At 36.2% G+C, this 132,061-nt stretch overlaps 1 protein-coding gene and 1 long non-coding RNA gene across 3 annotated transcripts; one reads left to right on the top strand and one right to left on the bottom strand.

Annotated features, from left to right (window-relative positions):
* Positions 1-28,747: 28,747 nt before the first annotated feature.
* LOC117098466 (cytochrome P450 1A1-like) lies at positions 28,748-43,378 on the bottom strand. The gene is given in 7 exon segments (XM_033237094.1): positions 28,748-30,077; positions 32,724-32,810; positions 35,759-35,879; positions 35,960-36,049; positions 40,565-40,688; positions 42,545-42,960; positions 42,963-43,378. Coding segments are annotated over 7 exon segments (1,611 nt in total). The 5' UTR covers positions 43,366-43,378; the 3' UTR covers positions 28,748-29,707.
* Positions 43,379-46,220: 2,842 nt separating this feature from the next.
* On the top strand, positions 46,221-87,693 carry LOC117098467. Of its 2 annotated transcripts, none has more exons than XR_004443423.1 (3): positions 46,221-47,402; positions 52,955-53,070; positions 87,575-87,693. It is a non-coding gene; the product is annotated as an uncharacterized LOC117098467 (long non-coding RNA). The 2 variants fall into 2 exon arrangements; XR_004443422.1 differs by lacking the exon at positions 87,575-87,693 and adding an exon at positions 54,472-54,859.
* The last annotated feature ends 44,368 nt before the right edge of the window (positions 87,694-132,061 follow it).

The raw sequence follows: 132,061 nt of genomic DNA on the forward strand, positions 1-132,061 counted from the left end.
TCTATAAAAGAGAAGTTAATGAAAAAGGACAATAGAATGGAATAGAATAACAGAGTGATAAAATTGGAGTGTCCAAGAAATGTCCAAGAAAAAAGAGTAGGTGAAGGACCTCATAAGAAGATATAATGGCTCAAAAATTGCCAAAATTTATGAAAAATATAAATCTTTAGATCCAAACATCAGTCAAATCTAAAACAATATTAAAATACGTGTATTTAAAGATAAATTATATAGCTACATACATATTATAAATAGATTAAATTCATCTGGGTACACCACTATATTACATATGATACATTGCATTTCACAGATTGTATCTTAGATAAAAAAGAGATCAGAATCAAACTACCGTACTTCAAAGACAGTATCTCTCTGAAAGAAAAGAAGATTACCCAAAAGAACATGGTACAGTTATCATAAAGACAAGCTAAAAGTACCTCAGGAAAATGAAAACTGAATGAGTACCTTCTCAAGGATAAACCACAGGAAAAAAAAAATATCTGACTCCAAAGGAGATACTGAAATTCAAGAGGTAACATCAGCCAAAGTAAATAGTAAATCTATGGATAATTTTAAGTAAGCATTGAATATATAATAATAATAAAAAATAAAGTTGGAGAATCATAACGGGATTAAAATGCTGGATAATACTGACTTACCAGTCAGGAGGCATCTGATCGGAGTTAGTATGCTTGGGGTTTTGTTTAATTAATTTATACACTTTAAGTTACATGCGTTCATTTAATTTTAAGTTCAGGGAACAAAAAATTCAGTATATTATTTCCAAACCAATAGAGAAAATACGTAGTAGTACAATCATCATTAATTTAAAAGAAAGGAGAAGGGGAAGAATGAACAAACACCAACAAAGCAGGACAAATACAAAATAAAATGATTTAAATAAGTCTAAATATACCAGTAATGAAAAGAAATTAAATAGACATGTTCATTCCTCTTGTATTTGAGAGTAGAGAAAAATGTGTAAACTGTTATATTACCAATGGCATTGTTAAATGATCTACACTTTGGAAGAAGGCAGTTAGTAATTTGACAAAGCAATTTGACAACTCTTCTGATAGTTTATTTGATAGAAAGACCCTAAAACACAGAGAAAGCCATAAATACAATGCATTATTTAAAATTCTGAAAGAGGAAGGAAAGAAGGAAGGAAGGAAGGAAGGAAGGAAGGAAGGAAGAAAGGGAGGGAGGGAGGGAAAGCACAGAAGGAAAGAAGGGAGAGAGAGCGGGAGGGTGGTAAGGAGAGAAAGGGAAAAATTTAATGCTCAATGATATAGGTGGATGTTAAAATAAATTATATGATCATTTGCTAGATAAATTTGCAAGCAATTGATGCCTATAGAGATCATGTAACAATATGCCAAACTGTAATCAAATAATAAAACTAATTCATGCATACTATGATTACTATATATATATGCATAGAAAAATATGCATAGTAAGAAATATTTTTAACTATCAAAGTATTCATTTAGTGTCATATAATTATGGGTGACTTTTTCATATTATTTTCAAGTTTTCTACAATGTAATTTAAATTTAGACTTAAATAAAAAGGAAAGAGGATTCTTGTTTCAAAAATCCCTCCATTATGCTATACCTCAGAATATTTCTGAAGATGCATGTTATAAGCTAGATGATCTTAGCCTTTTTAGATTTGCTGAGGTCTACACCAAATCTAATATTGTGGATTTTCTTAGGTTGTTATTTGTGATATATATATACTTACTCATATTTTTACTGCCACACTACATTCTCCTTTGTTTCTGTCCTGGAGAAACTAAAGTATACAAAATCCAGGTGTACCACCTCTTCCAAATTTTCTGGGCTAAACTCTTAATATTGCTATATCTAGTATTAGGATATTGCATGGAAAATATTTCACCTTTCTGTGTGTGTTTTTTTGTTTTAATTTTGCTTATCTGTGAATAGGTTGGCTAGATGACCTCTGATACCCCTTGTTCTAGTTATCCATAATTCTTGTTTCTTTCATTTTAAAATGGAAAGAAACAGAATCCCAGCCATATAATTGCTGGATCACACCCAAATCTAATTTTAAGGCTGGTACAATTATAGTAAAGATGATAGAGCTGAGAGAAATTTTAGAGATGGTATAGCCCACTTCTTTCTGAAGAAAACTAAGCCCTTGGGAGGAGTGCTCAAATTTTACCTAGAAAGTTAGTTATAAAATGGAGTGATATGGTTTTGCTCTGTGTCTACACCCAAATCTCATCTTGAATTATAATCCCCACATGTTGAGGGAGGGACCTGGTGGGAGGTGATTACATTATGGGGGCAGTTTCCCCCTGCTCTTCTTGTGATAGTAAGGGAGCTCTCACGAGATCTGGTGAGATGGTTTAAAAGAGGCACTTTCGCCTGATGTCTCTCTCTGTCTCCTGCCACCTTGTGAAGAAGGTAATGCCTTCTACCATGATTGTAAGTTTCCTGAGGCCTCCCCAACCATGTGGAACTGTGGGCCAATTAAACCTCTTTTCTTTAAAAATTACCCAGTCTCAGGTAGTATCTTTACAGCAGTGTGAAAACAAACTAATACACTGGAGAGTAGAAAAAAAATCAAGATTCTGTATCCTCTATCTAGTGAATGAAATGACACCCACAAAGTGCATAGCAGAGTAGCTAGCTCATAGTCATGGCAATAATGGTTTATTTTCTTCTACTGTACTGTACACATTTACTTTTCCAGTATATATTAAGACAGAAGGAAATATATAAATCCTCTATTATTATGCACTCTGAACTACAGGGATGAATGAAAACATGAACTTTGTCCTCAGAAGAGTAATTATAATGGAAAAAATGTATTGGGCATTTACTGCATGAAGGATGCTCTGCTGAAGTTTGCATACATCACATATCATTTAATTCTCAAAGCATTCTATCCAACATGTATTATTAGCATTGCTTTTTTATCAAGTGAGCAAATAAAGACTTAGGGAGGTTATACAGCCTCCTAGCTAGTTAGTGGAAGAATTATGATTCAATGGATTCTTGAGAATGTTAAATATTAACATTAAGTATATTAAGTACTAACGTTTAACATGTAAGATAATGCATTATGAATTTAATATCCATGAATCATCATTTATGGTGAAGATATATGACCTAAAATAGACCCGTTTTTTTCTCATCTCCAACCTTTCCATGTGCTATAAAAGCAGTTGTTTTAGGCAATTGTTTTAGACAGTTGTGTATGAGAGTTCATTGAGAAAGTTGGAGTATTTATACTAGAGAAAGGGAAACAAATAAAAATGAATAGAAAATCAACAGAAAATAAAAGAATAGGAAAAGAAGAAAAAGCAGGAAAATAAATGAAAGTTTTGAGAGAAAGTGTCAGATTTTGAGTTTGGGTTTCTTGTAATTTGGGGGACTATAAACCATTTCCCAGTAGGTGGTGCTAGAGTATATCAGTTCCAAAATCCAAAAAGGCTGGCTTGGACCTTTTACTACACATACAGAAACAAAACAAAGCAAAACCCCTCACAAACAAATACCGGAAGTTGAGCATTGACTGACTTTTTGTAGTGATGTCAACTTTAGAATAAATTATACTTTCCTCTGTATTACACACAAAAAGAGACTATTTGAAATGCAGTCCCCTTGTGAGGAAATACTGTAATGCCAGCAAGAGTTGAAACCTTTCATTCAGTATTTTTCCTCTGAGATTTTGTCCTACATTCACGAAAGATGTTTTCCATAGCCACTTAGTAAGTACAAAGTAAAAGGAGTTTCAGAGATTCCCAGTTCCACATAATAAACGCAATATAAAAAGAGGTTTGCAAATGCTCATCTCCCCAACAACTTTCTCATAATGAAAGAAAACATGAGAATAATAAAATGTCAATATGATTTAAGAATACACTGAAGGAAAACCCTTTAATTTCTCAACGAAATAATACAGAGTTATACATACCCAGGAAACTAAAGACCTGATGGAACTAGCAGAGCCTTTTCCATTCTCAGCCTGGGCTAGTTACCCCCCGCCCCAAAAAAACACATTTATTAAAGTGTAGTCTCTTCCTGACCCATGGATACACTGAGATAGACTTTCTTGTATGTTGAGAAATGATCACTTGTCATTTTCATTCCAACATCTTTACTTTAATTATAAATGTGTCACTGAAGACATGTATAAAAACTAGGTATAGGTCCGCCGGACAGTGGCTCACGCCTGTAATCCCAGCACTTTGGGAGGCCGAGGTGGGGGGACCACGAGGTCAGGAGATCGAGATCGTCCTGGCTAACACGGAAATCCCGTCTTTACTAAAAATACAAAAGGAAAAAGAAAAAGAAAAAAAAAGTAACCAGGCGAGGTGGCGGGTTCCTGTGGTCCCAGCTACTCGGCAGGCTGAGGCAGGAGAATGACGTGAACCCGGGAGGCGGAGCTTGCAGTGAGCCGAGATCGCGCCACTGCACTCGTCTGGGAAAAAAAAAAAAAAAAAAAAAAATAAGAAAGTAGGTATAGCTCTATCGTTTCTTATCAAAAGCAACATTCCTCTGCCTATTATGCCTAGCAGTATCTTACCATTTCCATCTTATCTGCCCATGGGAGTCAAGAAATGATTTTATTTCTTTAATATACTAAAGAATACAGCTAGTGCAAAGGGCTTGGAAAGATTGCAAGAGAATATGAAGCATCTGCATATACAGAAGGAGATAATTTTTTCAGTAAATGAGTGATGACTTTGTAATTTAAGTTTTCTCCTTCGGGTTTAGATTTCAGGAATAAAACACTGTGAATGTAAGATTATAAAGGCCAGACCACCGATGGAGGTTTGGGGCACTCGTTCAACCACTCACACATGGGACAGTATGTTTTGATAGAGCATGCCCTCCTTTACCAGGTATTTCAGGTTGTGAGGAGAGGCTGCAAGCTGTGAATCAGCATAACTAATCAAGACAGAATTTGTGTTTTGTGCTTCATGGATCTTTTTTCCATTCATGTCCACTTCAAGAAGGCAGCCAGCTCCTTCATGCTTTTAACCTCACAGGAGGTTTGTGCTGTAGGACAGAAAGGCTAATTATCCAGCAGATGATCTGCCTTCCTGGCACTCCTTGAGGGAATTATGCCAGATAGGGGAAAGGGAGACATGTGCCTTGTGGAAAAGAGAAGGTGGGAGGGGAGGAATGGCGCAGAAGTCCAGGATGGGAAGAGAGATCTGCATACTCCCAGAGAACCTACAGCTTGCTCCTTCACAGCACTGCAGGAGGTGAGCGGAGTTTGGGGTTAGGTGGGAGGGGTGTGGCTGCCTAGTATGCCTGAGGGGCTGGCGTTTAGGCTGTTTCACAGCCCTTGCAAAGTTTACTGGGCTTCCAGATGACACTAAAACCCAAGGTTCTCAGATTTTAGTAGCCCTTGTAAGTTTAGACAAGGCATCTCAGTGGTAACCGGATGGGTAAAAGACCCCCAAATGCTTTGGTTTTCATAAGATGGATGTGAGTGAGAGAGCACCAAAATAAATTGAGATTGAATTATCACGGGATTTGAGCTTAAAAAAAGATCTAAACTTACTTTAAATAAATACATTTGATTTCTCAGATTTTTTACTAAGACTTATATTTATTTTAGTTCAAGTTTAGTTTCTTATTCTGAGATTTTTCCCTAAAAATGTAACTAAATGTCCATGCCAAAAAAAGACAAATAACATTTTTGTTCCAAAGAAAATAAAAAATGCAAGAAGTGGGGAGAATTGTGTAAGAACACCGTTTTAAAATAATGTTCTTTTCTGGGTAAACATACTACTTAATAAAAACTCAAGGAAATATTATTATATAACAGGCCAATTTTTGCAAGATGAGAATTAGGGAAGGGTGGGATGTGTAGATTTTAACATCCTTGTACCTACAAGTGTGCATGGCAACAAAAGAATAATGTTTGGGCTTTTGTGATGTGAATCAAGAGATAGCCTCGTGGCTGAATTATCCAGTGAAATAGAGAAGTTATTGTTCACCACCTTTTATGTTAGGGTAGCAAGGAGTTGATAGCCAAGACCTAACTAAAGTCATACCACAATTCTTCCGGTTCAGTGTTCTGGCCATACGTGCTGTATCTCAGTTCTTCAACAAACAAGGTGTGTGCCACCCTGTGGTTAGAAATTCTCAGCCGATAATTCTTCATCTTTTATTCTGGCTTATCTAGAGCTAAGTTCCGGACAGCAAATATTTCAGATATCTCCATTTTAAAGCAAAGTCAGGTTTTTGCCTTGAGATTTTGCCACTCCCGGCATTATGCTGGGGATCCTACCAGAGCTCTAGTCTCAAGCTTTGTTTCCTGTCCCAAGAGCTCCTGACCCTCCACATTAGCAGATTCAGTACTCACTCACCCCTCTGGATTGCCCTCTTATTTTATTTATTTATTTATTTTTGTGAAAGAGTGTCATTCTATCGCCCAGGCTAGAATGCAGTGGCCCAATCTTGGCTCACTGCAACCTCCGCCTCCCGGTTCAAGTGATTCTTGTGCCTCATCCTCCCAAGTAGCTGAGATTATAGGCATGCACCACCACACCTGGCTAATAATTGTATTTTTAGTAGAGACAGGGTTTTGCCATGTTGGCCAGACTGATCTCAAACTCCTAGTCTCAAGTGATCCTTCCACCTCGGCCTCCCAAAATGCTGGGATTGCAGGCTTGAGGGATCGCACTAGGCCTGGATTGCCTTCTTATATCAAGCTTCTAGATTCCCTTACTTTTACTTTCCTACCATAATTTTTAAAAGTGCTAAAGTGTGTTGAGTTTTTTTAATATACTTTAACAAAAAAAGTTTTTCTGAATATCAAATTAACCATCTTGACCCCATTTTCCATTTTCTGTCAAGTACATCTGAGCCAGTCTTTTGCCTACATCACCACACCAATGCTAATGTTAAAAGATAATTTTCAGAAAAAGGTGAAATCATGACCGTCATGCAGATATGAAAATGAACATGTGTTAAATAATTTTATTATATAATATGAGGGAGCCAGGGAGATGTTATAACTGATTCAAAGGAAAAGTCAAACAGCACTAATTTATCTAGAGTACAGGAATGTTGAAATTAATTGGAAATGCAGACAAAACTAATTTTTCCACATTCATTTAGATCACTACCAAACTGGACACAGAAAGTCAATTAACGTCACTACCAGACAAGTCAGAATTTGTTTATTAGTCACCTACTACTTACAAAGATTTGCAAAATAGCTCAAAGACAGTGAGCAGGAGTAGAATCTGATACCTTAAAAGAGTTGTCAGACTATGTAGAGTTGCCCACCGAAACACAAAATGTTTTTCATACACTGATCTTGTCAAGGTCATTAATGACTTCTACCTGTAAAATTCAGTGTCATTTCTCCATGATCATCTTGCTTAAGCTACTAACAGCTTTTGATATAACTAATGACTTGCTTTTTTTTTTGGAAAAAATAATTATGTGCTGTCCGCTTTGCTGATTTCTCTTTATTTTCATAAACTCTTCTCCATCTGTACTCATTGTGTAGGTGACTTCATCCAATTTCAAGTATTTAATACCAACTATATGCTTAAAATTCCTAAGATTATATCTTTAGTCCCAATATCTCCTGGATACACCTGACTATACACTTTTTTGGCTCACATCTATTGTCAAGTTGCCATCTTAAATTTCTGTTGTCTGAAACTGGACTTTGATTTATTTTAATCTACCCCTTTTCAACACACACTCTCTCACACACACACGCAAACACCCATGCCCAGACACACACACACACACACACACACACACACACACCCTGATCTTCATGCAGTTCTAGTTACTCAAGCCAAATCTGCAGAGTCATTCTGAGTATCTTCAATTTGTCCATCCAGGTTCATTCTCTTCTCTAAACCCTGATCCGTGATGCCAAACTAAACTGAATGTCATTTCTCAGTAAACATCTTGCAAGCGTGTAATAGCCTTTTACACTTGCCTTTCTACAGTCTATTCTCATATGCAAACAGAGCAAACTTTTAAAACAAATATCATATCCCGCCCTTCAGGCCTTCTTGCTGTTCTTTGAATATACTTAGAATATTCTTGTCTCAGGGTCCTTACTTGCCTGAAAGGTGTGTCCCTTAGATATCCAGTTTGATTTCTCCTTCACTACAACTTCATGAATAAATGTCACCTTATCAGAGATTTTCCTGACTCTCATACAAAAGGGCATCCGTCCCCCTCTCCATGGTCATTCTCTATCCCCCCTACTCTACTTCACATTACTTCACAGCACTCACCACCACTTTACATAATTTTTACATCTGTAGTGTATTTATATTTGTTTAAGGTTTATTTGATACCTTTCCTTCTTAGAATCTAAGTTCCATGAGAGCAAGAATTTTGTCTGTTTTTTCCAGTGATGTTTGTGCTGTGTATATAAACATGTCTGCATCATAGTCACTCCATATGGGTGTGGAGTAAAATGAAAGATTGAATAAATGAATTGACCAATGATGCAGAAGTTATGTTACAGCACCCTGAGTGATACAGGGTCAGTCCTACTTTTATTTGAGTCCCAACCATTTTTCAACAGGAAGAAAAGAATATATATATATATATATTCTTTTATATAGATATATATTCTATATATATATAATATATGTATATATGATCACAAATGTAATCAAATACTTGAAAGATGTTCTTTGGCCTCAATGTGACTTTAAAGCTGAAACACAAACAAAATCAGAGTTGAGCAATGATTTCTTAAAAAGCCAATGATGAAGGAACAAGTCAGCAGGATAAACAAAGATCTATATAGAAGAAACTTCACATCACTGTGGGTTCAAGTTATATTTTCTTTGAGTCAAAAAGCACAGTTATGCTATTGATAGTATAATTAGCATCTTGTTTAATTCATACAATTGTCTTGAATAAAGTAATGATTGTCTAGTGAATTTCTAAATTCTCCATTGGAAAAGAAATATAAATATATCAAATCCATATTATGTAAATTTGATATATAATATAAATTTGATATATTTATATTTCACAAGCAATAGAGTAAATGTTCTTCACCTTCCTTTCACACAATTACTTTATTTCATTTTTATAGTTTTGCATTTAGAGCCTTCTATACTTTTATTGTATCAATAACTATTAAAATTCAGCTCTTTAATGAAGCAATTTCAGCTTTATCCGATACATCTCTGATAACATTGAAGCAACTCTCTTATGGTCAACTCTAGACCATTAAATTATTTTTCAATATATTCTCATGATAGTAATAGAGTGTATTGGTCCTGGTATTTTTTTCTGAAGATTACTGGCATAAGAATTATCTGGGGAAGCCAAATTGAAATTTCCATACCATCTTATTTGGTAAACAATGAAGAATAGAATCTTTTCAAACCTACTTTTTTTTTTTTTTTTTTGAGACGGAGTTTTGCTCTTGTTGCCCAGGCTGGAGTGCAATGGCATGATCGTGGCTCACTGCATTCTCTGCCTTCAGGTTCAAGCGATTCTCCTGCCTCAGCCTCCCGAGTAGCTGGGATTACAGGCATGCACCACCGCACCCAGCTAATTTTTTTTTTTTCTTTTTTTAAGTAGAGATGGGGTTTCACCATGTTTGCCAGGCTGGTCTCGAACTCCTGACCTCAGGTGATCTACCCACTTCAGCCTCCCAAAGTGCTGGGATTACAAGCGTGAGCCACTGTTCCCCGCCTAAACCTATGTAAATTAAATGAACACAGGGAATATTGTAAAGGATAACTGGTAATGGTTTCAAATATGACTTATTCTAGGAGTTCAAATAACAGCTCCAGAACCTGCCAGGTCTCCACCCTTAGATTCTACTTTCCTTCATGTTGAGTGATTTTCAGACTCCTTATGACAAGATGTTTGCCAAAATCTCTGTTCTAGGAATAAAGAATGTCTCCGTCTCTTTCCAGCAGCTCTTGAAAAGCCTTAGAATTAACTTTGTATACCTTAAGCAAATCAGTAACTTTTTCTCTGTCAATAGCAAGGTTGAAGCAAAAGAAAAAAAAGAAAGATTCATCTATAATAGGGACTAAACATGAAAATTCTTAGACTTAAATATAGCAAGAGTAGCATAAGATTTATATAAAAGTTAATTTATAAAATCCAAATGAAGTACATAAAATATTCCTAATGATATGATTATTATAGAAATGTCACTACTTCTAAAATTAATATAGAAAGGTTACGCAACTTAAATTACAATCTTAATAAGCTTTTCTGTTGAACAATATAAAGTGATTCTAGAATGTATGTGGAAAAATATATCTCTAGAATAGTCAAGAAATTTATGAATACTGAATAATAATAATAAGAAGGCAAAGTAGGAGACTTCCAGATACTAAAATAACTGTGAAGTAACTGTAATCAAAGGTAAGTGTATAATATTAGCACAGGAATAGGTAAATATATTAGTCACATATGCCTGAGCATCCATAGAAAGATTTAGTAGTTACAGGATTTTAATCGAACTTAGTGAGAGTATCTAATTTAATAAACGATGCTTGTATGTTTGATTATCCATGTAGAAGAAAACTGAATCCTTGCTCTAAGAAAAATATTGAAAGAAAATTTAGAAGGCTATTTGTGTAAATTTGAGATGGGAAAGATATTCCCAAGTTTGACAGAAACCAAAGAAACCATAAAGGAAAAGCTAGATATATTTGGCTATTTTAAAATTACGTATTTCTCCAAGGCAAAAGATAGCAGAAACAAAATGAAGAAACAAATTTAAAGATATTTAAAGTGTTAAAAATTAAATTAAGTGTAGAAAAGGTTTATTTTTCTAGGGCACTAGTTATTAAAGGATCATTACATGTGAATTCCTTCTGTAGAATTCATAGGATTATCAAACTATAAAAGCAACAGAAAGAGAAATTACAAATTTTATCAATAAAACTATTTTACAGTTAACACTTAAGCTTTTATTGTCCAGAAATATCTTTCTAATGAAATGGTATTTCTAGAAAAGCATGAAAAATCACTCCAATTCTTTATTTTAAAACTAAGTAAATAAGAAGCAGAATGATTCTCATTCGAAAAGATACAGAATAAAACAGAGCAGAAGAAACACAAAGGCAATGAAAAATAATTAATAAGAACTCAAAAATGTCCCTTTCAAACAAAAGTTGAAAGGGTCAACAGACTTGCACTTTTGACCAAGAAGGAATTTTAGAAATGTAAGTCAATAGAAAAAACATCCTGTTTTTCAGTCCAATCATGGCAATGAAAAATAGGATTCTCAAAAACATAAAAGAGGCATACCACAAGATAAACATAAGTTACTACTCTTAGATGACTCTTAAATGATGAACACAATGTACACATTGTGATAACTGAAACGTATTTTAAATGTAGAGTTTGATCTGATTAATGGAGAAAATCCCATAGCATCTCTACTGAAAGAAACTATAAAAAGGAAGTAATGGTAAAACAGCTTTCTCAGGGGGCCATGGTAACCGTGAGCTAATATTTGTATTTGGTAGGAGGTGGGGAAGAATGGGAGATCATTAACTTTTGAAGGACTTCAGTGGATGAATGCACTCAATCTGTCCCAGATGCATTTCATTAAGAAAGAATAAACTAGTTAACATTGCCAAAATTAAGTTCACTTAAGGTAACAGGTCAGGGATGTTTTTCATGATCTGTGTCTTTAATAAGGAAATGTTTTCCATCAAAGTGGCTCAAATGGGAAAGACAGAAAATATCAAATGTTGAAGAAGGTGTGGAACAACCAGAGAGCTGTTTTATGGCACTGGTAGGAGTGTAAATTGGTACAACAACACTGAAAAACTAGCTGGCAGCTCAAAAATTAAACAAATGAATGTTCGTGACTCAGCGGTTCCAGTCTTAGGTTTATATGGTCAACAGAAATGTGTACCAAAGAATGTTCACCAAAGAATGTGCATAAGAATGCCTAAGCAACGCTATTCATAATAGAACCGAACTGGAAACTGTCCAAATGATTACTAGTAGCAGAGCAAACTCATAAATTGCTTTATTCACGTAATGGGACACTCTACAACTATGAGAAGAAATGAAGTGCAACTATGCAACATGGAAACAGGTATTGCAAACACAACATGGATGAATCTTCAAATGCAGTGTGGCAGAAAGAAGTCAGGCACAAAGAGCATGTGTTGTTTACTTCCCTTTTATACAATTAAAAAACAAGCTGAACTGTGGGCACTGGAGGTCAGGATAATGGCTGTCTTTGGAGCACAGAAACCAGAGACTGTAAGGGGAATCACAGGACAGAGGATTCTGGGATGTTGGTAGTTCTCAGTTTGTAAAAATTCATCAAGCTATATAGTTACGTTTCGTATGCTCTTCTGTATGTATGTTATTTTTTAATAAAAAGATTCCCAACACAGTTTTATGGGTGTAGTACAGAGCTGGAAGCAATAAGTAGGAGAAGTGAGCAAGTTAGTTTTCCTTAAATAGAGGGAATCATTTATAAAAATTTATAACTAAAATGCAAACAGCAACTTTCTCTTTATAGGATAATGGACTTCATATATATGTTGTCCAATAGCCTGGGAAAAACAACATCTTCGGTTTTTATCTCAAAGCCAAAGGCTAATATTACACCTTCTTCAAATAATAGTTTTCATACACTCGATTTCATTATGTAAAATAAGAATATTGCTGTATTAGTCTGTTTGCATTGCTATAAAGGAATAGCTAAGACTGGGTAATTTGTAAATAAAAGAGATTTAATTGGCTCACAGTTCTGCAGGGCGTACAGAAAGCATGACATCTGCCTCTGCTTCTGGTGAGGGTTTCAGGAAGCTTACAATCATGGCGGGCGCCGAAAGGGAAGCTGGTACATCACATGGTGAGAGAGAGCAAGAGAGAGCAAGGAGGAGGTGGCAAGAGCCTCTATTTTTTTTTATTTTATTTTTTAATGTGTATTTTTATTTATTTATTATTATTATTTATTTTTCATTTATTTATTTTCGATCTCAACAGGTTTTTGGGGGACAGGTGGTGTTTGGTTACATGAATAAGTTCTTTAGTGGTGATTTCTGACATTTTGGTGCACTCATCACTTGAGCAATGTACACTGTACCCCACATGTAGTCTGTTATCCCTAACCACCCCCAACTTTTTCCCGAGTCCCCAAAGTCCAATGTATCATTCTTATGTCTTTGCTTCCTCATAGCTTAGCTCCCACAGATGAGTGAGAACATATGATGTTTGATTTTCCATTCTTAAGTTACTTCGTTTAGATTAATAGCCTCCAATTCCATCCAGGTTGCTGCAAATGTCGTTATTTCATTCCTTTCTATGGCTGAGTATTATTCCATGGGGTGTGTGTGTGTGTGTGTGTGTGTGTGTGTATGTATGTGTGTGTATCACATTTTTTTATCCACTCATTGATTGATTGGTATTTGGGCTAGTTCCATGCTTTTGCAATTGCAAATTGTGCTGCTATAAACATGCATGTGCAATGTCTTTTTCGTATCATTACTTCCTTCCCTCTGGGTAGATACTCAGTCATAGGATTGCTGGATCAAACGGTAGATCTACCTTTAGTTTTTAAGGAATCTCCACACTGTTTTCCAAGATGGTTGTACTAGTTTACATTCCCACCAACACTATAAAAGTGTTCCCTTTTCACTGCATCCCCACTAACAGCTATCATTTTTTAATTTTTTAATTATGGCCATTCTTGGAGGAGTGAAGTGGTATTACATTGTGGTTTTGATTTGCATTTCCCTGGTGATTAGTGATGTTGAGCATTTTTCCATATGCTTGTTGGTCATTTGTATATCTTCTTTTGAGGATGGTCTATTCATGTTTTAGTCCACTTTTTTGATGGGATTGTTTGTTTTTTCTTACTGATTGGTTTGAGTTCTTTGTAGATTCTGGATATTAGTCCTTTGTCAGGTGTATAGATTGCGAAGATTTTCTCCCACTCTGTGGGTTGTCTGTTAACTCTGCTGATTATTTCTTTTGCTGTGCAGAGCTTTTTAGTTTAATTTAGTCCCATCTATTTACTTTTGTTTTAGTTGCATTTGCTTTTGGGTTTTTGGTCATGAAGTCTTTGCCTAAGCCGATGTCCAGAAGGGTTTTTCCCACCTCGTCTTCCAGAATCATTATGACTTCATGTCTTAGATTTAAGTCTTTGATCCATTTTGAGTTGATTTTGTGTAGAGTGAGAAATGAGTATCCAATTTCATTCTTCTACATGTGGCTTGCCAATTATCCCAGCACCATTTGTTGAATAGGGTGTCCATTTCCCACTTTATGTTTTTGTTTGCTTTATCGAAGTTCAGTTGGCTGTAAGTATTTGGGTTTACTTCTGGGTTCTCTATTCTATTGTATTAGTCTGTGTGCCTATTTTTATACCAGTACTATGCTATTTGGTGACTAAGGCCTTATGGTATAGTTTGAAGTCGGGTAATGTGATGTCTCCAGATTTGTTCTTTTTGCTTAGTCTTGCTTTGGCTATGCGTGCTCTTTTTTGGTTCCATATGAATTTTACCATGTTTTTTTTCTAGTTCTGTGAAGAATGATAGTGATATTTTGATAGGGATTGCACTGAATTTATAGATTGCTTTTGGCAGTATGGACATTTTTACAATATTGATTCTACCCATCCGTGAGCATGAGGTGTGTTTCCATTTGTTTGTGCTGTCTATGATTTCTTTCAGTAGTGTTTCGTGGTTTTCCTTGTAGATGTCTTTCACATCGTTGGTTGGGTATATTCCTAAGTATTTTAATTTTGTGCAGCTATTGCGAAAGGGATTGAGTTCTTGATTTGATTCTCAACTTGGTCGCTGTTGGTGTATAGCAGAGCTACTGATCTGTGTACATTAATTTTGTATCCTGAAACTTTGCTGAGTTCATTTACCAGTTCTAGGAGCTTTTTGGATGAGTCGTTAGGGTTTTATAGGTATATGATCATATAATCAGCAAAGAGCAACAGTTTGACTTCTCTTTATCAACTTAGGATGCCCTTTTTTCTTTCTCTTGTCTGATTGCTCTGGCTAGGACCTCCAGTACTATGTCAAATAGAAGTGGTGAAATGGGCATCCTTGTCTTGTTCCAGTTCTCAGGGGGAATGCTTTCAACATTTCCCCATTCAGTATACTGTTGGCTGTGGGTTTGTCATAGATGGCTTTTATGACCTTAATATATGCCAGTTTTGCTGAGGGTTTTAGTCATAAAGGGATGCTGGATTTCTTTTAATGATTGTTTGCATCTATTGAGATGATTGTGTGATTTTTGTTTTTAATTCTGTTTGTGTGGTGTATCTTATTTATTGATTTACCTATGTTAAATTTTCCCTGCATCCCTGGTATGAAACCCATTTGATCGTGGTGGATTATCTTTTTAATATGTTGTTGGGTTTGGTTTGCTAGGATTTTGTTGAGGATTTTTGCAGCCATGATAATCATGGATCTTGGTCTATAGTTTTCTTATTTTGTTATGTCCTTATTTTGTTATGTCTTTTACTGGTTTTGGTATTAGGATGATACTGGTATTAGGATTATAGAATGATTTAGGAAGGATTCCCTTTTTCTTTTTTGGAATAGTGTCAGTAGGATTTATACCAATTCCTCTTTGAATGCCTGATAGAATTCAGCTGTGAATCCATCTGGTCCTGGACTTCTTTTGTTGGCAATGTTTTATTACCATTTCAATCTTGCTGTTTGTTATTGATCTGCTCAGAGATTCTATATATTCCTGGTTTAATCTAGGAGGGTTGTATATTTCCAGGAATTTATTCATCTCCTCTAAGTTTTCTAGTTTATGCGCATAAATGTGTTCATGGTAGTCTTGAATAATCTTTTGTATTTCTGTGGTATTAGCTGTAATGTCTCCCATTTCCTTTCTAATTGAGCTTATTTGGATCATCTCTCTTCTTGGTTAATCTTGCTAATGGTAAATCAATTTTATTTATCTTTTCAAAGAACCAGCTTTTTGTTTTGTTTAGCTTTTGTATTTTATTTTGTTATTGTTTCAATTTAATTTAGTCCTGCTCTGATCTTTCTTGTTTCTTTTCTTCTTCTGGGTTTGGGTTTGGGTTGTTCTTTCTTCAGTTCTGTAAGGTGTGACCTTAGATTGTCTATTTGTCCTTTTTCAGACTTTCTGATGTAGGCATTTAATGCTATGAACTTTCCTGTTAACACCACTTTTGCTGTATTGCAGAGGTTTTGATAGGTGGTGTCACTACCATCGTTCAGTTCAAACAATCTTTTAATTTCCATCTTGATTTTGTTGTTGATCCAACAATCATTTAGGAGCAGGTTATTTAATTTCCATATACTTGCATGGTATTGAGGATTCCTTTTGGAATTGATTTCCAATTTTATTTTACTATGATCTAAGAGAATACTTGATATAATTTTGATCTTCTTAAATTTACTGAGACTGGTTTTGTGGCCTATCATATGGTCTACCTTACAGAATGTTCCATGTGCTGATGAATAGAATGTATATTCTGCAGTTGTTGGGTAGAATGTTCTATAAATATCTGTTAAGTCCATTTGTTCTAGGGTGTAGTTTAATTCCATTGTTTCTTTGTTGACTTTCTATCTTAATGACCTGTCTAGTGCTGTCAGTGGAGTATTGAAGTCCCCCACTGTTATTGTGTTGCCATGTATCTCATCTCTTAGGTCTAGTAGTAATTATTGTATAAATTTGAGAGCTCCAGTATTAGGTGCATATATATTTAGAATTGTGATATTTTTCTGTTGGACTAGTCCTTTTATTATTATATAATGTCCCTCTTTGTCTTTTTAACCACTGTTGCTTTAAAGTTTGTTTTGTCTGATATAAGAATAGCTACTCCTGCTCACTTTTGGTGTCCATTTGCATGGACTATCTCTTTCCACCCCTTTACCTTAAGTTTATGTGAGTCCTTATGTTTTAGGTGAGTCTTCTGAAGACAGCAGAAACTTGATTGGTGAATTCTTATCCATTCTGCAGTTCTGTATCTTTTAAGTGGAGCATTTAGGCCATTTACATTCAGTGTTGGTTTTGAGATGTGAAGTACTATTCTATTCATCATATTATTTGCTGCCTGAATACCTTGGTTTTTTTCACTGCATTATTGTTATATAGGTCCTATGAGATGTACGCCTTGAGGAGGTTCTATTTTGATGTATTTTGAGGATTTGTTTCAAGATTTAGAGCTCCTTTTAGCAGTTCTTGTAGTGGCCCATTCTCTCAGTATTTGTTTTTCTAGAAAAGACTGTATCTTTCCTTCATTTACGAAGTTTAGTTTCACTGGATACAAAATTCTTGACTGATAATTGTTTTGTATAAGGAGGCTAAAAATAGGACCACTATCCCTTCTAGCTTTTAGGGTTTCTGCTGAGAAATCTACTGTTAATCTGATTATGACTTTTGTCTTCAGCTACCAAAGATTTTTCTTTGTAGGTTACCTGATGCTTTCGCCTCACAGCTCTTAAGATTCTTTCCTTTATCTTGACTTTAGATAGCCTGATGACTATGTCATCACTAAGCAATGATCTTTTTGTGATTAATTTCCCAGGTGTTCTTGGAGCTTCTTGTATTTGGATGTTTAGATCTCTAGCAAGGTTGGGGAAGTTTTCTTTGGTTATCCTCTCAAATGTGTTTTCCAAATTTTTAGATATCTCATCTTCCTCAGGAATACAAATTATTCTTAGGTTTGGGATACTTAACATAGTCCTAAAATTCCTGGAGGCTTTGTTCATTTTTAAAATTCTTTTTTCTTTGTCTTTGATGGATTGGGTTAATTCAAAAGCCTTATGTTCGAGCTCTGAGGTTCTTTCTTCTGCTTGTTTGATTCTACTTCTGAGGTTTTTCCAGTGCATTTTGCATTTCTCTAAGTGCTTCCTTGACCAGAAGTTGTGGTTGTTTTTATTTATACTCTCTATTTCAGTGAAGACTTTTCCTTTCATATCCTGTATCATGCTGTTTATTTCTTTTTTTTTTTTTTTTTGAGACTGAGTCTTGCTCTGTCGCCCAGGCTGGAGTGCGGTGGCCGGATCTCAGCTCACTGTAAGCTCCGCCTCCCGGGTTTATGCCATTCTCCCGCCTCAGCCTCCAGAGTAGCTGGGACTACAGACGCCTGCCACCGCGCCTGGCTAGTTTTTTGTATTTTTTAGTAGAGACGGGGTTTCACTGTGTTAGCCAGGATGGTCTCGATCTCCTGACCTCATGATCCGCCCGTCTCGGCCTCTCAAAATGCTGGGATTACAGGCTTGAGCCACCGCGCCCTTAAGTTCAACTTCACCTTTCTCTGGTGCCTCCTTGATTCTTCCTCTGGCAATTCAGAGATTTCATCTTGGTTGGGATCCATTGCTGGTGAGCTGGTATGATCTTTTGGGAGTATCAAAGAACCTTGTTTTTCATATTACCAGAATTGTTTTTCTGGTTCCTTCTCATAGTCTGGGATAGACTATGTCAGAGGGAAGATCTGGGATTCAAGGACTGCTGTTCAGTTTCTTTTGTCCCACAGGATGCTCCCTCTACGTGGTGTTCTCCCCCTTCCCCAAAGGATGTGGCTTCCTAGGAGCCAAACTACAGTGATTGTTTTTGCTCTTCTGGTTCTAGCCACTCAGTTGAGCTACTGGGCTCTAGGCTGTTACTGGAGAGCATCTGCAAAGAGTCCTGTGATGTGATCTGTCTTCAGGTCTTGCAGCCCTGGATACCAGTGCCTGCTCTGGTGGAGGTAGCAGGGGAGTGAAGTGGACTCTGTGAGTTTGTGTTGTGTTTCTGTTGAGTGCACTGGTTTTGTGTTGGTTGGCCTCCAGCCAGGAGGTGGCGCTTTTAAGAGTGTATCAGCTGTGGTCCTATAGGGAGGATGCAGACCTTCCCTAGGGACACCTGGTTAAGTATTCAGGTTTCTCAGGCAGTGGGCAGAGCCATAGAGCTCCAGATTATGACTTTTGTCTTCAGCTACCAGGATCGCTAGAGAAAGACTACCAGGTAGGGGAAGAAATAGGCATGTCTGAGCTCAGCCTTTCCTTGGGCAGGGCTTGCTGTGGCTGCTGTGGGGAATGGGGGTGTGGTTCGCAGGCCAATGGAGTTATATTCTCATGGGGATTATGGCTGCCTCTGCTGAGTCATATAGGTCACGGGGGAAGTCGGAAAAAGCCGGTAGTCACAGGCCTCACTCTGTTCCCACACAACCCACAGTCCTAAAGGCCAGTCTCACTCCTACTGTGCCCCCCAACAGCACTGAGTCTATTTCCAGGCAGCCAGTTACCAGGGCTGAGAACTTGCTCCAGACCATCAGCCTCTCTGTTGAGAAAGCAAGCCGATTCACAGTTTTTCAGTGTCTCATGCAGCCTCCAGCAGTGATCCAGTTCCTTCAAAAAGTCTGTGGTTTCTCTCAGCTTTGCTGGTATGTTCCTGCAGTAGTTTTTGGGGCAAAAGTCCGTGATATGAATCTCCACACACTGGTGTGTCCGTCTGAGAGGGAGTTGCAAGCTAGCCCTGCTCCTGTCCACCATCTTAATCCCCTCTCTTGCAAGCTCCTTTCAACAACCAGCTCTTATCATCACCAAGGGAATGGCACCAAGCCATTCATGAGAGATCTGCTCCCCTGACCCAAACACCTCCCACCAGGCTCCACCTCCAGCATTGAGGATTACATTTCAACATGAGATTGCGAGGAAACACACATTCAAACCATATCAATTGTTAAATCGAGAGATACCATCTTCTAAATCATTTCACTGCCCATGGCAATTTTACCTTTGGAAGCCTTTACAAGCAATATTATTCTATGACTCACAAAGGCCTATTGAAGTAGATTGCCAATCAATAAATAGTTTAAATGGTCATGAATTATCCAGTACATGTTCAATGACTTTACATTTAAGTCACTTAGCTAAGTACTACCAAGACAATAGGTGACATTCTGCCTTTCACATGTGTTAAACTCTCTTCCTAATCTGCTGGATTTCTAAACTACCCTGTTTTCACCTACTCTGAGATGGCAAAAGCCTTTAGCAATGCTAAACAGATAGACAAAAGTCAAAATGCCAGGCAAAATAGTAAGAGGCACACTGAGGCCCCATGAGGACTGCAAGTATGGAATGCTAGGAAATAGTGTAAGCTAGGTGAAGTTGACATGGAGGAGTCAAGGAATGAAGACTCTAGAAAAGTGACCATCTGTGCAAAGAGGTAAATTGGTAGAGCTATACAAATATGCTTATCAAAGAAAAACCATCTATCATGTTGAGATGGTATAATTCCCTTAACCCCCTTCGCCAGTAGGAACTGAAGTGGCTCATTTCACTCAGGCTGCCACTGGCTACTCCTTGCGGGAGGACGTATGCGAGCGAGGGAGTGAGGGAACCTGAGTGAATGAACTCTAGCACCAGTCAGTTGCTCCTCTCTGGAGGGGGCAGGATCTGTGTGGGTCCCACAAAGGTGTCAAATCATGTTACAACCAATGCTCTTTCAGAGCTGCAGTCCGGGGACTGCCAAGTGCCAACCAGCTCAGTGGAAGGTCAGAATGGCAACTTCTGTCCTCTTAGCACTCAGGTTCTTGTCCGGCATCCAGGAAGAAATCAGGTCACACAAACTGAAAGGTGATGAATGCAGAAGACTTTATTGAGCAGTAGGTGGCTCTCAGTGGAAAGGGAGGCTAGAAAGGGAATGGGAAGGTGATCTTTCCCTTAAACCCAGCCATATCCAGCTGGGCCCATCTCCGAAGCTGCACTGTCTGGAGCTAGTCACGTTCATCTGTTGTCTCTGATGCTCAGTTGCTTCTCTGTTTGCCACTCAGCTGCTTGTATCCTTGATACTCAACTGCTTGTGTTGCTCTGCCAGCTGAAGTATTTTATGGGCACAGGATAGGGGTGGGGCAGGCCAAAAAGGCAACATTTGGGTGGGAAAAATGGGGTTAGCTGTTTTCACTTAAGGCTGAGGTTCCAGGCTTAAGGGTGGGGTTCAGCTGGGAGTCCAGCCCTACTGTACCAATGTCAAGGTCTGGTTTACAAAAAGAGGTTATTGCAAAGCAATTTTCAAATGCATACCCCATTTATATGTGTAAGGAGGGTAGGAGGAAGCTTGAATATTTATGACCAGTCTTAGAACAACTAAAATATGTGTATGTAACTGTAAGACTATATATACGCATTAGATACATGTATCTGTGTATATAAATGCATATATATATATAATTGTATTATCATTATTTATGTCTACTCTAAGGAGTTTTGCAACTTAGGGATAATATTTTAGTCATTTTTTTTTTTTTTTTGAGATGGAGTCTCACTGTGTCACCCAGGCCGGAGTGCAGTGGTGCCATCTCGGCTCACTGCAAGCTCTGCCTCCCGAATTCACACCATTCTCCTGCCTCAGCTTCCCCGCCACTACGCCTAGCTAATTTTTTATATTTTTAGTAGAGATGGGGTTTCACCGTATTAGCCAGGATGGTCTCGATCTCCTGACCATGTGACCCACCTGCCTCGGCCTCCCAAAGTGCTGGGATTACATTAGTCATCTTTTTTATGCTTGGCACCTAAAGTGCCTGGCTTAGACTAGGGGCCTGAAAACACTCATTAACACAAAATAAAAGTGTTCTGGAGGTATGCAGAGTTTCTTGATAGATCAATGAATAATCTCAAACATCTAAGGTTTCATACTTACATTTTTTTTGTCTTCCTTTATTCTCAGTTGCCAGCTTTTGTTTTAATTTAATTAATGCAAAACTTCTATATCCTGCAGTTTCAACTCACAGTTCGGTTGCCTAGTCTGAGAGTCTGAAGATTCATTCTCCCTCTAGACCAGCTCCACTAACTTTATGACAGATACTTGCCACCCTTAAACATTTCTTTACCATATACATGAGTTCACAGATGTGAAGGGAAGGTATAATCTTAAATAAACACCATATGCTCTATATTAGGCTTATGCTCTAAATATAGAACTGTATTTATAGTATTACGTTTTTTGAAAAAAATCATAGTTTTGTCAGCATTCTATTTACAACACATTGCTACATCTTTCTCTTTTCCTATATTTTTAACAAAATCAATGAAAGTGTACAAGCAGTATTTTACACTTGCTATTTGTAATATATTATCCCTATATTCCAAAAAATAAACTTCCACAACAATTATTAAATAGCAGGAAATATTAACCATCTACATGCATGTATCACACTTTAGTTTTAAATTTTAGTTTAGGATATTTCAAACATAGAGAAAACTATAATAAAAATTGTGATGAACAGCCTTCAACTCATCATCAAGTTCTATGAAATTACATACTATATCATTGAAACTCTGTGATACCTTCTCCGTGTTAAATCCTCTCTCCACAGAATGCTGGATTTTGTGTTTATCATCCTTATGTAAGTGTTTATTTCCATAGTGTAAACACTTGAATATGTCCACACAAAATACAGCATGATTTTTCAGGTGTTAAAAAAATTTATGTAGGCCGGGCATGGTGACTCACGCCTGTAATCCCAGCACTTTGGGAGGCTGAGGAGGGCGGATCACCTGAGGTCAGGAGTTGGAGACTAGCCTGGAAAACATGGCAAAATCCCATCTCTACTAAAAGTACAAAAAATAGCCGGGCATGTGGCAGGCGTTTGTAATCCAAGCTACTCAGGAGGCTGAGACAGGAGGATTGCTTGAACCCGGAAGGCAGAGGTTGCAGTGAACCAAGATGGTGCCACTACACTCCAGCCTGGGTGACAAGAACAACACTCCATCTCAAAAAAAAAAAAGTAAATATTATAATATCTTGCTCCATATGTACTTCTGCAATGTACTTTTTTACTGAATGTTTCAGCAATGGATTCATGTTGATTTATGTAACACTAGCATGCTTGTTTACACTACTGAATTCCATTATATGACTACAACATAATTATGTATATCCAGCATCTTATTTATGAGCATTGGGTTGTTTCTAGTTTTTCACTTTTATAAAAAGCTGGAATGGATAATGCATGCCTTCTTTTGCACATGTGTGAGGATTTCTCTAATGGAATTGCTAAATCCCAAGCAAGTCATCTTCAAGTTTATTAAAAATTTTCAAATGTTTCTTCATATTTACATACCCAATCAGAGTAAATGCAAGTTCTCATGTCTCCAAATACTTAGCACTATTTGTATTGCCCTATTTGTAAATTGTAGATTGTTTGCCAACCTGCTATGTGCAAAACGGTATTGTAGGTTGCTTTAATGTGTATGTCACTGATTATTACTGCAGTAGGCACCTTTACATGCTTGTTGGCTCTTCCTATTTTTACCTATTTATAAGCCTTTCCCATTTATTGGGATGGAGATTGGTGACTTTTTCCTTATTAAACTGAATAAAGTCTTCTTAATTCTGGATACTACTCTTCTGTCTGCTCTATGTGTTCCAAATATCGTTTTTCACTCTGTAGCTTCTTTTACTTTTGTGTATTATGCCTTTTTTTGAGCGGAAATTTAAAATTTCAATGTAGAAAATGAATTATTTTCTTATGGATTACATTTTCAGTATCTTGTTTAAGAAAGTTTTCTTTATTCTTCTAAACATTTAAGGTTTGATTTTTCTTATGAAGGTCTTTAACCTGCCTGAAATTGATTTTCTGAAGGTATAACTTTGGAACGTACTACAAACACAACTTTATATTTTGATACGTTGCCAGAATTTCTTTTAAATTACGGCATATAGGGTTGAAACCATTGCCATCATGGAAACTACAAAAGTATTGAGTTGAGTTTGATGTAGATTTTAACTCTGCAGTAAGCCTTACCTGAAGAGTATCTTGGGCATATTCATCTTTCTGAGCCTCTTTTTCTGCAAAAAGTTAGTTCTAGGCCAGGCGCGGTGGCTCATGCCTATAATCCCAGCATCTTGGGAGCCTGAGGCGGGTGGATCACTTGAGCTCAGGAGTTTGAGACCAGCCTGGCCAACATGGTGAAGCCCTGTCTGTACTAAAAACACAAAAATTACCCAGGTGTGGTGGCACATGCCTGTAGTCCCAGCTACTCAGGAGGGTGAGGCAGGAGAATCACTTGAACCCGGGAGGCAGAGGTTGCCATAAGCTGAAATGGCACCACCGCACTCCAGCCTAGACAACAGAATGAGACTCTGTCTCAAAAAAAAAAAAAAAAAAAAATTAGTACTAATGCCTGTTCCATGGTTTGTGTTAAAATTAGTAATTCAGAAATATCTACTGTATTGCCTGACACACAGAATATACTGTTAGGGACTTGATCTCTGGCAGTGCAAGGAAATAGCAATAGCTTGAGAGAACCAGAACAAATCAAGATGAATGCTTGCTTATCTAATTTTGGCATAACAAGATGATGATGAATAAAAATGAATATCCCACATTTTGGAAACTAATAATATGAATATCTGTTGAGGTTATAGGATCAGACTTTCCCTCTGTGAGTCCTAGATGATCCTAGGTCAGGAAGTGAAGATTCAGAGTTCTGCCCAGGACAAGGGCCAGAAGAGACAGTTCTCTGGGGCTGAGAGAAGGCTCCTTTGTTTCTTTATTTTACCAACCTCAAAGTGTTCATCAGTTGGAGTGAACAGCTCTAGTGGGGATTGTATTGGTCAGGGTAGGGAGTGGGTCAGGGGACCTATCCACAGGGAGAAAAGAATGCAAGGAACTCTTCCAGGATGCAGTCTGGGAAGAGTCTGTGCCTAAGCAGTAGACTATAGAACTTTTTCATTTTTCTGGAGTCATCCTTTCCAATAGCCCCAAACCTGCAAGTAAATTTTCTTCAAAATTACAGCTAAATCTCAGTTACACCCTTGAAAAACAGGTAAATCCCAATACCCATGCTTAGATACAAACTGTCCAGGGAGAGAACAGGGATCCTTCTTTCCTTCAGAATAGACAGAAGACGTGGCAGATGCCATCAGACAACAATGTTTCTGGTGGAGCTGATGACACTGTCAGCTACCCATGGATTGGTGTTGGCAAGATGCAATGGGAAGAGAGGGAGAAGAAGTTCAGTGACATTTTGGAATGCACTTGAGATGTTGGCTTTGGAAAGTTTCCTAAATACCAAGGACATACTTTGATTATGGTTCTGGAAAGACACATGAGGGCTAATTTCCATTAAAATGTGCCATAAAAATGAAAGGAAGAGAGAGAAATCCTGGAGCAGTAGTGTGCACTTGTAATCCCCAGGAGGCTGAGGTGAGGGCATCAATTGAGGCCAGGAGTTTGAGATCAGCTTGGGCAACGTAGCGAGACACTGTCTCTACAAAAAAAAAAAATAAAAATAGCTGAGTGTAGAGGCACACACCTGTAGTCTCAGCTCCTTGGGAGGCTGGGGCAGTAGGATCACTTGAGTCCAAGACTTTGAGGCTGCAGTGAGCTACAATTGTGCCACTGCACTCCAGCCTAGGTGACAAAGTGAGATCCCATCTTTAAAATAATAATGACAAAAAACATTTAAAAAAATTAAGGGCTTCTTTGATGAGACTTGGACCTTGGATCTGTAGATTAAAAAAGTGTGAGAAGACTGAACAGAATTTTAGGCCGAGGAGTTGCAAGCAACACAGTAGAAATTAAAATGTGAGCAGAGATATCAGAAATACTATCTTTACCAGACATTCTTAGACACTTCCTTTTTGCTAAAGCTTTTCCTGTTCTCTCACTAGATCCACTCACTTAATCATTAATTCATCCCGCCATTCACCGAACATTCAATCCAATGTGAATGGATTGAATGTTCGGCCTCCTTGTAGCCAGTTCAATCCAATTAAATGTGTACTACATGCCTCAAATAGTGCTACACACTGGGGATACAATGGGAAGCAAAACAGACTTGGTCCCTGCATTTGCAGAGCTTGCAAGGTGGTAGAGATCAGCCTTAAAATAATGAATGGAACCAGGTATTGGGGCAGGGATGGAGGATGTAATCAAGAGATCATCAAATGATTACACTCCAGTGCAGTACCTTATAAAAATGAATGGCACTATAATGCCTGGAAAAGAGAAAATTATGTTTAATAAAGGAATCTTAAAACATTAGAAATCCAGGAAGACTTTTAAGAGCCATTAAAATGAACATTTCGTAAGTTGATCATCTCACTATGCTGGGAAATGTATTCACACACCATGCATCAGTATACAGGGATAGCAGATAAAAACAACACTTTTGTGTGTAGAGTTTACTCTTTGTGGAGCCTGAGAGTCAAACTCAGTGGAAGTACACTATTCTTTGGAAAGAATTTGAAAGATAAAAGACCTATAAACTTTTATTATTTTTATGTATTTTGGCTCTTCCAGTGTTAACAATGTATATGATAGAAAATATATTGTCTGCATCCTGCATTTTTTGTTTATCTAAAGAGAAATGCAGTGGAGGTATTCCTCACAGGGAATTTGTTTTTATAGCTTCTTAAACCGTAAAAATAACTCCCTTTAGCTATTTCTGATTTAAAGTGCATGTAACATAGTGGGTTTTTAAAATTTGTTTATTTAAAGCATGATTTGAATTTTGTGAGGAGATCCCATGTGAATCTGAAATATTAAATTGTGTATCTACATTTCCAGAGTCCTGGAACCGTCTGCAAACCAGGACAGATTTCACAGCCTAATTAATAATTATGTAGATAGTAAAATCCCCAAAGACCCCTTCTGCCTTTCTTTAAAATAGTTCAGATTTCTTCTTGTGTTAATATGGGTTGATATTTCATCTGAATTATAGGTTTAACTGGGAATAAATTAGAGAATTTCAATGTAGGAAGCAATCCTGTTCTTTTAAATTTTGGGTGCAAGTTTTCTTCTTGAAAAGACTTGAGAACAGGCACATCCTGCACTCATTTGCATCATGGAGTGGATAATGTTTCCAGACTGATCTTTGTCTTTATAATGTTACTAAGAACCCCCAGGGGTTGTGGCTACAAGGAGGCCTAGGAGATATAAGTGTCTACATATACTTGTGTGAAGCAGGGTATTTAATTCCTATAACTCTGCTTTTGTACTTCATACATGTTGACTCTAAGACTTCGCTCATCTTGGATTGTCAGTGGATGCATATATCCCTATATTATAAACTTCTCTATAGTCATAATGATTTCTGTGAGTGGTTTCCAGATTATTATTCAATGTGTCTTTGTTAGTACAAGTATATATACACACACACACACACACACACACACACAGAGTTATACTGTGTTGTTTCTGATTACATATTTCATGAAATAAATTATTACTTTAGGATAAGCATGTACACATAATTAAAATGAACTTATCATTACATATTAAATGACAAAGAAAAGCTATTCTTATTTTACTTTCACACTTTCTTTCCCCAGTTTTATTTTCATCCTTGTTTCTAAAGATACATAAAATACAAACATAAATTATACAAAAGCCCAATAGTATACTATTTAATTATGCCTCAGGAGCAGAGGAGGAATGCAAATTAGCATTTTACAATACAAGGTGTTGAAATTCTATGTTTTGTTTATTTATATATAAGGTGGTTAGAAAAATGCAATTCCTTAAAGAAAATATCAGATAAATAGATACTAAGATTTTCAGTTTCTAGCCACTCCCATTTTTCTTGAGTATACAGAAAATTTCACAAGTTTCTTATGGTAAGAATATAAGAATAGTTTCACTTTTGATACACTACCATAAGGGTAATATAAATCATTTCAAAAGCTCTTATAGAAGCACAAGCAATTCAATTATTCATTTGCAAGGAGAATGTTGAATTTATTTATATTGGAAGAAAGACAAGCATTGACTTAATTTTCTTTTTTTTTTTTTTTTTTGAGATGGAGTCTCACTCTGTCATCAGGCTGGAGTGCAGTGGCATGATCTCGGCTCACTGCAAACTCCACCTCCCAGGTTCAAGGGATTCTCCTGTCTCAGCTTCCCGAGTAGCTGGGACTACAGGCGTGCACCACCAAGCCCAGCTAATTTTTGTATTTTTAGTAGGGACAGGGTTTCACCATGTTGGCCAGGATGGTCTTGATCTCTTGATCTTGTGATCCACCCTTCTCGGTCTCCCAAAGTACTGGAATTACAGGCATGAACCACCACACCTGGCCCTGACTTTAATTTTCATTGTCTCTGAATGGCCTAAAAGTTCTTTACTTCCATTGTCACATCTTGGCCAAGATCATCATTATCTAGAGAGGCACACCTCTCTCACTGCTCTTCCCAGTTGAATTAGACCCCAGATGTTCTCTTACCTCCCAGCTTGTGTTGCACATCCTTTATGATGCAATTCCACCTCAGACCTTCAATCTGAAATACTAGTTCTTTCACTGTCCATTTTAAGTTCACTTATATGCCCTAGCTCATTAACAAATTCAATGAATAAAGCATATACTTAGTGCTGAGTCTTACATTGAAAAGCATTTTTTTAAAAATCAGCATGTAGTTTTATTCTCATTACATGCTATTATGGGCTCAATTGTGTCCCCCACCCCCTCGACTCTGAAATTGATGTGTTGACATCCCAACCTTTAGTACTTCAGAATGTGACTGTATTGGGAGATAAGGTCTTTAAACAACAATGAAGTTGGCCAGGTGCAGTGGCTCGTGCCTATAATCCCAGTACTTTGGGAGGCTGAGGCAGGTGGATCATGAGGTCAGGAGTTCAAGACTAGCCTGACCAACATGATGAAACACCACAGCTCTACTAAAAATACAAAAATTAGCTGGGCATGGTGGTGCATGCCTGTAATCCCAGCTACTCAGGAGGCTGAGGCAGGAGAATCACTTGAACCTGGGAAGCGGAGGTTGCAGTGAACCGAGATCCTGCCACTGCACTCCAGCCTGGGCCATAGAGCAAGACTCCATCTTAAAAAAATAAATAAATAAAAATTTAAAAAATTTAAAAAGGAATAATGAAGTTAAAATGAGACTCTTAGGGTGGGGCCTTAATACATTATGACTATTGTTCTTATAAAAAGAGGGAGAGACCCCAGAGTTGTGTGCACACAGAGAAAAGGCCCTGTGAGGACACAGCGAGAAGGCAGCTGTCTGTAAGCCAAGGAGGGAGACCTCAGGAGAAACCAAGTCAGCTGGCACCTTGATCTTGCAATTTCTGCCTTGAGAACTGTGACAAAGTAAATTTCTGTTGTTTATACTACCCTGCCTCTGGTATGCTGTTATTATCGCAGTCCTGGTAAACTATTAATAATACAAATATATATATATATATTTAGTATGTACCAAAAGAAGTTGGTAACATTGTGAAAACACCAATTTGCCTTACAATTCAAAATTTAATACACAAATTTACGTAATCTGATACAAAAATGGACTTGAGGCAATCCCTGTCATCTCCTTTTCTCTACTCCTCTAACTCTAGCCCAGCTCATCTACTGTGACCATGCAATGCTCTCTGCTAGGCTACTCTAGCTCCCTTCTCTGGCCCTCCTGAGCACCTATGCCCAAGATCACTGAAAATATTTAACATCAGAACCTTGTTCTTATTCTGAACCCTATATTTAAAGCAAAGATGAATATGCCTGTTTATCTGAAGCTAGCGTAAAAGGAAGGTAGACAGAGTCCCCTTGTCTGTCTGGTCAATCTGTCACTCACTTTCCCTTCCACTCACATCCACATGACACCTGGGACACCACTGTGTGAGATCTGGATTTAAACCCTCTGATTTACATCACACTTTATTATTATCTTAAAATATCCTCACATGACATTAAGTCTCATATTGGAACTAAAGCTATACCACATACTTTATAAAACACGTCACAGAGTTGAATTCATAGCATAGTTCAGGGGAATAAACTACACATTGCTAGTTAAGTAAATTCAAATCATCTATTTTTCTGAATTAAGTAAGGAACCCTCCCCTCAGTCTGAGAATCTAAGCAGATGAACTCCCTGAGGAGCGGAGTTCTGCTTGAAGTTGGTATGGTTTTGGCCTCATGACTAACCCGTATGCAGGAGTCAGGTCTAGTTTGGCTCTGGGGCATTTTTTCAGCTTGAGCTGCTGCAGAACAGTAGTGATGAAAATGAATATCTCATTGCGTGCAACATCTTCTCCCAGACACTTCCGGATGCCCATTCCAAATATCAAAACTTTCTCGACGAGGCTTTTATTCAGTTCTCTGTTTTCGTTTAGAAATCTGTCAGGTCTAAATAAGCTAGGATTATCCCAAATAGTTCTGCATAAAATAGACAAAAACAACATTTAAAAAGAAATTATTTTCTCATTTTTGCTATTGTTGGCAACTTTTCCACAATAATTTTGTTTTGCATGAACTACTTTAAGTTCAGAATACTCCTTATAAATTATATCTAGAGAAAGCAGGTATACATAAACCAAGTATATATACACCTATATGTATAAGTACTTATGGAGACATATGATTATATATAATTATGAATATGTCACTTTTTCCTTTAATATTTGACAAATCTAGTTATGATAAAGATTTAGTACAATTACATCTAATTTTCACTGAAATGACTATCAATTCATTAGTGAAAAAATACTTGAAAATCTATTTCATCAATTTTTCTCAATTAAATAAGAAACCCTCCACTCAGTCTGAGAATCTAAGCAGATGAACTACCTGAGGAGTGAAGTTCTGCGTGGAGTTGGGATGGTTTTGGCTTCTTGGCTAACCCGTAACCAGTTCTAGCTCGGCTCTCCTGCAAGCTAACTTCAAGGTATGGGTTAGCCATGAATTTAATTATTTTAAATGAAGAATTCCATAAAATTCTCATAAGAATATTCCAAAATGGTGACATATATAAAAAGTAATACATATTCAATATATTTTGCTTTAAGCAGAATAAATAAGAATGATGAGACTGGGCCACATCTCTCACTCTGGTAAAAAATATGTTTAGGAAATGGCCTTTGCACAACAATACAGAGAGGATCTGGGTCTCCAGAAAGCAGCTCTAATTGAGGGATTGCCCACAGTTCCCAAATCACTGTGTACCTGATTCTTTCTTCTATCTCTATCTTTTGTTACATGCACCATATTTGGCTTATTTATGACAACCAATGCTAGCATGTTTTCTGTAGGCCTAAACCGTATATCAGGGACCCACCTGGCTTTACAAAGAACTGACCCTCTTTGTATGTAGATGTCATCATCTCTCTAGAAGGAAAAACTGGTTTCTATCTGTACCAGAGGCCACAGACCTAGAGGATTAGTTCTCTCCACAGTCCTCCAATACATTTTGGTTTTCTCTCATAATCTTTTAAAAATAATTCATTGTTGCTAACATTTAAAACTCAGATTTCTCATGAAAATATGCATTTCCAAGTTCTTTTTTATAATCGCAAAAGCTGACAACATTGGAACAATGTCCTGCTTGCCAAAAGTTTACTGAGCTGAGTTAGATGTGGCAGATGACCTCCCCTCCTCACAATGCTTCACCAGGTGCAATTCACTTATTTTTGGTATTTTTTATTGCTCAATAGGTGCTTGAGTTTGTGATCTATGCTTTAGATTAATTAAATATGAAGAATTTTCCCATAATATCAAGTCTTAAATTACATACTCATTCAGCTTAAACAAGTGCCTCCATACAAATGGTATTTCTTTAGTAGCACCCATGTTAACTCAGTTTGTTTGCACATTACTCAATACTCTTTATAATCACCAGTTCTTAGGATATTATTAATAGAATACTTAGGATTATACTAAGAAAGAATAAATGTTATTAAATATACATTTGCAGTATTTCTTCTCATAATGGTTTTAAAATGCCTAGGTGTGGAGAATGGAAGTGTCAATCTCTGTGACAGTAAGTGTTGCAGTGGGACAGCATATGCATTGTCTTCTACCACCTTTCTGTTTACAGAGATTGTGAAGCTGCCATTAGGTACACAGGATAATCACCTCCCTCTCTAACAGCCTGCAGCCTGAAACATCAGTCAGATAAGATCTTGGGTGAGGAGAAAAGACTGTATAACCCATTTACCGTCTGCTGAGTGCATAAGAATGCAGTCTCTGCCAGTTACTGGAGACATCAAGCCCTGACCATGACAGGAAGCGCTTGGTTTCCATTATATAAAATGTACACATTTGGATTTGAGTCCTACCTCTGCCACCTTCTGAACATGTGACCTTAGGCAACGTGTTTAACCTGGCTGAGGGTTTGTTTATCTATAAAATGGAGATTGTGATAGCACCAATGCATCGTGATCAATTATCAATAATAATTGAGGCTCAGGAAAGATACTGCAAGGTTTTGTGCCTTGCCCACAGTAGGAGTCTATAAATACTAGGTGTAATCATCATTCTCACCACCACCACCACCATCACCACTGTGATTATCCTCACTTTCGCTGCATTAGATACTCTCATCTCAGCCCTCTCTTTCATAGCTGATATGGATGAACTTCTAACTTTATTTTATTCAACAAATATTTATTGTGTGCCAACTATGTGTGAGGCAGTGATCCAGGTGCTGGGGTAGAGGAACAAGTAAACAAACAAAGAAAAAAAAAAAAATCCCTGCTTGGTGGCTTACATTGCAGTGGGGATTTCAGACTCCATTTCAATGTATTAGCCATGACCATGCAAAGTCCTCGGCCCAAATCTCTCCTAATGAGCTCATTTTTGAAATTGGATTTGCCCTATATTGAATTTTTCCTCAATTTGTGTCAATATATCACCATTTGCATTATAGTTGAGGAGAGAAACTGAGGAGAGAAACTTTCCAATATCTTTCAAGAGAAACAGGAGTGAAGGTTGGCTAAGAAGATTATAAATCTTTTCCAGATTAATAAACAGTAAACAACCAAGCAAGCAAGCAGATTTATCCAAAGATTAATTTTGGTGACTTACTCATCGTGGTTTACTTGATACATGTTAATAAACGTGCATGTTTTCCTGGGAATGAAATAGCCATTCAGAGTGGTGTCCGCTGTAGTACTAAGAAAGCAAAAAACAGCATTACGGCACATCCTGTCAATTCAAATTACCCATCTCTAAACTGCCACCTGCAACTCAGACTATTTTTATTTATGTCTTTTTTTACTATAATAATATATCTTTATACATCTTCATTCTTTCATTAATTAAAACAATTTCCACTTCTTGTCAAATTAATCATTTATTTTTCTTGCATGTGTTAAGCACATTGTGCACTTAATATATTCAAATCACTTCTATGAGCTACACACTTCCATAGAAAATTATCTCAATATTTCTGTGACAGAGCTGACCATAAGCAGGCAGATCAAATTACATCAGGAAATGATGAAGAGAATTATTCAGTACTTCTGTGTGCTCACTGTGTTTGTGTCTATTATTAATAAATTAGAAAGACAATGTCACACCTTTTAGTACTGGGTAGAAGGAACAATGGAATTGAAGCAAGGAAATCTGAATTTTGGATGCTGCCCTCAGTGGGATATTGGGCAAATTATCTATTCTGTGACTCCATTTCCTAGCTATGAAACGAAGGTGTTGGTTGTGTTGGATGGTCTCTAAGTTGCCTCTAAAGCAAATATTCTATTTTTCTAGTCTGATACTCAAACTCCTTCCTGAAACCTATTTGCCTTTCCCCTTTATGCCTCTATAATTATTCATGGATTGGATTCAGTCATTTTATGTGTCCCTGTGGCACTCCCTACCTCTCTAACCTTCTCTCACACTTACTTCCCCAAGAGAAACAGAAACATTTCAATTTGATGAGTTTGAGAGAAGGCATTGTCTACTTCTGGGTTCTCTCTTCAGATTAGCCAATTTGTAATGAAGATACATCTCATCTACAATCAGAAATAGACTGAGCTTAGAGGGTCAGATTTTGTCCTTCCACAGGAGACCTGAAAGTGTTAACTTAGCCAGAGACTGAGTAGAGAAGTATGTTAGTTTCGAGGTCTACTTGATCTAGTTCTAAGCCACATTGTGAAAACTAGCTCTGATTATTTAAAAAGCTAATAATGTAATTTCTATTTCACCTGTGTCTATTTTGTGGCTGGTACTGAGCTTTGGAAAATAATATGAATGTTATTTATTGAGTTTCTCAAAACCCAACAAAGGGGAAGACCAAACAAGCAATAGACTCGCTTTTTGGAAGGGTTACCTTTTCTCATGCATAGCCACTTGCCTATCTCAACACATCCCGGTCCACACTCCTTCTGTGGATTCAGGTGCTCAGATCCTACTCACAGAAGTTATATGCTTCTATTTTATGGAAACCCGGTATGTAAAACTTTATTTCATTGGTATTAAAATATAAGAGTGAATTATAAAGTTTCTCTTTCTCCTTTTATGTCCCTTAAATTTCATGTGCATATGTGGTTTTTTCCACACAACTTTTAAGAAATGCACATGCAATAAATATTTATTAGGATATGGTTTGGTCTTTCCTGTGTGTTTTTGTATGTGTGTATATATGTTATATGTAATAGCAAACTTTTGCTGCTTTTACTTAAGTTTATTTCATTTAGTTTGTTTAAATTTATTTTATCATATTTTGTGCCTTTTCATTTTACATGGAAAACAATAAATGTCCAAGTGTAATAGAATAGATCAGTCCTGAACAATATAAGTAAGATAGCTCTTTTGTGTGTACAAAATTCCTGGTTCATATCACTCTGCTTTCATTAGCCAATGCAGTAGTTCTTTAAATTTCACATTTTAATGTATTTCCTTACTTTTAAAAATACAATGAATATCTATGTCCTAATACATATTTCTCCTTATCACTTAGACCCTCAGATGAGTTTACAGGGCCCTAATTAGATAACCACTTTCATTCCAAATGATGCCTATAAACTTGGCAGAGCCTCTCTGTTCCTGGGTACTTAGCAGAAGTGTGGATAATACTCTTATGAAGCACCCAAAGTCACCTAATAAAAGTTATTGGGTCAGAAGAGTTGCTTTTAAATAGGTAGGACTTTTTGATTTCTTTAAAAACTTACGTTAAAATGAAATTTGCTTTAACTGAGAGAGGATTTGACATAGCAGCTGGAAAACACAATGGATCACTGTGAAAAAATAGCCACGTGTGTGAATAAAGAGAGCAAACAAGGGGCAAAATACAGGGAACTGTCACTTGCTGTCTGGCCTTGACTCTGCTCAGCTGGCGGTCTTGCCCTTTGGGACACTTAGCTAAGGACAGTGCATGCTGTCACACCAATTACTAAACGATTACATCAGTTTCCTGGGAAGAGAGCTATCCCCACTCCTTCACTATTTAAAGGGAGAGGGAAGAACAAACACTGAGAATTCCAGGTTTTTGTTTTTTTATAAAATAATTTTTAATTGTGTGGAATAAAAACAGAACAAACCACTGGAAGTTTGGTTCCCCACAGATGTATTTAATGAAGCTATCTACCTAATCTATGCTGGCATGCGTTTGTGTGCTGGAGATTCTGGAATAAGATTCAGTGAAGTTTCAAGTATCTGCAAATGAATAATCTGTTTCATCTCATTGTGACAGCATTAGCTTCCTTAGTTTACTGTCCAGCAAAATTCTAGGCTACTAAACACAAATCCATACCAGAAGGAAGCTAATTCTGCTCCTCAGATGAAAACTAAGCAAGTTTGCATGACTTTTCGTAGCCAAATACATATTATGGTTGGATTATCTGTTGTTTGGACTTTCCATATCTTTCTGACACTGTGATTAGTGCACATAATATAAAAGTTAATGACAACATAGTTTAGTAATGAAAAATGTTCATAAAATATACTTTTGCTGAACACAAAAATTTTATTATAGTGTTTAAAAATAAACTAAGATTTAAAGTAATATTAAAACAATAATACAATATACATTTTAAAGTACTTAAAGTATTCCAATGTCTAAGATTCTTCAATGCCTCCACCCCACCACTAGTGGCTGTTTTAAAGAAGAATTATATGTTTACCAATGTGGAATAGTAAATGGAAGAAAAGAGGCATGTCTGAATACTTCATTTATGAAAGCTTCTGTGTATGGCAAAATTTTCCTGTCTTCAAATCTGGGTGGTTTCAGCCCAATGTTTCCATCTTTAAAGAAAATTATTTTTTGATTTAATAAGAAAAATGATAATTGTAAGAATTATATTTTTCATTTGAAAGCATATTACCAATTTCTTCTTGAATTTTGGCTTGAATTTCTGGATAATGTATCAAATAAAGAAAGCTCCAATATAGACATGTTGATACTGTTTCAAACCCTAAAAAAGAACCAAAAGACCAAGTGTCATGGAAAAAAGCATAGTTAAATCAGTTTGCTCACTTTATTTCCTATTTGACTGCTAGGAATTAGCAGAAAGAAATCTAAAGAAATTAGATTAAGAATGTAGAAGTCAGATAAAGAATAAGAATTAACAGAAAGAAATCTAGCCAAAAAACAATAGAACCACTATAAAATTATTATTAAGGTTAATTTCAAACTGTAGTGGTAACTTCTCATCCATTATGGTAGTGCAAAGTGGTGTGGCTACTATAGAAAACAGTATGGAAGTTTAAGTTTAAAAAATTAAAAATAGTATTTATATATTATCTAGCAATCCTACTTCTGGGTTATATATCCAAAAAAAATTTAAAGCAAGATCTGTAAGCTACATTTGCACATTCATGGTCATTGCAGCATTATACACAACAGCTAAGAGGTAGAGGCAACCCAAATGTCCATTGATGGATGAATAGATAAAGAAACTGTGATGTATACATTGTGGAATATTATGTAATCTTAAGAAAGTTGATTCTGTCACATGCCACCACATGAATAAACCTTGAGGACATTAGGCTCAGTGAAATAAGGTCATCACAAAAGGACAAATACTATATGACTTCACTCACAAGAGGTTTCTAAAGTAGTCAAAATCATAGAAACAAAGCATAAAGGAAATTGTCAAGGGCAAGAAAGGATAGGGGAAATTGTGTTTAATGGGCACAGGATTTCAGTTTTGCAAGATGAAGAAGTTCTAGAGATCGGTTGCACAACCATGTGAATATGCTCAACAGTAGTAAACTATATCACTTAAAAATGTTGTATATTTGTGAACACGATTAAAAATAAATTAAAAATTTTAAAGTATGTATGTACTATTTATAAGACTAGTGAAAACATAGGAAGCATTGTATTACATCATAAACACCATGATGTGGATAATAATAATGGCTATTATTTCTAATAAAAATAAGAAGTTATTGAGTACTTACTCTGATCCAAGAGTGTGTGCTCTCTCTCTCTCTCTGTGTGTGTGTATGTGTGTGTATACATACACTATATAACATAATATATGAGACATTGACACACATATATAACATATTTTATAAATTACAATATAGAGACGCAATGTATAACTAACTATGTTAATTTTACTAAGCCTCAAAGACATTATGGGTTTTGCTCAAAGTGAATGAACTCATAAAAGGCAGAGCCAATACTTAAACTTGGACATCATATGAGCACATAATGAAGGGTTGACCAGATTCAATTTATTTGAATAAGTTTTAATGTATATTTTATAGTTTCAATTTCACTCTTTAAACAGAGCATCTTTCTTTTTAAGATTATCCATACCTCAGCTAAACGGTTTCATTACTGAAAATAAAAGCAAAGAACTCTGTATGCCAAACTTCATCTTTTTTCAAGGGCTACTTTATGATTACTACATCGAAGAACGTACTCAATCAATTCTTGAAACCTAAAACTCAGAAATGCCACATTAAAAAGCTCTTCTAGACTGTTTTAATTGTAAATTCGCCTCTATGATGACCTAATGCTAAAAGTAATGTTATTTGTGTTTTCTACTCAAATCTTATAAAACCAGTAGCAAAAAATGAGTTTTTAAATCAATATATTTAATTTCTAGATTTTCCTGATGATGATGACAACACAGGTAATGGTGAATATGTTTACCAAACATTGACCACTTAAATGCATTGTCATCTGAGATGAGGGCCACAATTAGCATCACATTAAAAATGAGAAACTTGCATCATAGAAATGGTAAAATATTTTACATGGGTCACACAAGAGACAAAGGTAGTTGTTTATAAATAACTTGCAACACAATATGCACAATAAGTATACCCAGATATAGCTGCAGAACAGAGTTAGTTCCTTTCCAAACTTCACTTCTTAAGCTTGTTTTCACATCTGTTGAACATGGCAGTCTCTCATAGTGAGCCAGTGGCTTCTTCAGTTCTTAACTCAGAAAATTTCTAATATGACTTCATACTGTAATAACTTAATGTAAAAGTAAACTGTTCAAATAAAGTCACTGACCATGATATCTACAGCAGAGTACAGTGTAGTGTGAAAATTTGGACTTCTATGTGGAATATATCAACTCTATTCTCTATCATAAAGAACTTTATTCTCTAAAATAAAGAACATGCCATGAATAGTATATGCAAGACACTGCTTTCACTCACGGTAGAGCTATGGACCTTATATCCAAGATCTTTAACTATCTGTATGAATATCAGGATCTATATTTTGATTATCATAAATTTTGCTTTTTATATCAAGGCTTAAGCAACCAGCAGTTAAGCTATCTATCTTGGTAGATTATTGAAACATTGAGGGTAAAATCAATGATTTTTGGGAAAACCTTACTATACTCAAAGAAGAAACTAAATTATTTCTACAATCAATTTCAAAAGTTCAATATGGAAATATAAATCTTAATAATATAGTAGATATGATGGAACAGAGTGCTTGCAAATTTTATCCACTAAAATATATGGTTTACACCTCACTGATTTATTCTAATAAAATATTTTATTACATCTCACTAGTGAGGTAGCAGGTACATGTGGAAGCTTATGGTTTTATTAATTTTCATTATTCCTCTATTTACGTTAAAATATAAACTCCATGAGATATGTTTATTTAGCAAATAAATGTTTTATATAGTAATCCATTATACTGAATACTGTTTTGTACACATTTTACCCAAACCATTTTTTAACTGTGTTGTATATGTCAGATGGTTTTATTCTCCATCCTAGACATTTTTGTCACCTGCCATAATTTTATATTTGCTGATTACTTGATAATCTTGGAAGTATTACATATTACTGAAATATATTCAGATATTATCTCACTGAATCAAGATCAAAATAAATTATAATTAAACAGGAGGAATAAATTCAAGAGATCTATTGCAGTCTGATGACTATAGTTAATGATTATATATTGTGTTCTTAAAAAATGCTGAGAGTGGATTTTAAGTGTTCTCACCACAAAAATGATGACTATGTGAGGTAATGCATATTTTAGTTAGCTAGATTTAGCCATTTCACAATGTATACATACTTTAAAACATCATGTTGCATATTATAAATACATACAATTTTATGTGCCAATTTAAAAATAAATAAGAAAATAAAACTCACTTGATATATTTATCACACCCACACACACCCAGTCTTTAGTACTCACTAATGTTCAGGCATTTTAAAATGTTCTGACAAATACTCATATTTGTTCATGGCATTATTTAAATTGCCAGAAGAAAATACAAAGTACAGCCTGGTCACATTTTTATGATAAATAATCAGATGAAATAATCCATCAAATTGAAGTCATGATTAAAATAATAAATACACACACACACATATGGGAGCCTCGTGCATTTGCATGAGAAAAATTAATACAAATCAAAACAAATGCCTCTCTTTACAGAGAGAATTCATGATCACAAATGCATAGGTCCTAGAAACAAGTGAACCCAATTACCAATAAATATAGTATAAAAAAGAAAAATACATTTGAAGAGTATTCCACATAAAATGAAACTGCTAAAATATTTATGATATTTTGCATTTTCTTATACTGAGAATTGACTTCCTGCAGTTTAGCATCTTAGAGGAACTCTAATAAATGTGATAGATAAAAATGACTTTTAAAGAAAACTATAAAATTTAAGAATGAGAGTAATATGGTAGCAGTACAAATTGGTACAGTCTTTGTGAAAATGAATTTAGTAGTGTGTATCAAAACTCAATAATTTTTTCATTAGTTGACCCAGAAATTTTGCTTCTTAGCATAAGGTGGTATTTCAAAAGGAGGCAAAACTCATGTACAAGAGTGATCATCTTAGCTTTAGCACAACATTCAATATCCGCATTTTCTGTGCAAGCCAGGAGGTACAAACAATGAAGGTATCCACATGAGATGGGTAAAATAGGGGGGTGCAGACATCAAATATTACATGAACTTTAGAAGCAGCAAATTGGAAATACACCTGACAATCATGGTTGGATTGTAAGAGGACAGAGTTTCGTGAAAAAAGTTAGAAACAGATTTAGATGTAAATAACAATTGTATTTATAAAGTACATGATAATACAAAAAGCCTATTGTATGAGAATACATAAAATGAAAACAATAACACTTTAAATAGTTTCAGAATAAACGTCAATGGATTGGGTGAAGGGACTGGAAGTGAAAGTAATAAGCGAGGACAGTCATTTCGTGGACAATAATGTGAAGGCACCATTAACTGTGGGCAATTATTAACTCAAGTCTCTACTCCTGAGATCAAAATAAAGTTTTCTGAATGACATAATAAGGTAGAATAACAAATTTATGCGATGTGAGATCAACTAGATAAAATGGCCGATATAGGAAGAGCAAAGTCCTCTAAACTGTAAACAATAGATAACAACAAATTGCAACAAATCGCAGCTAATTTTTATTGGTCTTACATGTTGCTAAATTCTGTCACATACCAGCTCCAAAGAGGTCGTTCACAGTGCTTATGATTTCACTGTCATTCAAGGTGTCTGTTTTGGTAGTAGCATATTTGTTGTGGCATACATTAATCAGAGCATCAGTAATGTCTCGGATATGATCCTGAGGAGACAAAATCTTAGCATGACTATTCATCCCTGTCTATGTTGTATATCAATTTAAATCCCACGCAGGAAGAGCCATATCACCATATAACTTGAAGGGAACCCATTGAGTCTTGGAATATAAGCAATGTAAATAGATCATCTTAAACCTTGCAACCATTTTTGCTTAAAATTTGCAATGCTTAATCTTGATAGTGTGGAATAGAAAACCAAGTTACCAAACTCAATTTTCTCCTCAGAACGTCTTTCAATAAATACAAAAGAGTTCCTGTCTCTATAAGCACAACTTGAAAATATCAACATTCTCCCTATAACTTATTACAGAGAAATTGCTTAGCAATGAATAGAAAGTTTATTAATTTATTTATTTTATTTTTATTTTTGAGACACAGTCTCATTGTGTTGCCCAGGCTGGAGTACAGTGGTGCCATCTCCACTCACTGCAACCTCTGCCTCCTGGGTTCAAGTGATCCTCCTGCTTCAGCCTCCCGAGTAGCTAGGATTATAGGCACGCACCACTACACCTGGCTAATTTTTGTATTTTTAGTAGAGATGGGGTTTCACAATGTTGGCCAGGCTGGTCTCAAACTCCTCTGCCCACTTCGGCCTCCCAAAGTGCTGGGATTACAGGTATCAGCCACCGTACCTTGCCAATAAAAGGTTTTTAAATCTATTGGAAGGATTTTGTGTTCACCATGGAGAAAGAGATAGGGCTGGGGTATTTGAGAGAATGGGAATAAAAGTTTATACACCTTACAAATGCTGATACTTAGTATACCTGATCTAGAATTCCCTTCTGGTACCTTGAAACAGATTGTCTTCTGCCTCTTCTTTTTCATTGGAAGGAACTTAACTACTTACACCTCTTCATTTGCTTAATGATCCCACCTCTTTGTGTTTTATTTTTTTTGTTGATGACTTCATCTCAGCAAATTGCCCTTGTGAACTAGGATTCTTCCTAGTACATACATATTTCAAGACAGAAATTTATTCTTCTGCCGACCATCAAAGTGGGCCCCAAATAATTTAATAATCTCAAAAGAAAGGTCCACTCTGCCACCTGCAGAAACTTAATACATGTGTTGTCATCTTGAAATTCATGTCTGTATAACAAAGAAACTCAAGAAGAAAATGAAGGTAATTTGAAAGCTTCATATAGAATATCCTTTATATTATTCAAAAATACTATCTGATAAAAATATGCTAATATTTGTGATACCTGTAAGTCTTAGATCATGGTGACAGATAGGAAATTGGAGAGATGAAATTATTGCTGTGTTTCTTCAAGGAACTCACTTACTCTTCATCATTTATCAGGCAATTACTTAGTTTTATCACAATATTCAATATGTGCACTTTCTATGCAAGCCAGGAGTAGCAAACAATCAGGGTATCCACATGAGATGGGTGAAATATATGGGGCCAGGGGATCACGTCGTGAAATATTAAACAATCTTTAGAAGCAGCAAGTTACAAATACCCCAGAGAACCATAGTTGGATTTTAAAAGTATAAACCTTCATGAAAAAAAGTTAGAAACAGATTTAGATTAAATAACAATTATATTTATGTTCATAATACAAGCATATGCCTTACCCACACACTGAGAAAATTTATGTTTCTGGGGAAATTTTTTAAGGATTAAAGAATTCAGAACTTTTCTTAGGGTTTTATATGAGAACTGAGTAATGCTGTCATGTAATCTCACTGTCTGGACCTCAAATTTACTAATAGCTTGGGTACAGGTCATTGTGGCAAAATGTAGTGAAAAGAACCAATGATATTCAAAGCATTTCACCATTATCTTTTGTTTCTTACCAAAGCCCTTGTCCAGGTTATAAGATTAAATCCTTACCTTATCATATGTAGCAAGATGATCTTGCACGTGTAGTGCAATAAACCCATTCAGAGCCTGATAAAACTTCCGAGGAGAGTTTATAATCTGCAGTGGAAGGTAGCGGAGACATGGTATGAAATCGGCAGGGTTAGCAGCACTGGAGGCCTTGAGTAAGTCGTCATTCGTTTTAACTATCTTAAGAAATTCCTCATCACTGTGATCATATCTCTTGCCAAAGCAAAGGGCACAGACAACATTGGCCACCGCACAGGTGATCGCATTTCTGGGGTCAAAGCCGCCATTCTTGGAAGACAACTCTACAAAGACTGTCACCAGTTCAGAAACTTCCTCAGTGACATGCTCCTCAAGTAAGCAAGAGCAAGTGGAGGATTTTGCTTCTGCGTTAGAAAGAGTTCGTAAGGCCTTAGAGGCAATTTTTTATGAAGTTTCCAACTCTCTCCATAATTCACTGAAAATGAAAGACTCTTTCCTTCTGCCAGGAAAGAGAATGTGTACATGTTAGGTCTGCCTGCAAAATGCTCCCCATCCTTAAGTAGTACTTGTTTCACCATTTCCATTCCATTTACCACCAAGACAGGCACCATGCCAAGTTTGAGGAGAAAGACATCTCCATATTTCTTCCTCATCTCCATTAACGTAAGGTAAGGATGATCTCCAAGCTGGAAAAGATTCCCTATGATGGGAAAGGACCAAGGGCCAGGAGGAGACAGCTGCTTTCTGCCCTTGCTCCTGAGAGCCCTCACAAAAACAAAAACCATCACCAAAATGATGAGAGAAGTGGCCACCTCTCCAGGAGTGACTGCCAGGTTGAGAATCATTTCCAGGAATATATCACCTAAAACAGAAAAATGTCTATTTTATTTTTGTAGTGTTAAACATAGACTAAGTAGCCTCTCTTCCTTTAAATCTTTAGGGGGAAAGTACAGACTTTTTGAGATTAGTTGAAAGCCCTTCTTACCTGATGCACTGAGAGGGCAAAATCAAATTCTTGCAAAATGAAGGGCACTTTTATCCTAATTTGATTCTTTTCACAGTTCTAACCACCAGACTGAAATCCTGTGAGGTGAGTCACTGACCATAGACAGAAGAAGACGAAAGTCAATGGAGAAAGCAGTCTGGTGACTTGGAAAAGGAATGAGGCTCCAGCAGCTGACTTTATACCATTCACAGGACCTCAGTGCCTCCACTTAACCTCAGTGAATCCCAGTTTTCTCCTCTAACTATCCTACCTCACAGATTTAGTCACATTCTTTCAGTAAATGTTTACCACACCCCCTAATATCAAGCACTAAGAATACAAAACAAAAATTCACAGACTAATGAGGAAACTAGCTAAACAAAAATAAGATTAGAAAGTGGAAAGTGCTATAAGATAATCGGGTGCAGAGTAGTTTGCCATTGTTTGTGGATCAAATCAGATTATTATTTTTTAAAAAGTACTTGGGGCCAGGTGCAGTGGCTCACACCTGTAATCCCAGAACTTTGGAAGGCCAAAGCGGGTGGATCGCTTGAGGTCAGCAGTTCAAGACCAGCCTGGCCAACATTGTGAAACCTAGTTTCTCCTAAAAATACAAAAATTAGCCGGGCATGGTGGTGCATGCCTGTAATCCCAGCTACTCAGGAGGCCAAGGCAGGAGAATGACTTGAACCCGGGAGGTGGAGCTTGCAGTGAGCAGAAATCACACCATTACACTCCAGCCTGGGCGACAGAGCGAAACTCTGTCTCAAGAGAAAAAAAAAAACAGTACTCGGTGAATTACAAGCCATTTAATGGATATCTAATTGGTTATTTGCCTCCTCCCTCTGTTCTTGGACTTCCCAGGCTGTTTATTAGGGTGACTTTCTCAATTCTTTCTGCTCTATGACCATGGGTGGTTAATCCAAGAATGCGCCACTAGCCCAGGATAAATCCTCCTTAGGAATAGGGAAGGGGACTGTGAAAGATCATTCTCTCTCTAGGCAGCTAGATCTATAAAATCTAAGTTCCGAAGACACTATTTGTTGGTCTTTCATTCATCAGGTGGACCTAAGAAAGCACACTGGAAAGATGAGTGAAGTAGAAAGGAAAGAGAAGATAAAGAGAAGCCTCACGATCTTACATTCACCATTTCTACCTTCAGGAGACCTAGGTATACTCTTGTCTCTAGGTTGAATTATTTCCCACTTAAACTAACTAGAACTGGTTTCCGTTACTTGTGACCAAGAGGATTCTAACCAAAATAATAATAATAATAATGCTTTATACACATGCAGAATATTTTTATTAACTATTGTATTTTATGGTAACTGTAGACAGACGAAAAGGAAAGTCAGTAGAGAAAGCAGCCTAGTGACTTAGAAAAGAAAATTTAGTATTTCCTCTCTCTTACAAGAAAACACAACTAAACTGTTCACACTTCTCAAATTACAGAGACAAATAGCATTCATTGATGGATGTACTCATTGGCTAGTGTAAATGTCCAGCTCTCTTTGATTTTTGAGAAGACCAACACTTTGTTTCTTCTCAGTTTTAAAAATAATAAATTTTAATAAACTGAAAGATTATTGTGCAAATAGCAATGAATTTGTCTTCCAGTTCAGATGAAAGTGACAGGGTGGTAAAAAACATTCCAATCTGTTCTCCTAGAAAAAGAACCAAGGGTCAAAGGCAAATTTATCTTAAAGCCCTTACTCAGCATAAATAACTCCCAGTGTTAACATTCAAGAAAACACATAGTCATTCATGTGTCACCTTTCTTTTTCTTTTTTCTTTTTGGAGATAGAGTTTCACTCTTGTCACCCAGGCTGGAGTACAATGGCGCAATCTCAGTTCACTGCAAGCTCCGCTCACTGCAACCTCCATCTGCCAGGTTCAAGCGATTCTCCTGCTTCAGCCTCCCGAGTAGCTAGGATTACAGGTGTACACCACCACGTCTGACTAATTTATGTATTATTAGTAGAGATGGGGTTTCACCATGTTGGCCAGGCTGGTCTTGAACTCCTGACCTCAGGTGATCCACCCGTCTTTGCCTCCCAAAGTGCTGGGATTACAGGCATGAGCCACTGTGCCTGGCCTTATTTAATCTTTCTAAACTTCATGGATAAAATGTGGCTAAGTACACCAATTTACTTGGCATTATTTTTTAAGGGATAAATTTTGGAGTTAAAATTGAGAGATAAATATTTTTATGGGAAACAAAAAACCCTGAATATACATTTAAACTTAGAAAAAATATGCTGAGTACCTAATCAATGTAACATCCACAATTTGAAAAACTACCATTAATTGCAGTCTTACCAAGTGGCAGATAGAGCAGTAAACAAAGCCTGCACTGTCTTTCAAAACTCACATCTCTGGGAGGTAATAAGTCATCCTGCTATGGGGAGACTTGGAGAGATAAAGTCATTTTTTCCCAGTTATTTCCAACCTTGAGCTTAATAACGAATCACCAATTATTTACATCTAGTGCTTTCCCAGGAGAAAATTCAATTTCTCTTGAGCATACACAAAAAACTGTAGTTTCGACACCAACAAAAATCAGTTTCATTTCCAAAGCTGAGTAGTGAATAGGTGGGAGGTATGTATGGCTGGAAAAACACTGGACTCAGAAAGATGACTGTGTTTCCAGCCTGTCTCTTCCTCTATTTAGCTCTGGAATTTCTGTTAAATTACAAACTCTCTTAGCCTCCGTTTCCTCATCTGTAAAATGGTCATGTCAGAGCAGAAGAGTAGAAGATGTCTAAGGCTAGCTCCAACCTTCAATAATGAAAGCTGAAAGGAGAAAAAAAGGCAGAAGCAAGTGTGATGTACATTGTCAACTGCCCAACAATACTATTTTTCCAGAGTCTCAGGAACAGTTAGCAGTTCATCAACAAATGTAAGTAACTATATGATTACCCTGGATTTTTTTTTTTTTTCTTCTCAGCCTGGGCCCTTCTCATTTCTTTTACTAAATGCTGTTTGTCGATTTACCAGGCTCAGATGCTTTGCCAACTTTCTCAGCAACATTCTTGGAAAGCACTGAAGCACATTCTGTTCCTGGTGTTTTGAGGATAAATTCAGGCAGAGGACAGGGGATGTGAGGCTCCCTAAGGGTACGCTGCTACACCACTGAGGATTCCAAGTGAATTTTAAGCAATTTTTTTTAAAGCCTGATGAGAAAGACATACATAGGTTGAAGGTCTCTATAGTGATTCTGAAGTCTAGACATACACATTAGATTTCCCTCAGGAGGTGTTAAACATAGCAGTGTCCACATGGACCAATTGCATCAAAATCTCTTTTTCAAAAGCTTCTCAATGTGACTATGGGGCATTTCAAATTGAGGACCTTTTTTAGGGGAAAACTACTTGCCAGGATAATCATCCAACAGTCTCAACAAACCCCCTCAGCCCAGTTACTGCTTGGAAGGCTCACCTGTGCCCAGAAATCTTGCAGGTCAGTGTGAGGAATCTGGTGCAGGAACCAGAAGACAGATAAGGATTTTGGCACAGCTGTGTGTGTCCTAAGAAACACCAACAGTCTCTTCCACAGCAGTAGCGGGCGGGGGCAGAATCTTGCCTGGAGGGAAAGGCCTGGTGAGAACACCCCTTCCTGGAAGATAGGGGAGGGGTGGACCTTTGACCTGTGTGGAGAGGAGTTTGGAGTTTGATCAAGGGCACTGGGAGCAGGAGAGAGGGGTGGAGAGGCTTTTGTGGCCAGGATTGGGTCTGGGAAGCTGGGAGATTCCACTGTGAGTGGAGTCTGAGGGAAGGCATTTGGAGCTAAGGCTTCTGTAGGAGGGAGTAGGATGGAAACTGATCTTTGAAGAAAGCGAGACAGAAGAAGGGAGATGGAAAGACGAAATACTTTTAAAATTGCTGGTGACAAATGAAGGTAGGATAGAAAGATGTATAACAAGGAACAGGGAGGGAGAAACAGGGAGGAGCTGTACAGAGAGGTTGCTGTGATGTTAGTTTTGAGTTACTTTTCTCCAAACTGGACTTTGGCACCAGGAAAATGCGCGCAGTTCTCTGAGTGGTCAGCAAGTGCAGGGACAGGAGGATCGATGAAACACAGAATAAAGGGAAGGTAGGTCCACCTTCTCAGATGAGTTTGGTAGATTCATCGCGAGTCTTCACCAACCAGACAGACCTGCATTTCCACAACTAGAACAGTTAACTTCTGAGTGCAATATTGGTAGCTTTGGTTTGAGAAAATATTCCCATCTGCGCTAAGGCATTTTTGCCCAATCTGGATAAATGCCAGTTTTTCTACATAATGCAAGTTTTTCTGTGTAACTGGGTAAATGACCTGTGGTTTTTGGACCACCTTCTTGTCAGGGTGTTCCCAAATTATTACATAATAGACTTTTTTTAGCATTGAAGTTTTTGGCTTCCTAAATATTCTGAGTTTCAAGGTCAGATTTAATGAGAGTGTCAAGAATAATCAATGATAGTCAGTACTTTCCCATAAAGGGGAGAAAGCCAGCCCGCAAGGGGAGTGCTCAACCTAATGTATTCCCTCAACAGTAACTTTCAGGCCATGACCTACTGTGTTACTGTGGTGTCAGGTTCAAAAAAATATCATGGGTTTCTAAATAGCTAGACTTCAAAAGTCATACAACCAAAAAAACCTGACAAGAGCCTACAAACCACAGGAATTTTCTGACCCGCTGGCAAATGTTTTGGTAATTGACATTTAATCATGTCATACTTAGCTACTGCTAAAAAAAAAAAAAAAAAGTTTTACTTCTAATGTTTTTTCATGAAGTCTCTCCTTCTCTAATGTAACTAACTGCACATTGGATTAATGTATTAGGTAGCTCTATCAAATTATTTATGCAAGTACCCATTTTATAGACAGTTCATAGTAGCTGACTAATAATGTGTTATTTAAAAGGTTTGATCGAAGAGGGTAATGAGAATTGCCTTGCATTCCCATTGGTTAAGTGGAAAATCCATTCCACGATAATAATCATTACAGTTCGTGTTTACTGTGTGCTTACAAGGATAAGGCATTTTAAAGTCATTTGTATTTCAGTTATTTCTCAGAGCCAACCTTTGAAGGGATTGCTATTATTTTTCTCATTTTACATATGATGAGCTCTGAGGCCCAGGGAAGTTAAAAATTTGCTCAGGCTAACAGTGTGTGAGTGGTGGAAAAAAATATTTAAAACCAAATATTTTAATATCTGCCCTTTGCCTTTGATGGTGCCACCTTCTAGTGGAGAATTCTTTAGCTGAAACCTGAAGCTTCCACTGTAAACAATAACCATCCTCACTGATGTGACTTCATATAAGAAATTGTCATATAAGATACATCTAGCAGTACCTGCCTCAGAGAGTAGTTAAAAGAATAAAAATTACTTGATCTCTGTAAAGCACTTAATATCTGGCACAATGATAATCATTCAAAAATAGTAGTTTCGTCCACAGAAGAGGAATATTCTACTTTTAGGGATTAAGTGGGCAGTACTTTAAGGAGAAGGTGATATTTAAAGTAAATTTAAAGTATAAATGGGAGCTTACTAGGTGAAGTTGGAATGAAGCAATGTAGCAGAGAACATTTTAAAAGGAAGAGAAGTTCAAAAGAACTAAATATGGTTAAGAAATAAAGTGAGATACAAGATGGCAGGAGGTGAACACGGAAAAAAATCTTCTTAAATCAGAATCTCAGTGATTCCTGAGTCTTCAGTCTCCCTTGTCACCCACAGCTAGTGACTTGGTCCTGTGGATTCAGCCATCTACATGTTTCTCATTGTCCTGGCATTTCTATTCCCAACTGTTGTTACCTAGGTCTGGTCCCCATCAAATATTTTCTGGACTATTTTAATAGCTTTGTATATTACACTCAGCAGCCAGTAAGAACAAATGGCTTAAATGCACACAATTTATCTTTCTTACATAACAAAATACCTACATGTGGGTGACTGCTTCCATTGGTTCAGTACCTTCGTGACACTTGGGGTGATATCTCTGCCATTCTTTAGGCCTTTCCCTTTGGTTGCTATATGGCTGCTGCAGCTCTAGCCATCACATCTGTGTTCCAAACAAAAGAAAGGGGAAAAGTCCATGTCAGCCACATCTGTATCATTCTATCACTTAAGACACTTGAGCTTTCCCCGAAGCCACCAGTAGACTTTTGCTTAAGTTTTATCATATCAGAGAGGATGATAAAGTACTTGGCTTGTAATACTGCCACTGCAAAGAAAAGAAAGGACAATTAGTAAGGAAGGCAGGTAGACTGGATATTGGGAGTAACTAACATGCCTGCCGTGCTTCAGATCTAGTGGGTTTGTTGCTAGTCTGTCCCCCAGTCATACTCCACTCTGCTGGGCTAATCAGTTTTCAAATGAACAAGTCAGGTCACGTTGCTTATTCACTTCCTGCAGGATGCACAGTGCACTGAGTTTCATTCATTATCATCTGTGACTGACTCTTATCTGCCTTTCCAGTGTCATCTTTTGCTATCGGGTCCCTTTCGTTTTGTACTATCTACTTTGATTCTCTCTTCTTCCTCTTAGTCAGTACGGACCTAGAATTTTGTCCACATTTTTAAGTTTTACCAGTCTTTATGCTGTAGTATTCAATGTTTTCTTTGCCTAGGATGTCCTTACACTCTACATTGTAGACCTGAAAACACCAGTCTTCGAGACACACTTGATTCTATGAAACCTAGCCCTGCTTTCTCCCTTTTTCCTTCCTTGGCTGTTGGAGTGCATACTGTGGTGTCTTGCCCAGATCTGCTCTTCAGGGTCAACACATACATCCAGGCAGCTGATGGGAATTTCTGCTGCTGATGGTTCTTAACTGCATCTCAGGAAATTTTGCTCTTGGTTTTAGGACATTCCCTCCCTCAAGATGTTCCTTCTTTTCAGATGACCTACAGTCAGCAATTGATGAATGTAGAGACACAAAGGCCCTGATGTTTTGATTTAGTCCAAGGAAGCTGTGAATTCCAGCTCCAGAGCTCCTTAGAAGATGGATTAAGACTTTGGTTGCACCCACATATACCTTGTGGATTGTGTTCACCTTTTGCCCAAATTGCCTTTCTCCGTTTCCTCGAAAGTGTATCTTTTGATAGTTCTCAATAAAATGTTAACATAAAAATTTCCATTCTGGATATATTTCCAGAACACCCAGTAAAAACAGCTCTCTTGGCATTTGTGCCAAACTAAATATATTCTTTTGGACAATGCTGCCGTGTAATGATATTTAGCATATTTATAAACTGACTGCCCACTGCAGTCAGCTCTGCTATGGAAGTCTGGACTCCCATGATTCTAGAAGGATTTTATACATCTTGCATTTAAAATAGGAAGAAAGATTTTCTAGAGAAGATGCTGTTAGGAAGACTTGCCACTACCTCTCCCCACAAAATAGAAACTTTAATATTTTTCCTTTTGTCTTATCATAATGGCAATCATAAAAGCCACAACTCTGTAGACACAAATATCTGTATCAGAATGTACCAAATTTCTGTGCACAGTAGACTTGCATTGTTTATTAGCATTGCCCCTCCATCCTGATCACATGCACATGTGTCCAAGTCCACCCCTCTACCACCACCCACATAAATACTTCTCACATATATACACAACAGTGTTCTTGACAGTGAGTAGGAGATACTCATAAAGTCTCAAATATAGACCACCTGTATTGGCTCCTTTTAGAAAAGCAGCTTAAATCTCTTTTGCTCGATATGCATATAGAAAAAAAACCCATTTGCTACAATTCTGATAACTGAAATAGAGTTCGATGCAAGAACTTGAAGATAATCCTATGTGACTGAAGTATGACAGATGTTAGCTGCCTTTGTTTCTTTGCTTTTGCTGCAATCCAACCATTTTTTTATTCTTAAAAATCAGGTTGTGGAATGATGAAAGCTAAGCCTCATGACAACTATTTGGGGGCCGGGATACAGGAAAAGAAAGCAAAAAACTATGAGTTTCATGCTACTGTTTTGATGCTCAGGCTAGATTCCTCAGATTGATACCTTTTTGGAACAATGTGCCAAGAATATTTGTCAACAAAAACTTAATCTGGAAGTTATTTCAATCTGGCTACCTACATCTGGCATCAGGAACTAATGAGTCCGTGAATAACTTTTTTGGCCTGCCATTCTGTTAGTGTCTGATATGTCTGAATTGAGGAAATATGGAATTTATAGTTTGTTGGTGGATTACTGTGACTTCTATCAGGAACTTCTGAGAACAGTTATAATTGTGCTTCTTAAACTTGGTGCCTGTGTTAGACAACAATGTCAGGAGCAGAAAAGGATCACAAAGCTTTGAGAGAACGTTATTCTGTTCAGGAAAAATCAATAATTACTCAGTAATACCTCATAGAAAAATAAAAATGGACTTATTCCTTACATGTTAGAGGTATTTGTATATACAGGCTGGCAAATCTATACAAGTAGCTAAACAACATGTTTCTACTTTTCTAATCAAGTAGCTTACAAGTTTATACTGTAACATCATGCTTCTACCCTTGGACCCAAATATCCAACATCTTGGAATTTATCTTGAAGAGATCATTAGCCAAGGGAATTAAAATGCATGCACAAAAATGCTAATCATAGCATTGACTATGACAGTGAAATTTTAAAACCATCTATGTTTCCTTAAATATAGCATTTTACATAAAAAGTACTTTGCATCCATTAAAAATGATAGCACTATCTCAATATTTATAACCATGAAGATGTCCCTGCCACATTACTGAGTAAAAAAGTAGACACCACACCACATGCATAGGAAGGAATTATCTATATAAAATTATACATGTGCCCAAACACATATAAATATATCTGTAAAGAAATGATATCTGGAGGCATATTCTCATGTGTTCATGAAGAGATTTGGGAAGATATTTACCTTCTCTTCATACTTTGCTGTGTTGATTATTTTCTTACAATGAGCATATATTATTCTGTTAATAAAATGTTAATCTACATTGATTTTTAAATCATGCTTCTATAAATCAAAGTTTTTATCAGTATTTCCATTTCTGTACTTAAAATGGTTCTTATGTTTCCTTATTGTAATATTGCTTGTGTTGTTCTCATAGTTCAATGCTAAAACTCTTAACATTATTTGAAGACACAAAGTTAGCAGTATGCAAACCTTCCCAGGAAATGGTACTGACACACATAGATTCCCAGGAAATGCTACCGACACACAATGGATTCTGACATGACCAGTGTCTATATTAAGGAGGAAAATGTGGTCCCTATACACTAGCTTTCGAACCAATGAGAAAATACAAATGGGACCAACAAGCCTGTCTTGTCATGCTTGTGTGATAGACATGCTGGTGTCAAAAGGAAATAGGGGATTACTAATGCCAAAGTATATAGAAGAGGAAAGATAGCATGGTACTAGCCAATTGTCTTTGGGAAACTCACCTGTCTTTTCTGAACCTCTTCATTTTTCTCATTTGCAGTTTGCTGTGATGACTAGAAAAGTATATGTCAAATGTTGGCTTATAGGAGGATCTCAATTAATGAAGTTATGGTTGCTATTATTATTAATATTGTTGCTGCTGCTACATCAGGAAAGGTAATATTGAAAATCACGGCCGGGCGCGGTGGCTCAAGCCTGTAATCCCAGCACTTTGGGAGGCCGAGACGAGCGGATCACAAGGTCAGGAGATCGAGACCATCCTGGCTAACACGGTGAAACCCCATCTCTACTAAAACATACAAAAAACTAGCCGGGCGAGGTGGCGGGCGCCTGTAGTCCCAGCTACTCGGGAGGCTGAGGCAGGAGAATGGCGTGAACCCGGAAGGCGGAGCTTGCAGTGAGCTGAGATCCAGCCACTGCACTCCAGCCTGGGCAACAGAGCGAGACTCCACCTCAAAAAAAAGAAAAGAAAAGAAAAGAAAATCACATGATGAGTTTTTATCAATGTACTCATTTGAAATAGATAATTCATGTAAGGAAAAAAGTATTCTTATTTTACAACACATCCTATTCTACAACACAGGAAATTCTCACTTTTCTTTTTTCTTTTTTTTTTTTTTTGAGATGGCATCTTGCTCTGTTGCCCAGGCTGGACTGCAGTGGCACCAACTCAGTTCATTGCAACCTCCGCCTCCTGGGCTCAAGCAATTCTCCTGCTTCAGCCTCCAAGTAGCTGGGACTACAGGTGCATACCACCATGCCCAGTTAATTTTAGTAGAGATGGCGTTTCGCCATGTTGGCCAGGCTGGTCTCGAACTCCTGACCTCAAGTGATCCATCCACCTTCGACTCCCAACATGCTGAGATTACAGGTGTGAGCAACTACACCCAGCCACTTTTCTTAAAAATATAAAATATTACCAAGTTTTTACTTCGTAAGTTATAAAGATTCAGCTTGAGGATAAGAACTTGTTCTTTTATGTCACTTATCTATGATGCGATATAAATTTTAATTTAACATCCCCTAGTTCATTCCTTGGAGACTCCAATTTTCCATTGCAGAAATTACGCAAATAATTTTGCTTTCAGATAAACAGCACTTGATTTGTGGCATAGGCTGTACTATGCTAAACTTTTTATTCCATCTCAATTTCTACAAACCACAAACATTTTCTTTCAAACATTTTTTATTTTTTTATAATAAAGTTTTTTATAAATATTTTTTATTTTGGTAAATTTCACATTAGTAGTGTGAAAAATTACCAATGAGCATTGCACACATTGAAAGTGAAGACACAAACAATAACAACAGGGAGTTCACTGAATGTTCATTTACATTTTAAATAATAAACAATGGGCATGACATGTCATTTTTAAAAAGTGAAGGCAGTACTAATAAATTCCTCTTTAATTTTTCATGTGTGTGTGTTCAGGCTTGTCAAGTAAATCATAATCGCATGTGTTGGTTTCTGATGCAGTTTATTAGCTTAATGTGCTCTGTATCTAATACATGGGTCCACAGCAAAGAGAATAACAATTCTATTCTAATTTGCAATAGCACTGGAAAGAATTAAATGCTTAGGAATAAACATAACTAAGCAGATGAAGAACTTACACATTGAAAGCTGTAAAACATTGCTAAAAGAAATTAAATAAGAAACAAGTAAATGGCAAGACATCTCATGTGCATGGATCAAAATCCCAATGGTGTTTTTGCAGAAATAGAAAAATCCATCATGAAATTCATATGAAATCACAAAGGACCCTGAAGAGCTAAAACACTTGAAACAGAAGAATGAAGTTGGAAGTCTCACACTTCCTGTTTTCAAAAAGTACACAAACCTACGCTCTTCAAAACAGTGTGGTACTGGCATAAAGACTGATGTAGACCAATGGAATAGAAGAGAGTCATGAGATAAACTCTCACATACATGGCCAAATGATTTTTGACAAGAATGCCAACATTATTCAATGGGGAAAAGAAAGTCTTTTTAGCAAATGGTGCTGAGAAAATTGGATATCTACATACAAAAGAATAAATTTGGACCCTTACACCACGTACAGAAATTAAAACTTAAACATAACAGCTAAAACTATAAAACTTTTATAAGAAAACATAGTTAAAAATTTTCATGACAGTGGGTTTAGCAATGAATTCTTGGATGTGACACCAAAAGCACAGGGAACAAAGTTTAAAAAAAGATCAATTTGTCTTTTGCCAATATTTACAACCTTTGTTGTATTAAAGGACACTCTCAACAGAGTAAACAGGCAGCTCACACAATGGGAGAAAGATTTGCAAATCATATGTCCAATAAGAAATTCACATCCAGAATATAAAAAGAACTCCTAACAACTCAATAACAACAACAAAAACTTGGTTTAAAAACAGATGAAGACCTGAATAAGCATTTCTTCTAGAAAGGTATACAAATGGTTAACAGGCCCATGGAAAAAAATGCTCAACAGCACTAATCATCAGGGAAACGCAAATCAAAATTGCAACAATGAGATATTGCTTCACATCCATTAAGATTGCTATTAAAAATCAAAACAAAAGAAAAACAAGACAGGAAATAAATGATGCTGGCAAGGACATGGAGAAACTGGAACTTTTGTTTATTCCTGTTGGGATGTAAAATGATGCAGCTGCTGTGGAAAGCAGTATGGTGGTTCCTCAAAAAATAAAACATTGAATTGAGTATAATCGACGAGACTCTCTCTCTCTGACCTAACTTTAGTTAGTCTCTCTTCAGCCCTCTTTTTAACTAGCTCTCATCTTTGGGGCCCTGTCTTAGGCCTGCATAGTCCAACTACAACAGGAGTCCTGCTAAGTCCCTTTAAAGAAAATCCCCCACCCTTGATACCTGATCACCCTTGGGATCAGATCAAGTTCCTCATCCCCCACATTTGATGTCAAATCACCACAGTCTGGCTTCAGCAAGAATTCTGTTAAGTCAGGTTAGAAAGAACCATCTTACCTTCATGTGTCCTCTTAGTAATTTTCTGTCCACTGACTCAGTTACTCTGCTGATTGTCTCTGGACCCCCAGCTGTCCTTGCTGTATTCTCTCTCCCCTAAGGCGATATAGTCTTGCCACCTATCACAGCAGTCCAAAATTTTCTTTACCATTTTCATAAGTTTCAGAATGATTTTTTTCTTTAACATGATCCAACAATTTTACTTCTGGGCATGTATCTTAAAGAATTGAAAACAGGATTTGAACAGAGAATTTGTACACCCATGTTCAACCAATCTGAATGCCTACTGAATGCTAAATGGATAAACAAAATATGGTATCCATAAGCCATGAAACATTACTTGACCTTCAAAAGGAAGAAAATTTGGGCACATGCTACAACATGAATGACGCTTCAAAACCCTGTGCTAAGCGAAAAAGCCACTCACAGGACAAATATTGTATGATTCTGCTAATATAAGGTCTCTAGAGTAGTCAAATTCGTGGAGACAGAAAGTAGAATGACGGTTGCCAGAACTGGGTGCAGGGGCAAATGGGAAATTATTATTTAATGGGCGCAGAGCTTCAGTTTGAGAAAATGAAAGAACTTCTGGAGATGGATGGTGGTGCCTGTATCACAATGTGACTGTCCCTCATGCCACTTTAATGCCACTGCCCTGTACGCTTGAAAATATTAAAATGGCAACTTTTATGTTAAGTATACATTACCACAATTTGAAAATGACTGAAACTCTCAACTGAAAAAAATTCTGCACACATTGGGCTTCCTTTTCAGTTTATAACATCATAATACAGTTCCATGTTACATATTATATGTTTCTCATTCAGCTGTTGCTGTGGAATAACTAGAAAAACTGGACATGTGCTTAAACTTCTTTTCCAAGCATCTCCTCTTGCTGATTGCAAAAACATTTCTTTTTAGCTTAATCCTTTATTCATGTATTATTGCTAAACATTTTAGAGCTGAGTAAACCAAGACTCTTTTTTAATCCTTTATTTTAAAATGGCAGCATTAGAATATTTGAAATTTTCTTAAATGAATATAAAAGCTTCTCTTCTTTTATAAAGACAATTTTAAAGAATACTTGACCCTGGCAGTACTTGCTGTTACTATACTAAAAAGTCTGGATTTCACTTGAAAATACAGTGAATTGGTTTAGAAGGCTGGAAACAAACTCAAGAACACATCTAATTCATCTTTTCTAAGAAGGACCCACTCATTTCAGGAAAAGATGGTCCATTATTATTTTATTTTTTATAAGACTCTAATTAGAGCATATTCTCCTTCTTAATAATACTATTCCAGTTTCGAAATACCCATGTTTAACCATATGCTCTTAATAAAATGTGTGCTTTTTATTCTTCCTACTCAGGAAATAATACAGTCTGTTAACATAAAACATATTTCCATAAATTTGCTTATATCTGCTAGGGGAACTGTACTTTTTTAAAAGAAGAAGTCAGGTTCACTGAATTTGTGATTTCCACTAATATATTAATGTTTTGAAGTAAGCAGGGGTAAACTTTTTCTCAGTTAAAGAGAATCATCATCAGTATAGGAAGATGTAAAGGAGCGGGGGAAGCTTAAATCCTGAAAATCCTCAAAAACCCTGCTGTCCACCTAGTTAGCTATTTGGTGAAACCAGGAGTGCACATGAAGACTCTCCAAAAACAGTTACTCTTGTGGTTTAAAAATTTTAAAGTGTTGATTAAGAAGTCTTTTTTTTAATTTTGAAGAAACTGTTCCATTAAAAACGAAGGCCCTCTTTGAGTTACATTTGGAGGAGAAACCATGAGCCCAAGGTAAAAGGCTGCAAAGGGTGAAACTGCCACTGGAGGTTTAACTGTTGAAATTTTTACTGGAATTTTAAATTTTGTATGTTAGTAGTCTGCTTACAAAGAAGAATATATTTGTAATGGCCTTCCTCTTGCCCTGTTTCCCCACCCCCACCACCAGTAAGTCCTTCAGTGCACCTTTTCGAAAAACTTTACAGTTCTCAGCATTACACACATTATCTCATTTAATCCTTAGTAAGAGCTTTTTTTTTTTTTTTTTTTTGAGTCAGAGTCTCACTCTGTCTCCCAGGTTGGAGTGCAGTGGCACTATCTCAGCTCACAGCAACCTCTGCCTCCTGGGTTCAAACAATTCTTCTGCCTCAGCCTCCCAAGTAGCCTATTTTTTAAAGAACAGTTTGCTGTGGTTCAATGGTGTATTTGCAAGAATATATTCATTAAATGATTTCCCCAAATGGTAACATTTCTTTTCACCTTAGCTTTATCATTTTCTTTCTCTAAATCTTTACAGGTAAGTAGCAGACATGCCACCCTGTTACCTTTATTTCAGAGTACATTTCCTAAAAATGAACATATTCTCTTATATAACCATAGTATAATTATTAAAATCAGAAAGTTAACATTGATAAAATAATATTGTTTTCTTTAATTTGCCTGATAATGTTCTTTATAGCAGAAACACATTGCATTTAGCTGTCGTGTTTCTGTAAACTCCTTCAATCTAGAATAATTTCGCAAGTTAGCCGTTGTCTCTAACTTTCACACTTCAGAAGAGTACAGGCTTGTTCTTTGTTAGGTTGCCATTAAATACGGCTTTGTCTGTTGTTTCTTCATGACTACATTCAGGTTGTACATTTTTGTCAGGAAAATCCAATGGAAGTAGGTAGCTCTACACAGTTACACAGCCAATTAAAGTTGGGGCCAGGATTTGAATTTCAGCAGGAATCCCAAGACTACATTCTCAACCTCCACTCATAACAACACAATTACTAATTTCTCCTAAGGTACCTTTAACAAAGTTAATGGTTTCTGTAAATATCACTGAAGGTTTACTCTAGCCTCTGCCACCTGATAGAATGTAAGAGCAGGGAAATCAAATGGCATCATAGTATAAACCCGTTATAGAATCTATGTGTTTATTATATATTATGTGGGAAATGCAATTCAAAAATGTGGACTAATGGAAAACTTTATCTAAAACTGTTTTTTATGTCTTATGTCACCAATTCTATGATCCCTCACTTTACTTATTTGGCTTCTGTCTTGGTTTCTGTCTTAAAGATTTGTTACATAATATGAAAATATCAGTTTTATTCTAGAGTATTTCAATTCACATTTTCTAAAGAACATAATATAAACGGAATCAAATTCCAGAAATTCAGCCTCCGAAAGGTTTGCACGTAGGTGGCGATTTCTATATAACACCCTGCTTTGCTAATTATTTCAAGATTCAACAGGTTAGCCAAGTAGATTTAAAAAATAGTAGCATGAGGCCGGGCGCGGTGGCTCAAGCCTGTAATCCTGGCACTTTGGGAGGCCGAGACGGGTGGATCACGAGGTCAGGAGATCGAGACCATCCTGGTCTACACGGTGAAACCCCGTCTCTACTAAAAAATACAAAAAACTAGCCGGGCAAGGTGGCGGGTGCCTGTAGTCCCAGCTACTCGGGAGGCTGAGGCAGGAAAATGGCAGGAACCCGGGAGGCGGAGCTTGCAGTGAGCCGAGATCGCGCCACTGCACTCCAGCCTGGGCGACAGAGCAAGACTCCGTCTCAAAAAAAAAAAAAAAAAAAGTAGCATGAGCCAACATTAATCATAAGAGCACATGAATCATGTGCTTTGGGCTACTTTTTCTAATGTCACCATTACCATGCAAATTGAAACTTAAAGCAATAATCAATTAATACCATAAATTATTGTTGATGTTTTGGTCATGAGTATCCTTTTTCTTTTTTTCTTTTTTCTTTACTTGAGACAGGATTTCACTTTGTCACACAGGCTGGAGTGCAGTGGTGCGATCATAGCTCACTACAGCTTTCAACTCCTGGGCTCATGCAGTCTTCCCAACTCAGCCTTCTGAGTAGCTAGGACTACAGGTGTGCACCACTACATCCAGCCATTTATTTTTTATTTTTATTTTTTGTAGAGATGGGGTCTCACTTTGTTGCCCAGGCTCGTCTCAAATTCCTGGCTTCAAGTGATACTCCTGCCTCAGCCTCCCCAATGTGCTGGGATTACAGGCATGAACCACCACACCCAGCCATGTGTATCCTTAAATGCAAACATGTTCTACAAATAGAAATGTAAATTTATACTGGATATCCTCCGTCATAAAATTTCAGTTTGTATACTCTTAAAAGATTATGATTGACTTGACTGGTAAAAGTAAGAAGTTCCTGAAAATCAGCACAGCATCTTGATATAAAGTGGTATTGCATCAAAAAGAATAAATAAGGAAATTATCCAATTCTGACTGTAACTTAATAGTATAAGAATCGTACTGTATCTCAGATCCTATTGTACACTTTCTGGACCTCATCCTGGAAAATCCATGGTGCCCACTGAGAAAAAGTAAGGACTCATATACAATGATATGTGTCCATTTTATTTAGTCCACTGCTTTCAAAGAGGAGGGCTTGGCTCGTTATAAGGTCATGATAAGTGCCTTTAAAAAGCAAAATAAAACAGAATTGAAAATATCTCAAGGTGTCATATGTAGCAAATGTAAATATTAATGTAAAATTTGGTTTTAGTATGTATGTATACACATACGTGTGTGTCTCCTCTTGTGTACACTATGGAAAGGGAAAATAATTTTTGTACTATGACATAATCCAGAGAAATTGAAAGCCACTGGTTTAATAAGTTTTCATTTCAAACTTATTCTTTGCTACTATTTCCCACAAGAAATAAATGTGACATATTTTATTATTCATTCATTGTCTCTTTTTCCTACCCATATTATATATTTTTAGGGCCATTTTCACCATCCTCCCACCCCAGGCAGTACACATAGATAGAAAAATGCTTCACTAGGAATGGTCTTCCTCATGCCCAACTTTCTCATTAATATTAAAGCAGTTTCAGCCAACATGATAGTTACTTATTTTAGCTGTTAGAGTTCTTCCTTCCATTGGTAATGACCCTAAATCTTTTCCTATCTGATGAAATTTCCCTGAACAAAATGTTGATGTTTCTAATTTGATCGCCATTATATGCTGAGTTCCTACCAGGTAGTGTAGGTTGTATAGTTATTTGTTAAATAAATAAATGAATAAAGATGTGCTAATAAGAGTGAACCTGCCTACCAGTATACCAGACTTCCCCAAAATGTCCCTTGCTACTAAATTGTTAAATATTTAATCTGATTCTCGTGGGACTAAAAGCATCCTCCCCTTAGACTGTCTAATTTAAGAGGTAAGGTAGAGAAAAGACTGTCTTCCTGATTGCAAATACGTTAAGATGGGTTGCACATTACATCTGGCTAGCAAACATGTTTTGTTTGGCCCACACATTTTAATTAGTGTCCTATATTTTGGTATTATAAATTGTCTCCTAAAATTCGACTTGCTTTGAAAGACCGCAAGGTCCACAGTTGGCTGGAGACAGAGTGGCTGATTTATTTAGATAAATCATGTGTGTGCATCTTCCCTTTTTGTTTGTCTCCACTACTAAGTTGTGAGTTCCTCATAATCCTCATAGCATTTGTATTATTCAGAACTCACAATATATGTGTGGGATGAATGCATAAATTATGAATGGGCCAGAATTCGATTTTCAAGACAGTTTTCAAGATGGCTTAAATAGGCATAAAGTTTATTTTTCTGTCTTCTTTCTCACTGCATCTAGAGTTTGCCTCACAGAAACCTTATCTAAACTCACGCCTTTAACTATCATCCCTAAGGTAAAGCAAAATCTCCAACTCCGCCCTGTCTCCTGGACTCTAATCAGATATCTCTAACTGTTCCTCAACTCAGACTCTCTGAGTCAAAAGTTTAATCTATTATCTTACCAAAACATGCTTCCAAACTGACTGCCTATATATATATAATTATTATATATATATATATTTTTTTTTATTTTGAGACGGAGTCCCACTCTGTGGCCTAGGCTAGAATGTAGTGGCGCGATCTCAGCTTACTGCAACCTCTGCCTCCCGGGTTCAAACAATTCTCCTGTCTTAGCCTTCCAAGTAGCTGGGATTATAGAGGCCCACCACCATACCTGGCTAATGTTTTTTTTTTTTTTTTTTTAGTAGAGACAAGGTTTCCCCATGTTGGCCAGGCTGGTTTTGAACTGTTGACCTCAAGTGATCCCCCTACCTCGGCCTCCCAAAGTGCTAGGATTGCAGGCGTGAGCCACCATGCCAGCCTGCCCTAATGGTTTTCACCACTGTCACCATCTTTCCATGCACATAATCTTGAAGCCTCAGCAATTTGCGAGTCTTCTTTCTTCCTCATCAGCCATATTCAGTGAGTTATAAAGTCTACTTTATTCATTCTTCAAAATATTGAATGCTTCTTTTTTATCCTCATTTCCTTCCTCTCTCCAAGAGCAAGTTTTATCATCTTGATAAACAGACTATTGTTCTTCCTGCCTCAAGCCTCTTGCTTTTAAATATAGATTTATTTCTAATATTAACAAATATTTATCAAATGTCCACCATTTATTAGTCAAATATCCTATCTTAGAAGTTAGGGATACACCAGTAAGCACAAGCAACAGAGCCCCTACCCTCATGAAACTCACAGCCAGTTAGTGATACAAGCAAACAGAAAAATGCATGTGTAATAATATAATGTCAGGTAGTAATAAATTACATGAAAAAAGCAGAGTAAGGAAATAGGGAATGATGGACTAGAGAGGTACAACTTTATTTTTTGATCATACCTCTTTTAAACATTTAAATTTACATGCACTTAAGAGAAATTTATTACATACATTTTCCCAGATTAAACTTCCTGAAACATTTGACCATATGCCACTTCTCTATTCATCTATACAATCATTCATCTATAAAATAAATGGGATAAAATCTAAAGCACTTAGTGCAAGGTTACTTAATCTTACCTTAGGTACTCTTTCTTGCTCTTAGTCTATACAGACAAAACTCTAGCAATATTGACGATGTTCCTGCTTATTATGCTTTTCTACTTGATATATTAAAAGCCTCTCTCTGTAACCACAATAATCTCTCTATTCTAAGCCATTCAGTATGGTACAGAATCTACTCCCTTATAATTAACTGTCTCCTTGTGGCTGTTTTATATTTTTTCTTTCCAGTTGAGTGGCATACTTTTGAAAAATGACTGTTTAATATTACCTTGTACTATTCTCAGTACTGACTCTTCCAAAACTTACAAAATTGTTAACATTGACTTAACACATATTTGTTAAGTAGGTGTTGACTAACCAATTACATGTGTTGACCACAGTCAGCCTTTGTGGTCTCTCTAGCCACAACCTTACATCCTCTGTCCTTTTCTTTTGGTGACATTAAGCCTATATCTGGGATAGAATCATTACGTGAGTTGCATACATATGCCATTTATTTCCCCCTTCAAAGCAGCGTGTCACTATAATTCAGACGTTTCTTGTATCATTTTGCGTTAGAATGAAATACCTTTTATAACAGGATGCCAGCTTTTCACACTTGCCACAAGGGGGAGCAGCAGTTCCTTTCCAGGAAGCAGAATGACGCCATAGTTTCATTCCCCAGCAATTGCTACCCAAACATTTTATTCTCCCACATATTATTTCCATACGTTTTTTATTTGTGTTTTTTCCCGCCTGCATATATTTGCCACAACTAAAGGGACATTCCCTCTTCACTTCAAATATAAATTTTTATTTTAGTTCACTTGATTTTATCCCTCAAACTACTTATACTTTAATTTCTACTCAGGCTCTTAATTTCTTTATTTTAAATTGAACTCAATATCTAAAATGGCGCCAGTACTTTTTGGGAAATATTTATTGTTGGAGGTAATCATTGAAGAAGCTACCAGAAAAAAATAATTTCCCAATGAATATCTGACATGCACAACAGATAACATATATTGTTGTTACTCAGTTTGTCCATAGTGTTGAGTGAAGGTAGGTATTTAAGACTTTCCAAATAGGAAATGTTCTTAATGAAAACTAGGAATTCCAATACTGTGCATATATACCATTCTAGGGCTGGCAGGACTATTGAAAAAAATCTGGACCAACATCTTCTAGTTTGCAAATAAGGACAGTAAATCCCAGAAGGTCAAATGACTAAGTTAGTGCAAGGGCTCATTCTGGTCCAATGGTCTTTCTGTTAAGTTTCACTGTATCTCTTGTGATATTAATCATAAAAAGCGGTCTGTAGTTTCAACATACAGCTAAAATAGTTATTTCCAAAGGTCTGCCAATATTATGCTAAGTATTATTACAAAAATGTTGTTTTGGGTTCTGAATAATGCAAAATATCTTGTGTTCACACAGTGCTAAATATTACCTTGCAGTTGTTACAGTTAACCAAGCAGTTCTATATGTGCCAATTTAGAGGTTTAGATGGAGTCAGAAAAGCAAGTTAAATAAAAATAGTACCAAGGGAAATAATGAAAATATTAGTAGTACGCAGTATGATTTTCCATATGTTAGAAAAGTTACATAAATGTGTAAATGCATGAATAAAGTTCTGTAAAGGCATACTGTGGGAATTGTGAATTATGATACTCTGGAGAGAAAGAGGGAGAAGGTGAAATGCCCTCTAGAAGGTGCAAAAACTGGCCGCATGGGAATCACTCCAGCCAGTGGGTCACACCAACACTCCCAGAAGCTAGCCCACTGTCTGAGCTACTATACAGCCACTGTCATGAAGATGTTTTAGAATAAGGTGTAGGTGGAGATGGAGAGAAGTGGCTGGTACTAAGTTCTGAATACCACACAGTATTCTGATGCTATGTCTACCTTCATAATGTTTGAGTTTTAACAACAAATATGCATACCTTTTGAGTTTATGAACAACTAGAAAGCAGAAATTAAAATTATAAAAGAAAATTCCCCATTAGCATTACTAACAAAAGATATTACTTACATAAAAGGCTGTTTAACTTTGTAACAAGATATCTATTATTTTCCCACTGAAAATATAGTCAATGAGTGATTAACCAGCATAGTAGTAAGAGCTCAAAATTTAGCTCTATAGTAGCTCTGTATGGAATAATAGCTAAGTAAGAGTGAAACTGTTTTGCAGCCGTACTTAAAAAGTCTTGTAAGATATTTCCTAGTAGACCAATTACATTAAATCTGCTATTCACCACAGTGAATATCTTCAAGAGATAAAACATTTAGGCTTCGTTATTGTTGGTTAAGTTCAGGCTGTGGAGGTTTTATCTTTCCATGAACACTTGGCTCATGACAATGACCAAGCCCTGGAAAGCTACTTCTAGGCAGCCATCTATAGTCTTCTTATAATATCTTTTTATGTACACTAATATACCATCATCCTTGCTTATTAAAAATGTAATTATGTTAATTCTTTTTTTTATATAAACTTAGCTCAATAGTTTCTCCTTTCTAAAATTAGAATATAACAAAATAATTTTGAACTCAAATTTCTGTTCTTTGTTCTTTACATGATTTTGGTTTATTTTATTAAAGGGAAACCTTTAGCCACTCAACTTCATCCTATCACAATGCCTCGCATTGTCATAAAAGAAATGGTTTTTCAGCCCCCATTCCCTAACACAGAACAGTATGAGAACAAACACTTCTGGTTCCTCCCTCTACCTTGCCATTTCTCCCTTGGATAGAGAAATAGCTTGCCTGTTTGGTAAATTTAGTGAGAATCTGGCATTCACTGGTGATAGCTTCCTCTATCGGAGGACATAATGAATAGCCCTGCATCTTGTCTATTTCTTTTTCTCTTGGAGTGGTCCATCATCAGTGGAATATGTTTTCCTCCTCCAGCTCTTCTGTGTCCATTTGATACCTGCCTGTAGAGGATTCCTGCCATTCTCTAGTTTCTCCACCTTATGTTGGGGGAGATCGAATCCCAATGAGAAGAGGTCTTCATATCTAATATTTTCAGAATAATTCTGATCTTTAGGGTTGGTTCTAAATTTTTCAATAACCCATAGGAGAAGATGTATATGAAATTAGAATTCTTCTTTAAATGCCAGAATTGTATATCCAAGTGTCTAATAGATATCTTCTTTTGGATATTTAAAAGTAACTTCAAAATTGGTACATCTAAACTTAACTCATAATCTCCTCCTCAGAGTAAAAATCAATAAGCAATGCACTTGTCCTCCTTTAGGCATTTTCTAACTCAGTGGATAATATTGCTTTCTCTCTGGTTGCATGAGCCAGAAATTACAAGTCTTCTCTGACCTCTTTTCTCCTTCATTTCATATATCCAATTCATCACTAAATCTTTTATTTTTCCTCTTAAACAAACCTCAAGCCAGCCACTTTTCTCCATCACTACCACAACACCTTATTCTAAAACACCTTCAGGACAGTGGCCATAGTAGCTCAGATGGTGGTTTGGCTCTTGGGAGTATGGTTGTGACTCACTGGCTGGGGTGAATCCCATGGGGCCAAGAAGGGAAAGAGTCATTGGCCCAGCCATGATACATAACATGAAACTGGACAATTAAGGACTCATAAATTGAACAAAGACTACAAATTGGAGGTTAAAAGAATTACCAAAGAATATGAATGGTTTGTATGCCAAAATATTAGATAATCTAGATTAAATAAATAAATTCCTAGAAACATACACGCTATTAAGCCCGAATCATGAAGAAAAAGAAAATTTGAACAGAAGTATGACTAGCAAGGAGATTGAATCAATAATCAGTATTCTCCCAACAAAGAAAAACCCAGCACTAGATGTCTTCACTGGTGCGTTCTACCACACATTTAAAGAAGAATTAACACCACTTCTTTTCAAACGCTTCCAGAAACTGAAGAGGAGGGAACACTTCCAAACTCATTATATGAGGCTAACATTATCCCGATAACAAAACCAGACAAAGACACTGTAAGAAAACTACAGATCAATATCCCTGATGAACATTGGTGCAGAAATTCTTGACAAAATATTAGCAAACTGAGTTCAACGGTGTAGGTAAAGGATTGTACACTGCAATAATTTGGTTTGTTTGTCCCCTCCAAATCTCAGGTTGAAATTTAATCCCCAGTGTTGGAGGTGAATCCTAGTTAGGAGGTCTTTGGGTCATGGGGGTGGATTATTCATGAATGGCTTAATGCCATCTTTGTGGTAATGAGTGAATTCTTGCTCTGCTAGTTCCCACAAGAGCTGATTGCTAAAAAGAACCTGATACCTCTTTTTCCTCTTTCTCTTGCCTTTCTGGCCACGTGAGCTCTGCACATGCTGGCTTCCCTTCACCTTTTTCTATGAGTGAAAGCAGCCTTAACCCCTCATCAGAAACAGATGCTGGCACTATGCTTCTTACACAGCCTGCCAAACCCTGAGCCAAATTTTCCTTGTAAATTAACCTAGCCTCAAATATTCCTTTATAGCAACACAAATGGACTAAGAGATATACCATGACCAATTAGAATTTATCCCTGGAATGGCACAATATTTCAATATACAAAAATCAAACAATGTAATCCACCACATGAATGTAATGACAGACAAAAATTTACTGATCATCTCAATTGTTATCGAAAATGTACTTGACAAGATTCAACATGATTTTATTAAAAATAAAAAACTATGCAGTAAACTAGGAATAAAAGCAAACTACCTCAACATAATAAAGTTCATATATAAAAAGCCTATAGCCAATGTTATACTTACTGGTAGAAGACTGAAGATTTTTCCTCCAAGATCAGAAAGAAGATAAGAATGCCCACTTTTGCCACTTCTGTTTAACATAGTGCCGGAAGGTCTAGCCAGAGCAATTGGGCAAGAAAAAGAAATCAAAGGCAACCAACTGGAAAGGAAAAAGTAAAATTATCTCTGTTCACTGATATGATTTTGCATGTAGAAAACCCTAAAGATTCCACCAGAAAGAAACTGTTAGAACTAATAAATGAAATCAACTCAGTGGCAGGATACAAAATCAACATGCAAAAATTAGTTGTGTTTGTATGCATTAACAAAGAACAACCTGAAAAGGAAATTTTAAAAATTCTGTTTACAATAGCATCAAAAAAAAAAAAGAACAAAAAAAACCACTTATGATAAAACCTAACAGTGAGGTGAAAGACTTGACTTGCATGCCAAAAGCCACAAAATGTTGCTGAAAGAAATTAAAGAGGACACAAATAAATGGAAAGACAGCTCATGTTCATGGATTGGAATATTTGAAATGGTTGAGAAGTCAATACTACCAAGAGTAATCCACAAGTTTAGTGTAATCTCTGTCAAAATCCCAATGGTATTATTTGCATAAATAGAAAAATCTATCCTGAAATTCATTTGAGATTGAAGGGACCTAAACAGACAAAGCAATATTGAAAAGAAAAAAGTTGGAGATCTCACACTTCCTGCTTTCACAACTTATTATAAAGCTATAGCAATCAAAACAGTATGGTTCTATTTAGCATAAGACAGATATGTAAGCCAATGGAATCAAATAGAGAGTCCAGAAATAAACAGTTGAATATGTAGTCAAATGATTTTAGACCAGCATGCCAGGATGATTCAATGAGGAAAAGACAGTCTTTTCAGCAAATGGTGCTGAAAAAATTGAATATTCACATGCAAAGAATGAACTTGGATCCTTACATTATATCATATATCAAAATTCAAAATGGATCAAAGGACCTAAATGGAAAAGATAAAAACATAAAAATCTTAGAAGGAAGTATAGTGGAAAACTTTATGAGATTGGATTTGGCAATTATTTCTTGTGTATGACATGAAAATTTCAGGATACAAAAGAAAAAATTGATAAATTGTACTATATTATTCTTAATAACTTCTGTGCATCAAAGGACACTGTTAACAGAGTGAAAATGTAACCTACAGAATGAGAGAAAATATTTGCAAATCATATATCTGACAAGGGGTAAATATCAAAAATACACAAAGTGCTCCTATTCCTCAACACACACACAAAAAAAACAACTCAATTAAAAAATGAGCAGAGGAACTGAAGACATTTCTTCAAAGAAGATACACAAGTAGCCAATAAGCATATGAAAATGCTCAGCATTTCACTAATCATTAGTGAAATGCAGATCAAAACCACAATGAGATACCACCTAATACATCTTCATCTCTCACCTGAACTACTACCTCATTGCTTTATAATCAATCTACTAATTATTTAGTGAATTCACCACATTATAACAAGAGGCATCTTTCCCACACAGATGATGGCATTCTATCACTTTTTCACAAAGACAAAACTCCTAGCACAGCCTATAACAGGGCTCAACAAACTTTCTCTAAAAATGATAAATATATTAGGTTGTGGTGAGCCTTATGCTCTCTGTTGCAACTGTTCAACACAGCTATCATAATAAAAAAGCATCCAGAGGCAATAGGCAAACAAATAGTTTTTATTAAGCAATGAAAATGGCTCTTAGCAGAGAGGGGAGCTGGAGAGGGGATAGGATGGGCAGGTTGTCTTCCCCTGAAGTCGGGTAATCTCTTCCATAGTTCGGCTGTCTCTTCCCCGAAGTTTGGCCATCTATTCCCCAAATTCCAGTTTTCTCCATGAAGTCCAGCAATCTCCCCTTTTGTTGACTGAGTCTGGAGTCTTTATAGGCACAGGATGGGGATGGGTGGGCTGTAGGTAGTTTTGGAAAAGACAACATTCTATTGGTAAAAGGGCATTATTCAGAAAAAATCAGTCAGGAGAGGGTGAGCAAATAGGAATAGAAGTTCTCACTTTTGGCCACTTTTTTTTTTTGGCTTAAAGCTTGGGTTTCTCTGGTCACACACCCCTGTCTGACTAGAATTTCTCTTCCTCCTACCTCTATTAACATATTGTAAACAAGAAGCTACAGCTAAAGGCTAGATGGATTATAAGTTAATCATTTGGGTGCTATAAAATGATATGAGCAGTATTATGCTGACTTTTGGTATAAAGTAGATAACACAAATATGTGTTGTATATATATATAACTGAGGGTGTCTATATGGATGTTTAAGTGTGTCAAATGCCTTTAGAGGTGATTATATAAGTTATCACCTAATATTTATTAATATTATCCTAACAATGAAGCACTTTTGCATTCCAAGAGTAAACCAAATCTGATTGGGATATATTAATGATGTAAGATTCTACTTGCTAATATTTTATTTAAGATGTTGACATCAATATTAATGTGTTATCCTATAATTTATTTTTTCAATTATTAATTTTAAAAATTATTAATCTTGTTTCTTAAAACAAATTTGGACATTTGTATTTCTTTCCTATGCTCTGAAACTATTTAAGTACCACTAGTATTTTCTGTTCATTAAGGTTGGTGAAATTTTTCTGCAAGCATTGTTTTTGCTGCATCTTATAAATTCTGGCATATAATGTCTTAATTATTATTGTTTTTAGCAATGCTGAAATTTTGTTTCTACTTCCCTTTTGACTCAATGGTCATTTAATAGAAATGCTTATTTCCAAGTGAAAATTAATTGATCTTTTCTAATTAGTTGAACTGTGTTCAGGGAATGTTATTTGCATTGTCTATTCTTTGGAATGTAATGAGGTCTTTTATGTGATCTAATAGAAGACAAATTTGGGTGAATGTTTTCGTAAATACTTAAAAATCAGATATATTTGTTATTATTGAGGTAACTATTTTATCTTTATTATAAATTGTAGACTTCTTAAACATTCTAGTGTTTTCTTCTTAATATTGTTAAATTATTTTTAGGTGAAATTATACCTTGCAGTGTTATCAATCTAGTAGTGTTATCAACAATGTGACATTTTGCTATGTTTTCCTGGAAATATATTGTCCATCCTTTCATTTTAAACTTTCTGAATTACTTTTTTAAAACCATACTTCACATTACAATGTAGAGTTTTGTTTCTGTTTTGTGAACGAATCTAAATATCTGCCTTTAATAAGTTAAAAACAAGTCCATTTATATATTGTTATAACTTACATATTTTAACTGGGTTCTACCATTTTATATTATATTGACTATAAACATATATATGATACGTTTCTTTTGCTCCCTTTTGGCAGTTCTGGTATTTTGGAAGATTTTCATTTTCTTTCTTTTCTTTATGTTTTGAAGTTTTTTATTTTTTTCTTTAGGTCACATTTCCAAAAAGGACTTGTCTAACCTAGCTGGGACATTCTATGCCATGACTCTCAATCATTTATTCCTTTTACATTTTCTCATATTATAATAAGTATCTGAAGTTACCTCATTGGTTATTCATTTAATAATTTATTGGTTCTGGCTGGGAGAGATGGCTCATGCCTATAATCCCAGCACTTTGGGAGGTCGAGGTAGGCGGATCATGAAGTTAGGAGTTCAAGACCAGCCTGGGCAACATAGTGAAACCCCATTTCTACTGAAAATACAAAAACTTAGCCGGGCATAGTGGGCATAGTGGTGGGCACGTAATTCCAGCTACTGAGGCAGGAGAATTGCTTGAACCTGGGAGGCAGAGGTTGCAGTAAGCAGAGATCGTGCCACTGCACTCCAGCCTGAGCAATAGTATGAGATTCCATCTCCAAAAAAAAGAAAGAAAGAAAGAAAAATTTTTGGTTCCTTTCTACTATAAATTTCTTTTTATCAGAACTTCTCTCTCTCTTTCTCATTCACTCTTGCTCTGACTCTTTCTTCATGGTATAATTAGAGCTTGCAACAGTACACATTGGGTAACAGAAGATAGTTAATAAATATTATGACTGTTAATTGAAACTACTTTTTAAATGTCTTTCAGCATACTTTTCCTAGTAGTGTTTCACTCATTTTAGGCACTCAGTAAGGATTTGTTACCACTAAATTGAAACTGTGAAGACTATAGCCTTATGTAAAATGTAAAATATGATTATGATAATGATAGCTAATACTCATGGAGAATTTACTGTATGCAAAGCACTGCTGTAAGTCCTGCACTTATTAACTCATTAATCCTCACAATAACTGAGTCACAGAGTGGTTAAGTAACTTTTCCAAAGTCACCAAGCTAGTAGATTTGTTGGTATTAGAAGAGGTAAAGGCTATAACCATACTGAAGACGAGAAATGTCAGAAATAATGTCATCTTAAAAGTAGAAGATTAATGCTACACTAATACATTTTTGTCACTATTGTATCTTATGTATAATTCTTATCTCCTGTATTATATTTTAAGCTTTCTTGGAAGCAGGTATTTTTAAAGTCCTCATAGAGCATAGAAGGGTGCTAAGTTAATAGTAACCAGAAAAGTAGCTTATATTTTCATGGCACTTACTATATGCCAGACTTAGTGCTTTAAATACATTAGCTCATTTAATTCTTACAAGAGTAGGTACTATTATTTTTCCCATTTTACACATGATAAGTTAAAGCACAAAGAGACTGAATAACTTTCCTGAGGTTATACAGCTTGTAAATGACGAAAGCAGAATTTGAAGCCAGCCAATCTGGTCCAATGTCAGTGTTTTAAATCATTATGCTGTGCTACTAGCTGAGTGTTTGTGACTGATTAAGACTCCAGGGATATATATTTCATGACAGGTTTATATGATTCTAGGCATGATTTCTCCACAGGTTTATCTATCTAAGTCCCAGGTTTATACTTTTAGATAAGCCACATAAAAACAAATTTGAGGTGTTAGTGAATCATACTAGGTGCATTAGGAGGTATATTTACAAACATTTACAAGTCTCAGAGACTATGATTTATCTTTAGGTAACATTGATCATTTAAGTAAGGTCAAATTGTAGATTAATTTTGAGAATCATAGCAACACTTTGCACTTATTCAATATTGTTCTTTAACCATTCTTCTCCAGATACAACGTAGGCAGGATATTACTAAAAATGACCACAAATTTGGAAACGTTAATATTTTGAAAGCATACTTGCCAAAATAAACATCCCAAATTAGATATGGCTATTTTACTAAACAACATTATGATTCCTCTTCAGAAGTATTATTGTTTAAACCACTACAAATTTCTTTTATTTCCTATAGAATATTAATTTCATATTTCAGAAAAAGAAAGTAAGAGATGATTAAGTGCAAATCTCAAGGCAAAACTTGTGATTTTGCCCATATTCATGACCACAGCTATATTAAGAAACAACAACAACAAAAATGTTTTCCAAAGAAACAGAAGCAAGTGTTTAAAACGATAACCACAATTACACACTACTGTTGAATCAAGCACATTTATAATGGGGCAAAAATACATTATAACCACCAAAACACATATTTCGTTGTTTCTGACTTACTGGATCACCACAAATATATATATTAATATGGCATTGGATTCACATAAGAAACTAGTACTAATCTTTAAAATTAAATGAAAAGATTATTTTCTTATCTATAGATATATAGATTGCACGTGTAGCATTATACACAGTATTTATATATACATACAATACGTGTAGTATTTCAGATCAATAGCATTTTACATATTTTATATGTAGTTTTTTCATAGAAGTATATAAAAATCATAGAGTGTACCATAGAAGAATATAAAAACTTGTTACTAGAGAAAAAGAAAGATATGTTGTAATGACAAAAAGGGTTAAAGATAGTTAAAAACTAGAAGGAAATTAACCTTTTACATATTTGAATGCTACAAATGCAGAATAACTTTTTTCTCTTGTTTCTAATGTTTCCTTAATTTCTAGTATCAGCTGGTATAACGTTTAAATCATTACACAGTGTTACAAAATTCTGCTACAAAAAAAATCAGGTAAATAATTATTTATTTGAGAATATTAGCAATTTGAAATAGCAAACATCTAAATAACCTGAAAACTATAACCCATATAATTCCAAGTTTAGTATTTGATTTGGCATGAAGTAAGTTTCAGCACCCCAGTAACATAAATAATAAATTCATAGTAGTTGTATTGAAACACTTTTATAAAATTCAGAAAATTACATCAAATAATGTTCTACAATGGCACACTAAAGGAATACAGGAGTATCATATCATTTCTATAAGTTGACATAATAACTAACAATAACAGGTTAACAATATTGCCCTATCATATATAAGCATTGTACACACATATTTATAATAACTAGCCCAAACAACATAACTTAACATTATAGAAAATAACTATATATGTCTGAATGGGAGAAGAATAATAAAAAGTAAAGGGTCCTACCTTCTCAAAGACTAAAACCCAAAAGTATTTTCCATGTTTAATTAAAATCTTTTGGTAGATAACCGACCTTCCCTACTGGGTTAAATCCAATCACAACTTTCTAGGCCAGCAATTAACAGATGCTGACATCTTCATTCAAGAACAGCCAGGAAAGGTGTATACATTCCAAGAAGAAATTGTAAAGATATAAATCAATTTGTAGAAGTTAATATCATTATCCATTCTACACTTCTTATTCTCGTCAGAGAGGAGAAGGGCTTTCTTCTGAGTTGTCTCCGTCAATTCTCCTTCTTAACTTCATAGGAAATCAAAGCTTAAAGTTCTTTGGCTTTTAAATAAACATATGTCTTCATAGGCGGGGAGGAGGCCCAACTAGCAATTTCGAATCATTTCCTTACCATTCTCAGAAGTTCCACTTTGGCCAGACTCATTAAAGAGAATGACAAATTTCTATCTTTAACAAATTTCATTTTAGGACAGTTCTTTCGGGGCAGGGAAAACAAGATAAAAGAAAAAATAACTGCAAGTGGAACTGATATTTGGACAAGAAAGGAAAGAAGTATTGGAATTTAAATGGAACATTTCCAGGAACAAGAGCACAAGCACACTTTCTCATCCTCTTCTTGCTCTTCAGTCTGATGTGGTGATCCATATGGGACACCCACTTCCCAGTTAGTCGATTCTAGCCACGGGCTTCCATCCTCTGAATAAGGGCCTGGGTTTCTAGTCTCTGCATACGGAGGTGATCCTCTCATTTCAATGTGTGGACCTTCATAGGATGGACTAGGATACATTTTATCTCCTTCACTATGTCTGATTTGGGGACCACTGAGTTGAGGTGCAAAAGTTTGCATTGCAAAAGAAAGGCAAAATATCCTGAAGATAATTTCATCCTCGTGAGAGACTTTTTGGGCTCCCTACAAATTCTTCCTGAAATAGCTGATGCTGACTCACTTGCTCTGGGAACACATTTATTGTGGCCAAATTTTTCACGGCACTTGATTGTGAGATCTTAGATTAGTAATGTTGCTTGGCAACACAGCAGCATCCCTAGACTTTTTAAATTTGACTTACCTAAATTCAAGTTTCAAACTTTCAGGAAGAGCACAGATGGTTTTAAGATTTAGCATTTTATATTTATAGGAAAGAATATATATATATATTAATTCAAATTTATGCTCCTAGCACAAGAAACTCCAAGTTTTTCTGCTAAGCAATTCCATTTATATCTATGCTGAATGTCCTTGCCATTTCCTGCAGTCTACATCCCAGCTGTTCTCGTCACTACCCACAGTCAAAAACTCTCTCCTCATATGCATTTTTAGTTATAATTTCTGCTCCAGAAAGGAATGTGCAATAATCCAAGTAATGTCTTCATATTCACACCATAACATGATAAAAGAAGGAAAGAATAAAGGAAAGAAGGAAGGGAGGGAAGAGAAAGACAAGAAGGAAGGAAGGGAGGGAAAGAGACAGGAAGGGGTAGAGAAGGAGGAAGTTTGCATCTAAACTTCTATTCAAGAAATTGCTTTTTTTAAATGTGGCCAATACTACTTTTAAAATAATTTATATAGAGAGTAAACATCTTGAAGATTTTGCTTTTCTTGTACAGAGAGTAAATATCTCTAAGAAATTTCTTTTCTTCATGTGGCAAATACTACTTTTGGAAGAATTTATATAGAGAGTAAATATCTCTAAGATTCAAACACAGTGTAATAAGGGTAAAGTGGACATTTCTTCATAATTTAACATATCAATAACTGCAAACAATTTTCAACAAAAGTATTTATTTATTAATGCAAGTTATTGAAAACATTTTTAAAACATTCCAAATGTGTCAGTGTGTGTATAACAAGGGTAATAGAAGCAAAATTTAGAAATAGTGTGATCATGAATAATTTTTATTTTATTCTTTTTTATAAATTTTCCACAATAAATACACACAACTTCTGTAATATGAAAAATAAGCCAGTATAAGATGCTTTTCTAAATGTTGTGCAGTAGAGTAAGTCGATGATCAGTTTCATTCTGTGCTGATTATTAAGCTATTCCGTGTCATCTGCTATCTTACCCTTTTGGCTTAGTTTTCTGACACTGAGGTCACAACTCTGCAAATAATCTTGCCCCCTTCTAGCTGCTTTCCTGTTAAAGTCTACCAGTGAAGGAGCTAAGGGAAATTTAAAGACAGAAATAAGAGAAGGAACATGGTCTTCCTATTTGCTTGTTGTTTCTGTAGGTTTTGTCCCGGCAGTGCCCCGGCTTCCTTCAGCACTCCCAGAGCAAGCCTTCCCATACCCCGTTGGTAGTACTAGCATGAAGCAAGTATCCTTTCTTCAGAGATCTGATTCCCAGCTACCGTTTCCATTTATTGAGTCACATCTAAAACTGCCAAATTTGAGTGGAGACCAGAGCAAGTGAAGGCTCTCCAGCAAGTGCAGACTGCAGTGCAAGCTACACTTCCCCTTGAAGATCAGCAGCAGTTTCTAAGATCTTAAGTGTCAGTGGTATACAGGGGCACCACATGGAGTCTTTTGCAAGCCCTCATAGGAGGATTACAATGCAGACCTCTAGGGTTTGGGAGCAAATCTATGTCTTCAACATATTCGCTTCTTTTTTTGAGAAACAGTTACTGGAATGCTTTTGATCTTTGTAGAGCCTGAAAGCCTGACCAAGGAACATCAAAATAGCTGTGCAATCTGAACTGCCCCTCATAAACTGGGTGTTATATGGTCCACCAAGTCGTAAGTTTGGTAAGCAATTAATCATCGAGTGAACATGCTTGCTCGAGATGCACATGAGAAGGTGGTTCAATGCCTCAATTTGTCCTTCACGTCCTTTGAGACCTACTCCATCTTCATTGTCTTCTCTCACTCAATCCAAGGGAATTCCTTATAACTGAGAAAGAAAACCTTGAGCTTAGTGTACAGATGGTTAGATCCCAAGGAAGGAATGTACACATAGACACCAAAAACTCCATTAAACTGGAAGTTAAAACTGTAGCCTGGACACCTTGGGCTCATGCCATTGAGCCAACACTTGAAGGAGGTTGTTGTATGGAGAAGAGCAATTGATGTTCATATTTACCAAAGGGAACCTGAGTAGCTTCCAAACAACGAGGGAGGCAGAGGGCATACTGACTGGATTCTCTGAGCACCTATTAACACTTTATGTCCAGGCCAGGCACGGCGGCTCATGCCTGTAATCTCAGAACTTTGGGAGGCCAAGGTGGGTGGATCACTTGAGCTCAGGAGTTCAAGACCAGCCTTAGCAACATGGTGAAACCCTGCTTCTACCAAAAACAAAACAACAACAACAAAAATGCAAAAATTAGCGGGGCTTAGTGGCATGCACCTGTAGTCCCAGCTACTCAGGAGGCTGAGGTGGGAGGATTGCTTGAGCCCTGGAGGTCGAGGCTGCAGTGAGCCAAGATCGTGCCACTGCACTTAGAAAACTAAGCAACTATACAAAAGCCCGTTACTGAGGATTCAGATCCTTCAGAAACAAAAGTTTAGATAAGCCCACTAGTAAAGAAATCTAGTCAGCTGAGGACAAGGTGGACATGGTATAGACGTCAAAAGAAGAAAGTTAGAAATGTTAACCATGCTCCCGTGATTAGTTTCAGAAATGAGGACAAGAGCATTGATATGAACTTTCTGCCTTTCTTGTTACTTACAGGTATATTTGTAGTAATACAAATTAGCTAATTTATATTTATTTTCTTTCTCTTTTTCTCTCCTTATTTTACATATAACTCATTGGATCATGGCACTTTTACACTTTAGACTTTATATTACCAATTTCCAGGTGGGACTGTGATAGAATTTGAGGAGTAATGAACATCACTGAGAAACTGATACCATGACTTTTTCTGGAAATTGTTACTGTGGTTGGGACTTTATGACTCTCTCTTTCAGAGAGAGGAGAGAGCAAAGGATGGATAGTTGCTTCATCTTTCTAGACAATAGCATAGCTTTTGCTTTATGGAAATTCAAAAATTAATAGAAAGATGCATAGATGTAGAATGGTCAAAGGAGTGAACTATGCCAGTTTATTAAACTAGTTTTTCTCAGTTCCGAACTCTTCATTCTATGCCCAGCAGAGACTCTGCAATCTACTTTTCTCCCTTGCCAGATTGTGTCTTTCTAGGTTCTGTTAGTAGAAGGCACTGGCGGGAGAACGGAAGGCAGAAGGGAGGAAGGCAGACTCATATCCTATTTGCTTACTATTCCTTCAACATTTCCCTACTCAGATCCTTTTCCTAGCAGCAGCAAAAACAACATCTTAAAAGACAACAGAGTAAGACAAGCAGAATCTTTCCCTGAACTGTCTGGATCTCGCTCTGTGGGAACCCCTCCCAGCGTCTGGGCTCTGATAACCCACCCCAACACCTTCCTGTTTCCCTCAGCCCTACTGGCAAAGCTACTTCCTGCAGTTAATTTATCTGTTCCCTTCATGTTCCTTTTTTACTTCTTTAGCTATTCCCCATACTAAATTCTTTCTGTTATTATAATTAGTGTGGTTTCTGATTTCCTGACTAATATGAGTACTTATTACATGGGCCAGATACTGTATTTTACATGTATTGTTTTACTTAATCTTCACAAACCCTGTGAGGTCTAGTGTGTGTGTGTGTGTGTATTCCAGTGTATTGGATATATAATATTCAATCTTATATATATGTCTCTATGTATAATTCAGTGTATTGAGGCTGATAAAATTGAATTTAAACCTTTTTCTTTTAACACACCCATCTTCAAAAAGGAAATCAATGTTAAAACTTGGATTTGAACCAAGATTAGATTGACCCAAAAGCCCACCAACTGATAAATAAACAAATGTGGTATAGCTGTACAATGAAATATAATTGAGCAACAAAAAAAAAAAAAAATGAAGAATTTATACATGCTACAAAATGGACAAAACTTGAAATTACCATGTGAAAGAAACCAGACACAAAAAGTAACTTGTTGTATGATTTCCTTTATGTATGAAATGTTCAGAATAGGCAAGTATACAGACACAGAAATTTGATTAGTGTTTATCAGGAGCTTAAGGTGATTAACTCCTTCGTTTTTACTCCAGGAAAATAGTTATTTTACTTTTGTTAACCAACTTCAAATCAATTCAGAGAATGGTCTGGAGTTTTGTGAGTAAACCACTATTTTACGTATAGGGCTTGTATTTTCCCCAAAACGCTGCCTCACAGAGAGCACTTTAATTTTCCATGCTATTGCTACGTTGATCTCAGACCTTGAAAGAAAAGTAGTTTTGATCCTGGACTGAAAAGAAGAGGAGGTGGTGCATTTTACAGAAGAGGAATTATGGACGGCTAACAACATTAATAAGATGCTCAACTTCATTAACAGAATGTAAACAAATGAATGTAACAATAGAATATCACCACACACACACACACACACTCAGACAGGCAAACATGAGCATGGTAACAAGAGAGGAAGGAAACACTCATCTATCACTTGTGGAAGTATAAACAGATATAGCCTTTTAGAAAAGCATTCTGGTGCTATGTGTTAAAATTAATAATCCACATAGCCTCTTATTCAGTAATCCTACTCTTAGTATTCTATACCATAAAAATAAAAGTTTCAATGCATAAGGATATAGTGACAAAGAGATATTTGACAATTTTGGAAACAAAGTAAATGTCTACACAATGAGGCATAATTTAATATATTGTGGTAATTTCATACATTATCACCTAGCCATTTAAAAGAATGACCCAGATCTATATATATTTCCCTGGAAATATGTTCTTGATAAACACCAAAGGAAAAAAGCAAGTATGGAGAAACAGATACAATATTCCATTTATGTAAAACAAAGTGGCAAAAGGTGTTTCGTAGGTACCATGCATATTTATATGTATGTGTATATGAATGTAAGAAAGCAGAGAAAGTTATAGAAAGACATATACCAGGTAGTTAACTTTTGGTTGCATAATTGGTGAGTGGGGGACAAGGTAGGGAGGGTAGGATGGAGTACAGGGAGAATATATGTCAGTTCACAAAAACAACGGTATTTATTAAATATGTGTCCCAGTATGTAAGATATTTTTCCATTTATGCTGTTTTATACATGAGTGTGATATTACATAAAAATACATCAATGAATTTAACCAAAATATGACAAATCAGTATATATAAGAGTAGCAGGATTTCAAAAGACTTTTTTCATCCTTCCCTATAATTTGGTGTATTCTTTGAAGTTTTACAAAGATTATGCATTGCTTATATAATCATACAATCAATGGAGTGTGGGCCTCCCCCTATGACTTAGTACCCCTGCATGTTTTAGCTCTCAGACTTGTTCACATTGAGACTCCAACAATTTGTTAATTACAACTTAGGTTTTCCTAGCCTGGAATTGATTCCCACGGAGGTTTCTGGTACAGTAAGTTGTAATTCTCTATATCTGCCTGTCTGTCTCTAAAATTTTGGTGTAGCAGTTTTTCCTATGGCCTCACCTCTCTGATGGATTTGGAAGAGTTGGTTTTTAAGTTTGTGCAGCTTGTTACTTGTTGTTACAATAAAGTGGTAACAACATGCTATTGCTATATTGATCTTAGACCTTGAAAAGAAAAGTAGCTTTGATCCTGGACTGAAAAGAAGAAGAGGTGCTGCATTTCACAGAAGAGGAATTATGGATGGCCAACAACATTAATAAGATGCTCAACTTCACTAACAGAATATAAACAAATGAATGTAACAATAGAATATCACCACACACACACTCAAACAGGCAAACATGAGCATGGTAAGCTCCTTGCATGCTGAATCAGAAACCAGAAGTCTGAGCAGGTAGATTTTCCAATGGGTTTATCATTGGCAATGAATATTTAATTGACTACATTGCATTTTCAGCTCTATGAAAATTAGAAAATAAGAGAAGACATGTATTATATGAATATACTCTAATAAGTTGAAGGTTATAAGGCACTTTCTCTAAAGCCCATAATAAATGTTTGTCTTTTTTTTATTACTATTTTATTTTTGAGTTGAAATCTTGCTTTGTCATCCAGGCTGGAGTGCAGTGGTGCCATCTCGGCTCACTGCAACCTTTGCCTCCCATGTTCAAGCAATTCTCCTGCCTCAGCCTCCTAAGTAGCTGGGACTACAGGCACCTGCCACCACTCCCGACTAATTTTTGTAATTTTAGTAGCGACAGGTTTCACCATATTGGTCAGGCTGGTCTCAAACTCCTGACCTCAGGTGATCCACCCACCTCGGCCTCCCAAAGTGCTGGGATTACAGACGTGAACCATCGTGCCCAGCCAAATTTTTATCTTTATGTGGTATTTAGAACATATATTTAGAATACATAAAGCAGTAAGAAGAATACATATTTTTCCTTTTGAAACACACAATTTGCTAGATCCTTTAGACCTTTAACAAAAGTGATTTAATTTGACTTACAATAAGTTTCAGAATGGAATTTGTATACATTCTTTTGCTTATAACAGAATATCTAAAATTGGGTGATTTATAAAGAAAAAGAATTTCTTATAGGAAAAAAAAAGCTTTCCTATTCTGAAATTATTGAATAGTCAACAATTTGCTCAAGGGTTGCATCTGGTGAGAGCATTCTTTTCTAGTGGGGACACTGCAGCATCCTGAGGTAGTTCAGAACATCATGTGGTGAGGGGCTAAGCATGCCAACATGCTAGCACAGGTCTCTCTTCCTGTTCTTACAAAGCCACCAGTTACCCTCCCAGGATAAGCCATTAATCCACTCATGGATAAATGCACTCATGATCCAGTCACCTTTTAAAGATCCTGCCTTTCAAGACTGCCACATTGGGGATTATGTTGCAACATGAGTTTTGGAGGGAACATTCAAAATATGGCAGAGACTTAATAGAAACAGTGAACAACCTTCAAAAACAGATAGATAATGTAAGCAGAAAGATGCAAATTCTAAGAAAGCATCAAAAAGATGCGCCTTAGATCAAAAACAATGAAACAGAAATTAATTCCTTTGATGGGCTTATTAGTAGATTGGACACAGCTGAAGAAAGAATCACTGAGCTTCTGCACATAACAATAGAAACTTCCAAATTGAAAAGCAAACAGAAGAAAGATAGAAAAATACAGAACAGAATATCGGAGAACTGTGGGACAGTTCAGAGGGTATAACATACAGATAATGGAAAAAAAACTGAAAGAAAAAAAAGGAGAAGAAATATTTGAAACAATAATGACTGAGAATTTCCCCAAATTAATCTCAGACACCAAACCAAACCAAAGATCTAGGAAACCGAGGGAATAACAAGCAGAATAAATTCCAAAAACCCTACACCTAGGTATACCGTATTCAAACAACAAAATCAAAGGCAAGGGAAAAATCTTGAAAGAAGCCAGATGGAAAGAACACCTTACCTATAGAGGAACAAAGAGAATTACGTCTGACTAAGTCAACTATTTAAGCACTGGAAAGGGGCTCAGAGCTATCTGGTCAGGGAATTCAGGCTTCTGCTACCCAGATCATGGTCTAGGAGGGAAAAACATTTTCCTTGGTCCCAAGGACAACTTGCCTCTTGACTTACTAAAGCAAGGATTCCTTCTCTCTGGGTGTAGGGCAGGTCTTCTATTAGATTACCTGCCACACACAGACCTCAACAAATCATGACTGAATGAACCATGCAAGCAAGAAGAAAGTGGAGTAAATTATTCAAAGTGTTGAGAGAAAATAAATCCACCAACTTAGAATTATATAACCTGTGAAATAATCCTTAAAAAGTGAAGGAGAGGCCAGGCATAGTGGTTCATGCCTGTAATCCCAGCACTTTGGGAGGCCGAGGTGGGCAGATGACCTGAGGTCAGGAGTTCAAGACTAGCCTGGCCAACATGGTGAAACCCAGTCTCTACTAAAACTGCAAAACAAATTAGCCGGGCATGGTGGTGGGCGTTTTTAATCCCAGTTATGCAGGAGCCTGAGGCAGGAGAATCGCTTGAAACCGGGAAGCAGAGGTTGCAGTGAGCCAAGATCATGTCATTGCACTCCAGCCTGGGCTACAAGAATGAAACTCTGTCAAAAGAAAAAAAAAAGGGAAGGAGAAATAAAAACTTATTAAAAAAAAAAAAATGGAGGAAACTTGTTGCCCGTAGACCTGTCTTATAAGAAATTTAAGAGATGTTCTTCAGAGAGAAGGAAAGCAATATAGGTCAAAAACTCAGGTATTCACAAAAAATGAAAAACATCAGAGAATAATTGAACGTAAAAAATGTTTTCTAGTATTAGTTGATCAAATAGTTAACAGTTTACTGAAAATAATAATGATAGCAATTATTTGATTATATATGCATATAAATGTATGTGTGTGTGTGTATATATGTTCTGACGTATAAATGAAATGAAAGACAATTATAGAAGGTACAGGAGTAAGGAATTAGGAACATTTAATTATTATAAAATATTTGCACTATCCATGAAGCAGTACAGTGTTATTTGAAAATAGATTCGTTGTAAATGTATATCGCAAACTCTATGGCAACCACTAAAAAGGGTTAAAAAAAAGAAGTGTAATTAATATGATAAGAAAGGAGAGAAAATCATATAAAAGGTTTAACTAAAACCACGAAATGTGGAAAAGGCGTGGAAGACCAAAATAGAAACAGAGAACAAGGATAACAAAATACAATAAAAAATATAGTAGATATTAATTCAACTTTATCACTTTAAACGTCAGTGATCTAAACATACTAGTTATAAAACAGAAATTGTGTGGATGAATCAAAAAAACAAGACCTAAATATGTATTATCTACAAAAAACTACTTTAAAGATGAATACAAATTAAAAGTATATAATAATGGAGAAAAGTATATCATGCTAACACTAATCAAAAGAAAGTGGGAGTAGCTACATTATTTTCAGACAGATCACATTTTAGAGCAAGAAAAGTTATCGGGGTAAAGAGAGGCATTATATAATGGTAAAGGAATCAATACTCCAAGAGCACATAGCAATTGTTCATGTGTATGTACCTAACAACCAAGTGTCAAAATATATGAGGCAAAAACTAATAGAAGTTTATTGAGAAATAGATGAATCAACTAGTATATTTGGAGACTTTAACACCCGTCTGTCAGAGCTATATGTCAGGTAGATTTAGCAGGCAGAAAATCAGTAAGGATATAATTGAATTCAACAGCACTGTCAATCAACTGAATAAAATTGACATCTAAAGACTACATCTAACAATAGCAGAATACACACTCTTCTTAAGCTAACATGGAACATTTACCAACATAGGCCACATTTTTTACCATAAAACATATCCAAACAAGTTTAATAAAAATCACACTCCTTGGTATTTACCTAAATGAACTACAAACATGTCCACACAATAGCTAGAAAGTTCTAAAATACTTAAAGATTAAGCCATACCTTTCAAAATAACATGTGTCCAAAAATAAATCCCAAGAGTAATTTAACAATATTTCAACTAAAACAAAATGAAAATTCAATGTATCAAAATGTGTGAAAAGCATTAAAGCAGCACTTAGAGAAAGATATATAGATTGAATGCATATATTAGAAAAGAAGAAAGATCTAAAATTAATCATCTAAAGTTTCAACTTATAAAATTAGAAAAAAAAACAAATTAAACCCAAAGTAGCAGAAGAAAAAAAAAAAAAAACAAATTAGAGAAAAAAATTAATGAAATTGAAAACAGGAAATCAATGGAGAAAACCAGCAAAACCAAAAATTGATTCTTTGAAAAGATAAATAAACTTGATAAGCCTCTAGCCAGGCTAGCTTTAAAAAAAAATAAGGCAGACATTACTTACATGAAAAATTAAAGATGGGACTGGGTGCAGTGGCTCATACCTGTAATCCCAGAGCTTTGGGAGGCTGAGGTGGGAGGATCACTTGAGTCCAAGAGTTCAAAACTAGCCTGGGCAGCATAGTAAGACCACATCTCTACAAATATATATTTTTAAATAGTCAGAGTTGGTGATCTATGCCTGTGGTCCCAGCTGCTGAGGAGGCTGAGGCAGGAGGATTGAGCCCAGGAGGTCGAGGCTGCAGTGAGACATGATTGTGCCACTGCACTCCAGCCTGGGTAACAGAGTGTGATGCTGTCTCAAAAAAAAAAAAAAAAAAAAAAACCAACAAATAAATAAGTAAATATATAAAATTAAAATTACAGATGGCACATCAATGTAGAACCTATGAACATTAAAGAAAATAAAGGAATATTATGAACAGCTCTATACCCCAAAATTCTACCAATTTCTTGGAAGACACAATGTGCCAAAATGTACACAAGAATAAATAGACAATATGAATGGGCCTATATGTAAAAAGAAATTGAATCAATAGTTAATAACCTTCCAAAACACACAACACCCTAGGTTGGTTCCCTAGTGAATTCTGTCAAACATTTAAGGAAGAAATTGTATCAATTTTCTATATCTCTTCCAGAAGATAGAAGCAGAGAGAATACTCCATGCCTCATTTTATGAGGCCAGTATTATCTCAGTATCAAAACCAGAAAAAGACATTACAATAATCAAAAAAATTCTTAGAACAAATTAGTGATTATAGCAACGTTGCGGGATATGAGGTTAACATACAAAAGTCAAGTGCATTCTTATATACCAGCGATGAACAAGTGGCATTTCAGACTAAAAACATGTTAGCATTTACATTAGCACTCCAGAAAAATGGAATACTTTCCATTAAATGTAAACAAAATATATACAAGATCTATATGAGGAAAACTGCAGAACACTTATGAAAGATAACAAAAAAAACCGAACAAATGGAGAGATATTTCAGTTTTATAGCTACAAAGACTCAATATTATCAAGATATAAATTCTCCCAAATTGATTTATACAGTGAATAAGATTACAAACAAAAATTCCAGCAAGTTATTTTGTGGATTTTGATAAACTATTTCTAATGTTTATACGGAGTGGCAAAAGACCCAGAATAGTCAACTTTATGTTGAAGAAGAGAAACAAAGTGGGAGAACCTGCACTACCAGAATTCAAGACTTACTGTAAAGCTTCAGTAATCAAGACAGTATGGCATTGGCAAAACGATAGACAAATACATTAATGGAACACAATAGAGAGCCCAGAAATAGATCCACATACATAGAGTCAACTAATCTTAGACAAGGGAACAAAGGCCTTTACAAGGGAGCAAAGATATAAGGGAGCAAAGATAGTCTTTTCAACAAATTGTGCTGGGACAACTGGAAGTCCACATGCCAAAAAATAAGTCTAGGTATATGCCTTACAGCCTTCACACACAAAAAATAGCTCATTGTGGACCATAGATCTAAATGTAAGAAGACAAAACTATAAAACTCCTAGAAGGTAACATAGGAGAAAACCTTGATGATCTTGGATATAACACTAACTTTTTAGATACACCCTTAAAGACATGGCCCATGAAATAAATAAATAATAAGCTGAATTTTATTAAAATTAAAAACTTCTGGTCTGCCAAAGAAAATGTTTTTTAAAATGAGCTGACAGACTGAAGAAAATATTTGCAAAAGATACATCTGATGAAGGATGATTATCCAAAATATACCAAAATACTTTTAAAACTCAACAGTAAGACAACGGACAAATTTATTAAAATATGGACAGAAGACCTGAACAGACAAGTCACCAAATAAAATTTACAGATGGTAATAAACATAGGAAAAAAGGTTCAATATTTTATGTTAGTAGGAAATTGAGAATTAAAACAACAATGCGATACCACGACATACCTATTAGAATGTCCAAAATTCAGAACACTGATAATACCAAATGCTGGCAAAGGTGTGGAAGAAGAAGGGCTCTTGTTTATTGCTAGTGGGAATGCAACATGGTACCGACACTTTGGAAGATAGTTCAGCAATTTCTTATAAAACATACTTTTACCATATGATCCAGAAATCACACTCCTTGGTATTTACCCAAGTGAATTGAAAACTAGTCCACACACAAATCTGCATATGGATGTTTACAGCAGATTTACTCACAATTGCCAACACCTGGAAGCAACCATGTTGTTCTTTGGTAAGTAAATAAGTACACCTGCTACATTCAGACAATGGACTATTACTCAGTGTTGAAAAGAAATGAGTTATCAAACCATAAAAAGACATAGAGAAAGCTTAAATGCATATCATTAAGTGAAAAAGTCAGTCTGAAAATGCTACATACTGTATAACTCCAACTATAGGGAAATCTGGAAAAGGCTAAATTTTGCAGTAAAATGATTGGTGGTTGCCAGGGTTTGCAGGAGGAGAGAAGAATAGTCACAGCACAGAGGATTTTTAGGGCAGTGAAACTCTTCTGTATGACAGTACAATAATGGAGCCATGTCATTATATATTTGCCCAAACCCACAGAATGCGCAACACCAAGAGTGAACCCTAGTGTGAACTATGGACTTTGGGTGATAGTGATTTGACAGTGCAGGTTCATCAATTGTAACCAGTGCACCCTTCTGGTGTGGGAGGTCAAATAGTTGGCAGTTGTGCCTCTGTGGAGAAAGAGGGTATATGGGAATTCTCTATACTTTCCACTTAGTTTTGCTATGATGTTAAAATTTATTGTATATCCTTAATTAAGAACCTATTATTCCCCCCAAATTTTGCTAGATGCTGAAAATTCGAGGATGAGCAAGATATCGTTCGTATTTCCCTAGGTCTTGGATTCATTTGGAACAGAGTTCACATAAACAAAGAACTGTAAAAAAAAAAGCGATGAAATTGCCACAATAGAGGTATATAAAAATGTTTACCTCATTTATACGTTCTCATTTTTCAATTCTTCCTTATATAATAAAATACAATAATATATTTAAATGTTTTAATGCATTTGTATGCCTTCAGTCATCAAGTAAAATGTATTTTAATGTTATTACTGATATTGTTTTTCCAAGAAAGGTAGCTTATAAAAATGATGAGTTAAATGAATTATCAGTATTAGTATTAGTATTTTAAAATGAAGAATAACTTGTAGAATTTTATGTATATGTTATATTTAATAATATAAAGAATCTTCTATATATTATATTTAATAATATAATATGCTTAATAATAAATTACATTTAAGAATATAATTATACATACCTAATTACATTTTATATTTCTATTAGAAAAGTTTTTTAAAAAATGCTTTGTGGAATTTTCCTCTCTCTTCTCACTCTTATACCTTCCTTTCCTCAGTGTCAAAGCAAGTAAAGTCTTACATTTTTAAAAACAGAAATAATAACAATAACAAAAAAGGAAAGGAAAGAAAGTCAGAAACACAACATTAACAGAATGCATATTTAACCAAGTCTGGGAGATCAAGCCAGACAGCACTTGGTAAATACTCTTTGGAGACAGTAATGCTCAAAGGTTGTGTTTGCTGTTGTGCTTGACGTTTGTTTTGCGTGTGATCTAAGACACCAGATGACCAGTAATCTCACTTGCCCTTTCTTTCTCTACTCTCTGTGGGCTCCGCATACACCTCCTTCCCCTGCAACCTTGCCTGCCCCTGGCCATCGTCCAGCTCACTGTTCTTCCAAAGATGTCTGGGATGGTTAGGATTCAGCAGGTCACACCTTAGCCTGTCAGGACCTGGCGCCTCCTGTGCCCAGCATTAGTCCATCGCTTCATTTCACCTCCAAAGAGCCCAGCGACAAGTCTGCCTTGTTAGACACAGATCTCAGTGAGCCCAAGGCAGCCAGCAGTTTCCCGTTTGGTTTCCTGTCATATCTCTTTATGTTTTGGCAGTCTGAGATATCCACAGTCCCTATTAACCTTAGCAAGGGCCATGCCAAGGAGGATGAATTGCTGGGGTAGGTGACTTCACTCAAGGGCTATTAGATTTAGTCTGCACAAGGTCAGCATTTACAAACTGAGTATGGTTGGGTTTTAGTTTAGTTTATTTCAAATCCCCAGCCTTTTACTTAAGTTATGCAAGTTAAGGGAAACTGTCCATGGCACTTAGGTTTACAAGGTTTCATTTAACTTACCACACATTATCAGTTTTGAGCTTCACGACAATCCTGCAAGATAGATGGGTAAATATTTCCTATGTTCCATTGGATTTCATTCATTCATTCGTTTAACAAACTTCTTTGAGAATCTGCTCTGTGTCTAGCACTGTACTTGGAGTGGAGCAACATACTAACGTGTTCTTATTCTCCATGGACTACTAGTCTTACAAGAGAAACAAAGAATCAAGTAAACACTGCACAAAATGCAATTATAGATACAAGCAAAAAACAGAGAAGAGTGTACCCAGTAAGGTGGGTAAGAGGGTACATTTAAGAGATAGATGCTCAGAGGAGATTTTGCTGAGTTGGAATCTGAAGAAATAAGACCTTTCCAGGAAAACAAATATAAGACCCTAACATATTTTGCCCTATTTATTACTCCCATGAACCCTAAAACATTCTAATTCATGTGACTGCCTCATTTCAGATTCAATCTAGGTTTAATGCAGTTATAAGAATGAGGCAGTCAATTAGCAAATAACTGACACAAATAAGACAAAAACTCATTCCATATGACTTGTATTTAGTGTGTGTTTGTGAATCAAGAGTATTTTCCTCGGAGGAGCTAATTCTGTTTTAAAGAAAGCATTGGGCCGGGCGCGGTGGCTCAAGCCTGTAATCCCAGCACTTTGGGAGGCCGAGACGGGCGGATCACAAGGTCAGGAGATCGAGACCATCCTGGCTAACACGGTGAAACCCCGTCTCTACTAAAAATACAAAAACTAGCCGGGCGAGGTGGCGGGCGCCTGTAGTCCCAGCTACTGGGGAGGCTGAGGCAGGAGAATGGCGTAAACCCGGGAGGCGGAGCTTGCAGTGAGCTGAGATCTGGCCACTGCACTCCAGTCCCGGCGACAGAGCGAGACTCCGCCTCAAAAAAAAAAAAAAAAAAAAAAAAAAGAAAGCATTGAAGGTAGAGAAGAAATACATTATAAACTAAGACAATTTCAACCTAATTATCTCCCAGATAGCAAAAATGGACAAGATTTCCCACTTATATTTTAAGTGAGACTTATATGGTGAAGGTTTTGAGTTTTGTGAAGCATAGGCTTCAAATTTTGTTAAATAAAAATGGTGCTCGATTTATAGTTAAATTTCATCCTGAAGAATTTTTTTTTTTCAGGAAGCATTAAAGAACTTCTACCCAGCCAAAAGTATGTTTTAAAGTCATTTTATTGGATAATGAAAGGAAGTGAAACATGTAAAAGAATATCAATGCATTCGTCTTGTAGACTTTCCTGGAAAAACAGTTGAAAAAACTTCACAAAAGATCACTAAGAAAGATAACTCATTGGAAAACCATGGTCTGTCTCAATAGACCATGCCAGGTCTGTCACGATTTGCTATGTGGCTCTGGTAAAAAAGATTTTTTACCAGAGTGAGTCCTTCTGTCTTCTTTTGTATGATAAAGGTACTGGTCACTATTGTATTCCAATTTACAGTGTTTCAGTCACTAAATTAAATGATGTATGGGAAATAATTTGAAACACAAAATACTATGCATAATAAAGTACTAAAAAGAAGAATGTTTGCATTTATTATTATACATTAAATATGTTGTGTAATTAATGAAGAATGATGCGTTCATTAGTAGACATTTGAGGGAAAGATTTGATGTAGACATCTTAGTAAAACTTAATGTTTTCTTATGGATAGATTAAAATAACTCCTGTTACGTTACCTGCAATTCACTTTAAATACTTCATCATAGATTGTATGATACAGGCATAGCCTGGAGATATTGTGGGTTTGGTTCCAGACCACCACAATAAAGTGAGTCACGCAAATTTTTTTATTTCCTAGTGCACGTAAAAGTTATGTTTACACTTTCCGGTAGTCTATTAAGTGTGGGATAACATTATGTCTACCAAATAGCTATACATACCTTAATTAAAAACACTTTATTGCAAAAAAAAGAGAGAAACAACTCTTTTCATTAAAAAGAGTTAGGACTTTTCTCTGGATTGGGCTTTCGTTTTAGGGAACATTTTGGTCAGTTTGATCTTCTTTCCAAAACACTAAAACTTTCTCCTTATCAGCAATAAGGCTGTTTGCTTTCTTATCATTCGCGTGTTCACTGGAGCAGCACTTTCAATTTCCTTCAAGGACATTTTCTTTGTATTCACAGCGTGGCTAACTGTTTGGCCCAAGAGGCCTAGCCATTGGCCTATCCTGACTTCTGACACGCCCTCCTCACTAAGCTTAATCATTCTAACTTCTCGTTTAAAGTGAGAGATGTGCAACATTTGGTTTCACTTGAACACTTAAAGCCCATTGTAGGTTTATACGTTGACCTAATTTCAATATTGTCATGTCTCAGAGAATAGGGAAGCTTGAGGAGAAGGAGAAAGGCGGGGGAATGGCTGTTCGGTGGAGCAGAACACACACAACATTTATCAATTAAGTTCACCCTGTTACATTTGCATGGCTCATAGCACTCCAAAACAATTACAGTAGAAACACCAAAGATCACTGATCACAGATCTTCATAACAGTTATGAAATAATAAAAAAGTTTGAAATATTGCAAGAATTACTAAAATGTGACGTGGAGACATGAAGTGGGCACATGCTGTTGGAAAAGTGGTGCCCATAGACCTACTTGAAGCAGAGTTGTCACAAACCTTCAGTTTGTACAAAATGCAGTATCTGTGAGATACAATGAAGTGAAGTGCAGGAAAACAAAGTATGCCATAGATGAGTGAATAAGTTAACTGTACTCTACTTGCTAGAGTGAATTGTTAACATTTGAAGTATTATAATTAGAGATCTACCCTCCAGGAATGGTTAATGCATTTGAAAGATCATGGCAGGGTGCTGTGGCTCACGGCTGTAATCCCAGCACTTTGGGAGGCTGAGACGGGTGGATCACGAGGTCAGGAGTTCGAGACCAGCCTGGTCAACATAGTGAAATCCTGTTTCTACCAAAAACAAAAACCAAAAAACAAAAATTAGCCAGGTCTGGTGGCACACCCCTGTAGTCCCAGCTACTCAGGAGGCTGAGGCAGGAGAATCACTTGAACCTGGGAGGCAGAGGTTGCAGTGAGCCGAGACGGCACCATTGTACTCCAGCATGCATGAAGAGCAAGACTGTCTCAAAAATAAAAACAAAAACAAAAAAAAAGAAAGATCACAATCATTATTTTATAATGGAGGTTATTCCAAGTGCAATGACTTCACATCACAATGACTCTAATATCACTACCTCCATCTGCATTTGAACAGAAGAGCTCTTTGAAACACATTTTTCCATTTTGAGAACCTGAGGAGCCAGGGTCCTAACATCTTTAAAAGCTGTGTCCTAGTCTTAGAACTCCTGTTCTCGTCCGTGGGCCATTGGCGTAATAAAGGATTCACCTAATTACGGCTAGATGACTAGCACATTTTTCCTCAAGACTATTGTCACTGGGCTTCCAGAGAATATTTTGTGCAAAGTACTGGTCAGTGCTTGAAGGGCAGAGAGATGGAATTTCACTTACTTTAAAGAACCGATTGTTTGAATGTTTTTGTACCTACTTGACAATAAATCTGTCATATGCTAAATTTTGTCAGAAACCGGCTTTCATATAACATCCCACCTGGTATGTTAGAAACAGTGGAAATAGAGCTTATAGCTACTTCTAATGTGGAGAAAGAAGGAGAAAAGCGAGGGTACTAAAAAATTAACTGAAAGAGCCTAAACACGGTGAATGGAAAAACTGCCTAAATGCACTTTACCAAAATTCTCTTTTTAGTATTATTTGGAATATCAATCCAAATTTTTCTTACAAATGTGCCAAGCATCTACTATAAACTGCAGGTGTTGAAGGAATGATTACTTAGTGTCCCACATATGAGTTCCTGTTCTAAAGACTTCAAATATTTCTTGAAAGCACTGAGGGATTAATGATATTCCACTTTTATAAATCCTGAGTCATGTACTTACTTTACCTCCTTTTTTACTTTGGCTTCCAGAGAAGTCTGTGTTAAGTTTGATGTCCAATTATATATATGCCCTCTAATATCATCCAAACAGCTTTTATTTTCGTTTTCTTCCCTTATGTGGCCTTTGTTTTTAATTCTGATAATATTGCTCTATATTTTATATAATGCTTAATTTGTATTTAAGTTTTGTTGCCTTATATCCTTTGTAGAACCACAATGATTCAAAATACAAACATGTACTTACAAGTAAACTTATATATAAAATGGATTTCAAACCAGACTGCTGTAGAATTCTGTAACACTAAATAAGATTATCTCTTCTCTATCAGTTTATTTTCATAGTAAATAATTGAAAATTCAGAGAAATGAGTGAACATTAGAAGCAACAGTATAAAAGCTGAGCGCTCATTGTAAAAGAAATACATTTTAATGAGTTGTAAATCATGGGAAAATAGAAAGTGTGAACATTTCAAATAAGAAACTTCCTTAATACACATGTATAATTAAGGGTTTCCTCAAACAATAAAATTAAAAGTTCTCATGATACTTTTACATAATGTCTTTCAAAATATATTGTAATACTTTAGTTTTTTCTAAATTTTCTATACTTGGAAAAATTTGCTGAGCACAGATTTTTAAATCAATAAGTTATTTTTCTATTCCTGCCACCTCCACTCCTCCCATCTCCAAGCTAATGATAAATAGAGAATTAAATGTAAGAAAAGGCTTTAATATCATTATGAAACTTGGTCTGCTCTTCTGTGGGTGCTGAAATTCTTCCTTCTAGAAAGTCAGAAACATTTATTCAAATGGGCTACAGCCATTGATTGGTTAGTCTTGCTTTCAACATTTATGAAGCAGTGGCCCAATTTGTCCTTTTAACATTTATTTCCTTTGTACCCAACATCTTGGAGGTTTCAAATTAGGATTAATTTCTTAATCTTCATGTTGTAGTACTTATCATCTCTCTCATTAGTCTAATTTGAGTTAATTAGAGTCTGTGGTTAGTTCTCCATCTGTGTTATAGTAGAACAATTGAAAAGAGAAGCACAGACACAATTATGCCATTGTATTGTCTGGAGGAGACAGAAAGCCAGTGGGGCTTCCCTTATTAGGTTAACATCTACCTGACTTCAAAATGATTCAATGATATAAATAGCAATGGGAGCCATTGAGAATTCCAAATCCCACCCCTTTTTCCTTTACCCGCCCTTACAATCCAATTAATTCAAAGGTGATGGAGGAAGAGAAATGTTCTACATGTCAAAATGACAATGTCCATTAAATGATTTACCAAATGAGTAGTGTGTGTGATAGTTGTGTGTGAATTCACATTTTTACATTTAAAATAAATTTCCATTTTGTCATGTTTTAATAAAATTCCTCTTTAAATCCATGTGGATGAAGTATATGCCTGAATAATCTTTTGATGACCACAAGGGTTTGATAAACATAAGAATGAAATAAACATAAAATATTAGTGTTTCCATTATATTGAAAACCTGGCAGCTGTGCTATGGTTTGATACACCAAAAGGAAACTTCGCTTAGGAGTATAGATTTGGGGAGCCAACTTTTGTTATAAACGTAAGACATTCTTCAAAATCTACGTGAGGTAGGCCAGTTCTGAATTTCAGCGCACAAATATATCTATAAAAACACCAAAAGAGGCATAATATTTGATATAATTAAATATACTTGCCATTTACTGCATTCAAGTAACTATAAGCTTCCAATTTAGTGGTTTAAAATTAGTAACTATTAAGAGTATAATCAATGAGTCATCACTGTTTAGAAAATACAGATCTCTTTTTAAATATATAGGTACCAACAATACTATTGTATAGGGAGAAAGATCTTAAAACTCATTCCTTAAGAAAATTCTAATTGAAAATCACTAGGAGCCATTAGAACATGAATAAATGTAAAACAAATAAAAAACAGGTTTTAAGGTACCAAGATCAGGTGGTAGGAAATAAAATAAATGTCAGCTACTTAAGAAATCTACATTGAATAAGAAACTACTAATACTCTTCCAAAAGGGATATTAAGGAATTATCCTAAAGATATTCTCTTCAGAGTCCTCTAGATTCATAAAAGCACCAGCTAAGTTGTTTCCCTTATCTTTAAATAAAATATATAGCATGAAAACATTGTTTATTTTTAACAATGTTAAAAATAAATAGGTTTTAATTGACTAGAATGCAAAGTTGTTTCTTAAAGTTAGCTGTTATTTGCAGGAACATTTTCAAGGGAGAACTTTTATTCATGGATTCAGGTAGATAAGTTATATAGAAGTAATAATTACAAAAATAGGTTAAATTTGGGGAGATACTATGTATACTCTTTGGGTCTTTTAATTAGAACACATAAATTAAATAATAAAATATGATTACATGTTTTTATTGGAAACCAAAATTCAGTGAGACATATGGTTGGGTCTGTTCTTAGCCTATAAAAGTTATATTCAATTTTAGTTGCAATGTTTATGCCTATGAGGCTGCTTCACAAGCTATAGGAGCTATAATTTTATTGCGAAGGGCAAATGTGATTATTCTGAATTCTATACCAATCCAAAGAGACATTTCAATTCCAGTTTCTTGGCTGTAAAATGAGGACAATATCTGCTTAACATCTCCTTGTATTACTACAAGAACATTGATAAAATGTACGTGATAGTTGGGGGAATAATAAAACCTTTGGCAAATGTAAGGTGGTCCCAGAATTTTCACTGCCTATTACTTACAGTAATACACTCCACCTGGATGATTTGGGCAGAAAACAATCATCTGAGAATGTTTTTTATAATATTGCATGTTGCAATATTGCGTGTTGATGAAAACACGCAGAGTTAGCTAGCCTGTATCCTGTCTTTGTGCCAATTAGGAAAGAAGCTCCTTAAGCCAGACAGATGCAGGTTTTTGCCAGGGGCAAGATTTCATGAGCATAGTACAAACTGGGTCTTTTAGTCGGCAGTCCTGTGTCATAAATAACCTTTCCAACTGTACCCTGTGACCCTGCAAAGATGCTTGGATATTATAAACTCAGGTTTTTACTAAAAATAAAAACTAACCTAATATGGGGCTCTGAACACTTTACTAGCAATTGAAATGGTCCCACAAGTTAAGGAGAAATTTTTGCCCTGTGTGATTAGATTAGCTGTGGCTATTATGAAAACCTGATCTTTAGTCAGTTTTAATAGATATGCTCAAAAATACATATAATGATAATTGGCCACAGATTTTATAAACTGCGAAGATTGGTGAGTTTTAATTTCTGTCTACATTGTAGATCAATGTTGTCCAGTTTAAACTATAATAAGCCATGTATGTAATTTAAATTTTTCTAGAAGTCATTTTTTTAAAAATTAAAATAGGTGAATTTTTTAAAATTTCAATAATGTATTTTATTTAATCCCACATATCCAAAATATTATTAATCCAACTCATAAACAATATTAAAAACCAATACCTGTTTCCCTTTCTTTCTTTGTTTTTCATAATTATGTGTCTTATACTTAAAGCAAATCTCAATACAAAAGCTAAATTTTCATCAGATGTGCTTTATCTGCATTTACATTTTATAAAATTTGTAATCGAGAAAGTTATTCCAAGTTTATTTAACGTTTTTCTTTTCTTGGGAAAGGGTCTCAGTCTGTCACCCAGGATGGAGTGCAGTGGCTCGATCATGGTTCACCGCAGCCTTGCTCTCCCAGGTCAAGTGATTCTCCCACCTCGGCCTCCTGAGTAGCTGGGACTACAGGCATGCACCACCACACCGGCTAATTTTTGTATTTTTTGTAGAGATGGGGTTTCTCCCTGTTGCTCAGGCTGTTCTCAAACTTCTGGGCTCAAGGGATTTGCCCACCTCAGCCTCCAAAAGTGTTAGGACTACAGGTATGAGCCACTGGGCCCAGCCTTAACATTTTTTTAAAGTAAAATTTAAAAATCAGTTCTTGAGTCATACTTTCCATGTTTCATGTACTCAGCACTTACATGTGGCCTGTGGCTACTATGTAGGATGGTGCAGTTAGTTTATATAGCTACTATAAAATTTTTCAAATATTTATTTCGTAATCATCAGATACGCTTTTAGATTTTCTAAAGACATGGTATCTGACTACATGGCAAACATTTTTAAAATGATATTCATATAAAGAAGTTATTAATCAAATTTCAGCTACTTGAGAGGCTGACACAGGAGGATTGTTTGAGGCCAGGAGTTCTAGACCAGCCTAAGCAACATAGCAAGACTCTCTTTATGTTTTAAAAAAATAAGTTATTAATCAAATACAAAAAAGTAATAATTTCAATAAAATATATGAGGTTTATAGAAAAGATTTTGTAGAGTAATAGAAGTCAACCTTATTAAAATATTAGTTTCCCTGTATTTGCTTATTAACTTTGCGACTGTCATCTTTTTGTCAAAAAGTGACTTTTATATTTATAATAGTTGCATTCACAATTTTCTGCTTAAAATATGAATAACTCAGATGCTGCCTCAGTAACAAAAAAGTATTTTCAAATCTTCTAACATGATCAAACTTTGCCTGCCTGTTTTTACTTTCAAGAAAAAAAGTGAAAAACTCAGCTTATTTCTTTGATAATGAAAGTGGTTTTTTGATGTAGAGGAAAGAGACAGGAAAAATTTGATGCTTTATATATGTTTTTAAAGCTGCAACTTGAAAAATAAAATTATGAACACAATTTAGAATATTCATTCTTCACCACTAACTCTGCTAGCCCCTGGCACAATAGAAGAATTGCAAAAATATACCAAACTTTTTTTTAAAACTCAATGTTTATTCCAAGTTATATTATACAATTTTTCTACTTTTATATTCCTTCTATATATTCTGAAGACTGTTCAACTTTTAGAGACAAGATGTATTACTTTTATGGAAGAAAGTCTTGCAAATTTATTATATTATTTATACTATTATTGTCACTATTATGTGAGAAGCAAAATCAAATATAATAATCTTTCCTCTCCAAGTAAATGGATACATATTATTCAAATTCTTGATGTGCTTTTACTTAATTGAACTTAAATTTTTGAACATAAAGTTTGCATTAAATTAATATGTAAAAATATCTGTCAAATCTGTGTACCTACTTCAGAAATTAAATATTTTCATTAATCATAATTTTATTTGTTCAAATTATTTATACCTTTAAAAAATATATATCTTAAACTAACTTCCTTTTCTTTGACACATTGATAAGGTGAAAAAGACCAAATTTTTATAACAGAAAATCATATAAAATTGTTTTCCTTACAAATTATGTTGTTTTAAAAGTATGTACTGAAAAGATCATACTATAAGCTTTTCTTGTCTAGTGCTTTATATAAATTTACCTACTAAGGTAGGTAAAGGCCAGTCAGTAAAAAAGTATCTAAAGTACCGAGGGCCAATTAATTATTTAAAAATTGCAAGTCTTTCTCTTACTGAATCTTTTGAGTTTGCAAAATCTGTACAGACAACTACACAGACAACTTCATGTCTGGACTTGAGTTGGTATGAACTTGAATGACTTTTATGGGTAAATGACACAAACCGGTTCTAGGTTATCAAAGTGTTCTCTTTCTCATTGAAAATTACACAGAGTGCTCATGCAATTTCCTTCAGAGGAAGCAGATGTCTTGTTATGTTTCTGTTCATGACATACACAGAATAGGGCGGCATTGTAATACTTATTTCAGTAATGTAATTCATGGCACTATAAATATGCTGAATTGTCTGGTAATTCCATGAAGAGGCAGTGAATTGCAGTGACAAAGGAGAATTCTATGCAGAAAGTGATGTGCAAATAAGAAAAGCATGCAGCCTCATCTCTTGAAGAGACAATAGCTTTTGTAAGACAAATCCAAGCCAGGCGCTATGACTCATGCCTGTAATCCCAGCACTTTGAGAGGCCAAGGCAAGTGGATCACTTGAGGTCAGGAGTTCGAGACCAGGCTGGCCAACATGGCGAAAACCTCATCTCTCCTAAAGATACAAAAATTAGCTGGGCTTGGTGGTGTACGCTTGGAATTCCAGCTACTCAGGAGGCTGAGGCAGGAGAGTTAATTGAATCCAGTAGGCAGAGTTTGCAGTGAGATGAGATGGCACCACTGCACTCCAGCCTGGGTGACAGAGTGAGACTCTGTTAAAAAAAAAAAAAATCCCTTTGTGAATAATTTTTATACTAGCATTTTATTGTGTTTAATGCTGCTTGTAATAAGTAATACACCAGTTAAAGCGTGGAAAAAAACATTCTTTCACATACATTTACTTAATTATAATAGTAACGGAGGGATTTACACTCCAGAATTTAAAAAGGGAGCTCCATCTTCATATCACTTACAAGCTTATGAACTAACTAAATCTTTTCTTATTTTGGTGCTCCTACTAGAAAATACATTTTTCATAAATTTATAATGCCATATTTAGCCACATAAAGGTGAATATGTATTTATATGTATCATGAAGAACATGTCTACTTTTGTTTAAATTTAAACATAGTCTAGTTAAAACACAGTAATTCTTCACATTCTGTTTAAAAAAATACATCCAACCTTGTTGTTCTTCTTTAAATACAAAGCTGATGAGAGTTGTCACTTCGTGTGTAAGGAAAGACCTTTGATTCCCCCCAGGAGGATAACTGTTGGTTGGCTTTGCCCCTTTACACTCATGTATAATTTTGGATTTTTAAGCTCCAGGATATAAGTATGGGCAAGGACGGAGCTAGCGAATGTGCTTAGAATGTTCTGACACATTCTTCACTCTTCTCTAGTCTACTCTGGGTTTTTGAACGTGGTTGCAATTCATTTCCCATCTTCTTTTTGCTAAAATAAACTGAGAATATTGGGAGTTAGATCCAAAGTTTCTTCCTCCCTCCTTTCGTGACTCCATTCCCATGAAAGCACGCTACTCCCACGTTGTCATCTAAAGATCATTCTACAATGCTACATCTGTCACCCCTCTGCTGCCCTCTTGTAAAGAAGAGCAAGTTGTGAGATGTGTTTATTGCCCTGGTTTTCAAAATATGTCCCATAGCAGAAGCATTAGCAATTATCTGGGAATTTGTTAGGAAATCCAGATTCTTGGACACCACTCCAATCTACTAAATTAGAAACTCTGGGGATAGGAGAGCTCAGTTCTTATTTTAACCAGTTGCCCAGGTGATTACGAGTTTGAGAACCGTTGACTAGCGAAAGGCAAAACAGAATTGCCCCAGGTCAGTAGAATCAGCCTAGAATGCAAGTGCCTAGACTCAGCTTAGATCTAATCGCCCAAGACCCTACATCTGTGTGATCATCAAGCTCCTCTTACACCTGTATTTAAAGATTATTTGGGTAATACTTGAAACAGAACTTATTTTATTAACTTGAAGAAATTAGTGACAGCATAGTCATATTTTAATAATGCAAAAAATAAATGAGAATATGAGTAATGAATATTTTATTAAATATTTCTTGTCTTTAAAGATGATACAGAAATTATTGGCCCTCTACAAATGGGCATATCTGAATGCCAAAGAGTGATCAACAAAATCTTTGTGAAATTAGCTTTAGCGCTTCTGTTTGAGAAGTAAAATATCTCTTATAGGACATTGGTGAACTAAACCACACTGATGTACTCAAATACCATTCTTACTTCCCTTCATCTTGTTATAAAAAAATTTATCTGAAGTACATCTGTGAAATGGTACTCAGTTCTTTTGGCACTTTCAGATAGTTGAATGCGTTAGTGCTCTGTTTTCATTAGCCTGTAAATCTGTGCAAAAGTAAATGAACTGTGAGCACCATCATAATTGTTTTATAGTTTGCAGACAAGATTTACTGTATATCCCTTTACTCAGATCATGACTTCTTTCTCAGTTTACTTCTGGTAATTTCTATGTCTTTTCATTTGTTACATTTTTTTAAAAAGTTAACATGGTGGTCTGTCTTATCTTTAAAAATATTTAGAGATCTAATAAGCACCATCATTTCAGAAAAAAAAAAAAATTGACCATCTTTCCTCTCAAAGCCAGTATTTCACAAGTGATCACAATGATAATTTGGTGTGAGTACAAAGTTTTCAAAAGGGGCTGACACTGGAACCATTTTATTGAAATAGGTAAGTTTTAAATACCCTAGATGAGAATGCATGTCTAAAAGCACAAGTTGTTGAAGGGTGACAAGTTATCAAGGGTGATGATGCTTAGCAGGCTTGATTTCTCTATACCTCATGTATCCTTTCCCCCAGCTCCCACTGTCTCTAGGGAGACTTTGTGTTAAGTACAATGAAATTATCATCACCTGGGGGCTTGCACTGCCACACATAATCCAGGTAAAACATTTGCGTGATGCAGCCAAGTATATGGCTTAGTGTACTCATGATGGGATTCCTTTTGCTCTGTAAAATGATAGGCACAGGCAGAAGGATTATGTAAATTATAAAGGGAATGAAATGCAATGCAGAGGGTGTAACTCTATGCTGGGCTGCCAAACAAGAGACGGCATGTACCTGGCACCATGCTGAAGGGAGATGTCTAAAAATGGAAGCACAGTTACTTTTTATAGGCATACTCCTCCCAGGGACTTACTCTAGGTAGTTATATTAAACAATCTCCTCACAATTCCAATGTTACTGCCAGAGAGTCTCTAAATAATTCCATATTTTGCTGCCCACAGCTCTCTTGGAACAAATCTTAGGCTTTGGAATCATGGTGATTAACAATTTAATGTACTTCGTCTTCAGAACAATTTTTGTAAAAATCTGTTATGTACATGGTACACAAAGAAAATGTTTTCCTGCATCTCCCCCTAGGACCATGATATGTGTTACTCTTATATTTAATAATTATGTATTGAACAGACTTACTTTAAGTCACATGCTATATTAGTTTCTGGGGATACAGTGCTAGCAAGACACAGTCCTGTAATAGCTGAGTGCATATGACAGACTCATAGACACCATAGTGCGGTAAGTTCCATGATCAGAAGTCATTAGATGCTTTGAATCAAGCATCTATTAGACTACATGAAGGAAAGATACTGACCCCACTCCTAAGGAGCCAGGGAAGGTTTCCTAGAATAACATCATATCAAGGTTGAGACCTGAAATAGTAATTAACCAAATGAAGAGAGAGAGAGAGGAGAGATGGGCAAGAAGAAAAAAAGAGAGAGAGGAAAAGATAGAGATAGAGAAAATATGATATTCTAATTCCCGTAAACCAAAGAGAGAGTTCTATTCAGGGTGATAAAGTAACATGATGAAGCTCAATTTATGGGCAAGGAAGTACAGAGGTGAAGCTGTTAGAGGTGGTAAGCTAGGCCTAGAATATGAAGGAAGTTTAACACAGCACACTAAGGAGTTTGAATTTTATCAGCCAGAGTACGACAGGGAGACACTGAACAGGCTTGTGCATTAGCAGTGGCGTGATGACTAAATTTGTGTTTTACAAGGAATGGACTGCCTCTGTGAAGAAAAAATTAGAAGGGCCAAGATTGGCAGAATATTTAGTGATCTATTCAACATTTTCTTTCCCTTATATATAAAGCACAATGCCAGGAATGTTTCAGATGCTCAATAAATATCAGATGATGTATTATTTAAAATAATTTCCTCTTGTACTATACAGTCTAGTATAAGTATAGAAAAATAGCGAATCCTTCTAGTAAATTTCTGTTACACGTCGTTAGCTTTCTCCTACGGCTACGGAGCTTTCTTTAGGGAACTCAAATCATTAATGATGACATCCTATCACCAAGCATTCAGGCGGGGGTGGGGTGGTTTTAAGAGTAACTTTTCTCTTATCTATGAACTTTACCATCAAACTAATTTAACCCCAGTTGTAATAGAATGACTTAGCACTTTGCATATGGGCCTTTTGAAATGATACATAGGCAAAAGTTTTCACCATTAAGCAATTCTTTCTTGTTATTATGTAACTACATTTGTGTAGTCAGTTCTCCTCTTTACCTCTCTCAAAATGCAGCGTCATCAGTGTGATGCCTAACTGCAAAAATATTTATCTATAGATTTACTGCCCACATATCCAACATGTAAAAATCAAGAGGCTATCTGAATCTTGACCTTGAAACAGATTGCTGCAGTGAAAGCTGAAAGCTGATCAACCACAATTGCTTTTAACAGTGCAAGTTGATGATTAACAACTTTATCTACAACCTGATGTGGGGATAAGGATTTTTTTTTCTATTTATATCGTATTTAATAGAGAAAACTTAAGTCAGCTGTTCCTTAAATATTTGCATGCAAAATAGTTTAATTTTAAGGTGGGAAAACTTCACGTTAATGTTAAATTTGTTCTCTCTAGATACATAATTTGAATTTCCATGGCAAATAAGTACCTTAATGAGCAGCCTGAGAGAATAAAGTGGACGTGGAATCATGTAGCCCAGAGCTTGAAAGACAGGCCCGTCTGCTCTAAAGCATTGTGTTCCAGTTAGGAACAGAGGTCTTGAGAGCCTGACACCTCTCCTTGTCCAGGCCTACATTGTTGACTTTCAGATGGCTGGAACTGAGACACTGACTCTTGACTGGAATCAGGATTCTCTCCACTTAATCCAGTGTTTTAATTTTTTTGTGAGAATTTTCCAAATTGGAGCTGTCAATAGACTGTGAAAAATTATTTAAAATGATGACTTTTTTATTTCTGCACCTATTTTTATACTTATCTCAATGATTCGTCTCTGTGGGGGATATTTTAGTCAGTTATTCTGCTTTTGGCTTCCCATTGCAGTATTTAGCTTAAATTTCATAAATGCAGGCAAACTTTACATATAATGTTGTGTTCCTTAGTAGGTACATAAAATCAAATTAACTCTTTTGGAACAATTTTGAGGATAATTCTTAATAACTGACTAACATTCCCAGGCACATTATCTGATTTCTGGTAACTCCTGTGATGTAGTCACTAAAAGTTGTCTGTTAAGTCATTTTGTAACCCCAGAAGACATCTAGATTAGATTTACTGTTTTCTTTCAAAGCATTTTTTTTTTTAACAGACTGGCTTGATTTACAATAGGCTTAAGAAAAACAGTTTATGCTTCACAGTCTCCTAAAACATAGAGCAAACTGTAGATTTTTCAAACATCACAAAGTTGCCTAGGAAGACGATTTACAAAGGTAGGCCCTCTACACCATCATTATGAAGTGGGTGGGGGTAAAGAATTGAAAAGAGTTTGAGATTCTGAACTTGGGACTACTCCTAAGAAACTTTAATCCTGATAAGAATTCTCTGCATTGAGTGCTCTCACTGTAAGATTTGTGGACCCAACGGATCATTGCCCAACTTTGGCTATGATGGCCAGATTTGAAAAGAAACCTGGGCAGAATGTCCTGCTGATAACAGAAGCCTAGATTCCTCCTTAGAAGTGTGTTCCTTTGAATGAGTCATGCTGCTTAACTTTCAAAAATCTGCTTAGGTACCCTATCCCCATGACAGTTATTTCTCAGAGATAGTACATTCAGGAACTTTCATCATTTCCAGCAAATATTGAGGTAATGTACAATGTGATATGATATTTATGTCATATTTAATACAGTTTATACTTGTAATATATTACATATGGTTACATAAGCATCATTTGTTTTTAAGTTCGTGAATAATACTGACTCTTTCTACATGCAGCACACACTAACATATTCCACTGCATTTTATTTCTGTAAATGCTGGTCTCAACTTACTGAATTGACATTACATTTTAGTTTTGACAATTAATTTGACTGATTTTCTGATTTGTCAGTTGAAAAATACTGTTTAAGCCATATTAAAGATATATATATATATGCCATTTAAAAAATAGTTGTAATCCTTGTCAAGAATTTTATGCTTTAGCCTACAAGTAAGAGTAAATTTTTGAAGATTTTTTTTCTTTCTTTTTATTTTTTTTAATTATACTTTAAGTTCTAGGGTACATGTGCACAATGAGCAGGTTTGTTACCTATGTATACATGTGCCATGTTGGTGTGCTGCACCCATTAACTCGCCATTGACATTAGGTATATCTCCTAATGCTATCCCTCCCCTCTCCCCGTTCCCCATAATAGGACCCGGTGTGTGATGTTCCCCTTCCTGTGTTCAAGTGATCTCATTGTTCAGTTCCCACCTATGAGTGAGAATATGCGGTATTTGGTTTTCTGAGCAAAGGAATGGAGTGATCCTTTTGGTATTTTGAAAGACTATTCTGCCTGCACCGTAGGGCATGGGTTGGTGGAGATGGAGACATTCTGGGTGTCATCTGTCTGTTCAACAGCCTGGAGCCTCCTTGAGCAGCAGAATAGGATCCGCCTCTCCTCACTATGGCTTTGCCTGCATGTCCAGGAGGCAACTGAAGGGGGAGGGTTTTAAGATAGTGATCTCCACTTCTCCAGAGGCCAGACCTAGGAAACAAGAAAGCAAAGCAAGGGGATTATAAAATTAGTCCAGTCTTTCGGGGCAGTGGTTTAGAAACTTAAAGAACCTACTTGCACACTAGCCATGGGTACTCTGTTATCCAAATTACACACATATTTTAGTCACTGGAATATTCATTAATTCAAGATATAAAACAGTTGTTATGTGTCAAGATTTGTCCTAAGTGTCAGGGATTTAGAGAAATAAGGCTAATTCCTGGTCCTGAAGGAGATCCACATGTCTTTCACTAAAAGAAAGTCCATCATGTATTTTCTGCATTTATTTTCTTTTTGTTCTTTGTATATAAAAGTCTCTGAAAATCTAGCCTGGCTTAGTTGTCCTGAGAGGAAAAAAAACAACGTAAAATGTAGAAAGAGCTTTCTCCCCTACCACCAGCACCATGGGAAAGTGGAAACTCGAGAGAACAAGTTTGGAGTCACTTTGTTCAAAATGGACGTCTCCGTGGGGACTCTGCTTCCAGTGAGAAATCTTTTGAAGTTCTGGATTTTGTTTGAGAGAGTCAGCATTTCCTTAATCCTTCAGCATAGTCTTTTCATATGTCTTTTCAAAACACGTGAGGTTAACTATTAAGAAAATCGGTTGTTTATCATGAAAAGCCCAAAGGTGAACGAAAGACGCTCTCCATTGTTCATAAACACATCTCCCATCATGTAGTTAAGCTATCAGCGAGTAATGCTGGCAACAGCTGAAAAGGGTTTACAAAATACTAAGGGATGTGAGATAAAGATCTGAGCAGTAACATAGAACAGAGGTAGGGTTATTGAAAGCACACTTTCCCCGAAGCCCAGCATACACAATAACTCCCTCTGTGGGTAGCAGGCTTCGGTAGAAGATCAAAGAACTAACACTTGAGACTGTATCAAGAAATCTACTCGTTAAAGAGCCAAAAATGTAGATCAGAATCTTCTTTCAGATTAACTCAGGATACGAAGCAGAAGAAAATGGACAAAATATCTTTCCAGTGAAGTGAAAAAGAAAAAAAAAAAGAAAAAGAAAACAATAATCTACAGTTCACAGTGGACCACTGGAATGGGGGACCCTAAAATGTTGTGTCTATTTGGATACCTGCAGACAATTTCATCACTGCCCCCGCCACCAGAGAATGGCCAACTATTTGTCTTACATTTCTGAAAATTATGAAACCGCTATAGAAAATGTAAAGCCCTAAATGAGAAACAAGGCATTTTGGAAAACTGCTCAATAATTATGGTAAATTATCACTGCAGGGGGACTGGATGCATTGGCAAATCATTAATAGGCTCCCACTTGGCCTAAATAATTGGTATTCGGGATTTTATAGCTAGTTTGTAATACCTAATGAATATTTCCTTATTACTCCTTTAACCTGCAAAATGAAACAGTGAAACTAGATGATCTCTTAGTCAGTTCCTAGTCTTAAGACCTTATACCCTAATACCTTGGGTAAAGATAAACCTACTAGTCTAGAATATATATTCTTTACAAATGTGTGTATATGTAAAAAACCGATTCTGTTAATAAAGAGCACACCTGAACTGTGGCATCTCTGCTAGATGGCACCACTAGGTGCATCTCATAGGGTTCTGAATGTTACTGTCATCTTGATGATAATTTAATACATGAAAAAAAAATCACTAATGGACATATGACTTCATACAGCATCTTTTGACAAAGACCATGTCTTTCATCTGAGGAAAGTTCAGTTTTCTTTGGATTTAATCTATATGTTAGAGTTTGACCTTTAATTTCTTGCACAGTAAGTCAGCATTTGCTGATAATGATAATAAACTAACTTTCATATCACTGTTATATAACCCACAAAAAGAAAATCTACACCTTTATCTTTTCCCATGGCATTTGCATAACTTTGCACCTCATTACAACACAAAAGGCCCTTGTGTATGGTCTTTTGCAACAGGGCATACTCCTTGTGTATACACCTGGAATCTTGTTTATATTTGGTGTGGTGGTACCCATAAGAGCATTTTTGTGGTAGGTGTTGCTGTTTGCACCACAATTCTACTTCTAGCTTGACTTACAGACATCAGAACCTAGTAAACACGAGTGAATTTCATGTAACTACAAAACTTCTTGTTTTGTATGTGAATAGTGTCTACCAGAATTCTGTGACTCTGGTGTTCTTGTCTTAGTGAAAATAATCACTTCTTTGGTAAGGACTTGAGGGGGTCAGTAGAAAAGAAAGCAGTAATCTGCAGTTGCTCTGAGAAAGAGGCCACATAGTAAAAAGTTTCAGGGTATGCTTGATCATAATAGTTCACGTCTTGCTAAAATGGTTATCTTCTGTTCTTTAATAACCATTTTGTAGATATCCATGAGAGGGAAACATACAAAAAATTAAAATGTATTCAAACATACATTTCATGAACACATACTATGCCCTGTCTTATCTAAAACGTGTGAGTCTTAAAGCAACTGTTCACATATAAGTAGTTAGAAATGCAGAGTACTGGATGGGAGCCAGGGGATCCAAGTCCCAGAAGGAAATGCTTTTAATATACTGCATTATTCAGGCCTTTAATCTCTTGGATTGTTATATAATGTTTCACTCCACTATTTGGAAATGCTTCCAAACCGCAGAATGTCTTCAGCATTGCAAATAAATTACTGTGCCAATATGTTTCTGCCACCCTGTTGAGCCACATTATTAGATGAGGTCCCTCAGCACAAATTACTTTTTGAACAACTAGATTCATTTGGTTGGAAACATCAGACCTTCAATAACCTTTTAACACAAAAATCTGGGATCTTATTTCATGCATGCATTCAGTTAATCAACATGTATTTGTTCAGGCATTAGCTAGGAGCTATAGTACAGGGTTTGGCAGAGAAAGTAGACAATTAAAATGATTTCTGCCTTCAAATTGCTCAAAATCTAGGAGAGAAAAGATATATAATCATAATTATAAAACAGTATGATTAAGATTATAAGCAAAAGTGTCAGAAAGTAGAGCTGAGGATTAATAGAGAAACAGAATCCTGATAGCATCATCTGAGCCCCTGTATCCAGCTATATTTGAAGCCAACTCTCTTACTGCAATTCTTTGGTTCTATAAGTTCTGTTGGTTTAATTTTGTTTTATTAGCATAGTTTGAGTTTCTGTATTTGTAGTTTAAAATCTTCTCACTAATATCAGAAGCAAAAGTCAGAAAAAAATGGAAGCAGAGAGCTGTACTGAAGAATTAAAGTAATCCAGATGAGTGATAACAATATAACTAAAGAAGAGAGGATATACCCAAAGAGTGTGAATCCTGAATGAGCAAGACTTACTAGCTGTGTGAGGGTGGGGAGAAGGAGAATGAGGGGCCATGATGTTATCTGTAAAACACTTTCCGTCATGAAACCTAGACTAGTGAAAGGGGTACATTCTTAGCTAAAATGAGTGAAAGAAGCATGAGATCTTTTAGTTCTTCTTGGGGTTCAGTCCAAGGAAACTTTTGTGGTTTATTGCTTGCTGGTGAATAACCAATGTGAAGAAGTAAAGGCTGTGTGTGCGTCTCCTCCCAGGTAGTACAGGAGTCACGTTCTAAGCTTGGTGTAATTAACTAACAGAGCACTTGATGTTCCTTCATCTAAAAGCTGAGCACTGTCAGATGTGAAGTACCAGCTAAGCTGGGTGCCCAGAAAAGGATGATGATGACTCACTGTGCTCTGCTTCCATGCCTGCCACTGCTGTGAATGGGATAAAACTTAAACCCTCATCTTTGAAGCCAGTCTTTGCGGGTAACTCCAAGCAGAGCAGTAATTCAATCTCCAGTTCCCAGAGGTATAAGTGACAGTGGTTTCAGAGAGATGATGCCATGTCTGCGCCAAAATGCAGCTGAAAAAAGCATCCATTACCTCTATTCAAAAATTCAAGATTAATCTTGAGTGATGGGTTCCTTATGATGAAATAAAAAAAAAAAAAAAAGAAAAGCTAGGTAGGAGCTTAAAATAAATTTCGCTCTTAAAAAATCGAATTATATATTATCTAGAATAAACCTATAACCTATAGAGAGCTCATTCAAATCTGCATGTGAACATTAAGACTTCAGTATAAAGAGAATGAGCAGGAGGCCCACTCATGAAGAGAAAAGCACAATAAAGAGACTTGTGGAGACTTGTTTAGCTTTATAGGCAATCAAATAAATTTAAATTAAAACTCAGCTAACATATCATTTATTACTAACAACTTGGAAGCAGGGACTTAAAAATATTAAAGTGAAATCATCATTTGGAATGGAGTATGGCAATATTTAATTTATAATATTCAAAACCATAAAATATCTTTAACCTTACCCAGTATTTCTATCCTTATGATTATAATCTAAGGATATTACTCAGCAGAGGGAAAAGATATATGCATGAAATAATCATTTAGCATTCTCCATAATATCAAATACATTGAGAAAAGCTTAACTGGCCAACAGTAAGCAAATGGATAAAACACATGTTGTAAAAATGTATGTAGGCATAAATATTACAGTTACGAGACAGTGTGGAAATCTGGAAAGTGGTTTTGTAACCTTTGAAATAAACTATATACAAAACTGTATGCATATTATGTAAACTAATTGTATATATTTGGACAAAGATTGAGTTCAATCAAATAAAGAAAACAGAAACAAAGTAATATATGCGTTAAAAATTAATTTATGACAGAATGGAAGAGGGACAGAAGAGGAACTATTCAATAAATTGTGTTAGGACAGCATTAAGACAAAGTCGATTCTGGGCAAATAAAAAACTCATAGGTAAAAGGTGAAACTGATAAATATTTATTTATTAATTAATTTTATTATGTTTTAAATTCTGGGACACATGTGCAGAATGTGCAGGTTTGTTACATAGGTATACATGGTGGTTTGCTGCACTCATCAACCCATCATCTACATTAGGTATTTCTCCTAATACTCTCCCTCCCCTAGCCTCCAACGCCCTGACAGACTCTGGTGTGTGATGTTCCCCTCCCTGTGTCCATGTGTTCCCATTATTCAACTCCCAATTATGAGTGAGAACATGCGGTGTTTGGTTTTCTGTTCTTGTGTTAGTGCTATAATCCCTGTAGTATGGGGATATCCACTCAGAGACTGGATGTATTTGTCAGGATAAGACTAAACTACTGTAAATGATGTCCAACATCCAGTGGCCTATTGATCAAAGCAGCCCATGTCTTTCTCCCATAAAGGTCCACATGAGTTCACACCAGGTTTTCAGGAAAACCTTATTCTTTGAGATCATTCATAGACCAAATTCCTTCTATATTCTTGGCACTGTCACTATTTATATGATCAGACCTGAATTTCCACCTCATCTAGCTTCCTGCTGGTGGGAAAGCGGGAGAACATGGAGGAGGTACAGTCAATGTCTAAAATCACAGACCAAGAAGTGGCATGCTACACTTCTGGAAATGTGCTGTGCAGTAATGTGCCAGCCTCAGTATTATTGCTATGGAAGATGAGGGTCATCAATTTTGGTGGGAAAGTAGCAGTCTCTCCCTCAGAGGGAGTAACAGTTGTCTACTTAGCAGAAGAATACCTGCCCAATCCACAGTAAACAGAGATGTAAAGAACATGCTTCCAAATGTGGAGATGATCAAATAACACACTAACGATATCTTCTTGGAAGAAAAGTCCATAAAAATTCTTTGGGGCTTTCTACTTTCAAACTGAATTATGAACAATTCTCATAATTTCTCTCTCTTTCACTAGAGATAAGAGAAGGAAATATAATCTTTTTCTAGTTACCGAAACATCTATATACTTAGTTATTCTATGAGAACAAAGTTGGCAGAATAACAATGTGATCACAGAATAAATTAACCTCAAACTAAGAGGAAAAAAAAAAAAACTAGTGACACAAAATTGCCACAGATTAAGAACATTGGCGAGGTGATATGGTCATGGTCTCCTTGTCTCACAAGGCAAATAAATATAAAGTTTTGTGGAAATAGCCTTGTATATTAATCATAAAAATATTCTCACCATGTCTCTTGTTTTCTTAAGCAGTTTATGCATAGTTTTGTAAATGAAAAATTGGTATTAATGACTTTCTAAATGACCTTTTCTAATGACTTTCATACTTTGGACCAAGTATGCTGGTTGGGAATCTTGCTTCTAAACTGTAATATGAGTATCCTATCTGTGCCAACTCAGGTTGAACTATTGCTTGGGAAACTTAGAACTAATAAATCATTAGCTATTCATTGAATAGATACTGGGTGGTCTATACCCAAATCTAGGTACTTTTCTTTAATTCATCAATGTCAATAATTTTCAAAATGTGAAAATAATTATGAAAGATTCTGTCATATGCAAAGCATTTCCCTCTGCACCACATTTGGTACAATGTGACAAATGTGACATTTGGTACATTTGAGTGACGCAGGCCATTCCCTCAATTTACACTAGAATGATGAGCCCGAGTATTTATGGGAGCTAGATGAAGAGATATATCAAGATAAGATTATCAAATTTCTGTAGTGGGTGGCCAGTCACAGGAGGTAGGGACTAAATTGACTTGGAATGGCTAGGAGGTCAGTAGAACTCTGGGGGTATTATTGACCTCACCAAACGTTGGTATTCTCATCTGTACAATGGAAGAAATAATAATACTTTGGACACAGACCTATAAAGCATTTAGAACAGAATCATGTTCACAATAGCTAGAAATAATTGCAAGTTGTCATTGTCGCTGTTTGTATTTTAGTTAACATAATTCTTTGAAAGTTTGATTTGGGATGATGAACAAGATTCCAACAATTGAAAACACTGGAGTGTAGGATGCCAGGCACATGGAATAGAATCATCAGCTGCTGGATATTTCATTGGTATGAATCCAGAATGCCACAGGACTTAGTATGGATTTACTGAGTGAAATGCCTTTTCTATGCCAGATGCCTACAAGAGACTGAGGCACCAAGGTTTTTCTGTCCTTGGTTTATATTTAGAAAGAATTATTTTATTAACCCAATTTTATGAATTTCCCATTTTACACTTTTGAGGAAGAACTCCACTGGCCACTTTCTATATGTTGACTAGGATAAAATAATTTTTCCATGCACATATCAATGACAGCTCAGATATGAAGAAACATAAAAAGCATTTCCAAAGAGTCAGTCATCAGATGACCTCAAATGGTAGTTGAATTAAGAATAGTTACATAATGTCAATTTCAATTCCCCTGAGAAGTCTACTTGAGTCAAGTGGTAAGGAATGAATAATTTGCAATTCTGTAGAGCAAAGTAGAATCTATGAACATGGATGCTTCTTAAAATCCAAACAACAACAACGAAAGTATTTTTGGCATTAGTTGGGTGCTTCTTAGAATTTTGCAGTTTGGAGGGGTTGGATTCAAGACTTAATTTCTTTTTTTTATTATTACTATACTTTAAGTTCTAGGGTATATGTCCACAACGTGCAGGTTTGTTACATATGTATACATGTGCCATGTTGGTGTGCTGCATCCATTAACTCGTCATTTACATTAGGTATATCTCCTAACGCTATCCCTCCCCCACCCCCTCCCCACAATAGGACCCAGTGTGTGATGCTCCCCTTCCTGTGACCAAGTGATCTCATTGTTCAATTCCCACCTATGAGTGAGAACATGCAGTATTTGGTTTTCTGTTCTTGCGATAGTTTGCTGAGAATGATGGTTTCCAGCTGCATCCATGTCCCTACAAAGGACACGAACTCATCCTTTTTTATGGCTGCATAGTATTCCATGGTGTATATGTGCCACATTTTCTTAATCCAGTGTGTCACTGATGGACATTTGGGTTGATTCCAAGTCTTTGCTATTGTGAATAGTGCCACAATAAACATACATGTGCATGTGTCTTTATAGCAGCATGACTTATAATCCTTTGGGTATATCCCCAGTAATGGGATGGCTGGATCAAATGCTATTTCTAGTTCTAGATCCTTGAAGAATCACCACACTGTTTTCCACAATGGTTGAACTAGTTTACAGTCCCACCAACAATGTAAAAGTGTTCCTATTTCTCCATATCCTCTCCAGCATCTGTTGTTTCCTGATTTTTTAATGATTGCTGTTCTAACTGGTGTGAGATGTTATCTCATTGTGGTTTTGATTTGCATTTCTCTGATGGTGAGTGATAATGAGCATTTTTTCTTGTGTCTGTTGGCTGTATGAATGTCTTCTTTTGAGAAGTGTCTGTTCATATCCTTTGCCCACTTTTTGATGGGGTTGTTTGTTTTTTTCTTTTGCTTATTTGGAAATGGAAAATAAACTTGTTAATGCTAAGTGAAACTAAATAAACCATAGCCTTTCCAAGACTTTGAATTGTTGACATCCATTTTTTTGAAGATATAGTTTGGAGTGCCTGCAGATAATTTTAGGGGATAATACGTGTTTATGGAGTTTATGACCCATCTATTTAAGAAATCAGTCGGCCGGGTGCGGTGGCTCAAGCCTGTAATCCTGGCACTTTGGGAGGCCGAGACGGGCGGATCACGAGGTCGGGAGATAGAGACCATCCTGGCTAACATGGTGAAACCCCGTCTCTACTAAAAAATACAAAAAACTAGCCGGGCGAGGTGGCGGTCGCCTGTAGTCCCAGCTACTCAGGAGGCTGAGGCAGGAGAATGGCGTAAACCTGGGAGGCGGAGCTTGCAGTGAGCTGAGATCCGGCCACTGCACTCCAGCCTGGGCGACAGAGCGAGACTCCGTCTCAAAAAAAAAAAAAAAAGAAATCAGTCTTCATGTCGGAATATATGGGAAAGAAATGTTCCATTACTTTTTTGGCTAGGAAAGTTATATCGTAGGATAAAGATCTCACAACGGTTTAGAGGGAGGCTTTGAAATCTGGGTCGAGGACAGACCATGATACTATCACCTGAGGGAAACTATTTCTTAAGTTCATATACCATTTGTTCTTTAAATGTTTAAATCCCATATCTACATTGATGTTCCTTGCTTTAAAGCTGTTGTAATCTGACTTCAGAGAGAAATGAGTTTCTAATTATCAGGATCTTGTCCAGGTCCTTCCCAAAACTAATGAGGATGATTTATTAATATTATAAATTAATATCTACTTTTGTGTTAGTCTTTAAATGAGGGAGAACATAAGATAAATCATCTTTAGTTTTTCAGAAAATGATCAGAAATAACAAAAAATATATACAAAAGTTACCCTTTTAGAATATTCCTGAAGATCTATCCAATACATGCTAATCGTTATTTATATCATCACAATATCTAAGACTTGCAATGGAACCAATATAACATAGGAACAAAATATTTTAAATGGTATGAAATGTACATTTCCCCAGTGCATCAATTGCTGAGTCAGTTTCAAAATAATAAAAACCATGTTTCTTGGGCTTTTAATATCTCTGATGTTGGAAAGTCTCTATCCCCTATCAAAAAATCATCCATTATTTGGGATAGGTCTTGGGTTATTATACTTGAAAGAGTATCTCTCTGCTTCTCTTTTATATTTTCAAAATAATTTATTGAAGTGAAATTCAGATAACATAAAACTAACCATGTTAAAGTGAGCAGCTCAGTGGCATTTAGTACATTCTCAAAGTGTTACAGCCACTACCCTTATCTAGTTCCAAAACATTTCTATCACTTCAAAGTAAAACCCCTAACCTATTAAGCAGTTTCTCTCTATTCCCGCTCTCCGCAGCTCCTGGCAATCGCCAATCTGTGTGATGTCTCATCTGCTTCTCCTTTCTTGATTCATTCTTTTTCATTCTTTTTAGCGAGGGTTCTTACCATGGCTTTTGCTTCCATAAAGTCATCTGACAGTATCTCGCTGCCACCATTTACAATGTAAGAAAGCTGATACTAGAGCCAAGGGTACAATCTCACTCTTGGTGGTTACTAAGCTGCAATATCCCCCTGCAGCCTGGCTGCTATCAAATATCCCTGGTTACCCTATCTCCTGTGAATTTTTGCTGCCATGAGCAATATACAGGAATCTTCAAAAATGCCAGCAATAACGTACTTTCTGGATTCATTAATGCCCCTAAGCCACTGTGGGTAGAATATGTCTCTCTTCTCTTTTGCATTTTTCTTTATCGTGTGGATAATAAAAATGAATCACTTACCCCTGTAATTTCTCTGCCTATGATGGAGAATGACTTTTCATTAATGAAGCACTTTTTTATTAATTAATTTCAGCCTACTTTGTTTCTACCATTATAATTAGAGACCATCTTTCTGAGAGAGGGTGCTGGGTCAGAAAGAAAATCTCAATAGCAAATGGCCAGTTGAGATCAGATTCAACTCTCATCCCTGACAATCAAAGCATATTACAGACCCAAATTTACTTACGTGCTGCTGTCTTCATTTAGAGAGTGGTATTTCCAAGAAGATCTTATCCCATCCTTTAAAGATGCTCCTGATAGGCCGTGTGTAATTATTCCTCCAGACACACCCAAAAATGTCTCAATAGGAGTGGATTTTAGCTTGAATTTAGGTTCACTGTGGAACTCTATCTAAACACAAATATAAAACTTTATATTGGAAAAATAACAAACTGAGATAATTTTGTAATGTTTAACAGTAAATTAACCAAGAGTGTCTATAAAAGGGAAAGGGTGAAAGAACATATTCAAATTAGGAAAGATCTTCCAACACACATGCGTTTATGTATCTACATGACAGTTAAGCAAAAATGAAGCTATAATGTAAGAAAGAACATCTTCTAATATCAATTGCTTTCACAAGAAAAAGCTTCACAAAATAAATACAAACTCAAAATGAAGACCTATAAAAATCTAGCAGATTTATAGCTCAGTGGGTTTTTTCTTTAAATGACTGTGACTGTTTTTCTCTTCTGATTGAAAAAAATTCCATTTCACTCAGTATAGCAAGCTAAATAATGTGAAAATTCTTCTTCTAAAACACAACTAAAAATGCAAGATACAAATATCATGAGTAGCCATCAAATGCATACTTTGCTAGACAAGAAAGGAAGAAAATCTCAAGAAGTCAAAAGAACAAAGAGGAAACTAAGAATTGGGTGGTAAACAAACTATTCCTGCCCTTGAGAATTTTCAGCTTTAATAGCCAAATAGCTTAATAGCTAAGTAAGGGGAGCAGTCAGGGTTGCATGAAGAGGAAGCAGGAACTGAGAGGTCACATCTTTGAATAGCTTACAGTCACAAAAGAGTATAATAGAAAAATATGTTCTCTGAATGCCTGGATGGGAAGGCAACATGATCATAGCTCTTAACCTGGGCTGTGGTGTGGGTGGGGAAAAAAAGTTATTCCTTCCATACTCATTGTCAGTGTTTTAGCACTTAGACTTAAAACTACAGCCCCTCCCAAATGCCTATCAAAGGAATATCAGAAAGATAGAATAAAATGTTTCTTCGTCCTCCAAGGTAACAAAGGAACAGATATAATTTTATATCTTGCATTTAGTTCTGATTATGTGGTAAATTGAGAACATTTACAAAATCATCTCAATATGATTCTTCTTTCCCATATAGAGATTTGTATAAGTGTATAATCCTGTTCTATTCCATAACACATCCTTGGAAGTGTTATTTAAACAAACAAGCTTCAGACTTTGAAGATGATTGCTGTGTTTTATGCAATATATCTTCCAAATGTTCTTGCATGTGTTTTGCCTAACTAATACTATTTAAATTGGTAAATTACTTTGAGATATTTATAGTAAGTCCAGAAGAATAACTTTAGAATTTCTTCTTTCATTTATGCATAAAGACATAATCCATCTTATAATTCTGTTGACTTATTTAAACAATGATTTGCGACTATTTTTTTAATTGAAGTCAACACAAGACAATACCAAAAAGAGCACAACGGTTTTTTAAAAGATCAAAATAAGTTCTACAAAATAAAGTCACTGAAATTAAAAACTCAATGGGTAAAACAATCAGCAAATTTAAAAATAGCTGAATAGAGACTAAGTAGACCAGAGTACAGATATGAGAAATTTATCTAGGATGCAGCAGAGGAGGTCAAGATATAGGAATTCTGAAATAGATTAAAAAACACAGAGGTTAGAGTGAGAAGGTCCAATGTACGTCTAATAAAAATAAAGGCTAAGAAATCTTCAAAACTAATGAAAACAATGAAACCCATATTAAGGTATCAGACTGAATCCACAAAAGAATAAACATTTAGAAATATCATAGCAAAAACAATATCATGGAAAAGGAAGAGAGAAGATGACATGTATAAGTGACTGACAGAAAAAAATAAGCTGATTACATAGAAATATTATTTAATCCAAATTTTTAATGAAGAAAATGTCAAAAAAAAAAAAAAAAAGGAAAGTTTCCCAACTTCTGATTATGGTAATGGCAAAACAAATAATTTGGACTGAAGCCTTTCATGAAGAACAACTATAATATCTGGACAAGATATTTATATAAACAAATATCTTAAACACATAAAATTGCTAACCAGATGGTGACACACTGTTGGGCTAGATTCTAGGGCAAGATGGAGGTCCTAGAAAGGAATCCCAGTGTTTGGGTTAACTTTACTTTGGGGGAATTTTCTGAGTACCAAAGGTATACCTGAATATCTGAGAGGCTGTGCTACACAATTTCCAACCTCATGGTACTTAGCCCAGAGCATGCAGAGAAGTGGTGGGAATAATCCTGATGAAAGCCACTTACTTTGATGCCAGAATACTAGAGTCCAGTGTTAGTTTGGAAGAGCTAGAGATACCAGGTGCTTAACAGTAGCAAATACACATATTCTTTGAAAGAAGATAATATTGTCATAGGTCTGTGCTTATTTCTATACACAAAATTTGAAATTCAATGCCTAGGACATAATGTCTAGCAGGATTATAAAAAAATAAATCTTGAACAAAATTCTGAGGAAACAAGTGACAATATGAAGAGAAATGGAGAGGTTTCGTATATTGGATTTATCAAATATAGACTTTAAAATATCTATGTTTAAAAGACAAAACTGAAAATTTCAGAAGAGGCTTGGAAACCAAAAAAGAGTAACAAAAAATTTATTAAACTAACAAAGACCTATATCAAGAATTCACTGGATAAACTGTTTAATAGGAATTGGACATAGTTGAAGGAAGAATTAATACATTGGTTAGGGTGGAAGAAAATTCCAATAATGAATCACAAAGAGATACAATAGTAAAAAATAGAGAAGAGAAGATGAATGACTACAGGATGCAGTGACATAATCTAATAAAGCATAACTTGAGTTCTTAAAGAAAAGGAGAGGAAAAATAGAACACAAGTTATATCTCAGAACTTTCCCAAACTTATGCATGGCATAAAGACTCAGATTCAATCATAGATGACACAGACACATGGAAAAACATTCCATCTTATGGACTGGAAGAATCAATATTGTTAAAATGGCCATACTCCCCAAAGCACTTTACAGATTCAATACTATTCCAATCAAACTACCAACATCATTTTACACAGAACTAGAAAAAAACTATTCTAAAATTTATGTGAAACCAAAAAAGAGCTCATATAGTCAAAGTGATCCTAAGCAAAAAGAACAAAACTGGAAGCATCACATTACCCAACTTCAAACTATACTGTAAGGCTACAGTAATCAAAACAGTATGATACTGGTACAGAAACAGACACATAGACCAATGGAACAGAATAGAGAACTCAGAAATAGAGCCACACACCTATAGCTGTCTGATCTTTGATATGCTGACAAAAATAAGCAATGGCAAAAGGACTCTGTAGTCAAGAAATGATGGTGAGATAGTGGCCTAGCCATATGCAGAAGAATAAAACTGGACCCCTACCTTTCACCACATACAAAAATTAACTTAAGATGGATTAAAGATTTAAATGTAAGACCTCAAATTATAAGATTCCTAGAAGAAAACCCAGGAAATTCCATTCTGGACATTAGCCTTGGGAAGAAGTTTGTGACTACATCCTCAAAAGCAATTGCAACAAAAACGAAAGTTGATAAATGGGACCTTATTAAACTAAGTAGTTTCTGCAGGGCAAAATAAACTATCAACAGAGTAAATGAACAACCTAAAGAAAGGGAGAAAATATCTGCAAACCTTGCCTCTGACAAAGGTCTAATTTCCAGAATCTCTAAGGAACTTAAACAATTCAACAAGTGAAAAATAACTCCATTAAAAAGTGGGCAAAAGACACAAGCAACACTTCTCAAATGAAGACATACAAGCAGCCAACAGACAAATGAAAAAATGCTCCACATAACTAATCATCAGAAAATGCAAATTAAGACCACAATGAGACACTATCTTACACAGGTCAAAATGGCTATCATTAAAAAGTGAAAAACAGCAGATACTGGTGAGGCTGCAGAGAAAATGGAAGACTTACACACTGTTGGTGGAAATGTAAATTAGTTCAGCCACTGTGGAAAGCAGTTTTGAAGATTTCTTAAAGAACTTAGAACTATCATTTGACCCAGCAATCCTGTTACTTGGTATATACCCACAGAAAAATAAATAATTCTACCAAAAAGACGTATGCACTTGTACATTTATTGCAGCACTATTCTCAATAACAAATACATGGAATCAACTTAGGTGCCCAACAATGGTGTGTTGGATGAAGAAAATGTGGTACATATACACCATGGAATACTATGCAGACATAAAAAAGAAGAAAATTATGTCCTTTGCAGCAACATGGATGCAGCTGAAAGCCATTATCCTAGGCAAATTAATGAAGAAACAGAAAAATAAATACATGTTCTCACTTACAAGTGGGAGCTAAGCATTGGTTACACATGGACATGAAGATGGGAACAGTAGACACTGGAGACTACTAGAGAGTCGATGAGGGATAAGGGCTGAAAAACTGTCGACTGGGTACCATTCTCAGTACCTGAGTGACAGAATCATTTATACCCCAAACCTCAGCTTCACATAATATACCCATGTAACAAACCTGCATATGTACCCCCTAAATCTAAAATAAAAGTTTATTTAAAAAAAAAAAAGACTCAGATTCAAGAAGCTCTATGAAGCCAGACAAATACAAAGAAATCCAGGCTGAGGCAAGAGGATTTCTTGAGCCCAGGAGTTCCAGGCCAGCCTGGACAACATAGAAAGACCCCATCTATTATTTTTTTTTTTAAGAAAAGAAAGAATAAAAGAAAATCAAAAGAAATCCAGTCCCAGGAACATCTCAGTGAAGCTGAAGAAAAAGAAAAAGATAAAAAGAAGAAAACACTTTTATTAACAAGAACAACTAAAAAGACAAATTTTCTTCAAAGGAACAACCATTAGGTTGACAGCTGATGGGACAATAGAAACAAATGAAATAGATGGCATTGGAATGGTATCTTCAAAGTGCTAACATAACGGCCCACCTAGAATGTCTTTTCCAGCCAAAATATACTCCAAGAATGAAGGTAAAACAAAGACATCTTTAGACCAGAAAAAAAAGAAAATCTGGTAGAATTCATCACCAGCAAACTTTCACTAAAAGAAATAAAATGAATCACTAAAGGGCATTTTTCAGGTAGAGATAAAATTATTCTAGGTATGAGTTTGGAAATGCAGGAATAAAGAACAATGGAAAGGAAAAATATGTCAATATATCTAAACAAATGTATCTCAACAAATGTATAAAACAATATAAATATAATGTCTGATTGTATTTAAAATATCTGTTTAAGATCTACTTGAATTTTTATGCTATGTATATGTATAAATGATTTTTAAAACATTTAAAAGAAATCAAAAGAACAGATTTCTGCTCCCAGCCAAGAGGAAATTAAAGAGACTGGATTTGCCTCCAAACCTGTAACTACAAAATCTACAAAAACTCTTCCAAAAAATCAAAGAAAAAGAAATGCTTTGAACTCATTCTATGAAGTCAGGATTATCCTGACAACAAAACTGAACAAAAACATTTAATGTCCTTCAGAAACAGAAGTGCAAAAATTCTTAAAATTTTAGCAATCAAATCCAAAAGGTATGGACAAAGTTAATTTTCACGACCAAGTATGAATTATCAATTGCATTTTACAGACTAGCAACAAACTATAGAAAATTGAAATGTAAAATGCCATTTATAAGAGCATAGGCAACTGAAATACTTAGGAATAGATGTGACAAAAGATCAGGTACAAGACACGCACAGTAAAAACCACAAAATGTCACTAAGAGTTAGTATATAATCCAGCAATCTCACTTCTAGGTATAGAGCAGGTCCTCCAATAACATTGCTTTATTAAACATCTTTTCTTTATAACATTGCAGAGGAAAAAAAAAAACCGATTTCCAGCTGGGACCACTGTCTGTGAGGAGTTTGCAGATTCTCCCCATGTCTGTGTGGGCTTTCTCCAGACATTACATTATAATGAAATGTCTAACATTTCATTATAATGTTAGACAAACAAACAAACATATAGTAGAGAGGATCAACAAAGCCCAAAATTCTTTGAAAAACTAGGCCAGTAATCCCAGCAACTTTGGGAGGCCAAGGCAGGCGGATCTCGAGGTCAGGAGATGGAGACCATCCTGGCCAACATGGTGCAACCACATCTCTACTAAAAATACAAAAATTAGCTGGGTGTTGTGGCATGCGCCCGTAGCCCCAGCTACTTGGGAGCCTGAGGCAAAAGAATCGCTTGAACCCGGAAGGCAGAGCTTGCAGTGAGCTGAGATCCAGCCACTGCACTCCAGCCTGGCAACAGAGCAAGACTCTGTCTCAAAAAAAAAAAAAAAAAAAAACTAGCAAAGTTCACAATCTCCTGACAAGACTGGTCAAGAACGTGAACCTCTACAGATTCTCAAAGAGAGAAATTAAACCAAGAAGGAAATACTGAGATTAAATAATGAATAATAGGTGAAGAAAATTTAATAAACAAGTAAAGTAAAATAGGAATTGAGTGAATAAAATAATAATCATATAATTATGACTCATTGGGGTGCTATAAATCAAGGTGGAACAAAAATTTGTAACAGACAACTGTAACATGTAGAATAGGACAATAAGAGTGTTCAAAAATCCCTGAATTCTTTGTAAGAAAAAAATGGCAATTAAATTTACATGTAAGTTTGTTAAAATTTTTAGGTTACAAAAAGCATTTCTTCCAAACAAGAACAGAAGTGAAAAAGTAGGAATAAATAAATTACTATTATTATTAATATTATTATTATTTGAGATGGAGTCTCCCTCTGTTGCCCAGATTGGAGTGCAGTGGCACAATCTCGGCTCACTGCAACCTCTGCCTCCCAGGTTCAAGTGATTCTCCTGCCTCAGCCTCCTGAGTAGTTGGGACTACAGGCATGTGCCCCCACGTCTGGCTAACTTTTGTATTTTTAATAGAGATGGAGTTTCACCATGTTAGCCAGTCTGGTCTCAAACCCCTGACCTCAAGTGATCCGCCCACCTCGGCCTCCCAAAGTGCTGGGATTACAGGCATGAGCCACCATGCCTGGCCAGAAATAAATAAATTATAATCAGTAAAACAGAAGATAGGCAAGAAGAAGAGTATGGGGCAGAAACTGCTAGTTACCTCTGCAATAGTCATTCTCCCCATTTTTAATAAAACAAGCACTGAATTCTTTTTTATATGTATACTTTAAGTTCTGGGATGCATGTGCAGAATGTGCAGGTTTGTTATATAGGTATACACGTGCCATGGTGGTTTGCTGCACCCATCAATCCATAATCTACATTAGATATTTCTCCTAATGCTATCCCTCCCCTAGCCCCCCTACCCCCTAATAGCCCCCAGTGTGTGATGTTCCCCCTCCCTGTGTCCATGTGTTCTCATTGTTCAACTCCCACTTATGAGTGAGAACATGCAGTGTTTGGTTTTCTGTTCCTGTGTTAGTTTGCTGAGAATGATGGTTTCCAGCTTCATTCCTGTCCCTGCAAAGGACATGAACTCATCCTTTTTTATGGATGCATAGTATTCCGTGGTGTATATGTGCCACATTTTCTTTATCTAATCTATCATTGATGGGCATTTGGATTGGTTCCAAGTCTTTGCTATTGTGAATAGTGCTGCAATAAACATAAGTATGAATATGTCCTTATAGTAGAATGATTTATAATCCTTTGGGTATATACTCAGTAATGAGATTGCTGAGTCAAATAATATTTCTGGTTCTAGATCCTTGAGGAATCGCCACACTGTCTTCCACAATGGTTGAACTAATTTACACTCCCACCAACAGTGTAAAAGCGTTCCTGTTTCTCCACATCCTCTCCAGCATCTGTTTCCTGACTTTTTAATGATCCCCATTCTAACTGGCATGAGATGGTATCTCATTGTGGTTTTGATTTGCATTTCTCTAATGACCAGTGATGATGAGCTTTCTTTCATATGTTTCGTGGCCACATAAATGTCTTCTTTGGAGAAGTGTCTGTTCATATTCTTCGCCCACTTTTTGATAGGATTGTTCTTGTAAATTTAAGTTCTTTGTAGATTCTGGATATTAGCCCTTATAAGCACTGATTTTTAACTATGAACCAGGCTAACTATAGAAAGTTTACAATCTTTATTTACCCTTATGGGTAGGTATTAGGATATGAGAATAAGCTAAGGTCAATGAGCTCCAAGCTTCAGGGAAACCTCCTCAAAATGTAGATGAACCCCTAGACCTTTGTCACTTTCCTCTGAATCCTGGAATTTAAATGTAATAGTTGGAGTTCTAGCAGTCTTCTCTTATCAAGAGGCAAAGAGCCATACCTTAGGGATGTTAGAACAGTGAACTGGAAGCAGCCTCTGACACCATGGCTGCCATAGACAACCTACTTACAATCTGTTTATGTGAGAGAAGAATCCATTTCTATCTTGAATATTTACTTTGGGTTTTCCATCAGAGGCAGCCAAATTTAATCCTAACTGATCTAAAGACAAAAAGAAAGCACAAATTTATATCTATTACAATAGATATAAAGAAAGGAGTAAATATATACACATTAAATGAATATTATACATAAACATTAAATAAAGACAGATTGGATTAAAAAACAGTCCAGCTATATGCTCTTTAAAATCTAAATCTAAAATATAAGGACACTGGGAAGTTGAAAGTGTTAATTTGTTTCATTAAATAAGATTAATATGGCCGGGCGCAGTGGCTCAAGCCTGTAATCCCAGCACTTTGGGAGGCCGAGACGGGCGGATCACGAGGTCAGGAGATCGAGACCATCCTGGCTAACACGGTGAAACTCCGTCTCTACTAAAAAATACAAAAAAAAAACTAGCCGGGCGAGGTGGTGGGCGCCTGTAGTCCCAGCTACTCGGGAGGTTGAGGCAGGAGAATGGCGTAAACCCGGGAGGCGGAGCTTGCAGTGAGCTGAGATCCGGCCACTGCACTCCAGCCTGGGCGACAGAGCGAGACTCCATCTCAAAAAAAAAAAGATTAATATTTTAACAGATAAAAAAAAAGTTAAGAAACTGCCAAAGCCTGAAGTTTGGTTGGTGTTGTTTTGTTCTAATCAGAGACAGGAAGTTCAAGAAAAAGATTATGTTTGCAAAAATGATAATGAGTTCCTTTAGTGTTCTTAAAATATAAAATAAAGGACTAGGTAGTAATCTAAGTGAAAGTAGACTAGAATTAATAATAGAGATAGATCGAGGTCTATGTTGGAGTGCAGTCATTCTCAAACTTGACCATGAATCAGAATCACCTGGAGGGTTTGTTCTACCACAAATTGCTGGGCCCCACCCCAGAGTTTCTGATTCAGTAGGTCTAAGATGGGGTCAGACACTGCATTTCTAAAAGGTTTCCAGTGGATGTAGATGTTGCTCCAACTTTGAGAACCTTTACTACTCAGCTTCATGGTTCCACTATGAGGAAATGGAACCCAGAGCTGCTTCAATTGTTCTGACAGCTGACCACACATTAGAATTACCTAAGGCACTTTAAACACACCTGGGCTCAAACTGTTCTTACAGAATCAGAATCTTTTATTTTTTGTTTGTTTTGAATTCCCCAGGTGATGTTAATGGGTAGCAGACAGGCTAAAACTATTCTGCAGGTCTTCTGACAGTTTAAGAAGTTAAAATCTGGGGTTTTAAATGTTTCTAATTTGTACAGCATTGCACAGTCCACATAAAACAAATATGCAGGCTCTCAGGTTTGCAAACCCAGCTACATGATGAGGTGTGGCATTTAGCTTAGTTATCTGACAAGCAGTTGAAATGTAAAGCCAGGGCCTGGAAGATAAATTTGGATTGTGGTTATAGATCTGGATATGTATGTATAACTCTAAAATGTGAAAACAAATTCAAGCAAGCAAATGCAAACCAAAAGTTTTGTATTCTCCAAATACAATAATTACTTTAAAAAGCAATAGCTTTCACAGAAATCATTACTTACTGCATAATACTTTTACAATATAATAAATATTTATAATGCAACCAAAACTGGAAGGTTTTTAAAATGTAACTCTTTCTCCCTCTCTCACCATATAACATATTTGCTCCTTCTTTGCCTTCTGCCATGAGTAAAACCTTTCCGAGGCTTCAACAGAAGCAGAGCAGATGCTGGTGCCATGCTTGTACAGCCTGCCGAACTGTCAGCCAAATAAACCTCTTTAAAAAAATGTATGTAGTTTATCTAGTCTCAGGTATTTCTTTATAGCAACATAAAATGGATTAACATCAAAAATTGGTACCAAGGAGTGAGGCATTTCTATAAAGATACTTGAAAATGTGAGCAGCTTTGGAACTGGGTAACAGGAAGAAATTTGAAGAATTTATTGAGGAGGGGGTACTCAGAAGAGGACAGAAAGATGAGAGAAAGTTTGGAACTTCTTGGAAACTGGTTAAGTGATTGTGACCAAAATGGTGATAGAAATAGGGACAGTGAAGAATAGGCTGATGAGATCTCAGACGGAAATAAGGAATTTATTGGAAACTGGAGCAAAGCTTATCTTTGTTATGCCCTAGCAAAGAACCTGGCTGCATTGTGTCCATGCCCTAGGGATTTGTAGAAGTTTAAACTTAAGTGTAATGACTTAGAATCTGGCAGGAAAAATTTCTAAGCAGCAAAGCACTTACGATGTGGCATGGCTGCTTCTAACAACCTGTGATCAGATTTGGGAGCAAAGGAAAAACTTAAAGTCGTAACTTAAAAGCAAAGCAGAGTGTAAAAATTCAGAAAATTTTCAGCCTGCACATGTGGTAGAGAAGGAAAGAGCATTTTCAGGAGACAAATCCACCAGATGGAGGAACAACCACTTCCTAGAGAGATTTGCTTAACTAAAAGGGAGCCAGGTGCTGATATTCAAGACAATGAGAGAAAGGCCTCAAAGCCATTTCAAAGCCCTCCCATCACTGACCCAGAGGCTTAGGAAGGAAGAGTGGTTCTCTGGGTCAGATTCAGAGCCCTGCTGCCCTGCACAGCCTTGGGACATTGCTCCCCATACCAGGCCTCTGGCTCTAACCTTGGCTCAAAAGGCCATAGACACTGCTCTGGCCACTGCTTCAGAGGATGAAAGTCATAAGGCTTGGCAGCTTCCATGTAATGTTAAGTCTGCAGGTATTCAGACTGGTGCACAGGCAGGAACCTGCTGCAGGGGCAGAGCACCACAGAGGACTTCTACTAGAGCAGTGCTAAGTGAAAGTGTGAGGTTAGAGCCCCAAACACAGAGTCCTGAACAGGGCATTGCCTAGTGGAGTTGTGGGAATGGGGCTACTGCCCTCCAGGCCCAGAATGGGAGCGCCACTGGCAGCCTGTACTCTGAGCCTGGAAATGCTGCAGGCATTCACCTCCAGCCCTTGCAAACAGCCATGTGGGTTGTGCTCAGCAAAGCCATGGGGACAGGGCTACCAGAGGCCTCAGGACCACATTCCTCACACCAGAATGCAGAGCATGGAGTCAAGGATTAAGTTGGAGCTTTAAGGTTTAATGACTACCCTGATGGATTTTGAACTTGTGTGGGTCCTGTTGCCCCTTTCTTTTGGCCAATTTCTCCCTTTTGGGATGGAAATGTTTACCAAGTGCCTGTACTATCATTGTACATTGGAAGTAAAAAACTTGTTTTTTATTTTTATAGACTCACAGGTAAAAGGAGTTTGTCTGCCTTGAGTCTCAGATGAGACTTGAGACTTTGAACTTTTGAGCTGATGCTGGAACAAGCTAGGATTTTGGAGGACTATTGAAAAAGAATGATGTATTTTGCCATGTGAGAACATCAGATTTGGGGGACCTGGGGCAGAGTAACATAGTTTGGATGTTTTTCCTCTATAAATCTTATGTTGAAATGTGATCTCCAGTGCTGAAGGTGGGACCCAGTGGGAGGTGTTTGTGTCATGCAGGTGGATGCCTCGTGAATGACTTGGTGCCCTCCCCATGTTAATAAATTATAGGATAGCTGGTTATGTAAGAGCCTGACAGTTTCCCCCCTCTCTTGCTCCGTGTCTCTCATGTGACATATATGCTCCCCCTTTGCTTTCTACCATGAGTAAAAGCTTCCTGAGGCTTCACCAGAAGCTGAACAGATGGTGGTGCCATGCTTGTACAGCCCATAGAAACATGAGCTAAATAAACCTCTTTCCCATCTTTACTGTGTATATATACATATATATATATTATATATATAATATATAAAACACCTGATGAGTTTTTCATTGTAAGGTACAGATAGAAAGCTTACCTTTATTTAAATGAGAATATTTAGATAGTAACAATAAACCTGAATGACACGAAGAATGACTGGTGCATGGTCAATGACAACATATACATTTTGACATCTATGAACTTGAACTTTTACTGATTAGTGCATTAGTTTCCAATGGCTGCTTTAACAAATATAAACTTGATGGTTTAAAACAGCACTTTTAGAAGCCAGAGATCTGAAATCAGTTTCACGGGCCAGTATCAAAGGAGTGGATATGTCAGGCTCGCTCCAGAGATTCTAGGAAAGAATTCATTGTCTTCTCTTTTCCAGTTTATAGAGCTTTATTCTTTAATTCTTTGTCTTCTGGTCCCCTTCAACAGCTTCAGAGTTAGCAGCAAAGCATCTTACTTCAAATATTGATTCATTGCCAGGGCAGGGGTGGTAAGAAAAGTTATTTATATGAAAACTAAACTGAATACATTACAAACAATATCATCAAATTTCTAAATACATGGTTGGATAATCTGCATAAGAATTGTAAAAAAAAAAAAAAAAGAAAAAATTGTAGAAATCTCAAAGTAGTCTACAGTTTGTTTGACTCATTGATGTCTTTCATGTCTTTCTCTCTATACATTAAGGAAATAAACTGGAAACTGTAGACAGAACACTATGAGCACTATTTATGCAAGAGTATTTCAAATTCCAAGCAACAAATCCAGTTCCAAGAAATGGTCTCAACCCATAAGGTTTAGCAAAAACCTATTTAAACTCAAATAATTACCTTACAGAGGCTTTAATGTACTGTTTCTTTCAGTGACTTTACTAATCAGTTAGTGTCCTGGTTAGACCAGATAAGAGGGTCATCTATCCTATCTCAGTAACACAAGCCAAAGAGAAGAACAATGAAAGGATATGTAAGGAGCAGGAGAAATCAGAGGTGAAGAAATTTTTCTAATTGGAGAAGAATGGCATGTGAACAGGAATTAACCAACAAATACATATGTTTGTATACTTGAATTCTACCTTCCACTTCCATTTTTTAACATCAGCTTGCCAACTAAGTACAGACTCTCTCACTGCATACAAGATCCACTTTTCCCAAATTATTAAAGCTCAAATAAGCATAAGAGCAATGTGGTATCTGATAAAAAATGTAGTAATCAAAAGCATAGGTATAGATTTCTTGCTAGGTTTACCAACAGGCAGACACATGCAGGCATGCTAAGGCAACAGAGAATAGTTAGAGGAGTGGTCATGTAACTGGAGTAGGAGAAGTTCACCTTCAACAAATGGTTCCAGGATCTTGAAATCAGGAAATATGTAAAGAAGCTGTCTGAGTTGATTCGGTCTGCTATAACAAAAATGCCATAAACTGAGTGGCATATAAGCAACAGGCATTGATTTCTTACAGTTCTGGAAGCTTAAAGTCTGAAATTAAGGTGCCAACATAGTTGAGTTCTGGTGAGAGCTCTCTTCTGGGTTTACAGACTGCCAATGTCTCATTGCATCCTCACATGGCAGAAAAAGCAAGAGATCTCTCTAGAGTCCCTTTTATGAAAGCACTGATCCCATTCATGAGGGTCCTACCCTCATAACCTCATTACCTCCTGATATGGTTTGGCTCTGTGTCCCCACCCAAATCTCACCTTGAATTATAGTTCCCATAATCCCCACATGTCATGGGACAGATCCAGTGGGAGGTAATTTAATCATAGAAGGGGTTACCCTCATCCTATTCTCGTGATAATAAGTGAATTCTCATGAGATCTGATGGTTTGATACAGGGGGTTTCCCCCTTTTGCTGAGCACTTCTCCTTGCTGCCACCATGTGAAGAAGGACGTGTTTGCTTCCCCTTCCACCATGATTGTAAGTTTCCTAAGGCCTACCCAGCCATGCTGAACTGTGAGTCAATTAAACCTCTTTCCTTTATAAGTTACCCAGTCTCAGGTATGTCTTTGTTAGTAGCATGGGAATGGACTAATACACCTCCCAAACGCTCCATCTCCTAATACCATCACATTGGGGGTTAGGATTTCAACATGTGCAATGTGACTGAACAAAAAACATTCAGTCCATTGCAGAAGCTATTTTTAATTCATCATATGACTTTTTTCAACTTTTTTTTTTTTATTTTAAGTACTGGGTGGCAGATTAGGTTCCTTTTATCTTTTCAGGAACTAAGGATTGGACGGAGTTCTGGAGATGTTTGTTGTAAAATGAAAGAGTAGTTTCAAGAATGGTTGAAGTCATAATCTATATGTTTCTTGGTATAATGAAAGCTTTCACAAATGGCTGGAGAAGTCAAATTCAAGAGATGAATAAACTATCCTCTTACGTTTCTTGCTTCTCTCTCTGTATGTGCATGCATGACTGTGTGTGTGTGTGTGATTTAGTTTGTTCATAAGGAGGAAAAAGAAGATTAAACATCCTTTGTCTATCACTCTCAAGTTAAAGGGCCAGCTCCTCCTCTGCTGCATAGTCCTGGCATACCATAAAAATGTACAATCCTGGGTCCAGTCCTAAAACGTGCAACCTTGGTCCCTAGGTTCTCACAAAAGCCATTATTTCCTCTGTAAGCGATAGAAGTAGTCTGATGAAATCTTTTCCTCATATGCAGCCATTCCCAGAAATATGCTGTTCTACAAAATAAGCTCTCAGGGCAGGATAATGCTTACCTCAAAAATATAGGTCTCAGGCCCTGTGGTTTCTAGGCAGAAAAGATCTGCTTAAGTGAAGTTAGGGCTGAAGACTTATGGGTGCGTAAATGATACTTAGTAAATATTTGCTGAAATTAAATGAGCAGGTGTGGTAACCTGTCTCCAAAGCAACTCCTTTTGCCTACATTCAGGAATGCTTGGTATAAAGGGACTGTTCTTACATAATTATCCAATAAAATACAATGAGAATGATCATATAAGAAGTGAGATGACAAGCCAACTATGTCATAAAGCCTTAAGCTTTCATCGCCTGGACATCAAATAAACCAGTATTTGAATCCACAAACAACTGTGACTCTGGGAGAAGAAAGCAGCAAAACACAGCTGTTTGGGCATGGCCAGAGCGCCACGCTCAAGTTATGTAACAGCTGTTGTGTAATTGTGCATCTAACTGAAAACACATTTTTGAGAGAGAAAACAATTAGACTTTCCAAAAAGAAAGAACTAGAAAGAGAAATGTTGAAAGAACACAGAAGTTTCTATCTGGTCTTCAAGCATGAGACACGGGGGAGTCAAAGGCATTGGGAATGATATTGCCTTAGAATCTAGGAAGTTGGCCCATGCACCAAATCTGGCCTGCCTCCCATCTTTTTAAATAAAGTTCTACAGGAAAACAACTACACCCATTAATTTACCTATCATCTAGAGTTTCTTTGAAGCAGAGTCAAGTAAATTATATCAGAAACTATCCAGCCCAGAGGCTGAAAACATTTACAGAAAAAGTTTGTAAACCCTTGTCTTAGATGAATAAAAAGTTATGTTTAAATGCCTGTAAGGCTGACTATTCACTGAGAAAACCAAAGCAGTTGATGCTTGAACCCGTGTAGGAGTTCTCTTGTGGAGAAGAGGGCAGAAATAATAAACAGAAATAAGAGCCCAGGTTTGGGAGTCAGACTGGCCTGAAATGAAATTCTGGTTCTGCACTAATAGATCTGTGACCATAACTAAGCTACTCACCCTCTCTATGTCTCTAAAATGGGGATAAGAAATGAGGGTAGAAACGGAAACAAGTGCTGCACGTGATTTGGGCAAACGATTCAGAAATTGTTAGTTTCCCTATGTAAGTCCCATATTCAGGCGAATTGGCAAGTTTCACTAGAAAAAAAAAATTGGTTAATTCCTCATAATCAGAGCATCCAAAGTATTTTATCTTGTTCCTATTGTAACGTTTGCTAGAGCTACAATACAATAAAGTATTGTACTTAAAATGGGAGTAACACTGTTTAAAAAATTGTCCTTCAGCTAAACATTAATTTAAGAACTTGAATTGTTTGGAAGCCCTGCTTAAATTTAGTCTTTGTATACTGCCTCTATTGATAAATACAGACAACTTCCAAAACCAGGATTACTTTCATTTTAAATGAGTTTTAATAGATGATATTGCCATATTTCTAATTGTGATTGCATGTGACAGGGTGTTCCAAATTCCCTAAAAGTCCTACTGGCTTTTCTGTTCACATATAGAAAATAAAGATAATTTAGGGCTTCTGAGATCACAGTAGGTCTACTTACCCAGCACTGAAAATACACGTGAC

Source organism: Trachypithecus francoisi, unplaced genomic scaffold (assembly GCF_009764315.1).
Source record: "Trachypithecus francoisi isolate TF-2019V2 unplaced genomic scaffold, Tfra_2.0 Lachesis_group16, whole genome shotgun sequence".
NCBI classification, from domain to species: Eukaryota; Metazoa; Chordata; class Mammalia; order Primates; family Cercopithecidae; genus Trachypithecus; species Trachypithecus francoisi.